At 41.4% G+C, this 144,179-nt stretch overlaps 4 protein-coding genes and 1 long non-coding RNA gene across 8 annotated transcripts in view; 2 read left to right on the top strand and 3 right to left on the bottom strand.

The window, feature by feature from the left end:
• LOC134538188 (prostaglandin reductase 1-like) overlaps positions 1 to 20,751 on the bottom strand; it is a 22,722-nt gene extending 1,971 nt beyond the window's left edge. The window contains exons 1-9 of one of the 4 annotated variants that reach the window (XM_063379252.1): positions 19,977 to 20,751; positions 12,594 to 12,718; positions 8,625 to 8,670; positions 7,659 to 7,715; positions 6,735 to 6,920; positions 5,826 to 5,944; positions 3,548 to 3,702; positions 2,776 to 2,887; positions 561 to 679 (exon numbers count right to left, since the gene is read on the bottom strand). In XM_063379252.1, coding sequence (XP_063235322.1) covers positions 561 to 679; positions 2,776 to 2,887; positions 3,548 to 3,702; positions 5,826 to 5,944; positions 6,735 to 6,920; positions 7,659 to 7,715; positions 8,625 to 8,670; positions 12,594 to 12,699 — 900 coding nt within the window. In that variant the 5' untranslated portion in view covers positions 12,700 to 12,718; positions 19,977 to 20,751. Of the gene's footprint in view, positions 1 to 560; positions 680 to 2,775; positions 2,888 to 3,547; positions 3,703 to 5,825; positions 5,945 to 6,734; positions 6,921 to 7,658; positions 7,716 to 8,624; positions 8,671 to 12,593; positions 12,719 to 15,990; positions 16,062 to 19,223; positions 19,593 to 19,976 lie in introns of those variants that run through there. The other 3 variants (XM_063379253.1, XM_063379256.1, XM_063379255.1) reach the window with 3 other exon arrangements.
• A 12,361-nt stretch (positions 20,752 to 33,112) lies between these two features.
• On the top strand, positions 33,113 to 38,747 carry LOC134538187 (uncharacterized). The gene is made up of 2 exons (XR_010076105.1): positions 33,113 to 33,214; positions 38,422 to 38,747. It is a non-coding gene; the product is annotated as an uncharacterized LOC134538187 (long non-coding RNA).
• Positions 38,748 to 40,493: 1,746 nt separating this feature from the next.
• Positions 40,494 to 92,758, bottom strand: LOC134538186 (cytoplasmic polyadenylation element-binding protein 1). The gene is made up of 12 exons (XM_063379251.1): positions 92,606 to 92,758; positions 70,483 to 70,594; positions 57,737 to 57,858; positions 56,470 to 56,709; positions 54,462 to 54,683; positions 51,852 to 52,023; positions 50,312 to 50,388; positions 48,933 to 49,088; positions 47,589 to 47,681; positions 44,696 to 44,861; positions 43,397 to 43,524; positions 40,494 to 42,391 (listed from the first exon to the last, which is right to left on the bottom strand). Exons 1-12 carry the CDS (start codon positions 92,621 to 92,623, stop codon positions 42,161 to 42,163), a joined length of 1,737 nt encoding a protein of 578 aa, XP_063235321.1. The 5' UTR covers positions 92,624 to 92,758; the 3' UTR covers positions 40,494 to 42,160.
• A 3,729-nt stretch (positions 92,759 to 96,487) lies between these two features.
• On the bottom strand, positions 96,488 to 113,594 carry LOC134538185 (cell division cycle protein 16 homolog). Its single transcript, XM_063379250.1, has 12 exons — positions 113,470 to 113,594; positions 113,129 to 113,281; positions 110,083 to 110,232; positions 109,277 to 109,442; positions 107,061 to 107,295; positions 105,829 to 105,908; positions 105,618 to 105,707; positions 104,329 to 104,485; positions 102,227 to 102,379; positions 101,162 to 101,321; positions 99,318 to 99,510; positions 96,488 to 97,594 (listed from the first exon to the last, which is right to left on the bottom strand). The coding sequence occupies exons 1-12, from the start codon at positions 113,563 to 113,565 to the stop codon at positions 97,410 to 97,412; spliced, it is 1,818 nt and encodes a 605-aa protein (XP_063235320.1). The 5' UTR covers positions 113,566 to 113,594; the 3' UTR covers positions 96,488 to 97,409.
• A 4,684-nt stretch (positions 113,595 to 118,278) lies between these two features.
• LOC134538590 (carbonic anhydrase 2-like) lies at positions 118,279 to 141,799 on the top strand. The gene is made up of 9 exons (XM_063380016.1): positions 118,279 to 118,322; positions 124,470 to 124,552; positions 128,106 to 128,192; positions 129,257 to 129,337; positions 131,023 to 131,187; positions 133,342 to 133,489; positions 136,910 to 137,015; positions 139,376 to 139,600; positions 141,695 to 141,799. The coding sequence occupies exons 2-9, from the start codon at positions 124,477 to 124,479 to the stop codon at positions 141,797 to 141,799; spliced, it is 993 nt and encodes a 330-aa protein (XP_063236086.1). The 5' UTR covers positions 118,279 to 118,322; positions 124,470 to 124,476.
• The last annotated feature ends 2,380 nt before the right edge of the window (positions 141,800 to 144,179 follow it).

The raw sequence follows: 144,179 nt of genomic DNA, 5'->3' as shown, positions 1-144,179 counted from the left end.
CGACGCTCGCCGGTGCTTCTAGCCCAGTATCGCCTCTGAGTGCAATGCTGTGAACTAGCAGAGTCTTCTTATTGAGCACAGGGCAACTGTGAGATCTGAGTGGTAACCATAACATTACATGGCGGAGAAATTAAGTTAAAGGTATAATCATAATGCGAATCACTCGAGTGCTTTCAAAAATCTATACCACATGTTACATGCCTAAATATTACCTATTCTGAAAACACGCGTTTCAACCATTTTTCACTTTTCTATAAATTACAGTTTAAAAACAAATTCCGAATTTATATCAAGGTACTATTTTCCTGTTAATTTCCGGGGCAATACTGCACAAGCAATGTTAACTGGGGATGCAAAAAACGTTTGGCCAGACAGCTGGTTCCAACATGACGGCTAGGTCATTGGAGAGGTGGTAAAAAAAATCAAGATTCATGAAATGATTTCGAACCCGAGCAGAACTACTCGTCTGCCCTCGGCGTATCCTTAAGTGGTTTTCGGAAATAGTCAGCAACTCTGATATGGAATGGCTCCGTGTCTCGTGAAGCTCTGCTCACGCCCACCTCTACGATCCACTTGAGCAGCTGGTTGATGCCTTCCATCCACCGATCCGACCAGCGCGTCACCAGGAACCCTTCCATCTTCAGCTGCTTGGAGGCGAAGGCTGGCTGCAGGATCGTGGCTGCAACCAAGCGCCAACCTGACACTGCTGCTGGCAGGCACGGCAACATCGCAAACTACACGCACCGTACAGGTGGCCCGGTTGTAATGATATTACAGAAGTGCAAAAGAAACTACGTACTTACTGACCAGAAAAAAAACGAGAAAATATGGTTACAAAAGGGCCTAGCTTGTTGGGTTCGATAGAATGGGCTTTACTGCTTAGGAGAAAAAGTGCTTCAATAAAATTGTACAATGAATAATTATTAAATCAAGTGTGTGACTAGGGCACCACAAGAGGAAGCGAAATACGCCCAACGTGGTTTCCGTAACTCTTGTTTCATAAGTCAGTGCATACCCATATATTAATTTACTCTACAAACCATAATAGTTAATGTACAGTTCCTAATATTTACAGAGACAAAAAATTATGCGTGAAGTATGCTCGTATTAACACCTCATCACTTAAGCTTAGCAAGATGGCAAGGATGGAAACTCTATGGGAGTGTCTGCCTCTTTTTAACATGATTACGTCTTATATATCATGATGACAGATGAAAAGTTAATCATCACAAAAAATAGGGAAGATTTTGAAATGTTATAATTATAAAATACAAACAGCACACACTATAGTTGAGTTGGGTGTACAGATGCACATGTGAGGCTGGCGTTTACGCATACACTAACTGTTGCGTTGAGTAACTGCTGCAACATTCGGGCTCTCAAGTCTTTTTAGAGAGTGTGTAGCAAACACAATATGCGATAAGCAATCATTATGTAATGAAAGTCATTTTGAACTACCGTGTTTTCTCGCTTAATCGTCGCAGATTTTATTCTGAAATCAAGTTTGAAAAGTAGGGGTGCGAACATTGTGCGGAAAAAAAAATTTTGTTAAGTAAAGTTATTCATAAAAAAAAATCCCGTTCATGGAAAGTACGTTTATTTAAAAAAAAGGCGGAGTATACAAGAGCACGCCAAACAATCTATATTAATAATTCCTTAAACAAAAACCTTTCTTCAACTTTAAATAGAAAAACCAAAACTCTAACGCGAACGCGTGAACTAACGTGTCGTAGTGTACACACTTGCCATGAAAGAATGCGGGCTATCAAATGTAGTTAACTCGGCACCTGACAGATAGCGCGCGAGTTGGATCCAATCGACGAGATATCGATATTCGACTACGTGCGCGCGCTCTATACGGGAAGCAACATAACCAAACATGAATGATGCGCTGGCTACATTTTTATAAGCGGTACGCCGCGGTAACGCAGACAATCAAATAAAGGAAATACCGTTTAAAAACGTCTTTAAAAGAACATTTACATGTTTCAGACAACTTTGTATTTCCGTTAATTAAATAAATAAGTGGTAATGACCGAAATTAAATTTTAGATTATACCTACAACGCGGCGCCGCAGACGATCAGATAAAGGAAATAACTTTTAAAAACGTCTTTGTAAGAAAATTTACACGCCAAACAAAGTCGTATTTTTCCGTTAATTTATTAAGTAAGTGGTAATGAACGAATAAATATTAGATTTATACTTTAAAATACATCGTTTTATATGGAAAAGATACCTACACAAAGCGTTCGGCATCTACTAGCGGGACCAAAAACATCATGCGACTTTTACGCGAGAAGTTTTTTTATCCCAATTTTGACAGCCAAAAATATGGTTGCGACGATTACGCGCATGCGACGATTCTGTGATAAAACACGGTATTTAATAACATATGTTTACATTGATAATTAAATATTCTGTAATAATTCTGTGATGGATTTGCAAAAAATTATTAGTGTTAAAATTTGTGATGGTGAGGCATATGATAAATTTACACAGGAAAATGATAAGAGGAAAGAGTAGCTCATAACGATTCCAAAAATACATTGCTCGACCTATGCTGAAAGGAAACACGGTGATATTGAAATCATGCAGTTGAGTGAAACTACTTTCTTTCTTATAAACCTCTCAATTCATAGACGTATTCCCGTTAAAAACAAACAGACAGGTCCTGACACAGCCCACCTAGATTTTTCCATTCATAACGAAAATAGCATGCACATCAACACCGAGCTACGAACACGCAGTCCTGTTAAATCTTGAGCCACGTTACCTTCAGGCATCTTCGAAACATCTGCATTGTACGAGGAAATGGAGCCGCAGACAGAAATCCTTCCAAACTCGTTCATGTGGTTGATTATGATGCTGCTGATTTTTCCTCCAACCTAAGGCAATTACAGAAGCAGAACTAACAAGTGATTTACAGCTCGGAGTGATACGATTTTCATCAAATTATTCAGTGTTGAATTTAATAATGTATCCTAGTTTTGAAATAAAAATTGTCTGGCGCACTGAAGTGTTATTAATTACGCATGGTAACTCTGAAATCGCGAAATAAATATAAGTGTGAAAAATTTTGATTTTAATAAGGTATAAGTGCATAACTTACATGATTGTCCAACTAATCTAATTATACAAAATACAAGATAAATTTTCTCCAAATATTAAGTTTTCTCAACAGATGGCAACATGTATAAGGGAATATATTATGATGGGCTCGGCGGCTGACGAACAAACGAATGACAGGCGGACGGCGACGGGCTATTGTAATTCCGAAGAGCGAGTTTCAAATTTGTGTGTCCCATTTCTTGTACAGCATAGAATCGTGTAAACGACTTGTAGTTTCGACACGAAAAGAATAAATTGCCCAAATTCATTTCAACTCTTATCTGAAATTTACCGGGAACAGTTTCAAGTAAACTAACGGACATTACAAACCTACTACCTGCAACATTCTATGGATAGATGTTTTACAAGTGTTTTCTTTATGTGCAAGAAACAGTCGTCGTCTTAGCCGGGCCGACTGTGACTCGTCGCACACTCACGTTGTCGAAGTAACAGTCAACGCCGTTCGGTGCAGCAGTCTTCAGGACGCCTGCGATGTCTTCAGTCTTGTAGTTGAACGCGTTATCAAAACCCAGTTCGGATGTCAGCCACTTCACCTTCTCGTCGCTTCCCGCGAAGCCTATCACTTTACAACCTGAAAAAAAAAAAAAAAACCCAGCTATAAAAATACATGGGATACGTTAAAAATGTGATAGTCCACACACACCAATCCCTCACTTAGCACAAATTAATTAGCGTGATGTCATATTTTATTTTCCAAGTCTTGAATAGCACATCTGTAAATTTCAGTTAGCACGAAATCACCACAAACAAAACAAACAGTAGGGCACGACGCCACAAAACCTGTTTCAACTCGGTAAACAACGGATGTACCGTGACATATGCAAACAATGCGGTCCGAGAATTTTTAAAAATTATATTTTAGTTTTATTTAGTGTCACAATGTTACTCGACATTTATTTAAATACACTTGAAATATATTTTGACATATATTAGTACTGTGAATTGATTTTAACATGCATAGAGTCGTGATTAAAACAACTGTCAGCAAGTACACTTACCTGATTGGAAAACTAAATATTCTGATTAACATACACTCTTGTGGAAAATACTTATTTGATTGGCATTCTGTGTTCGGGTGTTACTTGGAGGGGAGGGTGTATTTGATGTTTGTCAACAGTTCAGTTTCGACATAAAGTACCGAACTTAGGGGTCGTCCATTAATCACGTGATGTTTTTTTAGCAAATTATTAACCCCCACTCCCCCCTAGCGATTTGTGGTGAGGTTTTAGACTAAACCAGCCCCCCCCCCCCCCCCCCCCCCCCCCCAATAAATAACGTGTATTTATTTTGGTACAAAATATTTTTAAAAATTTCAGAATATTATCTTTAAATATACAGTAGAGTCTCGCTAATCCGGACTTGTCCGGACCGGACCCTGTCCGGATCACCGAAAGTCCGGATTAACCGTAATCAACTTTAAAATGTATCAAAAACAAGTGTTATAGGCTAAAGAAAAAATCTTTATGCTTAAAAATCAACTGTGTTTTATTATAAAGTACTTAAAAAACTAAGTACATATATGTAACTTATAAATAACACAATACATTAAATTTAAAATTAATTTGCATTTAATTTTTCGTTGAGTTTGAGCGCGAACGCTTGTAATGTTATGCCCGACAGCGGAACGCCTTGTTCACGTTGTTGGCAAAACCAAATGTACAAAGCCTCGTCTAAAGTTTCATTTTTTTTAACGTGCTTCTTTTACCCAGACTGTCCTTACTCACCATTTTGGCACAAAAATCTTTAATTTCTTTCCGATTTTTTTTCCCAATTAGAAACAGTTTGTTTTTCCGGTCCTAAATCTTGCGCGATTCTAGTTAATGATTCACCCGCATCAATACGAAATAAGACTTGGTGTTTTTGCTCCATTGTTACAGTCACTTTCTTACGTTTAGTAGCCATTACGTTGCTCTTAATAAGTGCACTCAATACACCACTCGCACTGAATAAAAATAACTGTCACGGGCACCTATCACCAGCACGAGTAACCATCGACTGAAGGGAACAAAATAAAACAACTCGCAGATATAGAGTGAGTCACTTCTTGGAAAACAGACGATGAGCAGAAAACTAGTGGTAAGACTCCAGGCAACTGAGGGCAAGAGGACTTTCTCTTAGAAATGTATTTTCTTATTTTCTTTTGTCACAACATTCTTTTTCATCATTTTTTTTTTTTTAGATTTGTCCGGATTAACCGGACGTCCGGACTAGCGGGGTCCGGATTAACGAGACTCTACTGTAGGTATAATCTAATTTAATTCTGCACAATTAAGCACAGTGATAAACATGTACAGACACACATTATGGTTGTAGGTTTATTCTCACTGGCATAAAAATAATAAAAGAAAGGCTTATATGTGATTTACGCATGTATTCGGCGCCAAAATCACAGTCTTACTGGCGACTGGCAAGCCGAGCCGGGTGGTTCGTGTTGCGGCGGGCGGGGATATTGTTGCCTGGCTACGGCGAGTCAAGGTCACGTGTCACATTTCGGTTTAGTAGAAAACGTGCGAAAAAATAAATACACGTGATATCTCTCTACACCCCCCTCCCCCCTTGTGATATTTCGTGATTTCCCCCCCCCCCCCCTTTCGAGCCTCACGTGATTAATGGACGATCCCTTACTGGCGGGCTGTAACAAGAGCAGTGTTGTGAGAGTACACAGCGTCACAGGCGCCAGCGGGCGACAGTTACCTTTGATCTTGGCGATCTGGCCGACCACGCTGCCCACAGCCCCCGCCGCGCCGGTCACCACCACCACCTCCCCCGCCCGCGGCCGGCAGATCTCCAGAAAGCCGAAGTACGCCGTGTTCCTGGGGGCAGACAGGGGTTGTGAGGGAACCCTCGCCTGCCACCACACACAGTCCAACCGATCAAACACTGGCCGAGCATGCTGTCATGAGTGATTCGCTCCACGTACTGAAAAAAACTCTTATAACTTTGTAAGTAGTGACAAGATTTCATGGTTTTATGTTCAGGCCAGGAATCGAATGTAGATTGCCTTGTTGGGAGGCGAGTGATCTCGCCACTCGAACTGCATGAGCCCCCAAAGCCGCACAAACGTAAGTGTATTTGAGTTACCTGATTTTTTTTCCGGTCTCCACCAAACCCCTGCAAGTTGCAGTCAGTGGGGACCAGGCCTGGAGACTGCAGCATGCCGATCACCCTGGCATGTTGCTGAACCCCGGTGTGCCGCTCACCCTGGCCCAGGTGTGACACTCACCCTGGCCCTAGTGTGACACTAACCCTGGCATGCCACTCACTCTGGCCCTGATGTGTCACTCACCATGGCATGCAACTCACCCTGGCCCTGGTGTCACTCACCCTGGCATGCTGCTCACCATGGCTCTGGTGTGACTCACACTGGTGTGCCGCTCACCCTTTGATCCGGGTGTGCCACTCATCCTGGCATGCCGCACACCCTGGCCCTGGCATGCAACTCACCCCGGTGTGCCGCTCACCCTGTCATGCCATTCACACTGGCGTGCCGCTCACCCTGTTGTATCACTCACACTGTCCCTGGCATGCCACTCACCCCAGTGTGCCACTCACCTTGGCATGCCACTCACACTGGCGTGCTGCTCACCCTGGTGTGCTGCTCACCCTGGCATGCCTAGGATCCCCAGCGCGAGGGACTCTGGGTGGCCTTGGAAGTCCGGAATGATGTACGGTTTGGGCAAGCCCGTAAAGTCCTGCTTCTCCACATCAACGATGGACTTATCCAGCCAGCCCCAGTGCCCCACCACCAGCTTCCCCACGGGGTAGGCCTTGCTCCGACTGTCCACGATTCTGAGGAAATACATAAAAACTGAGCCAACGACACTACCAGAGCTGGCATCACAGTAAGTGGAGCAATGACACCTGGTGTGATTACATACTTAAATATCAGTTAAATATATCTTGACTAGTCTATGCCTTTTTGGCACTGATATTACACTATCTCTGTTGGCATAACAACTATTTTCTTATCTGTACATGTCCGAAAACACCATGTGTAGTACAAACTGCTAAATTATGGAACATTGCTTGGCTGCTTGAAAAGTTCACTACTTTAAGTTGATTTAGAAATTTAAATCATGAACAACACATTTTAGGAACTTTAATACCAATAAATAGAGCATATTCATGACTTTCACTCCTTTTCTTCAGTTCGTGACTTTTACAAAACAACCAGCAGATACCCAAAACATAGCGAAACTGTGCATACAAGCCAGATGAACAACTAATAACTAATAATTAATGACTAAGAGAAGACTAGAACACACGGCACTATAAATAATTGCAGAAAGTTGTAATTAAATAATAGTGTTATAAGTGGCTTTGACTTACAGCTTGGTTTATTTATTTATCTCAATTTGTTTCATTAAACACCTCAGTTCAACATTTACATTTGCGTATAAAAATAATATTTTGACAGTGGCAAAAAAAATTGAAATTTGACTTGACAGCATAAAACCTAGCACCCATTATGACCATATTACAACAAAAACATTTTTTACGGTAAACAAATATTATCTGATGCCATACCTTGCAACCTGAGACCCGAACATAGTTGTTCCAACAGGACGTTTTACTGTATATGCCCTGGAAAAAAAAAGATGTTCATACTGTCAGTGAAGAATCACTGAAGAAACCACATACAAAAATAAATCACACAACTATTTGCATCTTGATGCTGACATGATGCATCACGGGGGGAAAATTAGTGCAGATAATGTTTAATGTTTTTAATAGGTGCTCATAAAAAATGGTGTACAAAACAAAACCAATGCAGTATCATTCAGCACCTCACCAGCTAATCATGTATCAATAATATATTCGTTAGTTCAATAAGAATATTTAGCTGCCAAAGTCTGTGTGTTCAAAAGGCTACATCTAAGCTTGAACAGTGTATGAATAAAATCTTTTCATTACAAGGGGTATGCAGCAGAAATCATCACAAATAATTAGTTGTCTGTAAAGTCGGTTTACGGACAATAGTTTAACATGACGTCATAACAAAACATTGATGAAATTATTGCATACTTTTATGAATAAAACTGAATCATTTTTATTGAATTATCACTATGTTGTATGGATACAAAGGAGTGAAATGAAATCTACAATTTAATTGATAAATTTACTTATTTGCACTCATTAATTCAAATATGTTTATTACTTTAACGAAGAGATTATTTTAACTATAACTTTTATACATGTTTGCTATTTAACTTCTTCCAATCTGTGTTATTCTGTTAAGGATAGGACGGTGATAGGAAAAGTAGGAAACGAATGGGAGAGTTAAAGTCAAATGTATGGTTGTTCCAATCGAGTGGAAGAGAGATAGATGCGGCGCAAGCGTACAATGAGCGTAATGGGACACAGCGTAACGGAAAAAAGAGGATAACGGAAAAAAGTGCGTAACGGGACACTTTTTCGTTCGTGCAGCCGGCGTTCATCTATTTATCTGACGTCACGTCAAAAACAAACAAAAGAAAAGCCTGTGTTGCTCACCTCATGTAGGGGTCGACGCTCAGCCAGACTGCTTCGACCAGTATCTCTGCAACCATTAACAACACAGGCTTGTAACAGACCCCACTGCTTAAATCAAACAGCAGACGTGCGCCCAGTACAACAGAGCGACATAGCGCAATGGTAATTATTTAAGTTACACGGCAGAGGCCCCGGCTATCCCGATCTCAGCGTTCCCTCGTTTCCCAAAACACTCGGCAGGAACTTCATTCTACACAACGGTTTTATTATTGATTATGTTAAAAGGTTGTTCAATGATTATAAGAATTCACTATCAAACACAATAATAGGGATGCTAGTATCTATAACCTTGTTAAACTTATATTTCAGTATGTAGAACAATATTTGTATAAAATGATGTCAGTTTAAAACATGAAAGTTCATTGTCACAACGGATAAGATTTTTGGTTTGGAAACATAGAAGCTTGGGAAAACTATACAAGTTCAGATAACCTCGATTCTACAATACTAGTTTTATTTGATAGTTGACCTCAATTTTCATGAATAGTTGGTGAAATATACTTCGACACTGTACTGGTGTCTTGGGATAACTCGTTTACAATTACATGTATACTGAGATGATAATCAGTAAAGGTAACCATTGCAGGAAACACGTACACTCGTACGCGGTGTAAATGAAAATGTGTGCGTGATGATAGTTCACTCGAGCATGCAGACTACAACGACATGGACCAGCATGGGGGTGTATCCCGGGGGCCAGCCACCCTCTGGGGTTACGAAGCCCCTCAGATTAGTTCTGCTTGCACTTGCAAGATCATAACTGTGACCCTGCAATAATAAACTTAATGCACAACCCCCCCCCCCCCCCCCCCAACCCCTTTTTCTCGCAAATGGGAATTCAACAGATTTTGGCCCCTACTGTACAGATAAACTCGCAACGCTGAGCTCTTCTGTTTGCATTTACTCCGTGCAACCAATAGAAGCAGAAATCAACACGTGGTGGTAGCCATTTTTGTTTAAGTTTTACAAATGTAAAATTTTGTTTCATAAACAAGAATTTTTTTTTGTCATTACTTTTTGGTTTATTTTTATTATAAGTGTAATTCCATCTTGGAGCTCACATTACATAATCAAACAATTTTTTTGTAATCATGAAATTCAATCTCATCGGCTGCCATTTGTTACGTTTCCGTGCACTGAGGAAGCAGATGTCATTGCTGTCCAAGGCAGTGCCAGGTGTGCTCCAAACACATCTAGCAATAAGTTCATCCCAGTTGGTTTGAAACTGGGGTATAGCTCCTACGTATATGATATCATTTAGTAGCTAAGAGAGACTCAAAAAAAAATACTTGAAAATATCTTAAACAATCCTCTGCTTGAGAAAGGAAAATTTCCTATACATAGAGAAATCAGGATGCCACAATTATTTATTGTTTCCAAATTCAACATGCTTCAAACACATCTGACAGTTGGAATAAGAGTACATAGTTGGAAAAATAAATTCCACCCTGAAAGAGATAGGTTAATTTTAGTTTAATAGTTAATAGCTAATATGGAAACCTTTTGCTTCGGAACAAATGTATTTTTTTAAGAGGTTTTACATTTTTTTTACTACTGTTAAGTGCCCACTTCATTAAGTTGTTGAACTAAATGAACAACTATTAAATGACAAGTTATAGGTACACCATTAGCTTTACTTCAGATGGCGTGGGTTATCCAAACTAATATATCAGTAAAACGCCTATCTAAAGATCTGATTAACTTCAGTGCTTATGTTTTTGTTGATCCTAATTGCAGATTGTTACACACAAAACAAATCATCTTCAATCCATCTCTACACTGAAGTAGTGATGCGACGAGTCGAGTAGACTCGGTGGAAGACTCGATTCTTTATAGTACTCGAGTGACTCGGATAGCGATGGCAGCGGACTCGATTCTGCAAGTACTCGATCCAAGAGTACACGCGGAGTAGTTGCCTAGCTACTGCGCACCCAGACTGGCGCATTATCTGGGACTGCAGGATACAGGTACTCGACGATCCGAGTACTTGATTATGAGTAACGACGAAGGTTTCACCCGGTCAGCAGCAACTGCGCACTCATCCTCATTGAGACACTATCTATAATTTCCAAACAAAGTGTATATATTATTAACATAATAAAAGCAGTATCACAGATAAATATATATACATATATAATTATATATGTTATATATAAATTATTATACTTAGAATACAACCAAGCAATTTTTGTGACAGTGTAAAACATGAAATTAGATTAATGGAAAAAAATATAATTATCCGATATTTTACTGTCGTGTAAAAAGGATTAGTGAACTGTCAAACGAATTTTCGCACATGCAATTGTTTCCGTTTTCCGTACTTTTCAGTACGTCTGCCAACAATAGTCCTAGTACAAAAATAACTATATTTGTATTTACGACAATCTAATTATGTAAGCCGGCTGTGATAAAATTTTAGTAACTGAATTAGTTGACAAAACTACAATACCATGTAGGCCCCTATATAAACTCATTGATGTAATTTTATGTTTAGAAAATTATTATTATTATTATTAACATTGGCTGGATTTTTAAATGTTTAATAATTATTTGGCACTAATGCAATTCGACGACTTTGTCGAACATTTGATTTTCCTAAAGTATTCTGCCTACAATTAAAATATTAAAAAATTGTAATTTCAAACCTCTTTCATCCCACGAATCTCGAAACGACTCGACTGAGAATGAAGCAATGAACAGAGTAAAAACAAAACAAACAAAAAAAAACAACAAAAAACAAGCTAATTCAGCAGACAGCTATCACTTAAAATTTTTTAATGAAATTAGTTTTTTGTGCTTTTTATAACATGTATATAACGATAACTGAAGTTTTGGTGTAATTTTATGAATTGAAGTATTATTATATTATTGTAATACAGGTAATACAATTTCGTACTTCCTAATTTCAAAATGTTGGCAGACATAATTTAAACTATCCGCACGCCTACAAACAACACATTTCCTTATTAACATGGACATTTATCTACGTTTGTCACGAGAAAGAATGAAAACAAAAACAAACTATGTAAGTGTGAACTGTTTCGCGCTGTATCCTGCGTGTAATACAGTTCATGGATTTCCTAAATAACTAGCGAGCGAACGAGATATGTCTGCTTGTTGTTCTGCACTGTGCAGTTAGTAAATGACACATCGAAGATCGAAATAAAAAAGAACTTTTAAATTACGCAGGTCTGGGTGTTCGTGACCGAGAGAGATAAAGAGAGATAGATAGCGAGACAAAGAAAATGATGGAGAGCAAGCACAGCCTGCAGGACGTACGTAACCGAACCGGCTGACAATGTTTCATCGGTGGTGGGGGTTGTGTGTTCGAGCCAGAAACATTTTACGTCCTCGAGGATAATTTTCTACGTTCCATCTCATTTACATTTCATATTCTAATTTTTATAATTTAAAATATTAGCCAAATGGAAAGTTTTCGGAACTGGAACGGTCTGGAACTATTCAAAAAAATCGGAACTCTCGCCATCGCTTCTTATTCTATAAAATTATCCCTATTTTGATGGTTTAGTACTCGAGTACATTGACTCGGCGTAATACTCGATTCTTTCATTGAAGTACTCGAGTGAACTCGATTCTTTAAAACATCGACTCGTCGCATCACTACACTGAAGGTCACTTTTTAGAAACACTAGGAAAGAAACAGAGTTAGAATGAGATAGCCACCGTTGACAGACAGTGATTTGGAATAGTGGGAACTCTGATGTTTTTATTTTGAATCAATGTTTTACTGACTATACTGCTACAGTCTTCAACTACTACTGACCTTACATATTGTAGGCAAATTTTTGTATGTATGTTTGTGAGCTTGGTAATAGTTCTTTGAACATGCATAAACTACATATGTATTCCAAACACCTACACTACCAGATTTTTGCAAGCTGTTGAAATTTTACGGGCAGTTTGACTCACCGCCATCTTTAAGAGGTCGTAATTCTTCTTCAGCCAACCTGAAATCATCCTCCTTCGGCTCACCGACAAAGTGTTTGGCGAAAATGAAACGTCTAGCTTTCACCATGGCTGATCATACACACTTACTGTGAAAAAAAAAAAAATTCCCTTGTATTAGTATTAAAAAAAAAAACAGATAAATATACAGAAGGAACAGAATGTAATACACAATTTTCTGAAACTCTGATAAGTTCTGCCATGCGACCCGCCTACAGTAGCAATGTCTTAAATTGTGTCTGACGAACACAGATCGCTGATTGGCCCACGTGGCCATCTGATGCCATGCGTGGTGTGGGCGATAGTCCGAATACATTGGTCAACTTGAATTTTATGTCCCAATCTGAATCCTTTCGTAGCACAGAAGAACACTTGTGATATTTGTTGTTCCGGTTCCTGTTCTAAAAGGTAAACTGAAAATAACGAACAATGTAATAGGAACAGGAAGCCAAGAAGACCAAGACGGAATATTGATTACTGCTGTCCGTTTGCGACTGGCACTTTTTAAAGGCTGAACACATCAATTTTTTTGGCACAGTAATTAAAATTATTTTATTAGCATTTACTTTGCCTTAATGAATAACTAAATATTACTGAACTTTACTACTACAAGTTATATTACTATTAAAATCTACGCAGCAAATTCATTTAAAATGCATGAAAATAATAAACAAAAACAATCTTAAAACATCTACTTCACCCCTTTATATTGTTACGAATGCAGACAGGACTACAATGTGTGCCAGGTTTGGGGCTGGCTGGCAGCCCTGCATGACCACTGGCATCATGTGTCCATCCACTGACCACGCGCGCCTGGCCGGATTACAAGGGTCGTCGCTCCCACCCTCTCCCCCTCCGCTCCCCATGCATCGTCCTTCCTCGGCTCTGTTATGTATCGCTGAGCGGCCTTGGGGAATTCCGCGGGCCGCCGCGCGGAGTGGCGCTAATGGGAGCTGCCTTTCTCGATGTTTCGGGCGTCGGGTCGGCCCGGGATGACGCGACCCGTCACAGCTGCTCTTGTCGGTTCGAGAAGGGCGCCGCAAGTATATAAGCAGCGACGCCAAGTTGCGCGACTAGTTCCAAGCGAGTTACGAGAGTTCGGAGAGATCCGCGAGTGAAGGGGAAGTGCGACATCGGCGAAGAGGGTGAGAGACCCCCTCGAGAGTGGCGCGACGCGGAGCGACGGGAGCGAGAGAGTGCGACTGAGTGGCGCGAGACTGTGTGTGTGGACAGGCGCGAGGTGAGGGGCGAACCACTGTTGAGCCCAGCTCCAGCGAGGGGTGCGAACTGCGGAACTTGACAGACATTGAGTGACTTGCGAATAAACCTTTTTTAAGTGCCAGTGATAGGTGATCGAACATTTTTAAGAACAATTATTTATTAGTAATGTAAATATTAGTAATTAATAAAACTGTAATAAAACGTAATTGGGTAATCCCCTTGCGAACCCAGTTCTCCCCGCATAGCTTGTAACAATATTTTACCGTGCTCCAGTGATTACTTTAGAATCAGCGGATTCGGACATCGGATATCGCAAATGTGGACAGGTCAGTTTTCCGTGCGCCAATGTGACATCATTCACATTCGGATAAGGACACAAAAACCGCCCACAGGTCCGGACTGTTTTAGGCGGGTCTTAAGGCTATTCCTGCTATGCATTGCTACACCACCTGAAAACACTGTCTTGAAACTTCCATGTAGCAACTGTCGAAATCGACATCCAAATCTTAGATAATAAGCTAAAACACGGCGTAGTTTAAGATAACACTTGCTGGGCCCGCCTAATCAGGGGTGTATTTGTGTTAGTGAGGTGATAAGCTGATAAGGCAATAAAGGGGTAAAGGGGCGTGGCTGTGTCATAGTCACGGCCGTGTGTTGTACGTGAATACGTGTCCGTAACATGTAATATTTTCTGTTCAAAATATAAAATACGCTATTTTGTGTAAGTTATAATCATGTTTGAACACTAATAAGTCGCGTATTGGACGACATATTTTTTTAATTTTTAATTTTAACACCATATATATTCACTGTAACTATTTTACACTAATGTTTTATATATGCAATCGATAGATTTTGACGAGAACTGACGAATGAAACTCAAACGAACTTCGCAGCTTCTCAGAGTCAAAAGTTACACTAAATAGAAATCTCGAAACACAGAAAAATGACCTCAAAATGGCGGCGCTTCCCCCCTCCACCGCGCGCGATGCGTCGCAGTCCTCACTTAGCGTAACGAATTCTTTAATCCTTTAGCTATCCAGTGGTGTAATTAAATTTTGGATGGAGATGATAGATATGTAGCTGCAACACCAAACTGTATCCCCCGTTTTTGTTATCATTCGTTTTTTGGATTGCCTCCCACTATGGAAGCAATTTTAAAGACGTATTCACGTAAAATTAAGGTTTAAAAAACTAAACATGGAAACAAATACTCATCCGCCCTCATTCGTTAACAGACACCACTCGGATATCTTCAGCAGTTTTCAAATTGCGTGGTTTTTTACTGAATCTCTGCACACCGTACGTGTGCCCAGGTGGTGTCTCAACGAGTTATACTGTGCACAAATATGATAAAGAACAATTGAAACCATTTAGTCTAGATTTAAAATTAAAAAAAAAAATCTATAAATATTTGAACTCAGTACGTGTTCACAAAAATCATACATTATTTTCTACATTTCTACTGCCACCAACAGTTTATGTTTGCAGAAGATGAAGGCGACTATTGCTGTTACTCCCTACCAAGAAAAAACATGTTTGTCCGTTATTATAAAAAAAACCATGCTGAAACAAAGCACTAATATTCTTCTGCTAAACTAAAAAAAAAAAAAAAAGTTTTACCAGTGCCGCAGTTAAAATCAGGTTTCTGCACAACAACCAGACCCAGTCCTCTAAAAGCTCCCAACACCGACTCAAGCTGAAATGTAGGTAACGTATACATGCGATCAGAACTGGGCAAAGAGAGGCTTCAACCATGGCCCCCCAAGGGTGGGGCTGTGTGGACCCCTGGGTCTAGGGCCCGGGACCAGTCCCGTTTATTTTTAAATGTTTAACTATTATAATTTTTTACAAACTAGAAAAAAAAACACATTGAATATTTTATAAATAAATCTTAGTTTGGACTTATAAAATAGCTACCATTATTATACACGGTATTTTCAGGTTAAATAACATTCTAAAAAGAGTGCAGGTAAGAAACAACCATGCAATTACAATGTAGCACGTGATTGTAAAATCTCTCTCCCCCCCCCCCCCCCCCCCACAAACGAGATCCAGTGTCCAGGGATCGTAATCGAATGTGGCGGCCATGGCTTCAACACATTCCCGACTGACAGTCTGAGCTGCAACAAGAACTCACACTCAGCAACGTCGACCAGGTCCGCAGGGAGAGCAGCAATAAACAGCCTGACACTCACGTCAAACCGACCGTATTTGAAGCTGCGCGGGGCAGCAGAGAGAGAGAGAGAGAGAGAGAGAGATGACACAGCAAGTATAGATGCTCCATGACACAGCAGTTTCTGCGGCCGGCCTCACACGGCCTCGTGACGCGTCCAAAGTCGCGGAGTGTCATTAGGAGACAATATCTTGATTACGGACAGCGCGCAAGATAGCTGAGTAGTCATGACAAGCACAAGCACAGATGACAAGCACAAATTTTTTTTTTTGATACAGAAGTGCCGCATCATTTTTGTCCACTCTATGGATGGAAATAAACTCATATCCCAAGCTTTAAAATTTGACGTCGGTGGTCGTCTCTCGGGGCGTGCGCATCTCTCTCGCGGGCTGTTGGCTGGGAGTTCCCTGCGCCCTATTGGGTAACCGAAGGCTGGCAGTTCGCGGGGGATTTGTGGCCGCGGCGGATACGGGAGCCCAGCTCGAGAGTTGCAATCTCGCTGGGGTGGCTGTGAATAACCAATAGCAGTCCGCGGACCACTGGCCGGCCTGTGGAGTCGTTATCACGGCTATCGGGGTGAAAGGTAGCCTGAATGCAGCTCGGCGCGTGGCAGGAAGCAGCTTCGTCGGCGAAGGCACCGCAGGGGAGCTCGATGTGCCCTGGATGCGAAGTGTAGACGAATTGCGGGCTGGAACTTGCGGAGCTGTGAACTGCTGCGCGCGCAACGGAATTGAAATGCATCGGAACTCTGAAGGAAGACATCATGAACCTTCAGCTGGGGCTGCTGTAGCTGTGGCAGCAGTAGCCTCGAGCGGCGCGACCTTCAACCGTCTCGGGGATTTTGGGTGGCGAGGTTGGTTCCCTCCCCCCACCCTGGCTTGAAAAGTACTGCTGTTGACCTGAAGAAGGAAGATGAATATGGCGCAACGTCAGGCTGCCTTTCGCTCCGTGCGCCCGCAGTTCGAGCCGGTTTACTGGCTCGTCTGCCCACTTCTGTTTTAACTGTGGCTGCCTGGGCAGCTGTGGCTGGGCTGACGAGTGAAGTCGCCCGCCCCTGGGGGCGCTTGCGCCCCTGGTTAATAACCCAGGAGTTCCCAAACTTTAAATGCGGGCCGCAAGGCCCAAGCACCCAACTCCAGCATGGTTGATTTTTCAGCCCTTCCAACTCTTCTTACCTGGACCCTTCTTCCCTCTTGTCCAGTAGTTACCTGCTTGCTTAATGCATGATAATTGATCCCCGCATGACCCGGCCCAGGGTTTTCCCTGTGTCTATGCAGGTTTTACCTGGGTCACACTTAGCTAGCTTTTAAGCTACGCGACCAATGGGGCGTCAGTCATGGCGCCAATTGCAGCCATGGCTGGCCAGTAAACCCCAACACGCACACAATTGCACGCGCCCTTGTCCTGCATGGTTCAAAACCCGCATGGTAGAGTGTATAGGCTTCGGCCTGAGACACACTTAGGTCCTCCCCTAACCTGGACCCTCCCCTACACACTTAGAATTAACTTATCCTAGGAAAAAAAACAAATTGCTTTAAAATTTATGACCTATATATATAAATATATATATATATATGATCAGAGTTATTTTAAGTTTCTGTAAAAATATGCAACATGAAAAATCTACATTAGTTACATGTAATTTTACAAAAAAAAAGTACACAATTACATCAACCAGGGTTGGCTGATTGAAACCACAATGGTTTAAACCATCACATTTTTATCATTTTTTTGATGTGAAAATGTATTATAAATTGATGAACGCCGGCTGCACGCACGAAAAATTGTCACGTTCCGCCTGAGCCGAGCGTGCAAGAACCGGCCAACTACTGTGCAAGAAAATCTTCTATAATATAACAGGTTAAGCCGGGCTTTTTAACTAATTGTTCGTGATTATATTTGAACAAATTATTTAAATTAAATTTGCAAAAACTGTAAATAATATTTGAAAATTAAAAAGTATGCAATTTTTCATCAATGTTTCCTTATGACGTTATCACGTAAAATTATCGTCTGTAAACCGACTTTACAGATAACCCCCCCCCCCCCCCCCTTTTTTTTTAAATAATGTATTTTTAAATAGAATATCTTAATAACAAAAAAAGTTTGCTCATTAATACTTCTTGTGATTTACAGGAACAAAAAATTATATTCTGCTCAAGATCTTATCATTTAAATTATCTGAATAAGTTGTAAATTATACCCAGCTAAATATTCCTCCTAAATTAAAAATATAAAATATTTTATTCCTATTATTTGGAAACCCCCGACTATATTGCTAATCTCCATTCTGTAAGAAACACCCATTCTATGGAGAATCCTCCTCATGTGGGGAAATACCCTTTCTGTGGTTAAGTCCCAGTCAGATGTGCAGATTTACTGGACTTCAGTTCTTCGATGTTACAACTGTTCTGGTTCAACACGAGTGGCAGAAAGCGGGATGTTGTATGGCTTTCATTGAACATGCTGAGAAACAAAATAACCAACATAATAAAAAAAACTGGTTTCAACCTAAAAAAAACCCTAGTTAAAAAAAACAGTTTAGTTTAAAGAAACCTGTTTTTTTTAACCCTGACATAAATGCAACAACTCACTAGACATATTTTAGAATCATTAGATAACTGTGTGGAGATATTTTACATCTTCTAGGATTTGTCAAAAGCTGTTAATTCTGTTAATCAAGAAAACCTATAAAAAAATTAGAAGTTTATTGCGTACATTACAAGGAATAGCATTTTGAGCCTACGTTTTTCATTCTTAGCAAAATAAGATTACAAAGAGTAAATTTATAGGAAAAAGGAAGGGAAACTACAACAATGAGTGTAGAGTGATTGAAACTTTTCTGCTCCAAAGAAGTATAATTAAACGACTGCTATTTTCATTGTAAATAGTTGAACTCTCTATCCAGAAAACAAATAGAAAGATGATATGCCCTTGGTAGATGACATTATCTCAACAGAAAACCTTAACCCCAAACGCCTTAAATTGCACGGGAAAAAATGTTTAAATACAACAAATGAAAACTGAATTCAAACAAAACAAACTTTATACACCTTAAAAGGAACATATTGTGCATAACTGTACTACCCTAACAGATACATGCAATTCTGAAAAAAATAGGCAAGTAAATTTTTAGATGTTTAAACCAGTACAAAAAACTAGAAACATTTCATTTGAATTACCGCTAATAAACTTACTAGTGCTTGCTTTGGATAATGTGAAATTTTGAAGTTTAGTGTCTGACTATTTGCATCATCTATAATGCAAACTTCTCTCTCTTGCATTATTACATAAAGCACTGGCAACATGCCCAGATCAAATAGAAATTTCAAGATTCAGAAAAGATACATTTATTTAATTTCATTTTTAAAGCATCAGATCTCTGGCAGAAACTTATGAAAAGTCCTTAAGATACTACCATTTTATTGTGAAAAATTTATTAACAACTAAAACTTAGTAAAAATAGACTTCAGCTTCATAAATTTTCTAACTGCAATTACTGCTATCTCTGTCCCTACAATAAAGTTTCACAGCACATTAAGTCTTGAATCACAAATACAATTTCAAAAAATAAATAGCAAAAATAGCCCAAAATAGCTTTTTTTTTAATCTCACAAAAAATAAAACAGTAGGTACATTAACAAATAGAAATAAGGATCTTAACACATAATTTGTTGCTTGTTTTGTATGTTATAATTACTTATATCCTGACTTAATCTTTTGGATGTAGTTAATTAAAATTTTATCATCTTTGATTTCAATATTAGGGGAGAGGGGGGCACATTTCAACAATTTTTATTGTATATTTTTTTTTAAATTAAACATTTTATTTTTTATCTTGATAATTAACATCATTAGTTTTAATAGTATGTTGAGCATCTTGTTAATTTTTAATAGCAGATTCTAATCTCAACTATGAGGTTATATTTTATATTTTATGAACCGCTTACCTTTGTTGAATTGTACCCCTACCATGGGGCACATTTCAACAGGTGGTGGGGTACCTTTCAACAAATAAATAATATTTGTTTTTACTTTCAAATCAATAAAACATTTATTGGAATAAGTCAAATAAGCTAATATATGTATAACAATATACAAATGCAACAAAAAAATATATAAATAAATAGATATGGTTAAATCATCTTATTCACTTAAAGAATAACATTTATGGTTTACATTATTTTCTTGTTAACTGAAGGTAAGTTTACAGCAAATGCCATAGAAGAAATGGCTCGAGATGTTCCTCCACACATGGTTGGCTGCGGGAGTTTCATCATAATGTCACTTCTGTCAACAATGTAATATCATCTTTTTCGGGGAAATAAAATTTCTACGAGTCTTCATTCCTTTGCACTTTGTAATTGTTTTCTTCTTGGTCTTCTACTTGCCCTACAAATAGGACTTTGTACTTCTTTCCTGCAAAAGAAACTAGCACAAAATCATTTATTTGAATTACTGTATCATTATTTTCCAAATATACATTTTCTTCAAACTCTGATGTGGAAATCAAAATTTGATCTATAGGTATATCTTTACAATCAGACTCGTCTTGCAAAAGAATTTCCCTACGTTCACTATCACAAGATTCGTCATTGAAACATTTTCTTGCAGGACTGTGTTTTCTAGTTTTGATTTTTTTTCTCTAATTACTTTTTCTTCATGCCTAATTTTGACTTCTTTTATAACCTTTTCATTGTTTCCTCTTCAACTCTGTTTTTTTTTTCCATTAAGTATTGATTACTTCTTTTTCTTTCTTCCTCCAATTTTTCTTCTTGGTTCTGCTTTTGGAAAAGGCCAAACATCTTCAGGTGTCAGGATTCCTTCAGGTCTACTTGTGTATCTTTCACAGTGTTTTGATTTTTCTGATGTGAAGTTTGAAACAGCAGAATCGTCTTAAGACGAGACACTTGCCAAATACATGTTGCTTTAAAAGCTGCTGTGATGTTTTAGGAGTAAATTAAGCAATATATGCTGTGTTCGTCAAAGCAGCTAGGTTATGAATGGTTACCGTTTTGCCAGGATTTGTTAACCGCCAATCATTTTCTGCAATTTTCAGTTTTGATTTAAATGGTCAATTTAGTTGAGGGCTGATCGCGCATTGCCGATGATTTCGAGATGTTAACTATGGGCGCCACCACGTGGAAGGGCACGTGGACCCGGCGGAGTCTCTCACTCAGGGCGTGACGTAGCCCAAGTGGGGACGAGTTACCAGCCCTTTCTATCCTAGCTACCCAGACCTGGCCCGCTCTAGGCGTCGGGCACGCCACACTCCTAGACTCACTCACCACGTGATTAAATAAGTACTCACTTTATATTTATTCTCCAGATTTAATTTCACTAACACGTCTCTCTACACGCCCGTTACACGTTACACATTACACGGTTAAAAAGCCTGAGGCACGAATCGGTTTAGGTGAGGGCATGGTCCACACACGTGGCCATACTGCAAAGTATACTTATTACACGGTGATGAAAAACTCGACTGAGACAATTAATTAATTAAACAGCCCGCTGACCGAGAGCTGCCCCGAGGATGACGAACGAAAGCGATTTAAAAAGAATTAACGATACAGAAATTACTTGGTCAGTGATGAACAAAGGTTGAGGTCCCCGGGGTGCTGGCGCGTCTGCTCTCGGTCAGTGATGAAGATGGACTGGGCTGAGCTCATCGCTCGCAGGTGGCAACATGGCGCCCTTCGCGCCAACACAATTACCGTTACTGTATTCTACGACTCCGTGCCCCGGCGAAAGTTGAGTAAATTACAGATAAACATTAAAAATATATAAAAATTACTGACAATGGAAAGTTTGTTACTATTTACTTATTTAATGATAATTCATATAAAAGCATTCCTATCCTCGTCCAAGTCCGTGCCTGTTCGGGTCCGCCCGGGCAACGTCTATAGTTATTTAAGGTAACTTATTTAAATTAAAGAAACACAAGTAAACTACACAGCACTGGGGCGAAGATGGATGAAAACAACAAAAAGGCTTACAATTAATATTAACATAGCAATTTTAGGGATCGCCGCACTGCTTCTAAGCGCCCTCTTGTGGTAGTTCGTGGCGCGCAATTCAAACACACGACTACGTACATGGCGGTACAAATGCCGGGGAAGGGGAGAGGAATGTTGAGGAAACGGAGACTGACTAGGCTCATGGGGCGTAGCCCCGGCTGACGTCAATTGCCCCCCCCCTCGAATAGCCGGTCATGTCGACGTTTCCGCTGGGTCGCCTGTGGGCGTGGTCGCCCCCTTATCAACAACAGCTGTGCTTCCTCGCGATCCCTCGGGGTCGTAGCGTGTATCGCGGAGCCGGAACTGGGTCTTGTGACGCCCGGTCTCCCCTCTCTTCCCGCGGTGTTTCGTCTTCCTGCGGTTCGGTTACTGTCACCCTGAACGTGGAGTCTGCCAACGAGTAATGCAGCGGCCATAATGGCTCGTCCGGCGAACCCGGCCTACTCTCTACTTCCTCCGGCCACCTTATCAGTGGTTGGGATGTCGACTGGCCCTCCGTTACTCCGGGCGTGTCCCTGAGAAATCCCCTGAAAGGCGAGACGTCACTCCCCGAGTCTTCGAACAGCCGCCTCGGCCGGACATCTGTGACTGCGAGGGGCGTCGCCTGTCCCGCCCCCAGGTCCGGGAAGCCTCTGAACCCGTCCCCGTCTGTTGGGGTGGACGTGACCAGCTGTGCGGCCGCCCTCCCGTCTGTCTCGTCCGCCGCCTCCGTCTCTCTCTGCCGCGTCCCTGCTCCGTCACGTCTCGTTCCCGTCTCTTCCGCCCCGCCCGCCGCCTCCGTCTCTTCCTGCCCCGTCTCCGCCTCGTCCGCCGCCTCCGTCTCTTCCTGCCGCGTCCCTGCTCCGTCACGTCTCGTTTCCGTCTCTTCCGCCCCGTCCGCCGCCTCCGTCTCTTCCTGCCCCGTCTCCGCCTCGTCCGCCGCCTCCGTCTCTTCCTGCCCCGTCTCCGCCTCGTCCGCCGCCTCCGTCTCTTCCTGTGCCAAGCGCACATCGTCCCGGTGATATTTCGCGGCCCGGCCTGAGGGTAACTTTATCACGACCGCCGTGGGCCCCGCCTTGACCACCGCCACCGGGCCAAACCACTTTGGCGCCAGGCCGGCGCAGAAGTTGCGTCGGCCGGAGGAGAGGGGGTGGAGCCTCGCGTAAACCAGCTGGCCTGGTTTCAGTTCAGGGGGCGGGCGGGTCGTCTCGGGTGTGCGTTGTGCTTGGTAAGCTGCCTGGTTACGTCGCGCCCTATCGTGCGTCTCGGCCAATCGCCTCAGGCGTCCTTCGGGGCTCTCTACGTCCGGGTCCGTTTGTTGTTGCCGCACGTGATATTCCCCGGGGAGGGTGAGGTTCCGCCCCTGGACCATGGTGGCTGGTGTTTCGCCGGTTGCCGCGTTCACCCGTCGCCGGATGCAGTACAGAACGTCCGGGATGTGCGTGTCCCATTGGGCGTGGTCATCCGCGAGCCTCAACCGCAGTTGAACCTTCACCTCTTGGTTGCGTCGTTCCGTGGGGTTCGCGCGGGGGTGGTACACGGGGGTGGTGTGTAGGATTACCCGCCATTTTCTCCCCAGCTGCGCCCACCGGCGCCCGACAAATTGGGTGGCATTGTCCGACAACAGGACCCGGGGGTACCCCCACCTAGGAAAAAACTCCGTTTCCAGGCTGCGTGCAATGGTGCCGGCGCGGATGTTCGCCAGGGGGTAGGCCTCCACCCAACGCGTGTAGCAGTCTGTCACCACCAACAAAAATCTTTTCCCTCGGGGCGTGCGGGGATATGGTCCCATTAGGTCTATGGCGACTGTATGGAATGGCTCGGTGGGCTGCCTGGGTACCTGCTGGGCTGTCCCGTCGGTGCGGCGCGCCTTGTGCCTCTGGCAATGTTTACATCTCCTCACGCAGTCCCGTACAAACTTGTTTACCCCTGGCCAGTAGAACTGTTCCCGCAGATCGCGTCGCGTCTGGTCTGCGCCGGGGTGTCCGGCTAGCCTGTTCACGTGATACATGTCAAACACCTCCCGGCGGGTGGCGGCTGGCGCGAACGTCCGCCATTGGCCAGCTGTCCCCTTAGGTCGCGCCTGCAGTGTCCCGTCCAATACACGGTAGCCTTCACATTCTCTGCTCCCGCAACGGCGCACGATCTCCTGTGTGTCTGTGTCCGTGAGTTGGGCCGCTCGCACGTAGGCGTCTAAGTCATCAAGCTCCGCGCCTGGCGGTAATGTCGGTGTGACGTTAAGGTTTAGGGCACACAATGCGGCTTGGGTTGTCGGGGTGCGCGGGGTCCTGGGTATGCGCCCGCTGGGTGGTGGCAAAAGCTCCTCCCACTCCGCATCGTCACAGGCTGTGACGGTGACGTCCGGATCTCGCGACAGCTCGTCCGCTAGTTCGTTCTGTTTTCCCGGTACATGCTCGACTTCGAAATCTAAGGCCTGTAGAAGCATGGCCCAACGCGTCAGCTTCGAACGTCGCCCCTGCATCGTGGCCAGCCATTTGAGACATTGGCTGTCAGTTCTCAGTACGAATTTCTGCCCCTCCAGGTGTGGGCGGTAGCGTCTGAGGGCCCAAACTACGCCTAGACACTCACGCTCGTTCACGCTATACCGCTGCTCGACGTCGCCGAACTTGGCGCTTGCATATTCAATCACCCGAGGCTCGCCGTCGTCGCCGAGTTGTAACAGGATGGCCCCGATGCCCTTCTCGCTCGCGTCTGTTTGTACGATCAGGGGTCTGCCTGGGTCCAGCCGCGCGAGTAAGTGGCACTGTTGAAATCTGCGTTTTAGCTCGTCAAAAGCGTTCTGGGCTTCCACGGTCCACCTGAACGGACGTTTGGGTGACAGCTGTTCGGTCATCGGCGCCGCTACTACCGAGAACTCTGGGACGAAGGCTCGCAGCCAGTTAGCTAGCCCCAAGAACTTTTGCAGTTGCTTGCGCGTGCGTGGGGGCTCCTTGTTGATAATTACACTCAGCTGTTTTTCCGTGGGTCGGTTTCCGTCCGCGTTAACCACTAAGCCCAGGAAATCTAGTTCTGTGGTCCCCAGGTGGCATTTTTCGCGATTGCATGTCAGACCATGGCTCGCCAGGCGTTCCAAGACTAATGCTAAATGATGCGCATGTTCTTCCCACGTCTGAGACCAAACAATTATGTCGTCCAGATACGCGGCCGCAAACTTGCCCGAGTAGTTGTCTAAGACCCGTGTCATCATCCCTTGGAAGGTAGCGGGGGCGTCCTGTAGGCCGAATGGCATCGCGCAAAACTGAAATCTCCGCCCGTCTGGGGCTGTGAACGCCGTCTTGGGTCGGTCCGCCGGACGTATCGGCACCTGCCAATACCCAGATTTTAGGTCGAGGGAAGAAAATATCTTGGCGTTACCCAGGCCTGAAAGTGTGTCGGCCATGTTCAGCAGGGGGGGTGGGGCATTAATTGTCACTCTATTGATAGGTTTGAAATTGACACAGAAGCGTAGTTTCCCGTCTTTTTTTTCTGCCAACACGACCTGGAAATTATACGGACTTTCGCTAGGCTCAATTATTCCGTCATGCAACATGTCCTGAACCTGGTCTAGGATGGTCTGTTTACCAACGTGGCCGTAGCTACCGGGTGGGATAAACATTGGCTCGTGAGGATGGGTCGGGATGGCATGCTCAGCTATGGTGGTACGTTTCAGCGGGTCCGCGGACGCAAACACATTACACTGATGATCGAGGACCTGCTGGATGGTAGCACGAAACTCGGGGGGAACTCCGTGCTGGAACTCGTCGAGACTGACCTGGTTTACTGCTGGTGGAGTAGGCTTACCCAGCCCGTGGATGGTCCGCCGCCCCTGGGTGCCGACGTGGACGCAGCCGGCCCGGATGTCGATGGCTGCGTGCTGCTCGTAGAGCCAGGGTAGCCCCAGAATGACGTCATCACGTAACTGCTCCACCACCAGCGCCGTCGTGACGGACCGTTGGTCCCGCACGTCCACCTCCAGCGTCGCGACGCCCTGGGTGTAGCAGGCGTCCCCCGTGGTAGCCAGCTGGAGTTGGCCCGGGTGGTACTCGAAGTTGTCACGGCCAATCACGCGTGCCGCCACACAGTTGTGGCTGGCGGCGGTGTCAACAAGCGCGTGGACTGCGCGCCCGTTGACAACCACCGGAATGCGCAACAGGTCGGCCTCCGCCGCTCCCACGTGACCCAGGAGAGGCCCCGCCGCCGTAGGTCTGTTGTTGTTAGGTGAGGCGGGGGAGGTGGGCTGTCTTAGCGCGCCGCCCCCTGCCGTCCGTTTCCCGACGGCTGCTGCGCCGCGAAGTCAGGCCGGAACTTGTTCCTCACCGGGCAGTTCTCGTGCCAATGGAACGTGCCTGGTGGACACGTGTGGCACTGAGGTGGTGGGCTGCCGCCGGTAGTCCGTCTCCGCCATGTCAGCTGCGCGTGGCCGCTCGGTCCGGGTTCGTCGCGCCTAGCTTGGTCTCGGGTGGGCGCCGTGTAGGGCACCAGCGCCTTGGTGTCGGCGGGCGTCGTGTCTTCCTGCTTGGTGCTCAGGGTGGCGTGGATCCTGGTCGGTCTGACAGCTCGTAGGTCCTGGTCTAAGACGCGCGCCTGTTGGACGAACTCCTCTGCCGGACGCCGCGTCATCGGGCGTAAATACGGGCGAAATTCCGGGCGCATCAGCTCAACTACCCGCTCCAGCACTCCGGTAGGTTCTTCTCCGGGAAACAGCCGCTTGTACAGACGTATTTTTTTCATGATAAACGCCTCCGCCGCCTCCGTCGCGCCTTGCTCGAGACAATACAGCTCCGTCCGCACTCTCATCTCTGTCTTCACGTCCGCGAATCTGGCCTCGAACAATCTCGCGAACTCGGTCCACGGCATGTCATACTCCTGGACGATCTGCCACCACGTCTTGGCGTCGCCTTTGAGCGCGGTGCTCACCCTGTTCGCCCACTCACACTCCGGCACTCCGTAGCGATTCAGGCGTTCCCGACACGCGTGTACAAATCTCCGCGGATCGTCGCTGGTTCTGCCCGCAAATTCCGGTAGCTCCACGTGTCCTATGAGAGGTACCCTGCTCCGTGGTGTGTCGGCGGCGTCTCTCACCGGGCTGCGGCCTGACGGGCCCGCTATTCTCACGTGGTGGCACCACTGGCACGTGTACCACCCGTCTTGAAAGGAGATTATTTCGGACTTCGCGAGACACGCCGTGTGCTTGAACGCGCGACAGTTCCGGCACCAGCCTCCCTCCCGCGTCTTGCCCTCACACTCCGCATCCGTGCACTTCCCGTGTCCCGCCTCAAACTGATCCGCCCGTTCTGCCTGCTCGTGGTTCGGCTGCGCTTCATACTGTCCTACGCACACGCACGTGTCCGTCCACGAAGAAATCGCCGTCCCGCTCACCTGGCGCGGTCGCGCGCACATAACACAATATAAGCTATTCTTTTGAAACAACTCACTTGCCTTAATCGCGCCCGGATTTTTGTCAAGTCCGTGGTTGTCCGACATGGTCGTGTGGTGGTGAGGCCGGTCGATTGCCCCTCTTCCCTTCGCTACGCGACGCGACGCGGATGGCGGTACACACACACACTGACCTGGCCCGGCTGCTGTTGTCGCGAGGAATGCGGCCACCTGGCTGCTCGCAGCGAATTCCTGGAAGCGCGCGCCCGGCTGGTCACGTGGCCGGCGCGCCAGAGTCCCGCTGTGCGCTCCGCGCGAACAATAGTTCCAGCGCGAACTTTAGTTCCGCGCGCTCCGCGTAACAACCGCCTATCTCACACGCTCGTACAGGTCTGGTTTTCGCGGAAGATGTAACTCGCCCCACGCTCTTGGGCGCCATTTGAGGGCTGATCGCGCATTGCCGATGATTTCGAGATGTTAACTATGGGCGCCACCACGTGGAAGGGCACGTGGACCCGGCGGAGTCTCTCACTCAGGGCGTGACGTAGCCCAAGTGGGGACGAGTTACCAGCCCTTTCTATCCTAGCTACCCAGACCTGGCCCGCTCTAGGCGTCGGGCACGCCACACTCCTAGACTCACTCACCACGTGATTAAATAAGTACTCACTTTATATTTATTCTCCAGATTTAATTTCACTAACACGTCTCTCTACACGCCCGTTACACGTTACACATTACACGGTTAAAAAGCCTGAGGCACGAATCGGTTTAGGTGAGGGCATGGTCCACACACGTGGCCATACTGCAAAGTATACTTATTACACGGTGATGAAAAACTCGACTGAGACAATTAATTAATTAAACAGCCCGCTGACCGAGAGCTGCCCCGAGGATGACGAACGAAAGCGATTTAAAAAGAATTAACGATACAGAAATTACTTGGTCAGTGATGAACAAAGGTTGAGGTCCCCGGGGTGCTGGCGCGTCTGCTCTCGGTCAGTGATGAAGATGGACTGGGCTGAGCTCATCGCTCGCAGGTGGCAACATGGCGCCCTTCGCGCCAACACAATTACCGTTACTGTATTCTACGACTCCGTGCCCCGGCGAAAGTTGAGTAAATTACAGATAAACATTAAAAATATATAAAAATTACTGACAATGGAAAGTTTGTTACTATTTACTTATTTAATGATAATTCATATAAAAGCATTCCTATCCTCGTCCAAGTCCGTGCCTGTTCGGGTCCGCCCGGGCAACGTCTATAGTTATTTAAGGTAACTTATTTAAATTAAAGAAACACAAGTAAACTACACAGCACTGGGGCGAAGATGGATGAAAACAACAAAAAGGCTTACAATTAATATTAACATAGCAATTTTAGGGATCGCCGCACTGCTTCTAAGCGCCCTCTTGTGGTAGTTCGTGGCGCGCAATTCAAACACACGACTACGTACATGGCGGTACAAATGCCGGGGAAGGGGAGAGGAATGTTGAGGAAACGGAGACTGACTAGGCTCATGGGGCGTAGCCCCGGCTGACGTCATAGTTATACCTAATGTAAATACACAGTTAATCCATTATTGTTTAACCCTAATTTTGATATTTTATTATAATTTTGAGTTGGAATACTGAGAAAACAAAGGTATACACATGCTTAATATTGTAATGATAGTTAACTTATTTTAGGCATAGTATTTGACTCAGCCATTTTATTATGGGCCTAGGCATATTGAACTCTACAAAAAGGCTGTAATAATCCTATGTTATTGCTTAAATGAACCATATACATGTAAAGGGGAACATTTCAACAATGTTGAAATCTACCCCCAGCAGTTTGTTGATATCTGCCCCATGAGCAATCATTGAAGTTATAGTAATGTTACTACTTTTAGAAACTGTTTTTAAAGATGTTCGTATTATTTTTAGATGCAGAATTTCTGATTTAATTGGGTAAATAAATCCTACTTACATCCATCAAAGTAGAGACTGTAAAATGCAGTGCTGAAAACAATAAGCACTTTTTACTTTGCAACACATAAAACAGTGTTTACTGAATCACAAAGCATTTATAAAAAGAAATGGAGGGAAATCCATTGCTAGCTCTTGTTCTGTTGTGGAACTTGATTAGTTTCCCATTAACCAATCAAAACAAGGCTCCATTGGTATAAAATTCAAGCTGTTGAAATGTTCCCCCTCTCCCCTATGTGTAAACACATTTGGTAACCACACGTGAGAAATAAATTTTTTTTGGTGCATACATAAAATTACACATATGTCTGTAAAATGTAATCAACAACATTAATTAATTAAATAAATAAACAAACACAAAAACCACAGGGGAAATAGGTTCCTGTGCACTAGACATTCTGCAGGCATAAAGTATAACACAAAAATATTGCCCTCGCATAATCCATCTTGCATTGCGAGTGCTACCCTTCACAAACACTACGTACTACATTAATTTTTGTGTGGAAATGAACACACTACTGCTGTAATTATTTATCATCCTGCCTCTACAAAAAAAAGGTGAATTTATCAACAATTTCATTTTTTTCCTCATCTACTATAATATTTTATCCTCCTAGAATTTTTTATTTTATTTAAATTTGTAACATACCCACCAACAGTTTGGGAAATTTTTAAGAAGATTTTTATAAATTATTTTTGTTGTTTTGATATTACAAGCAGGATTTTAACCTGTGGATGTAAACATTTTGGACACGTTCCCTGTCCGTGGAGACGATGAGTGGAGCGGAGCAGGTGTGCCGTCGCGATGCCTCCACGCCCAATGGCAAAAACATGGTAGTCGAACACCGATGTGTATTGGCGTTTCACCTGCAGCTGGGAAACTGTACATTTCCGAACCATGGTTTTCATGCCAAATGGGTGGTGAATGTTGAAAGTTGTCACTTCTACATGGGCTTAGATCCCCCCCCCCCCCCCCGAATTTAAGAAACCGTTCACCGAAGGGGGGCCGCTTACGCGTACAAAATCGTGGCTGTAAAACGAGGTTGATAAACGTAAACTTCAAAATTATGATTCATTGAAAATATTAAGTATATTTAATAGTTTTCTGCTTATTGCATGCATATAGGCCAAAATATGCACAATATAATACCAGCACCCTGTCCATAATTCTCGGACTATGCCCCCCCCCCCCCCCCCCCTTTCCCTCGAGATGAATTTCTGTCAATCCCTCTTGCGAGCCCTACAGAGTTGTGGCCCACTCAAAAGTTTATCATTTCTGTCAGTTATTCATTTCAGCACAGTTTAGTTCGCTCAGAGTTTATCGTTACGGTCGGTTTTCATTTCAGTACAATGATTCCTGTTTACTAGCAGGTTTCATTTCACATTTCACAGGTGCATATCTGTAACGATTTTTCGAAGATGACCAATGCAAATCTCTTTACCTACAGAGCTAAAGGGAGGTAGGAATAAGGCAAACCCGGCTGATTACAGGCCGGTCTGCCACCGTCTAGTATAGGGAATATAATGGGGTGGCTGGTTGGGGAATTGGGCGACTTGGGGTGGGTAGACGATAGACAGCATGACTTCAGAGAGGGTTCGCGTGTGAAATGCAGATGGCGAGGTTGCTGGAAGATTCGGAGGAAGCGGTGGACAGGGGGAAGCAGATAGGACGCAATATTCGTCGAATTTGAAAAGGTGTTCGATTAAGTGCCACACAAGAGGCTAATGGAGAAGATGAAGTTGTTGGTACCAAGCGCGGCTCCAGCCCCTCCCGAGACCAATTTTATTGATTAGTGTATATTTATGTTAACTTAAATATTTAATGTCATATGTTAAACTTTTATCTCATCAAAAGTTGCATGGAGCTACTAAGGTTCTGTATTTGAAACCTGTAATTTGTAAATAATATTCCAAGGCCAATATCTGATCACTTTCATTTTTTGCAACTACGACCTTTCTTTGTGCGATAGCCCCTCCCGAAAAGTCATCCTGAAGCCGCCATTGGTTGGTACGGAATGGCAGGGTGGTAAGTTGGGTGGGAGACTTCCTGAGGGATACAAGACAGAGTGAGGGTGGGAGAGGAAAGGTCTGAAGTGCCCCAGGGGAGTGTTTGGGGCCCCTGTTGTTCACAGTACTGATGAACGATTTGGGGGTGGGAAGGGAGGCCAGGATGAGTGTGCGGGGGAAGGCGACATGAGCAGACTGGAATAATGGACAGAGGAGAATGGGATGTCACTGAATTTTGGTTAGGTTCGTGAGGAAGAGGTAGGTAACGAGGTGGAAGGGGCAGAAGATAAAGGTTGCCGAAGATTATAAGAACCTAGAGGTGACCCTAGAAAATAACCCGGGATAAGCAAAACAGGTTCAGCGGGTGGTGAGTAAGGGTAGGAGGGTACTGGGGCTGTTTGGCAGGACCCTGCAGGGGGAAGGGAGGAGGTTAAGGGAGAAGGCAGACTCCACATTGGTCAGGCCAAAGATGCAAACGATCTGAGGAGAATGTAAAGGAGGGGGGGGGGGGGGAAGAAATGAGTGAAACGGGAGGACTCCTTGCCACCTGGTGAAAGCTCAATTGCGAGCCTAACAGTACTTGAAGTACTTTTTCAGAATAATTTATAAATACATGATACCTAAAAGATTCACAGTAAACTTTTCTATTTACCTACGAAAATAGTTTCCCTTCAAGCACCACACACCTAACCTTAGCACAATAGTGTTTGCCTAAGCACTATGGGCGACTCTAAGGAGGAAGTTAACATGTTTACGTTAATTTATGAACTACATAAACGCATTAAGATTTAAGTTAGGAGCTTTCAGCTATACCCAGAAGCTATGTTCTACTTTTCTAGGGGTCAACATATTTATTGTCTGAACTCACGTGACATTACTTTCGAACCATTGGAAATCTTAGAACAATTTACAATTTATTTATTTATTTATCTTATTCAATTTATTTCGGTCCGTAGGAAATACGTCACGTATCAAATTAATATATTAAACTTATCAAATTAAGATATTAAACTATCAAATATTTTAAATAAAATTTACAAAATGCATAATTTGTAAAATTAAAACGATACTGCAGATAATAATTGGCATTATATTTAGGATATTTTTTCAACCATATTTTCAACACTTGTGCAATCATAAGATATAGCATGAGGTTGTAAACTTTTGTCAATTTCTAAGACTTGGGTCGCCCTTAGTATTATTAGTTCCAACATCGCATGTTTGGCACAATTGCATATAAATATTTATACTAGCCACCAAAAATCTATCTTATGAATATTTTTTTTTGTTAAATCTTTATTGGCTTCCGCCTACAACCAGCACTAGAAACCTTTTCTTAGTCGAAGCCTTTTTTCTTTATTATCATCATATCAATCAAATATCCGTATGTAGATGAATACCCATGCCTTACACAGGACTTGAACCCAGAACCCCTCGTACCGTAAGCCGGTGTGAACCACCAAATATAAAACACTGTGGAACTTGAATAGATCACGATTCCATAACCATAATGCCAAACGACGTTGCTCACTTTAGTCGTAGATGTACCTACTGTCACCACCTTAAACCTGGTATTTGCAGTCGGAGTAGGGCCAGACGACTCACCGAACACTGCCTGGAGTAGGATAGTGCAATGGGTGAATGCACCGGTTGACAGCCAGAGTGTGGCAGCTTTGGGCAGACTAGTGCTATGACAACGCAGTGCAGCGTAAAGAACGACCCCGTGTCAATAGCCGTTCGCGTTACTTCTGTGGTTCGTGCCGCTCTTCGGTGTTCATGTGTTCCACCGCCCGGTTTGAGGTGGTGCCAGTTGGAAGTTGGATATCAATCAGCTAAATGTATTTCCAAAACATGTCTTTAATGGTTGATTATTGATTAAAATCTCATCATCACATGTCTTTCTTAATTAAGTTTATTCACTGTGCGATCAGGCCACAAAACTCAGCCATAAAAAATTTAATTTCCTATAGATTATTTTTAAATAAGGTATATTTTGGCAAAATGTGCATTTAGCGGTTAAATATGACGAAAAAATAATCAATGCGACTTATTGACACGAAACAAAGTACTGTATATTAGAGGTGTAAAAGTAACGAAAAAATGTGTACCCGTATGTATTCGTTACTATAAAAATTAGTACTCGTTACTTTCGTATCGTTACTCGTTACTTCTGATACCGCATGACATGGCACATGCTATGTAACAGCATCGAATCGAGTCGTATTTCGTACGCGTACAGTATGACGTCGCGTAAATAAAAATAAATCGAATATAAACAATTAAAAATATCTGATAATTAACAGCTTTTGTTAACCAAGAAACAATTAACTCTCATTAGAGTGGCTTTATTATAATATATCTTTTAAGATAAGAACATAAAACGTGAAAATACGCGATTATAAAAAACAAAAACATACATATTTATAATTTGTAAAAAAATACTTTCTTACGTTGTTTCTGTTCGAATCTAAAACTTTGTCTACACACACAATACCTTTAATAAACAGTAAAAAACTTGGACGACGAATTTCCAAATTATACTTTTATTAATAAACAAACATAGTTCTTTGTAACGAATACGCGCGCGCATGCGTGAAACATACGAAAGATGCGAGTAACGAAATGCATTCGTGTGTAACGTTTCGTTACTCGTTACTAGATGCCGCACCCGTTACTCAGTAACGAATACATACGGTTTGCTACAGCTCTCAATTTCAGCAAGCCCCGGCGGCCCGCCAATACTTTCCCCGCCCTCCCCTTCTTAAACTTGCCCGCCCCACCCCTAGTCCAGCTATGCCGCCCCTCCTTCCCCTCTTTTCTCCTCCTTTCCCCTGTGTACCGCGATTTTAGCGCCTCTATCGGATTAGTTTTTGCTGGTATATAAGCCCCTGGCCTGAGGCATCGCTCCCTCTGAGCAAGGCTGTCCACCGACATGTGCACTACGAGCTCGTTCTGACACCGTTACTATGCCCGTCGGCTCCTTGATCGCCCTTATGGCAGTGGTTGTAAGCCGTTACTATGTTTGAACATAGAGCCGCGTCTTTATTAGCTGCGCTTATTTAGCTGCGCCTTTTTCCTTTTGCAAACACAGCAAGTGGTCTGTGTTCGGGAGTTGCGGATTTCTATTGTTATTTCGGGTGTAGTACCTCCTTACGTTCTTAAATTTGCTAGGGGCTGTTAGGCTCATCTAAATTTAGTAGGAGATGCATTCTGTTTTATTCGTGTTGTGTATGAAGAGTTCTTAATTACAGATATTTATACGGGTATATTTATATTTGTTCGTGATAATTTACTTAGCTACCAAACACTTGAATGGCGTACATAAGTATGCGTTTAAGGCATGTACTGTTTGTACAAGTGCGTTGATTTGTATATGCGCTCTAACTTATCGTGTTACTAACGTTATTAAGGGTAAGGTCTAGAGGAAGTAAGTCAGATTTTGCAGACATGTATGTGTGTTGCATTTGTAATTCGTATGTGACTGTGTGCCCGTAATTATAGCGCAATTCATTTAGACGTGGGCGTTTAACATAAATTTGCTTTATATGAATGTATCTATTTCCACTATATAAATATCTTATACATTTGTTATTTGTGATGATATTGTTTTGAATTGTTATAAAATAAAATATATATTTTGGTACCTCTTGTATTAAGTCTGTTCGTTAGGGTCAGCCCCATTACGTCTTTAACTCACACTTACAGTGCTTGCAGAACTTGTGTTTCACTAGTGAAGTGTATAAGGGTGATATGTCCGCTTAGTGGTTGTGGCCGACCTGGTGTGTCCGGATCGGTTACAATGTAACTATTACTGGAGATGAGTTGTTTCAAAGTTTGTAGTGACCAATATCACTTTTTTTTTTCCCATCATATTTTGCTTCTACATCAATTCTGATTATATGGATTGTGTCAAAACATTATATTGGATGAGAATATATTACTGAGCATGTTTGAAAAAATTATTTCTAGTATTAAACAGAAGTAGGCTGTTGATGGGTTTAAATGAATGTCATACATATAAATGCTGTGTCATACAGACACAACAAAGACGACTTTCAATCCATGCTCGCTTTGTGGTGAAGCGTCATCCTTGTGATGGGCAAAAAGAGAACCATGCTTGCCCTGCGGATTGGTAGGCTGTGTGAGCGAGAATGTAGGGGAAATAAGAGCCTAGCACCCACCGGACCTTGTCACGGCCCTAGGGTAGAGTCACAAACCAGATCCAAGTGTCCATCCACGTGGTGGCACGTAAGTTCACGATGGAAAATCAATTTAAATATTTCCCCAGACACAAAGTTGGAACGTGCTGTTAGATGTACTGTGGCAGTTAACCACTAATGTTAAAAAAATTTACAAAACTCTTTGCACTTTATACAGCAAAAGTAAAGAATATCACCTTTCAATAAAAACCTTTTCTTGCACACGAATGACAGGATAAGAGGACTGGGATGGTTAGGCTGATGGGTGTAAGTAATCTCAACATTTAGAGTCAATAAATTTTAATGTACAGCACATTATGCATATTACACTGTGCTTACAGAACATTTCCATTATTGTACATTATGGTATAAGTGTCTGTAATCACCGATATCACTAAAACTCAATCTCAGTAAAAAGCTATTAAAATTCAACTTCAAATATTTATTTAAATATTTTTACACTTAAAAAACATTTTGAACAAATTAAAATGTTTTGCCTTCAGTTAAAATTTTGCAATAAAATTAAAGGTTATTACTAAACCTTTTACCTACCACTCGACTAGCATGCTTCTCTTAGCATCCAGTGGTTTGAAACACTTCTAAAGTTGTAACCTTGTTGACAAATTGAATAAATATTGTGTTACAAGAAAGGCACAGTACCAGATGTATGAAAACAAAGTTGTCAATACAAAACCTTTAGAAACTTACATTTCACTCTGAGCGCTACGTCCTAAGCATCAAAGAAATTCACGACTTATAAAAAAAAAAGTTTGTTCTAACAATTACTGTTCTTGAAACTTTAGCTATCAATTTTTTGAGCAAACTATATAAATAAATAATTTGTATATAATTTTTTTCACACTGCTGCAAATGGTTTAAAAGTCTGCACATGCACATAAACTACAAGGAAGTTCTGATCAAAGTCCTTGTTGGCCTGCTTGAATTGAACGCAGCGTCAGCGAAACTGCTCGAATCAGTGTTTTCTGTGAAGACAATAGCATCAACAGCCCCGTTTGTTCTTGAATCGAGGCTCTAACACCACATTGCCGACCCAACAAGCGTCGTCATATTAGACATTGTCCCCGGGCTGCGCCCCTCACGTGGCCCAATGAGAATCGCCTTTTCTCCCCCCCCCCCCTTTTCCTTCCATTGCTCCGGGTTTTATTTTCGCAGAACGCCCGTGCGACATGCACGTGAGGCAACTTTGAACAGTCACGATCTACCCTCGAGAGAGGGAGCTTTAGGTGGGGGAGGGGGGAGGGGGGGAGGGGAGGAAGCAAGATCCCCGTGGTTGGGGAACCAGGAAGGTCAAGCTTCGAGATATATTTTTAAAATTTTTATGGTTTACTCTGATGGTAAGAAAATCGAACGTCTAATTTAAAATAGTTTATAGAAAACCTTACAATTTATGCAGTATTTTTGTATCACATTTAATCTTTAGATTTTTTTTATTCTAGGGGTTTTAGAAGTTGTATATTAAATAATATGGAGGTGACCCGACTAAATTATTTGACTTTTCACAATGGTCCACAACTTTACAAGAAATCCGGAAATTGTGATTTTACTTCTCTCACCAAGTGTTATGTTCTTTCCAGTGGACTAACCACATGCCCAAACGTCCTCTCTGCACATGGGGAGTGGCGAAAACAAGACCCAAACTAACAGGATGAAACCTGATGCTCAAAACTAAGTTATGTAATACTGTTGCACACGCGAGAGACAAGACTGTGATGCATGCCACTGTGCGTTAGCGGCGCTTGCCTCGCTCACTCGGGAGCGATGGGCCTCCGAGAGCGTCGTTGCAGGTGGAAGTGTTGACGAGTGGTGACAAATTGCACTTCACGTTGGAATTAGTTTAACAATACAGAGCAGAAACAGCTGGCGTAGTTTACGTAGGTTCTTATGTTAAAAAAAACTACCTTGCCTTATTTCGATAGGTCACTGCAAAAAGGTGTAACAAGTAAAGATCTCTCAACTACATTGACACTGTATAAACTTGCTGTAATCACCATTTTTCATATAACTAATTGGGCTAAAGAGCTTTGGAAAGAATTCCCAACTAATAAATAAACCTTATTTCCGGGTTTGAATTAAAACTTTCCGTACATTTAGGACTGCCTTAATTTGCAGTCTATTGGCCCTCCTAGACAATCATCTCATAATAGTAATCACAAGATTCCTTCACTTCATTCTTTAACATATTTGAAAGACAAAAGTGCTCTCTTGATTCTAGGATAAAACTGCTTTCTGGAAACTTGTTCTGCTTGCTCATGTATCCAGATACGTAGTTGAAAGGTGCTGGGACTCAAACAAATGGTTACACTTCCCAAATGAGTGGAATACGGACATCCTACACGAGATTCAGTAAAAGTCTTAACATCTCTTCTGATGAGTAGAACACAAACCATGCTCAATATACCCTCATCAGCCATAGGTTTTCAATTTCTGTTTACTCAACACAATGGTAGACAGAGCTCAAAATTTTCTTCCTAATTTTTACGTAACTAAAATTTTAATTTGATTGGATGCCCAACAAAGTTCTTCGGCCCCAGCGATTTCGGCACCTGGCACCTGCCCCCTCCCAACACCCATCGGCTGCATCTGGCCCCATATACCATATACCAATTTCAATCTATTATTTCATTCCAGAAAAACTTTCAAATATTTTATCACTACTTATTTCACAATTCCACCAGAATTTGATAGTAAACATTAAAAAAATTGACATAATTTATTAGGAAGGAATATTAATTTTTTTGAGATGAATTAGCAAAACCATCATTGAAACTTAAGTTCCAAGTTGGCTTAATATTTTGTTTGAAAAATTTATTTTGCGATTTTTCCAGGGAATGGTCTCCATGGATGCAATCGGCCCAGGACGGCCGCCACTGTAGAAAAACAAAATGCAGATCTGGAACACACAAGCAGGAAATGGCCTTGGCTTACAGCATGGTACCGCCTACGGTCCTATCGTTTTCCACAATTGATTTTGGGAAACTACGGAATCCACAAAGTTAGTCCTGCGAGAACCACGATTCGAACAGCTGTCGTCTGGAATGTGACAAGTGTCAGATCTCTCAGATGTTAAGCTTTCTATAGTCATCTGCCTAAAGATTGAAACAGGGTAAAGCAATTTTATGACAAATAAAAGTTTCAAATGCATGAAGTGAAATTTTTGTTTTGATACCTGAATTAATAAAACCTGGCAGATGGCCCGAGATTATGATTCAAACATTTCAAGTGTTTAATCTCAAAAAAATTCTCTTATCTCAGCACAGCAAGAAATTATTTCAGAGGGGAACTACAGTAAAACCCTCAAGTTCCTAGGTAAGAAGTTATGCTGTATTAGTAGCTATAATAAGTCTACCCTTGACGTGTAAAAACAGAACTTTACACTAAGTTTTCCATGTTAGTAAACATTTAATATTTAATCGCTTCAAAAACCTTACTAGTTTTAAAGCTCAACACTCCATCCCAGATTCATACCACACTAGCGGGTGTGGTGACGAGCAGAACGGAATCCCTTCTCATACCGTATTGCGTGTTCCGTGGCAATGAGAAGGGCAACATTTTAAATGTGCCGACAGATTTCACTGCAATCCTCTTCGAATGGTCTCGTTGCTTACACGAGCATATATGTGAAGGACCGCCACATTAACAAAAATAATGCACCAAGATTAACTTGAGACCGTCTCTGTACCCCAATTATTAATGAAGCCTTGCACAACAGCACTTCCAGACTTATCACCATGGGAAAAAAAATCCTCAGTACATTTTGAAGTGAAACTTCCTTGCCGAGGGGGAGGGGGAGGGGGGGGCTACAATTTTAAAGTTAAAAAAATTATAATCGCAAGAGCGGAATAGTTAGGTAAGGGTGGGGGTACTGGTAGATTGTGACAGCGGAGACGCCACTCCAACGAATGCACTAGCGGTCGAATGGGAAGACTGCTAAGGAAAAAGGGTGGAGGGGGATAGGTATGTAGCGGAGCATGCTACATGCTAGTTGTAACTGCCAGAAGGGGAGACTGCAGGGGAGAGGTAGCAACGACGCAGCAGTGACGCTATAGAATTCTCTTAACGCTGCTTCTGTTTTGTCTACTCCCTCAGTTTTCGTAATGGTCAACAATTGATACTACCATATTTATTCTGTTTTACTTAAAGTATGTACAATTTGTTTGTTCATGCGGAATTTGTACAACTAACTTCATAAGCATCACTCATTCTTATGTGAATATTGTGATTGGAAACATCGAAAGAACTTGCAGACTTCTGACATCTATGTTCGATTCAGGTTTGGTTTCATTTAATTCCCTGGATATCATTTAATATCACCCCTAAAAATAATTAAAAGGTCAGAATCAGATAAAAGGTATTAACAAAGGCAGCTTGGGAAAAAAGCCAAAAAGTGTCAGTTAACACAGAAGTACAGAGGGAATTTTTTTTTAAATTTGATATCATACCCGTATTCTTAATATTCAATTATTATCTCCTGTTCAGTTAAAAAATAGTAATTTATCTCAATACCTTTTAAGGAATAAGTTTCACTTCTGTTGCAGATGGACTCACCACACAAATTTTTTGTGTGTGTCAAAAATTGGGAGTTATGGAACAGTTTAAGGAATTAATAATCTAAAATGTTAATTTCTTTTAAGTAGTTCATTGTAATGACATTTCACTGTACCTAAAGCAATTGCCATCCGTGTGTATTTAAAGGCTTCTTCGCGGCAGATACTTCGAACTTACAACCCGCCCCGTTTCCCAGCATCACACATGCCGTTTAGCTGCCTGCAATATTTGAAACATACCGAAGACTGACAATTTGAGGCATGCCAAAGAGAAGCAAAAGACAGGAAATGCATACAGGTATGGGACAATCACAAAAAACAACACACAAACAAACAAACAAAACCGCAAAATATTTGAAAAAAAATTTAATATATATTTTAACTTTAAAAATCTCTTTAAGCATCAACAGAAGTTAAACGTAAACAAAAAAAAAAATAAATTGTACTATGTTTCCTTTTAGCTTGTAAAAAAAAACAAAAACAGTTTTAACTTTTTACTTCCTTCAGAGTAGTCCATGTTCCAGTCCATTTTCGTCAATGTTGGACAGTCCAGAACACCAGGTCACCACCCCTACCACCCTCCCCAGAATACACACACGCAGAAGCCCTTCCGAGCAGGCTACGTCACACGATGCTTCCGCACTGCACGCAGCAATGGAATGTAAAAAAAAAACAATAGGAACACAATCATTTCAGTCTTTCTGGTCGTAACTAAACGTAACACTTGGTCTCCGCGAGCTAAATTTAAAAACTCAACTACTCTACTGATGTCGACAAAAAAAATGGTTTGTGTACATTTGTAGCATCTACGTAATCAACAATTACATACTTCAAGGCACAGTACCAGCACTAGAGTACCACAGCTCGGAATATACAAACAGCCAGCGACAAACATATTAAAGCTAAGGTCGGCCTTGCCTTCGGTTTAAAATAGGTATTACTATAGCTATTATAAAAGGTTTCTTTACTATGGACCATGTTCGGTGGCATTTTCTTTTATTGACAACTGAGTAATCTTTTCAGTTTGCTACACATAAGAAAACCCGCTTGAACCTGTTATTTACAATTTACATCATCATAAGAATAACTTAAAACTGAACTTAAAAATGTATGTAACATAATAAAAATAAAAACAAGTGTAATTTAAATTTTACCAAACCACTGTTCATAGAGATCAATAATCCATCAGTGCAATACAATGTGTAACCAATATGGAACAGGAAAAATTTAAAATGTATTCTAAAATAAGATAAGACAATGCACTCAAAGAAAAATGTGACAGTGTAGCAATTTCATCACATTTTATAAATAAGCGACTGTGTGTTTGGAGATTTTACACAGGCTACACAAATGAATCTGGAATCCAGCACGTATTCAGGATTATATCTTTAAAATCATAAAATTATTCAAAAAAAAAGAAGTGTCTAGAAACTTTAATCAAATTTAAAGTACACAAATTTAATGTTTTAAGACCTATAACACCAAAACCAGCTCTTGAACTTACCTCTCCTCAGTCAGTCATCACATATTAATAACTGGATCCCATTTCTTTAGAGCTTGCAGGTTATAAAATATATAAAATTTAATAGCTGTGATAAAGTTGAATGCATTGCGTAAAAAGGAACAATTTTCTAGACACTTCCTTAAAGCTATCTTGGAAATAACGCTGGATATATTACCCGTAAAAATACAAACAGTATGATTATATTTTTTTTTTCAATTGATAGAGCTAAGTCGTGAGATATTTTTTTTTGAAAATAAATGCTGCATAATTTATACTCAATTAATATTTCATCAACAGTATCATCAATTTCAACCAGCTATACAAGTCACCGCTCTTCGACACGCCAGCAAAATGTCCAGCATTTCTACAAGTATCGCCACACCGGAATGCCAGATTCCGTGCCCCCGGGGGAACAAACGCGACGCCAGGGTCGAAAAGAGAGAGAGAGAGGATGGAACGGCAAAGCAATCGCGGGAGCGAACAGAAGGGACACCGAGGGGGGACGACGGGCCCCCCCTAGTTCGGAGAGCCGCCCCCGTTGCCGCCGCCCCCGAAGCCGATGAGGCTCGAGGACTTGGAGTTGCGCATGAGCGGCTTGTGGCCGCGCATCGCCTCCACCGCGTGCTGCCACTGCCAGCAGCCGCGGCAGAAGTAGCGGAAGCAGAACAGCTCGCGGCAGAAGTAGGGCCCCTGGTGCAGGTTGCAGGCGGAGCAGAGCGAGTCCTCCAGGTAGGGGTCCACCTGCACCTGGACCGACCAATCAACAGCCTTCCTTCACACGCCGTGCCCGCCCCCCCCCGATACTGGCTTCGCCCGCGAAACAACACTGGAAATCAGCGGTGGCGGATCCAGGATTTTGGTTTGGGAGGGGCTTGACCCAGCTGAGGCTAGGCTTTATCAAGGCAAACACTAAAACAATAGTGGACCCAGATGCTTTTGGAGGGGGCTTGAGCCCCTTAGCCCCACCTCTGGATCCGCTACTGCTGGAAATATGTCAATTATTAACTTCCCAACTGAATTTGAGGTAACTCTTCAAGTTTCTTTAAGTGCATTAAAACTTGGTGTGATAGTCCTCATAGCTAATTGTGGAAATTTATTTTATAATTTTCTTAAGAACACACACACCTTAGTTTGGTAAATTATTATGTTTGAAATACATAAATAAAATCATAGTTAATAACAATATAGATTTATCAAATAAAGTGTAGGAATATAGTGTTGTCTCTATAATAGTAAAAACTGGCTACACTGCTGTTTAAAAAACACGTTCAACTGTATTTTTAATTTTCATATTTCTTTCTCTCTCATTAACTAAGGAACTTTTTAGTTGGTTTTTTTTTGTTGAACCTTCATCAATATTTGTTCAATTGTTTTAAGTACACATTTTAAGTATCTCACCATGAAATGTTGAAGCAAATGATGAACGTAATAAAGTTTATGTACTTATTAGCCTACACAGGTTTTATACTTTTAATGATAAAAGACAAAAATCCACTATTTTTGTAATAAATTTGTTTTTTTTTATAACACCATAAAATCTTGGCTGTGGTAATTGCTTCTGATTGTCATTTGCCGTCAGACACCTTTCAGATATCTCGAGTGGTTTGTAAATGATGCGGATAACACCCAGGGCTTTGCAACCAGTTTCATGCCCACGCCAGACTGTCACCTTAATGCTCGACCTAGACTAAAAATTTGATTAAAATAACATAAACAGGAAGCCTTAAAAAAAAAGTAGCATAGTCAAGTTACCTTTTTAGTGAATTTAGTAGTTTTTATCTCTATGAAAGCTGCGGCGACAGCCCTCATGTAGGACCGGGGGTTGTTGAAAGTCACTCTGCCAGACCCTATGGGGTATTTGTACTTGTCAGTGTCAATACCTGAACAGCAAAAGCAGAGAAGTGTCAAATACAAACAATCAAGATGGTACACACACACACACACACACTGAACAACACAAACTAGCAGTCGGATGAGGGCACAAAAACCAAATACATATGTATATTAGTATATGTTAAGTGAAAAGTACACCATCTTGGGGAATGGTAACAGGACAGGTATGGAGAAAAAAGTTGACCTAATAAACTTCAGAGGTTATCAGTGATGAGATTTTGATTTACTTTATTTCCTGTAATATTATTCTTTTTATCTTTTTACTCAAATACTGATTCCTACGAGTACTAAGGATTTGATGATATTTGAGGATTTGATATTTGAGGATTTGATTGGCCCGTCCCTACTTTAAAGTGAGGTAGTGAGGTACTACTGTATATTAAGCAAGCATACAAACTTACTGTTCATATTGGTATCTAATATTCACTAATACTAAAAAAAATTGCTTGTCATTAAACACATTTAATTTGCCTCCGACTTAAAATGTTTGCACTTATTTAAAAATTAACAGAATAAGATGCCAGCACAGACAAGTGTTTACAGACCAATGAAACGTGCACAGAGCAATTCGGTGCAGTGTTAGACACCGGCCGTTCGTTCGTTCCATAGGCCCCAGTACCAAATCCCGGCCCTGCCATCTTAATGTTTTTACCGTAGTGTCCGGAAATCATGCCCGGAAAATGCTGGAATGGTTCCCTAGAGAATAGCAACAGACCACGAATCCCATATCCATGTTGAAAACAAAAATATACAAAAAATAGCGTAAAACGTAACTTATGAATACTGTGCCCACCCAATACAAGCTACACCGTCTCAAACTCCCTTGAACTGCATAAGCAAGTTACCGACATACATAAGGAAAATATAAGACATTTTCTGCAAGTTATAGCATCGTTTATTTCAAAAAAATTTCTTATAATAATATATCTTAATTTATATCCTATAGCTAGAAATATGGTTTTTTGAGTGGGAAAATTTTCCCATTATAAAAAAAATTATTTCACCTACACTATTTCAGACTAAAGAGTAAAACTTCAAGAATACAGTTTCCCAAAATTCCTAGAGTTTCCATAGTTTCCCAAAGATGCTAAGATTTGCCTTAATCTCTAGTGTTTCCAGAGTTCGAGTGTTCTCCGGAAGCAGTTACAAAGCACTGACCGGCGTAGACGACTCCGTCGAAGAGGTCGTTCATGATCTTGGCGAGGCCCTCGGCATTCAGCATGCCGTGCAGGGCGCCCACGAACACAGTCTTCTGGGGGTCCAGCTTCTGGGACGTGGACTTGACGTAGTTGCTGTCGCTCAGCAGCCACGGGATCACCTGCACCTGTGCCCGACCACCCAGCCACTCACACATACGCGGTTCAGCGGCGACGCCACCGGGACGAGCGGGTTGAGGGGGGGGGGGGGGTAGGGTGGTGATGGGGGCTAAGGGGGGTGGGAGAGTGGTGATGGGGGCTAAGGGGGGTGGGAGAGTGGTGATGGGGGCTAAGGGGGGTGGGAGAGTGGTGATGGGGGCTAAGGGGGGTGGGAGAGTGGTGATGGGGGCTAAGGGGGGTGGGAGAGTGGTGATGGGGGCTAAGGGGGGTGGGAGAGTGGTGATGGGGGCTAAGGGGGGTGGGAGAGTGGTGATGGGGGCTAAGGGGGGTGGGAGAGTGGTGATGGGGGCTAAGGGGGGTGGGAGAGTGGTGATGGGGGCTAAGGGGGGTGGGAGAGTGGTGATGGGGGCTAAGGGGGGTGGGAGAGTGGTGATGGGGGCTAAGGGGGGTGGGAGAGTGGTGTGAGGTAGGGGGGGTGGGAGAGTGGTGTGAGGTAGGGGGGGTGGGAGAGTGGTGTGAGGTAGGGGGGGTGGGAGAGTGGTGTGAGGTAGGGGGGGTGGGAGAGTGGTGTGAGGTAGGGGGGGTGGGAGAGTGGTGTGAGGTAGGGGGGGTGGGAGAGTGGTGTGAGGTAGGGGGGGTGGGAGAGTGGTGTGAGGTAGGGGGGGTGGGAGAGTGGTGTGAGGTAGGGGGGGTGGGAGAGTGGTGTGAGGTAGGGGGGGTGGGAGAGTGGTGTGAGGTAGGGGGGGGTGGGAGAGTGGTGTGAGGTAGGGGGGGGTGGGAGAGTGGTGTGAGGTAGGGGGGGTGGGAGAGTGGTGTGAGGTAGGGGGGGTGGGAGAGTGGTGTGAGGTAGGGGGGGTGGGAGAGTGGTGTGAGGTAGGGGGGGTGGGAGAGTGGTGTGAGGTAGGGGGGGTGGGAGAGTGGTGTGAGGTAGGGGGGGTGGGAGAGTGGTGTGAGGTAGGGGGGGTGGGAGAGTGGTGTGAGGTAGGGGGGGTGGGAGAGTGGTGTGAGGTAGGGGGGTGGGAGAGTGGTGTGAGGTAGGGGGGGTGGGAGAGTGGTGAGAGGTAGGGGGGGTGGGAGAGTGGTGAGAGGTAGGGGGGGTGGGAGAGTGGTGAGAGGTAGGGGGGGTGGGAGAGTGGTGAGAGGTAGGGGGGTGGGAGAGTGGTGTGAGGTAGGGGGGGGTGGGAGAGTGGTGAGAGGTAGGGGGGGTGGGAGAGTGGTGGGAGGTAGGGGGGTGGGAGAGTGGTGGGAGGTAGGGGGGTGGGAGAGTGGTGGGAGGTAGGGGGGTGGGAGAGTGGTGGGAGGTAGGGGGGTGGGAGAGTGGTGGGAGGTAGGGGGGTGGGAGAGTGGTGGGAGGTAGGGGGGTGGGAGAGTGGTGGGAGGTAGGGGGGTGGGAGAGTGGTGGGAGGTAGGGGGGTGGGAGAGTGGTGGGAGGTAGGGGGGTGTAAGAGTGGTGGGAGGTAGGGGGGTGTAAGAGTGGTGGGAGGTAGGGGGGTGGGAGAGTGGTGGGAGGTAGGGGGGTGGGAGAGTGGTGGGAGGTAGGGGGGTGGGAGAGTGGTGGGAGGTAGGGGGGTGGGAGAGTGGTGGGAGGTAGGGGGGTGGGAGAGTGGTGGGAGGTAGGGGGGTGGGAGAGTGGTGGGAGGTAGGGGGGTGGGAGAGTGGTGGGAGGTAGGGGGGTGGAAGAGTGGTGGGAGGTAGGGGGGTGGGAGAGTGGTGGGAGGTAGAGGGGTGGGAGAGTGGTGGGAGGTAGGGGGGTGGGAGAGTGGTGGGAGGTTGGTGGTAGGGGGGTGGGAGAGTGGTAGGGGGTTTGGAGTGGTAGGGGGTTTGGAGTGGTAGGGGGTTTGGGGTGGTAGGGGGTTTGGGGGGGTAGGGGGGTGGGAGGGTGGTGGTGGTGAAATGGAAAAGCCCCAAGAAAACTAATCACCTCACACTGAACCCAGATCACCTTGGGAGGTCAGCGATTTAACCATTAAATTGTCCTCCTACCCGGGCGAACACTGTGCAGAGCTTCAGGAAAAAAAACACATGATTTGATAACCTCTAGACATCCGAGAAGGGTCTGTTTACGAAAAAGGATTAAGAATGCTCTAAGGGTGGAAGAGTTGTTCGGTTTCTGTATTTTATTTCAAAATTTGGCATGAAATATCCAACACATATCTATGAGAACACTCAAGGAATTTGCGTTACACATTTATCTTCGTTTCTTCGCCATCTAGTGTTATGGTCACCGCTCACGTCTTGTAGTTGCCCTATGCACCGAGAAGACTGTGCACCAGTCCACAGGTTTGTTTTTCAAGAGGCGATACTGTGCTATAAGCATCGAAGATCGTTGACATCCCGCCTGACCAACACAGATACACGCAACTAGACAAGTCCTTTAACCATCATGGCCTTTTTCCGGTCACACATCAAACGGTTCTAGAATCATCAATCTTAGAAATGACTGGTGAGTATGTACACATTGCTCATATGGTGAATATATTTTTTTTTAGCAGTTAGAGCACAATAGCACCAATAAAAATGCCACGCAAAAGGATATTTTCCAACCTCCTTGCCCGCTCCCCACCGATTCCGTGTTCCCTTTCTCTCCCGTCCTGCAAACCCTTGATGCTTAACACTTGCCAGATTTGGCTTGCACTGAACGATCACTCCCACTAACATAATCATCAACTGAACGTCAACAAACATCTATTGGGTTCGAGCATCTGCGACCTTGAGTAAAAGTTCTAGACACTCACTTCTTTAGACTTCATCTTGCGTGAGGAGATCTTGTAGTACCAGTTCCCACCGTTGGAAAAGTCGTGCGTGCAGCACTGAAGAAGGGCTTTAACCTGCAAAGCACAAGGCAACTTGGATAAATTTAAATAAATATAATTATTAGTTAAAAATTATTTTTATAAGTGCCATTTCACACAATATTGTCGGTGTATAAACACCAAGAAGCACCCTTCACTATCACATACCGAGGCTGCGTCACACAGTAATGACTTGAGGCGAATGAAAGTATCTGTTTGATTAATATGCAAGGTTTATGCTCGGATTTGACTTGGGCCAGAATCACAATAGCCCAGTGCCTCGTCTGCCAGTCATCCACCTATCACATGACCTGCAGCCAATCAGAGGGCCCAAAAAATTTTTTTAGCATCCATCTGTCAGAAGTTTGGCAAACTCAAAATATGACGGGCAGAGGGATGATTACATCAATGGTTTGGTTGCACCAGTCAATTGTCACAAAAACGCAGGTGTTTTGCAGATTAACATTACGGTTTCCCAACAATTCAACGATGACTCAGAATTTTTATGATGATTTTTATAATACAATATGTACAGGAATATGACAGAGAAAAAAAAAAATTTGATTATTGGGAGCACTGATTTGGCAAAATATTTTGACGAATGGATGAAACAGCATGGCGTTGACATTAAGTGATGGACAGCTTCACCTACACTGCAACCAGAAGACTACAGCGCCATATTGAACTTTATAATCACTTTTCGAACAAAACCTGTTCAAACAACACACAATTAGAGACCGGAAAAATTCGCAGATTCATTTCACGACAGCCTAAAATTCACGTAGTTATACCTCGGTGCTGCCTCTGCTATCGGCTCACAACTCACCCGGACGACTCTGGGCCAACGAGAAACACTCAACCGAAGCTGTGTCGAATCACAGGCCGCTACATTGGGACACCTTCACAAGACGGCAGCCAATGAGAGGGCGACATTTGACCGAGTGTACATGAGAACTGTGAAGTTCATCCTAGAGGTTATTGAACCCGCGAATTTTTCCTGTCCCTACACATAATGTGTTAACAAAATCAGTAGTGAAATGCAGTGGCGTAGCAAGAGGGTTGCAGGGATGACCCCCGCCAGGGGCGCCGGATCAGGGGTGGGGGGGGGGAGGGCTGCCGTGACGGTTTCGCGGTTACTGAACATTCCCCCCCCCCCCCTGTTTTAATCCAAGAGGGGGCGCCATTTTCAAGTCTGGCCAGGGGCGCCAGTCACCTTAGCTACGCCACTGGTGAAATGGTGCAGGAGTAACAATATTTTTTCTACCTGGGCACACAAGCCGAACGCACCTGCTTCTCCGACTCGAAGATGATGTAGACGTAGCCCTTGGGCTGTGTCGCCGCCTGCTCCTTGCCCGGCCACTCGACCCGCACCGTCCCAAACTGCTTGAAGGCCGCCGAGAGGGACGCCTCGTTGATGTCCCACGGCACGCCTCCCAGGAACACCTGCGGGGCGCAACCACCCGGGTGACGGCACGGCACGGCCCGGCGCGGAAACACTTTGTCAACAGCCGGTTGAACACAGTCCACCCTTTTTGCGACAATTGTTTTATATATAAAAAAAATTTAAAAAAAAATTACTTTATTTAGAAGCTAACGTGAAATTCGGCAAATCAAAATTTTTTTATTTTTCAATTTTGCCGATACATAAATTCTTGCTATCACCCCAATTTGCTACCACCTTTTTAAAACTATCTTCGGATGTATGAACTTTTTTTTTTACTTTTAAGAAGTTGTGTTCCATCACATCCGAGACCACAAATGTTGAAGGAAGGGGGAGATGGGTTTTGAGGGAGGGGGGGGGGTTATGTCTGGGAGTGGTCAGAACTGTAGTGGGTGAATTTCATCTCTGTATCTTCGCAAATATCAGTTCAGGATTTGCCTTCCTCTGTGGAGTCATGAGCTACACTTAAAAGACAAGATTTTATGGTTTTATTTTCTGGCCAATTTCACAGGAGATTTCAAGTGTTATTGATTTTATTTACTATTATGATATCTGTTTATTAAAAAAGACGGCATATTACCGAACAAATATTACAATTAAATATGCTATGACACTAATTTCTCAAAAAAACACTGTCATTTTGACCGATACGTAACTAACTTTTACAATATAATGATTTGTAATAAGCATGTCTAACTAAACAGAACAAATAAAATAAATCAGTTGGGTATTTTTGTGTTTGAAAAATGTCCTAATGTTGTAATGTAAAAATGAGTATTTAATACCAGTTGCAAAATCAAAAAGGTAACTTTCAAAAAACTTCATGCTTACATTAAATTAATTTAATATTTAAAAGATTTTGTTTTGTCATAAGAGCAAGTTTTGATTGAACATTCTAATTATTTTCATAATTTTAATTGAATTCAGGAGCTTTGTGATGTACCAACATGCTTTTCGGTGTTATTTTGGTTTTATCGCAATTTACCATACAATCTTGTCCCTGGGTACAGCATTAAGGTTATGTTAGGTTCCATGAAATGTTGGAGTATGTCCTGACCACCTATCCGCCCATACCTAATCGCTAAGCTTCGTGCTCAGGGGAGAACATTTAAATACCAGTTTTATTTGTCTCGCGAAATATGAATAGCGCGTCCCCAAACTTCAGGCATTGCGGAGAGTAAACACAGTCGAGAGCAGTGTGCCGGTGGCAGCACGAACTACCTACCTTACAAGAGTAAGTGGAATTCTTCGGGGTTCTCGGCGGCAGGTTCCCGCTCCACGTACACGTGGCATCGTGCAATGCTGCAAAACAGACAAACCAAAATTACTTGGGGGCATCAGTCGCACTATTTAACAAGTGACATTCTAATCTCCATTCTCACAGTTTTATTTTGGCCCAAATACTTGGCAATCAGCAGGAATGTTCATGAACTCTCTTAATACTACTCTCCAATCTTAAACCACCCAACATTCTGCATTTTAAACATGAAAGGATACAAGATAAAATTCGGCTCAAGTCAATTTCGTCCAAGAGTGCAAAAAAATGGACGTGGAGTTGAAAGAATCACAGGTACTCGATCACATTACGAGCTCCAATTTACCCCACATACATGCCAACATGTGAAAGGAACAAGGCAAGTTGGATGAGCCACACAGTGTTTCACATTAATTTTTTAAACAACCATATTTTAATACTGTAGTAGAATCAATACCTTTGGTGTTTACAATTGTTATAAGAATTTAGCAAACAAAAACACCTAATATAAAACTGAAACAAAATTTAATGTACAATAAATAAAAATCAAGTGAAAATATATATAGATATATACACGCCAATCAAGTGATAAATATACATAGATAAGATATATACACGCCAATTGTGTTTTAGCTACATTTTTTTTTATGCGAGTCACTCAGTTTCCACACCACCCCTAGAAGCTGGAGCAGCTATGTCTACTATTGAATCATTTGAATTGCAGACCAAAATTTTAAATCGTATAATGAAACAGCTCTGATAAAAGCGTAAAAAAAAAAAAAAAAAATTGGAAAAAATACTAACCTAGGCTTTGAATTTAATTTTACTAAAGCACCGCCCATCTTGTTAAAATTCATTAAACAGTCAGTACTATAAAGTTGCTTTGCGAACTTTGGTTCACGGAATCAGCAACAGATGGCAGCACCGCGGTTACACGTTTCCGTTCCATGCGACTTCCGTTCCGATCACGAAATTACTCCTGCCGAATGCCACACACACGAGAGCCAAGACGTGAAACATCAAAAAACGAAAACTCATGCCGATATAGTGACTTTAATATATAATGAATGTGATGCAATTAACACTCGAACGAGTAAATGAATTAACACTACATATCTACAGTTTGATGGAAGTGTGTTAATTTTATTTTCAGGGTGACTCGGGTGGGGGACCATGTTGCTGTGGTGCGCGGAGAGGCGCGGAGAGGCGCGGAGGGGCGCGGAGAGGCGCGGAGGGGCGCGGAGGGGCGCGGAGGGGCGCGGAGGGGCGCGGAGGGGCGCGGAGGGGCGCGGAGGGGCGCGGAGGGGCGCGGAGGGGCGCGGAGGGGCGCGGAGGGGCGCGGAGGGGCGCGGAGGGGCGCGGAGGGGCGCGGAGGGGCGCGGAGGGGCGCGGATGGGCGCGGAGGGGCGCGGAGGGGCGCGGAGGGGCGCGGAGGGGCGCGGAGGGGCGCGGAGGGGCGCGGAGAGGCGCGGGAGGTGCGAGGTGTCCGGACACGCGCGGGCATACTCACACGCGGCGCTGCGGTGGAACCTGGCGGCGCGCTCCAGGGAGCTGGAGTCCGGCTTGAGGGGCGGGGAGGCCATGAGGGGCAGCGCCGGGGGCGTGGAGGGGCTGCGCGGCTTCGTCTCCCCGGGCACGCCCATCGGCTGCTGGTACTGCAGCAGCGACGACAGCAGGCTCACCTGCGCACCACAGCCGCCGCGACTCCCCAACACGAACAAGCACGGAGCACGGTCCTTCCCTAACGCACTTCCGATAAGCGGCGAGTTATAGCTGCCACACAGTTCTGGAGTTCTGTGTCTCTTACGGTAGGGACACGGTATCGTGGTGAATCCCGATAAAACAGAAACACCACAACGCATGTTAATACAGCATGCAACACCAAAATGCAAGGGAAACTTAATTTAGCATGATATCAATCAGCAATCTCACAAAACAATATAAGTCAAATTAAATAAAAAAAAATATATTTTTTATTACAAATTCAATGAATGCAGGGCCGGATTTAGGGGAGGGCAACCGGGGCGAAAGCCCCAGGGCCTCCACAAACGGAGGGCCCCCCACAATAATTTTATATAATTCTTGTCTCCGATTATATTTATGTATGTTTTTTTAATACTAAGAGAATCTACTTGATTTCACAATAAATTATTTATTGGAAAACTCGACTGAAAAAAATTGTTCATTTTATTTGGATAATAATTTTGGGCCAGGGGGCCTCCGCTCTTCTGTTGCCCCGAGGCCTCCAGACCTCTAAATCCGGCCGATATAATGTAATAAACATCGCAGGCCTTTCACGGCCATTGTCTGCATTTTCTTGGCTTCTGGGTGTAGGCAAGACAATTACCTGACACAGCCTACACCCAGAAGCCAAGAAAAAAAAACCCATTGAATGTAATTTATTTATCTTAATGTATGACCTAAATGGATAGAAAAAATTTAATTAACATTATGTTATTTAATCTTGCCATCTCTTACATTAGTAAATGGTTTTGACATTAATAATGGCACATGTTTGTAACACACAAAAATGTGCAAAATCATTTTTATTTTTCAAAGTAGTTCTGTTCTAGACATGCTTATTACTAATGATTTTACTGTACAAGTGCATCAGGTGTCAACTGAAATTAGAATTTTTGTGAAATAAGTGTTGGGAAATATTTTGGTTTCACATTTGTCGAATTATAAACCTTTTAGAGCATTTTTACACCCATTGTTACCCAACTCATATTCAATACATGAAGGTCTTATTTCAATAGTGGTACAACTCAACTTTGAAAAAAATAAAAAATTGGAGCTATCTATACTCTATGATAAAACAAGTAATTTGTCAACAGAAAAAAAAAACCTTAAAGCACCCATGAACTGCAATATTTCAAGTATTCCAAACACACAATATTTATATTACACATACTACTGTATTTCCCAAAAAACTAAATTGGTGATGCAAAACTTTAAATAAGGTCTTCATGTGACCCTTTAGATGGATCTTATTTTGTTGCATCTCTTAAAATTTTGTTTTCACATCATACATATTTTTCAACGGTACAGATGCAACTAGAGATCTATAAATCACAAGTCGCATACAACAAATTATTCTGTGTCTGAATTTTATGGTGTTGCATGTGGTGAAGTTGGTGACAATGCCAAGTAAGCTGATTGTGCACTTAATGTGCGAGTTATACGTTGGGATTAAGATTGTTAAATGAAGGATGTGTGTACTGCGAGTACTTTTTCATTAACGTGCCTAAAGTATAACTTCAAAAATCTTAACGTTACAGTGGCCGTTAACTGTAACATTATCCGAGAGTATTGCTTAACTTGTTAGGTTTCCAATGAATTCTCGGAGACTTGTAAATTTTGACTTACTGTAGGTACACACATGCAATAAAAAAAAAATGGTTGTAAAGTCGGTTTAAGGACGATAGTTTAACGTGACGTCATAACAAAACATTGATGAAATTATTGCATACTTTTATGAATAAAATCGAATCAATTTTAATAATAAAAGAATAAATACTTGAAATTATACTAGTACTAATCAGATTTTTAAAATGCAAGAATAATTAACCTTTATTGCCGAAATTATTGTTGTAATAAGCAACGAAAACCACGTTAACTTTTCACTTCACTTTATAAACAGTCGACGAAACAGTTCACGTGTAGATGACTTGTAATTAATTTTAAAAACTGGCATTTAGCTATAAAGTCTAAATATAATTATGAACAAGTTTTCATATAAATAAACTGTAATCAAATATCTATCATCAATTATATTAATCACCATAATTTATTAGTCAATTGTAACATAACCTATTATTACTGCACTCGCTGACAGCGCAACGGGACACAGCGTAATGGGAACAATGAGCGCAACGGGACACAGTGTAAAGGGAACAATGAGCGTAATGGGACACTTTTTCGTGCGTGCGGCCGGCGTTCGATTTATTAGACGTTGTCACGTCAAAAAAAAAAAATCTGAGTCAACCAGAGTCTTCTGGTGCCAGGGCACTGTTTTCCCATTCTCGATGGCCCTGCTGGTCACACTAACTTAACGCTGTCGTCTTACAAACACACCGCGCTGCTCGGCAGCCGATTTTGGAAAGCGTTGCGTCTCCACCTGTTGTTGCTGCTGCAACTGCTGCTGTTGTTGCAGCTGTTGTTGCTGTTGCTGCTGCTGCAGGTATCGCAGGGTGGCGGGGTGCACGGGGGTCGACATCGCCTGCAGCGCCTGCAGGTTCGCCAGCTCCTGGTCCACCGCCGACAGGGGTGATGCCCCCAGGAAGGCAGCGTAGTCCAGGAGGCCATGCTGCGTGGGAGACTGCCCCAGGCTCAGGCAGCTCTGCAACCCACAGCGCCGGTCCGGACCACCCGCACAGCACAGTGTTGTTTCATCAGTAGACCGGGAAAATTCGCGGATTAAGTTACCTCCAGGATAGACTCCGATATCCTCTGCACACTCGGGCAAATGCCAACTGTTCATCGGCTGCTGATCATCTCGACTGGGTGGCCTGTGATTCGACACTTCTGCGAGCGAGGGGTCTCTAGTTGGCCCCTCAGTCCTCCAGATTAACAGCGGACCAATGACGGAAGCGGCACCAAGGCATAATTATTTGAATTTTAGAACACTAAACGAACCCGCGAATTTTTCAGGTCTCTATTCATCAGTCGATTGCCTATTACTCGTACTTTTTCCTGTAGACTGCACTGGTGATTACATTAGGGAAAATGTAAGCTGAACAAAATTCATAGATTGTGATAGGAAAACAAAATTAAAATTAAGTTAATAAAGCTAAAAAGCACATTATTTAACAGGCGATTTTTTTTAAAAATTACTTTTACGCAACATTTCTAATATATATTTCAACAGATGCGGCCACATGCGGACGACAGGTTGCCGGTTTCACACACGCCTGGAACACATCTAATATAAGCATTCTCCAATTTGCACTAAAGCACGCTCCAGAATTAGCAACCCAAAATGCCTACATCATCCGGCAACTGCAGCTGAATATAGGAATCTGCCTGTTCGACAAGATTGCGATGGAGGAAAAAGGAATCAATTGTTAGCAAACTTAGTTTTCCAAAAAAAAAAATTATATTTATAATTTAGCAAAGATGTTCTAAGGGGTATGGGGGAGGGAAAGAGAGAGATAGCAGATCTTAGCACTACCACAGTGGCTGCAGGTTAACACTGTGTGTTCTGACTGCCAGTTGTGTTGGTGAATAGTAAAAGCCATTGTTTTACACCTGTATTTGAGAAAACGATCAACCTATGTCAACAGTAGTTCCTAGGACCTAGGCTTAATATCTTGTAAACAACTATACCTCTCAAACTAGCAGCTGTTAAAAATTGGCTTGTTTCCATTAATATCATAAAATTACTTCACACATTTACAATAATCTGAAAGTTTCGCCCCTGCTCGAACGAAGCCCTACAGGTGAGAATGGCTAGTGTCGCACTTTCTGCCGCTAAGCTAACAGATGCGGTTTGAGCTGACGAGTTGCCGATGCCATACAGTTTCCCTTGAACAGGTCAAGAACAAAATGAGGCTCTACCATTTGCGGTGCCCTGGTACATTTACTTTTCCAGGGTCCTAATATTATGGAGAAGGACCTTAACCCCCCCGGGGGGGGGGGGGGGGGGGAGGACCTGGGGCTTTAAAATAGCTCACAAACGAGATGGCTGGGGCATTTTTAAAAATAAAATTAAAAAAAAAAAGGCTTTTAAGATAACCTAGAACTTATCTTACGAAATTCTGATGTTCTGTCTACAAAAATTTATTACTCAGACTGGTGTTACAAATGCTAATGAAAAAAAAAATTCAGGTGAAATTGTGTCATGGAGTCTTTGAAGGTTTTTATTATATGAAATTATGCAGACTCAATTGAAAACAAAGTATTGGTCAGAACTTTAAAACAGTTACTGATATTATTTTAAAATGTTACGTGTTACTTTTACCGTCCTTGTTGCTAGCAGAACAACTCGAGTAGGAAAGGAAACGGGCGTCCCAGGGCAAGATGTAGCCGCTAGAGGCGGAAGAAGGTGAGAGTGTGAAGGGGGGACAGAGCGGGGGGACAGAGCGGGGGGACAGAGCGGGAGGACAGAGCGGGGACAGAGCGCCCACCATGAGGTCGTTGATGCTGCCGTCGAAGGAGCTGACGCCGCTGGTGCTGGTGTCGGAGTCGGCGGGCGAGTTGGTGCGCGAGCTGTAGGCCTGCAGCAGGGTGGGGCTGCCGCAGTCGCTGTAGGGCGGCGAGCCGCGGAACACGGGCTGCTGCTGCTGCTGCAGCAGCTGGAAGCCGTGGTCCGGGCCGGGCCCCGCGCGGTGCAGCGCGCGCAGCGGCGTGCCTGCCGCGGCCTCCTCCTGCAAGTCCCCGTCACACACACACTGCATACTGCCCGCGTTTTTTTTTTAAAAAAAAGTTTTACTTGCGCAATTCTCAAGTGGTGTAATTTTATGATAAATAAAAAAAGTTGTTGGACGTCTTTTCTCAAACTTGGGCTATTAGTTATGTTCGCAGGCTTTCACGGCCAATGTCGCAAGTAGCTTGGCTTCTGGGTTGCAGCCATGTCCTTGGCGAACAATTCAACCAACGTTTCGGTCGACATTGCAGTCGCCATCATCAGGGAGCAGTTTACCTACTGAGTATGAGTTTGTAACTGCTCCCTGATGATGGCGACGACTGCAATGTCGACCGAAACGTCTGTGAATTATTCGCCCAAGGACACTGCTACAACCCAGAAGCCAAGCTACTTATTGGCTATAAGTTTGCCCTTAAAACATTTTGGGGGATCCACCCCACAATTAGTGTTCGGTAAAATAATACACGTGTTGTGCTTATCATGGGATTCGGCGGATTGATACTACTCCTGCAAGTAGTCATCTGGCAACACTGTCCGTTGGTAGAGCAGTGGACTTCAAGATGGCGCCGCGGTAAGCCGCTTGGTAACTTTGTCGGTGATCTGGCAGTTTTTTTTTAAGTATATACACAACAATGAGAACTTTAACAGAATTCGGAACAAAGCAAAGTAGCCGTAGCCAGTGGCGTAGCCAGGATTCATGTATGGGGGGGTGTTAAGAAGCATGACCCCCCCCCCCCTTACCCGTATTAGAGCGGAGGTTGTCCGGGGGTCCTCCCCCGGGAAAATTTGGATTTTAAGTTGTAAAATAGTGCTATTTTAACTGTTTTCGGTTCTTAAATTGATATATTGTAATGGTAATTTTTTTATTAATTTTAATATGAAATTTGTTTGAGTGATGAATAAGAAATTAATTAAATATTTGGTGCAAAAGGAAGGGGGGGGGGGGGGGTTGAACCACTAAAACCCCACCCCTGGCTACGCCCCTGGGCGCAGCTGCACAGGGATCGTGGTACAGGCAGTTGGCAGACCTGGCAGGGGGTGTGGTGGCCCTGGTGAGAGTACTGCCCCACGCCGTGTGAGGGCGTCCCCAGCGGCAGGGTGCCCCGGGGCAGGTGTAGCCCCAGCAGCTCCGAGATGGACACCGAGTCGCCTGCAACACACACACACACTCCACGTCACCCAACAACCACGCCGCAGCTGCGGAGGTATCGGGACAAGAGCCAAGACCCGTCCACAAGTCGGAACCTGTCCTCATCCTCAAAGGAATGAACGTCACATTGTCGCGGGGCGACTGAAATGCTGCCCCTTGGAAGGGCAGCCCTTCGGGATTTTTCTGGCAATGGTTTGCTTGTACAGCGACTGGAAGGGCAGCCCTTAAAATGTGTATTTTCTTAATTTTATAAACCTGAAATGTTGCCCCTTGGAAGAGCAGCCCATCAGGATTTTTCTGACAGTGGTGTTTTTGAAAGGTCTGAATTGTTGCCCCTTGAAAGAGCAGCCACTTGAAAGAGCAGCCACTTGAAAGAGCAGCCCATCAGGATTTTTCTAACAGTGGTGTTTTTTAAAGGTTGTCTGAATTTTTCCCCTTGGAAGGGCAGCCCATCAGGATTTTTCTGACAGTGGTGTTTTTGAAAGGTAGTCTGAATTGTTGCCCCTAGGATGGGCAGCCCTTCAGGATTTTTCTGACAGTGATTAGGTTAGGTCACTTTACAAACTAACCACTGTCAGAAAAATCCCGAAGGGCTGCCCTTCCAAGGAGCAACAATTCAGCTCCCCCATTGTAGCGAGGCAAACTGCCCCGTCTACAATCGGCGATGTCCAACGTCAGAATGTACTAATTTCTAAAGTGGACATCAGAGCGCAGTTAAATACAGCGCTCCAAAACAATTGTTCTCAGGAATTGTCAATGAGCACGTAGCCAAGTTTTTAATATTTAACTAGTGAAAGGTGTGGGAGTCGAATAATATTCATTTATTCTATCAGGCAAAAAAAAAAAAAATGTTAACACACGGATCAATATTTTGTCTCGGTCTTCTGATTTTCTTTACAATAAGGTCCATTATTTTCTGTTAAAATTTTTTTTAAACGTGTACAGGAAACAGCAACTATCACGAGTGTTCTTCGTCTCTGATGCTACCAAAGGACACAGATTAGGACAAAAGGTTCAAGTTGACCGATGTATTTTTCACCATCGCCCACACCACGCATGACGTCAGAAAATCACGCGGACCAATCGGCAATCAAGTGTCCGTCGGACACATTTTGGAACACTGAAAATGTGGACGGACCTTTCAAACAAGAGTCTAGCGACAGCAATGCTACCTTCCTGCAACTGGCCGCAAATGCCGATCCTTTCCGAAGTTAGCCGATCGGGAGCTCCTACCCCCTGGATGTTTTTTTATTTTTAAGCGCGCGTTTTTTCTCTCCAGTATAAAAATGCCACATAGACTGTTTAGTGGATGGTTGGTTATATTAGGTAAGTATAGCTACATTAAAATTACTGTAAAATCATTTTATGGTTGCTTAGCAAATAACTTTTTAATATGTAGCTATCCAGCGCTAGGAAACAGTTTACATGATTTCACAGTATCTTTAATGTAGCTATCCTAACCAAATCAACCGTCCACAAAGTTTTAGAGTATTTATAATGTAGCTAACCTAACCTAATTGACCATTAGTTATCATGTCCTTACCTGAAAATTACAATTTAATTAATAAACATACTTTTATTTGCATTCATTAATCAAATATATTTATTACTTTTGAAATGTTACGTGATCGTATTTATTTTTACAAGTACAAAAAAAACATTCGTCCTTGTCGGGATTCGAACCTTCAACCTTACGTTTAGATGATAGCGCCGCTGAGCGCTCAGCCACGAGGCCATATTTGTTAATTGGAAGTTTCAGATGACATATATGATCGTGCCGCCGGCCCCGGAACGAGCCTGAGCGGTGCGGCAGCCGGCCCCAGAACGAGCGTAAGCGGTGCGGCAGTTGCAGGAAGGTAGCATTGCTGTCGCTAGACTCTTCTACCTTTCAAGGGTCTGCCACACTCGTGACGTCGCGTCCACCTGATCTGCCGGGGCTGACGGCATTTCATTGGTCCACGTGGCCCATGACGTCATCAGCCGCGCGGAGTGGGGTGTATGTGTGTAAGTGAGGCGGGATGATAAGCGCGACGCTCGCTGGTGCGTCCAGCGCGGTATAGCCTCTAAGCGCAAGTCTCCGAACTGGCGCGCATTCGTCTCGTCGTCACAGGATAACTGTGAAATTTGAGCGGTGACTTTAACATTATATGGCGGAGAAATGAAGATAAAGGTGTTATGCAAGCCCCTTAAGTGCTTTCAAGAATCTGTACTGATTGTTTTATGCCTAAAAATTACTCTGAAAACACGCGTTTTAGGCGTTTTAACGCTTCTAAAAATACAGTTTAAAAACTTAATCCGAAATTAAAAGTACTTTTCGGGCCTCAGCGAACTCTTAAATGCTATTCGTAAATAGGTCCCACTCGGATATCTTGAGTAGTTTTGAAATCGCGATGTTTTTCCTGAAGCTCTGCACACCGTATGTGTGCCCAGGTAGGCGGGCCCCTTAAGGCCCTGACACACTGTCAAACTCTCGCTTCAAACACCTTCCAAAATGCTGTGTCCAAGTTGGAGGGTAAAGACGTCACCGAAAATGTCACTAGTGCAGCCATGTCCTTTTTTTGGACAAGTTGGATTACTTGAATTTCCATCAAATATTTTGCATGTAGTAAGAGTTGTGCCTGGCGAAAACTGAAATGACATCAGTTTCTTTCGCAGCGAATCTTTAAAATGGCGAAGAACAAACGGGTTATTAAGGAGGTTATAAAAGTGAAATAACTGAAATGTTTATACGAATGTCGTATGCGAAATAATTAACTGTATGCGTTAAAAGGAAATCATGTTTTCATAACATTAAAAACACCACTGCAAAATTATTCATTATGTAACGAATATTATTGTAAGTTAAATGATATACGGGCCATCAGTGTACGCGAGCGTAGCAGCCGTGGAAATATAGAGTTCAGTGGACGCGTGTAAGGACGCATCAGCAACCCTCGTGAGGATTCAGAAGCAAAGCAAATATGGCCGCGTTCTCTACGATGCACTTCCTGTGGATCCCTTCCATTGTGCTGGTATTCGGACACAGCATCCGCTTTCGAAGAATAAGCCAAATGGCCCGTCTACAATAGCAATGTCCTAAACTGTGTCCGAAGGACACTCGTCGCTGATTGGTCCACGTGACCCTCTGACGTCGTGCGTCAAGTGGGCGAAGGTCCGAACCTACCTGGTCCTAAGACATTCGTCAATTTGAACTTTTTGTCCCAACCTGTGTACTTCGGACACAGAAAAGGAACAGAACACTCACGATATTTGAATTTCCGGTTCCCGTTTGAAAACGCGGTGTTTTATTTTGTTATTGAAGGAAATGGAAGGTGTTGTTAGTCACTTATAACTTACATAACTTTCATAAGTTCAATCTCAAACTACAAAGCATCAAAACAAACAAAAACATTTGGTTTGGCACATTTAAGGCGCTCTGGTGACAACTTTAGAAATCAATACATTCGGACATCGGACATCGGACATCGGACATCGCAAATGTGGACAGGGCAGTTTTCCGTGCGCCAATGTGACGTCACTCACATTCGGATGACACGGACCACGCACAGGTTCGGATTATTGTAGACGGGCTCTAAGATTAACATCAAGTTCTGTCCCTGCCCGAACACGCCCGAATATTCACCTTCGGCCAACCTCGGGTTTATTTATACATAATTATATTTCTCTGTTTATTTTAATGTAGTTATACTAACCATAACTAACCCGTCCATAGTGCTTTAAAGTGTTTTAATGTAGCTAACCTAACATACCGGGCAGGGACAGAACTTGATGTACATCTTAAGCTTCCCGGTTTCGAAGTGCTTCAGAGTGGTGAACGACAAACTTGGCAACGGCGCCGCCGCAGACAACCAGTGGTTGTGTTCCAACACCCGACAGGCGCGGAGCTGGCCGATAATGAGAGCCACGTGCGCACGCCCTCCACCAGCAACAAGATAAGACAACGCCACTGAGGGACCTCAGCAGCAGCGCACCTCTACACAGTCGTGAATTTCTACTTAATCCTGGCCCAAAAAGTAAAGTCTGTTTACGGACGATAATTTTACGTGATCCCTACTAATATTATAAATGTGAATGTAAGTTTGTTACGCTTTCACGCGAAAACTACTTAACCGATCACCATGAAACTTTTTACACATTTTCTTGGAGGTATTAGAAGTAACATAGGATAATTTTTATTGAAAAAAAAAAATTGGTTATCTGTACACAGTCGGTTTACAGACGATAGTTTAACGCGACAACGTCATAACAAAACATTGATGAAATGATTGATACAGAAGAAAAGGGAATATCATATTCGGCCTGAGACTGAGCCGTTATAGGTTTTTGCAACAAAACCATTTAGGCATTAAAAATGTTATATTGTTTGAGGAAGAATTTTTTTTTAATTTTTCTATCTTTTGTACGATAAAATCTACTTCTGCATATATTTATGAATAAAATCAAATCATTTTTATTGAATTATCACTATTTTGTATGGATACAAAGAAGGAGTGAAATGAAATGTAAAATTTAATTAATCAATTTACTCATATTTGCATTCATTAATTAAAATATATTTATTACTTTTGAAATGTTGCGTACGTCGTACTTATTTTTACATGAACAAAAAAAAATTTCGCAGATGCCGGAATTCGAATCGAAAACCTTTGGATTAGAAACTAGCCACGCTAACCGCAAGACCACGAGGCCAATCATGAAAATTAATAGTTGCAGATGGTATATAATAATAATAATAATAAAAAATTTGTTCACGGTAGGGGAATAATATTATTTCGTTTTTATAACACGATTTCATAACAAATACGCATCCCAAATACACCAAACTTATTTATAATGTGTTACAATATTATTTAAAACATTGTGCAAAAGATCCCGGGTGCAATTTGAATTATTATGTGTAACTGTAAAACACCATTGTTGGTTCAAAACGAATTTGAATATTCAACATTACTTTTAAATAACCGTACCGATTGTGCTGAAAATCGGTGGACGATCGTTAAATTACGTAATATTAATAATTCAAACGACGTAAATATGATTGAAAAGTCAAATCGATGGTTGTTCCAATCGAGTGGAAGAGAGATGCCACGCATGCGTACAATGAGCAAACAGGACACATCCGTAGTGGGACACTTTTTCGTGCGTGCAGCCGGCGTTCATCGATTTATTAGACGTTGTCACGTCAATTTTTTTTTTAACTAAAGATAAAAAAAGGTTTGTCAAAAAATCTCAAAATCTAGCTACTTTAACGCCATATAGCTTTCCAGTTAAGAAGTTCCAACCCTGAGTAGGTACTGTAATACTGTTGCACTGTATTATCGACGGTCAAAATTCAAAATTATTTATTTTTGTTAGAGAAATATATTTTATTGATTCATTTCTATTGTAATGATCTCTGATACTTATTTAATGGCTTCAATGCGAGCGAAGCCGCGGGTAAAAGCTAGTAACGTCATAAAACATTGATGAAAAATTGCATATAACTTAACCTGCTTGATATTATAGAAGATTTTTCTCGCACGGTGGTTGGCCGGTTCTCGCACGCTCGGCTCAGGCGGAACGTGACAATGAGTCATGCTTTTTCGTGTGCGTACAGCCGGCGTTCATCGATTTATAAGACGTTATCACGTCAAAAATTTATTAAAAACATTTGAGCGAGTCTTGCAGTACTCGACAGAGATGTGTAACATCTAACCCCGGTAACGAGCTAATTCACGTGTCCTCGTGTTGCAAATACACTCAATATACGAAAATCTGTCACGAAATTCAATGTAAAAATTCTTTAAAATAACGCCGAGCGTGATAAATAAACGCAAATTGTGTTTTTGAACTACATTTCTTCACGCAAATCACGCGTAGCCGCCAGAATTCGTTGCCGGAACAGCTACGAAAAGGATGCTGGTTTCAAATTATCCGCTGATCTTCGTCAATTTACGGTTATATGTTCGTCAGTGAACCGGTTATGATTTCACTCGCACCGAGCACGAATCCTCAAGAATTATCTCGGTATACCAGAAAAAAACGTTAAAAAACTGGTCAAGTCAACAAGATCATTTTTTTGTTGCCTCACACATGCCTGAAGAAGTTAATAGCAAACATTTATGAAAGTTATAGTTAAAATAATCTGTTCGTTAAAGTAATAAACATATTTGAATTAATAAGTGCAAATAAAAGTAAATTTATCAATTAAATTCATTTCACTCCTTTGTATCCATACAGAATAGTGATATTTCAATAAAAATGATTCAATTTTATTCATAAAAGTATGCAATCATTTCATCAATGTTTTGTTATGACGTTGTCAAGTTAAACTATCGTCCGTAAACCGACTTTACAGAAAACCAATTTTTTTTAATGTCTCCTGTTTACAAGTCAGTTGTATCAGGGTTTCTGGTAATTCACCGGGGGCAGGGATAGAACACTATAATTTTCAAGTGTAATGGCGTCCACCATCAGGGCCGTATCCAGGATTTCGAGCTGGAGGGGGTCCAATTGAACCATTATATTATTTTGGTGAGTAGATTATTTTTTTGTAATTGAAATTTAAAATAAAAATTTATTGCCAGGGAATCTCACGGAATATCCATTATACGTTTAGAACTCCAACGTTTACACAGAGAAATTTAAGTAATGATTTTATTTCAGGAAAGAAAACTTAACTTTTATATATTGTTTTTTTATTATTTTTGTTTTTACTTTGTACTGAACATCAATCGTTTAATTTCGTTCAAAAAAGAGTCATAAATACATGTATAAATATGATGAAATACATTAAACACACATGTAGAAATTGTACGGAAGATATGCTTACATGGGATTAAACACTGACTACATGTAAACACAATTCCTGCAGCTTCTGTGTACGAGGCATGTCTGGCTGTAGCGTGGGAGGAAATACATTATTGTATCGCATACATTATTGTAGCGCACTAAGGATTACAATAATCCTTCTCTGCTAACTCGTGAAGCTCAATTGCTATAATGCTGTCTTCGCTTGGGATTTTTTTTGACGTGATAAACGTCTTATAAATCGACGAACGCCGGCTGCACGCACGAAAAATGGTGTCACGTTCCACCCGAGCCGAGCGTGCAAGAACCGCCCAACCACCGCGCGAGAAAATCTTCTACAATATCAAACAGGTTAAGGCGGGCTTTTTTAAAACTAATTCTTGATTATATTTAAACAAATTATTTAAATCAAATTTTGTAAAAAAAAACTATTAATAATATTATTAAATTAAAAAAAGTATGCAATTTTTCATCAATGTTTTCTTATGACGATTATCACGTAAAATTATCGTCCGTAAACCGACTTTACAGACAACCTCCTTTTATTTTTTTTAATCGTGGAAGCAGGGGCGGACCTGGGGTTGACTCCCGGGTGAGGCACCGGTGGTCCGGATCTAGTACTTATAACGACCTGTTCATTAAGTTTAAATTTTAAATTTTTTCCTAACCTAAGTTCTTAAGTGTGTAAGGCAGGGGTCTAGGTAGGGCGTCTCAGGGCAAGCCCTCCTATACGCTCTAAACATGCGGGTTTTTAACCATGCAGAAAAGGTCACGTGCATCATGTGCTAGGAGGGGGATTGGCCAGCCATGACTAACTCCCCTCACTCTTAATTCTAGACTAAAACTAGATAAGTTGGGCCCAGGTAAAACCTCCATAGACAGAGGGGAAACCCTGGGCACACACATGCGGGATGCAAAGGTCGTGCATCATTACAAGCAGGTGGATTACAGGAATAGAAGAAGGATGATCCTGGAAGAAGAGTGGGGCGTGGTAGAAGTTCTACTACGCAAAGGGGTGGGGGCACTTGGAATTTTTAGTCCGCATTGGTTTGGTCAGGTCTGGTCTTTTTTTGGGGGCGGCTTAATGCCGTTTCCCGTCGTGCTGCCAGTTAGCACTCATTGTGGCTGTGTAATATCTGTTCATTACTTCAGGAGTCGTATTGTCCGAGGGATATGTCTACCCTTCTGGGGGGTAGTGGCAGGGGTCAAGACGGGTCCAGGGTGCAGGGTGAAGGGAGGACTGCGTATGACGTGCAGACGCAATGCGGCGACGGGACCGTGGTGTGCGCTTGGCACGCGCCTCGCTCGTGTATCGCGAGCAGAGAGAGCCGCAGATACGCCCCTGCCGCGCGCCAGACCCCCAGACCCCCGGGGGGGCAGCTATCGCGAGAGGGGGCGTCGTCGCTACACCCCCCCCCCCAACCCCCCTGGGAGGAGCACCCAGGCGCGCCGTGTCCAGAGGATATTATTCCCGTGCCAAACGTCGCCGGTCAAATATCGCAAGGGGGAGAGGAAGAAAGGGGAAAGTTATGGCCGCTGGAAACAAAATGTCTGCACCCTTTCGTGTGCCAGCCAAGACGCTAAATACGGAGACGGCAATCTGGTGCATGCCCGCACAGAACAAGAGACCTCCAACACGGGTCGTTACCACAACGCCGAAATACCATAACGCCGAATGTCAAAATTGACCACAACGCCGACAGCTAGAAAACTGCTGTTTCTTAAATGTACCTTAACGCCGAAATACCACAATCAAACCTAACCTAACTTAACCTAGCCTATCCTAACATAACCTAACCTAGAATAAACTAACCTAGCATAACCTAACCAAGCCTGACCTAGTCGAACCTAACCTAACCTTTGTGGCAGTCCTGCAATTACATTTTTCGGCGTTGTGGTATTTCGGCGTTGTGGTGCGTTCCCCTCCGACACTACCGCAACGTCGAAACATTACGGCTCCACACGGGGCCGTCGAGAGAAATAAAGGGTCCGGGGGGTCAAATTAATTTTTGTCTGTCCACCCTCCCTCCCTGTCACTTAGTAAACAGCTCTTCAAAACCCCTCACTGCAAACATTTTGAGAGGTTTGAACGCTGCGTAAATCTGACAAAACTAAGTGATTTTTTTAACAGCATTTTACGAAAAGGTTTTTTAAATGTTTCAATGAAACACAACTGGCATACATTTACATCTAAAGTCGGTTTACGGACGATAATTTTACACGATAACGTCATAAGAAAACATTGATAAATGCATACTTTTTAATTTTCAAATATTATTTACAGTTTTTGCAAATTTAATTTAAATAAATTGTTTAAATATAATCACGAAAAATTAAGTTCAAAAGCCCGTCTTAACCTGTTTGATAGTATAGAGTATTTTCTCGCACGGTGTTTGGTAGGTTCTTGCACACTCGGCTCAGGCGGAACGTGACAATATTTCGTGCGTGCAGCCGGCGTTCATCGATTTATAAGACGTTATCACGTCAAAATGACAAAATTTCCTTTTTTTTTTTTTTTTAAAGTATGTATAGTTTTCTTTGTGGCTATTGCTGTTCTGGTGTTCACGGATTTTATCGTACAACCTTTTCCATTTCAAATCTAGGGAATAGCCTGATACAGATGCAAATCGAGACCGAATCGATTCTGGTTGGTTTGAAAATCTGCAAGGAAAACGCAACTTCAGCTATCACGCCAAGCCACACAGTATGGCAGTTTGCGCTCAAGCTTCGACAAAAGGAAATGCACGTGTAGTAGAGACGGGGGTAATGAGGTTTGATGCAAATGAGATCCACTTAAAATAGCTTGCTCCATTTCTTTATCAGTCAGTGTCACGGATGTTAATAAAACCAACGTGAAATAGCCAAGTTCCTACCCCTACAACCTGATTACAGAGTTTCAACATGAGTACACAATGATGAGTTCAATCAACTATTTGCCTCCTTTGTTTTTAATTTACGACGGATGACACAAACCCGATATTAAATAAATTTGTCTGACCTTTGTTAGCCTATTCTTCTTTCTGATGTTTTTCTTTCCTCTTTTGAGCACTTGATTTATGTCTGTATTCCATAAATGGCAAAGTGAATTTTACGTGACTTGAAATTTTTTTAATAAATACACAAAAATACGGCGTGTATCTATGAGCTTAGCAAATCTGCTATCATATTTCTAACTCCGAACAAAAATAGACTATGTACATTTAATATCACCTAACAAAGCTAAGAAGTTACCCATAAAAAATTCAACTAAATAAAAATTTAATTCCTAAATAATAATGTATATTAAATAGCTTATTTAAGAGATTATTTAATATCAAAAAGAAACCACTTATAAAATAAATAAGAAGCTAATCCCTCTTAATTTCATCTTGAAGACATCACCACATAAGTGTTCCTGCCAACCGTAATGATATGCTGAACAAATTTCCCCTGCCGGGAATACAACCTCGGGTCCCCATGTGGGAGAAAAGTGGTCCGACCACTCAACCACAGAGACCCTTAGACACAAGCTGGAAATTGTTTTGCTGGCTATGTAAGGAGAGGGGAAAAAAATATCGTGATTTATCATCCGGTTATGACCTACATAAGCTGAATCCAAGTTGGCGTCTCGTTTCGTCTCTCTCTCTCTACCCCCTCTTCCAAACAACCATCCGCCAGCACCGTAGCTTGCGGTACTAACACCACTGTTGCCAACTTTTCGACGTTAACTACACGCAGCCACTCCAATGCGCCCGGCAACCAAATTTATTTTGTCCAGCGACTAGATTCTTAGCGCCCTGAATAGTAAGAATGTAATTTTGAATGCATTTTTTTCTCAAATGACACTTCAGCAAGTGGAAATATTTCCATGCTAGTCATAAAATATACACGCAGTGGGGTTGTATTCAACAAAATTGCACATTCAAAACTAACATGTTTATGGAAAAATTAAAGACATTTAAATTAATAACCCTTCACGTAACTAATATAACCGGTAACCTGCCTTCAAGGGTATATAAAGTAACAAGTATATATAATAGGAAATGCATACTTTATATATTATAGGAAATGCATACTTTTCATTCCTTATAAAAGCACAGTTATTTTGGGTGTGTGTGTGTGTGTATATGTATATATATATATATATATATATATATATATATATATATATATATATTGATTACATTAATAAACGTAACGTACGGAGAATCGGGGTACAATAGTCAGGGATTGAAAAACAGAAATACCGCCCGGATTTTTAAGTTTCAATATACATATATTTCGCATTACTGCACATTTAAATTTTATGATCGCCTCATATTTGGAACGTTCTACTAAGAGTAAGCTCGCAGAAAGCAGTCATCGAAGTCGTTTTCCTCCGATTTTAGTTGAAAATATTGACAGACATCAGGAAACAGCAATTTCAGTCAATTAAATGAAAAACATGTGTACATCTGCAATAATGTTCATTTTAGGGGAACAATTTTCGAAGTAGGTTCAGTGGTGTTAAAAGAGTAATTCTTTGAAACAAACTATCATCCTTATTTTATATAAGTAGAGATGACCAAGTGTGAGGTGACACTTTAGCGACTTTATAGCGACTTTTAGGGGTACTGTTGGCGAAGTCTTAATGCCGCTGTTGGCAACCCTGCCAGGCAGAAGGACGCGGGTCGCTTAAGGCCCTGTCACACTATCCAATACATAATGGCCATAAAACAATGTCCCAGTTTCCACGGTATAACATAACACTTTAAATTAAACTATTTACAACAAACCAAACATCAAATTGAATGTCAACTAAACTAGTTTTTCTCACAAATGTTCAATACATGCACCTTTAGTTATACGGCAAACATCCAATTCTTCCCACACTCTGGTTAACACATCCTGAGTAATGGCAGCAATGGCCTCTTCTATTCTGTGTCTCAGCACTAGCAAATCCATTTGGTAGCGGCGGAAAGTAGACATGATCTTTTATAAAGCCCTAAGCGTTGTGTCAGGTGAACGTGGAGACCAGCGAAAAAGAGATCTGTCGTCTCGACCATTACGACCAATCCAACGGTCAAGGCACTTCGACGTTCAACCACTCTCGTACAAAGAGATACCAATGGGGAAGGAGCTCATCCTGTTGCCAAATGAAGCCTACAGGTACTAATTGGTAAAATAGCCATTCTTAAACGCATGCAAGCGCATGAGCTTAGCTGGAACTTGAGTCGCTGTTATGTGACCTTGAAACCAACAATACAACTCTTACAGTTGACACTTATGGCCCGTCTACAATAGCAATGTACTAAACTGTGTCCGAAGGACACTCGTCGCTGATTGGTCCACGTGACCCTCTGACGTCATGCGTCAAGTGGGGCGAAGGTCCGAACCTACCTGGTCCGAAGACAGTTCGTCAATTTGAACTTTTTGTCCCAACCTGTGTACTTCGGACACAGAAAAAGAACAGAACACTCACGATATTTGAATTTCCGGTTCCCGTTTGAAAACGGTGTTTGTTTTTGTTATTATTGAAGGAAATGGAAGGTGTTGTAAGTCACTTATAACTTACATAACTTTCATAAGTTCAATCTCAAACTACGAAGCATCAAAACAATAAACAAAAACATCTGGTTTGGCACATTTACTGTGCTCTGGTGACAACTTTAGAAATCAACACATTCGGACATCGGACATCGCAATTGTGGACAGGGCAGTTTTCGGTGAGTCAATGTGACTGTCACTCACATTCGGATAAGGACACGGACCACGCACAGGTTCGGACTATTGCAGACGGGCTCTTACTGGGACATTCTTTCAGGGACGCAGTGCAGATGCTAGCAGCAGCACTGGAGGAATGCGCGGAAGGCCTACCTTCCCGCGGCGGGGATCCGACCGGCATGTCCAGAGGGTCTGCAGAGGAGCCCGTGTCCAGCATGGCGTTGATCCTCTGCAGTATGTCGGCGCTGGGGTCGCTGTCCGCCATCTGCAACAGCAACCACCGCGCTGCCCAGCTCCCGGGAACACACACACTCCTGCCTTCTCCCTGGACACCGCGTCAGTAGCACAACACCTCGCCTGCTCAGCCTCCAGAGTGGTTCAGGGAATCCTCTCTCTCTCTCTCTCCTAACTCTCTCTCTCTCTCCTAACTCTCTCTCTCTCTCTTTCCTAACTCTCTCTCTCTCTCTTTCCTAACTCTCTCTCTCTCTCTCCCCTAACTCTCTCTCCCCCCTAACTCTCTCTCTCCCCCCTAACTCTCTCTCTCCCCCCTAACTCTCTCTCTCTCCCCTAACTCTCTCTCTCTCCCCTAACTCTCTCTCTCTCCCCTAACTCTCTCTCTCTCCCCTAACTCTCTCTCTCTCCCCTAACTCTCTCTCTCTCCCCTAACTCTCTCTCTCTCCCCTAACTCTCTCTCTCTCCCCTAACTCTCTCTCTCCTAACTCTCTCTCTCCTAACTCTCTCCCCTAACTCTCTCCCCTCTCTATCTATGTCTTTGCAGTTACACCTACGTTGCTACACGTGTTTGCCAATCACCTCTTTAAAACTCGGAAACTGCAGGGTTACGAAAACTACTGGATTACGGGAAAGTACTATTTTTATGGAAGGAATAAAGTAAATCCAGCGTCAAAAAAATCCCATAGCTGACAGTCCTCTCTAAATCTTCATTTCAAAAATAATTTGCAAATACTATTTATATATTGTTCATGACTACATATACACTAAAATACCATCCGAACGAAGCATGCTATCTGCTATGACAGTATTGTGAAGGACTGAAGCATGTAATTTTACTTTCATTTTACTATCACTGGGGATTTTCCAGGATTTCAAGTGAATTCCCTGACGAGATCCCAGTATGCCTGACTTATCCCAGACTTTCCAGAATAAGGACACCCGGAGAGTTTGAAGAATTGGTAAACGCGTGCAACTGCGAAGGCAGAGAGTCGAGAGACGATGAAAGGGCCGTGTGTCTCCCCTTCTGTTAGGGGAAGCCTAAGATGTCAAAGTTCTTTCCCTGCCCGATCACACCCGAACAATTCACCTTAGGCCAACCTCGGGTTTATTTATATATATTTATATTTCTCTGTTTATTTTAATGTAGCTATACTAACATAACTAACCGTCCATTGTGTTTTAAACTGTTTTAATGTAGCTAGCCTAACCGACCACTTTTAATATTTGAATTCATTTTTTCCTGCGAAAAAATAAAACGAATCCCGAAGTTGGCCGAAAGTGAATTGTTCGGGTGTGATCGGGAATGGCAGAACTTGATGTGCCATCTTAAGGTGGGTTTACGATTGAAAATTAAAAATTAAGACTTAAGACTTAGTCGTGTACTTACCATATGACTATGTAAACTAGTGGAATGGTTTATGATTGTCGTGTGTGAATTTTGACGGGTCGTGTGCGAACCATATGATGACTTAAGACTTATATTTTTCGTTAAGACTTAAGGGAAGCTACCAATCACAACAAACCATAACCTTTCAACCGGAAGTTTATGTCTTATTATTGGACCGAGCGAGGCAGTATTTTGGGCTAGAATTCGTCTATTTGTCATTTGTAATCATCATCCATTTCGAAAAATAGACATCCCATTGGTCAATAACCTATTTCAAACCTGCTTCTCCGTTTCGAACAATGGCCGACCACGTGTTTTGTGCTGTGATTGGTTGGAATTAATGACTTCCATGTCAATCACAAACTGGAAAATGTAGCTTTGACTTGATCGTGTGCTCGATGTCAAGTTACAATTCTTAAGGAAATCAATCGTAAACCCAGCTTTAGGTCTCCCCTTCCGTCGGCGAGTGAAACGTAAAACAAGACCGCGTGATCATCGATTGCGCGCGGCGGGCTAGCGGTCTCTGCGGGCGCCAGGCGCTCCGCCGGCGAGTGACGACACGGTACTTCCCACGCCGCTGCGAACACTGGGGGGAAGAGCAGGGTCTCCACAAGGAAAAAAATATTTCGTACCAACTTAGGCGAGAAAAAAGTACTAGATTAGAAAAGAAAGTACTAAATTATAATTTGTTATGGTTTTTAACAATTTAGGAAGTTATTATGACATTGCAATGCTCAAACTTGAATTTCACACCACACATACATACATTCCATAGTTCTTAAAAATAATTACGCTTAATAATAAAACATATTGGAGTTACAATAATATTATTATATTATAGAAAAATGTACTCGATCTGTACTAAACCACTAATAAAGTTATAAAAGTACTAGATCTAGTACGAAAGTACTAACTGTGGAGACCCTGGGGAAGCGGCCCGCCTTGTCAGGGGTGTATGTGTGATAGTGAGGCGGGATGATAAGCGCGACGCTCGCTGGTGCTTCTAGCGCGGTGTCTCCTCTGGACTGGCGCGCAGTCTTCTCGTCACAGGATAGCTGTGAAATTTGAGCGGTGACCGTTAACATTATATGGCGGAGAAATGAAGATAAAGGTGTTATGCAAGCCCCTTCAAGTGCTTTCAAGAATCTGTACTGATTGTTTTATGCCTAAAAATTACTCTGGAAACACGCGTTTTAGGCATTTTAACGCTTCTAAAAATACAGTTTAAAAACTTAATCCGAAATTAAAAGTACTTTTCGGCCCTCAGCGAACTCTTAAATGCTATTCGTAAATAGGCCCCACTCGGATATCTTGAGTAGTTTTGAAATCGCGTTGTTTTTCCTGAAGCTCTGCACACCGTATGTGTGCCCAGGTATGTGTGCCCAGGTAGGCGGGCCCCTTAAGAGGCCACTCCAGTGTTTCAGGGGCACTACGCAACACGCGTTAACCTCATAACATTCAATGCTATTTTCATTTTGCTTATAACTTATTAACTAATATAGATTTCGAAATGATGCTTGCTTGGTATGTAAGACAACGATGCTCTTATCAAAGCCCCTTTCTTCAAAAACGTGCATAAATTATGGTTTTATACTAATCTTTACTAATATGCGTAAGTGTATTGTCTAGGTTTCAACCATAATTTATGCACGTTTTTGAAGAAAGGGGCTTTGATAGGAGCATCGTTGTCTTACATATCAAGCAAGCATCATTTCGAAATCTATATTAGTTAATTAGTTATAAGCAAAATGAAAATAGCATTGAATCTTATGATGTTAACGCGGGTTGCGTAGTGCCCCTGAAACACTGGAGTGGCCTCTTAAGGCCCCCGCCTACCCGGGCACACACACGGTGCCGCAGAGCTTCAAGGGAAACAACGCGGTTTCAAAACTACTCCAGATATCCGAGTGGGAGTCTGCTTACGGAAAGCATTTCAAGAGTTCGTTGAGGGTCGAAAAAATTTTGATTTCGGATTTAAGTTTTTAAACTGTGTTTTTTTTAGAAGAGTTAAAACGGCTAAAACGCATGTTTTCAGAGTAATTTTTAGGCGTAAAACAACCGGTACAGATTCTTGAAAGCACTCAAGGGACTTGCATTAATTCTTTATATTCATTTCTCGGCCATGTAATGTTACGGTCACCGCTCATATGCACGACGAGAAGACTGCGCGCCAGTCCAGAGGAGACACCGCGCTAGAAGCAACAGCGAGCGTCGCGCTTATCATCCCGCCTCACCGACACAGATACACCCCTGACGAGGCGGGCACAAACACCCGTCTGTTTTGGTCACGCTAGTCATTCCCTGTCACTGCGAGTGTGTGTCGTGCATTTGACACGGGAAATTTCATGACACTGTTCACTGCAACAAACACACTTAACACCTGAATATTCATACTGAATAAACAAAATTATTCATACGTGATTAGCTTGGTCTGGTGAAAACACAGTTTTGTTTAAAGGAAGTCTAGAGGTACCTAGGCAACTTTCAGGAACTTTAAATAATTATTTTTGCCATTTTATATCACACGATCATTTTAATTTGTAATAAGCAAAATTACACAACGAAATATTCTTACCGTACGCATGAACGTGCCGATTTTTACGTCTGAAAGCTGAAACTTATTCACATAATATTTCCAGATCAGTCTCCAATTTTTTGATGTGCGGCATCTTAGGTCTCGGTATTCGGCGTTGTGTGGGAGCAATCTTGTGAATGCGACGGAAGTCTAGGAACGGAAATGTGTAACAACCACGGTGCTGCCCTCTGTGGCGGGTAGCGCGAACCACACATTCAAAGGGAAACTTTATAATGTTAACGGTTTAATGAATTTTAACAAGGTGAGCAGTATTTTAATAAATTTCCTTATCAAAAATCAGGTTAAAGTCTTTTCCGTTTTCATCGGAGCAGTCTCATTATATAGTTTACATTTCGGTCAGCAAATCGAATGATTCAATAGTCGGAGCTGCTGCGGCAGCATTATCTAGCGGCGGGTGCGGAATCTTCATGAGATTCGCGTCCAGAAATTAATCTGAAAAAAAAAATAATTGCGATAGGCATTATTTTAAAGTTGAAGTTATTTCATGCACGGATTTCGTATTATAAGTTAATTTTCAACACGAGAATACACGAATTCGCTAATTACCGAGGTTTGTTTCATCTTTGGCGAGTACTTGAGAAGTCGCTCACAATTTTCTTTTTACGATAATAGTTTTCATTAAAAATTGTTTCAGCCAAAGATTTAAATAATGTTTTAAAATAAGTTTATGAAAAAAAATTCTTAACGTTGCTGCTTAAGCAAATTGTGAGCACGCAGAGTTGGTGCAGGAGAAGTGCATAAGTGCAGGAGAAGTGCATAAGTGCAGGGGGATAAGTGCAGGGGGATAAGTGCAGGGGGATAAGTGCAGGGGGATAAGTGCAGGGGGATAAGTGCAGGGGGATAAGTGCAGGGGGATAAGTGCAGGGGGATAAGTGCAGGGGGATAAGTGCAAGTGGTGCAAGTGGTGCAAGGAGTGCAAGGAGTGCAAGTGGTGCAAGGAGTGCAAGGAGTGCAAGGAGTGCAAGAAGTGCAGAGAAGTGCAGAGAAGTGCAGGAAAGTGCAGAGAAGTGCAGAGAAGTGCAGAGAAGTGCAGGGAAGAAGTGCAGCAAAGTGCAGTAAAGTGCAGCAAAGTGCAGCAAAGTGCAGGAAAGTGCAGGGTGACGACTCCTGCCGGCGAGAGCCTCGAGGAGCGCGGCGCGCCGCCCCGACGACGCCCCCGGGGGCGCAGACGGCGGGCTGAGCCGCCCCCACGAGTGTGTGCCGGCGGCGGATCGATGGCCGCGACCTGTTGCGTCACCCGCGCCGTCAGGGATACCCCCCCCCCCTGCCCCCTCGCTTCACGCCCCGAGGCCTGGGTCCTCCTCGGCGTGCCAGGGACAGTTCCGTCAAGTGCTTCCGACAATCTCTACCCGATGTTACAAGCGTTAAGACTACTCTGAAAACACGCCTTTTAGGAATTTTCACACGTCTGGAAAGAGCTTAGAAAGTAAACACGGAAACAGAACACGATTCACATTCAGCATCATCTTAAATGCTTTTCGTAAACAGGCCCCACTCGGATACCTTGAGTAGTTTCGAAATCACGTTGTTTTTTTTCCTGAAGCTCTCCACATCGTAAGTGTGCCCGGGTGGGCCGGGAGGGGGGGGGGGGCATTATAAGTACCTACTTAATAATGTTAATTAATTCAGTTGATTACCATGGTCGAGGAAGGAGCAAAAAATATTGTTCTCGATTGATACGCTCCTTCTAAAATGTAGGGTAATTAACATATTAAGTATTACTGTGACATGTGCGAGTGATAAAATAAATAATAAGTATTGTAATTTCTACACGGATACCAGAAATTGGGTGAGACTGATACCAAATAATTGGAGTCTCCATCTCAGTGCTGTAGTCCTTGCTGGGGGAACGCTACCCGGGCACGCATGCAGTGTGCACAGCTTCAAGGGCAACAAAACAAATCACGCCATTCTAAAACTGCAAGATATCAGAGTGGTGTCAGTGCGAAAACCATTCGCGAAAAAAACCCATTAAAAACATCCGAGAAAAAAACCACCAGAGAAAAAAACCACCAGAGAAAAAAACCACCAGAGAAAAAAACCACCAGAGAAAAAAACCACCAGAGAAAAAAACCACCAGAGAAAAAAACCACCAGAGAAAAAAACACCCAAGAAAAAACACCCAAGAAAAAAACATCCAAGAAAATGAAAGGGGGAAAAAATGCTCAGGACGGATGGGTTATTTCGATTCCGTATTCCGTTTTTAAACTACACATTTTCAGAAGCGTGAAAATGGATGAAACGCGTTTAAGGCATGAAATATCAGGTATAGATTCTTTAGAGCAATCATATTACAATTTTCATCTTCATTTCTCCGCCACTTATAATGTTAAGGTCCACCGCTCACATATCATGGCTGTCCTACGGGCGAAGGGAAGATTGCTCCTAGAGGCTACATCATGCTACGAGCACCAAAGCCTCACCAACACAACACAACACACACACACAAACACTTGAGCAGGCGCAGACACAGGCGGAAGCCTCAAATTTAGTCAACCAAGCCCCTCCCCCCCCCCCCATATTCCCCCTCACTTCTCTGAACTCCAGCAATTACCCAAACGTTCGAGGTCGTAATGGGAAATCCATACCACTCGCGAAATGCCGGTGGAGTTCGTTAGCGAGCAGAGTTCTGACGCCGGCGTTCCGCAGTTCCCAAGTCGGGTCGCGGTAATTCAATGGCCGGCGCAATCCAATAACTGACCGTCACTCGCAGCTGTGCAGATCGGTTTAGGTGTTATTCGATTACCGATACACCGCGAGATCATGCGGGATAATGGAATTATATTGATATTTACCTTTTAAATTTCAGTTTTTTTTGACGTGACAAAGTCTAATAAATCTATGAACGCCGGCTGCACGCACGAAAAAGTGTCCCGTTACGCACATTGACCCGTTACGCTCATTGTACGCTTGCGCCGCATCTATCTCTCTTCCACTCGATTGGAACAACCATCGATTTGACTTTTTCGAGGCACATTAACAACTTGAAACACTCCCATTCGTTTCCTACTTTTCCTATCATCGTCCTATCCTTAACAGAATAACACAGATTGGAAGAAGTTAAATAGTAAACATGTATAAAAGTTATAGTTAAACTAATCTCTTCGTTAAAGTAATAAACATATTTGAATTAATGAATTCAAATAAAAGTAAATTTATCAATTAAATTGTAGATTTCATTTCACTCCTTCTTTGTATCCATACAAAATAGTGATAATTCAATAAAAATGATTCAATTTTAATCATAAAAGTACGCAATCATTTCATCAATGTTTTGTTATGACGTTGTCACGTTAAAATATCGTCCGTAAACCGACTTTACAGACAACCAATAATTTTTTTTTTTAAATTCAGAACAGTGAGTAATTAGCCGATCAACTGTTCTCGGCTCGGCATTTGAGTTTTGGGACATCCTGTACATACAATCTCCGAGTCCATAGCCCCGACTTGAGCTGGTTAAGGTTTGAAGTCTCGTCGAAATCGACGTCACCAGCGTCGGAATGCAGTCGCGACAGAAACGGGAGTACACCCACTAAACGGGTTAATACTATAAAGTTTCCCTTTAGTCTTTGTGAACACAAGTACGCGCCATCCAACCCCATATGTTATTGTAATTCATTAAAGCCCATTGAATGAGACAATTCACACGCAATGTAGTTTATAAGTTCTTCATTAAAAACAATATTTTTGTCTAGTAATTTTTATAATGTCTTATAGATCGATGAACGCCGGCTGCACGCACGAAAAAGCACGACTCATTGTCACGTTCCGCCTGAGCCGAGCGTGCAAGAACCTTGCGAGAAAATCTATAATATCAAACAGGTTAAGGCGGGATTTTTAAAAGCAGCAATTTAAAAAATTTGATTTATTTGTCCAATTTCGTCATTTCAAATTAACAATTTATTGACATTGATTTGATTTCAGTTTATTTCTAAAACTAATTGCTCGTGATTATATCAAAATATTTATATTAAATTTTCAAACACTGTAAATAATATTTGAAAATTAAAAAAAGTATGCAATTTTTCATCAATGTTTTCTTATGACGTTATCACGTAAAATTACCGTCCGTAAACCGACTTTACATACAACCCCCTTTTTATCATTTCATATATATATAATTTATTAATAAGAAATAATTTTCTGGCAGCACCGTTGTTACACATTTCCGTTCCTAGACTTCCGTCGCGTTCACGAAATTACTCCCACCGAATGACATATGCCGAGAGCCAAGATGGTACAGCACACAAAAATAAAATATTGCAGTACCAAGTAGTGTATAAAACACTTTCGAGCTCTATGGAGTACATCTGGCAACAGAGCACGCAGATGACGGGAAGAGGGGAAGCCTACAACTAACGTAGTTTCGGTTCCCTACCACGTTCGTGCAACTTCTGATTTCTCTCAAAAATTGAAATTAAAAAATCGAAGGGTTAGGTTAGGTTAGGTTAGGTTAGGTCAGTCACAACAGGCTTGTTTTCATTGGAAACTTCTGATTTAGCGGCTGAAGTGGCGTTAATACCAAAACGGAAATCTTCGGAAATCTTCGGAAATCTTCGGAAATCTTCGGAAATCTTCGGAAATCTTCGGAAATCTTCGGAAATCTTCGGAAATCTTCGGAAATCTTCGGAAATCTTCGGAAATCTTCGGAAATCTTCGGAAATCTTCGGAAATCTTCGGAAATCTTCGGAAATCTTCGGAAATTCTTGCAGGGAACCGTAACTACGTGAGTTGTAGGCTTCCCCGGGAAGAGAGCAGAAGCCCATAAGGACGAGCCGCGGCACGGCTCCGAGGCAACAATGGCCTCTACGCTCGTGTGACCTCCCAGCGGGAAGAATGCGCCGTGAAGGACGTGCGCCAAGTACGAGATCCGACCGCGTCGTCATCAATCTCGCGCCTGTCTGTCGTCGGAGGGCCCCATTTCTTTCCCTCTTAACCCCCCCCCCCCCAACAACCATTTTGATTTATCGACTGCGGGCGCCGTGCGCGTGCGTGCGTGACGGCCGGCGCCCAGACGGCGTCTGCGTCCGGTCCGGCGCAGAGACGCCGAGACGCCGTGATCCTCCACTCGCGCCGCGGCGAGCCTGCGATGCACAGATGCTGGCTGGCCTTCCTGTGACTTCGGCACATTGTGTTCAACTGCACACGAGCCAGTGTCGAGATGAGATGACTGTGCAGGTTCACACTGCAAGTCGTAGGGCCTATAGAGGTTAACTTATTTTGTCTTCATGAACCTGCAGCCGAAGTTTTGTCAAACGAATTCAGAAACACCCAGAGAGCGAATCTGAGAGCGAATGTGAGAGAGCGAATGTGAGAGAGTGAGAAAGAGTGTGAGTGAGAAAGAGTGTGAGTGAGAGTGAGAAAGAGTGTGAGTGAGAGTGAGAAAGAGTGTGAGAGAGTGAGAGAGAGAAAGAAAGTGAGAGAGAGAGAAAGTGTGAGAGAGAGAAAGTGTGAGAGAGAGAAAGTGTGAGAGAGAGAAAGTGAGAGAGAGAGAGAAAGTGAGAGAGAGAGAAAGTGAGAGAGAGAGAAAGTGAGAGAGAGAGAGAAAGTGAGAGAGAGAGAAAGTGAGAGAGAGAGAAAGTGAGAGAGAGAGAAAGTGAGAGAGAGAGAGAAAGTGAGAGAGAGAGAAAGTGAGAGAGAAAGTGAGAGAGAGAAAGTGAGAGAGAGAGAAAGTGAGAGAGAGAGAAAGTGAGAGAGAGAGAAAGTGAGAGAGAGAGAAAGTGAGAGAGAGAGAAAGTGAGAGAGAGAGAAAGTGAGAGAGAGAGAAAGAGAGAGAGAGAGAAAGTGAGAGAGAGAGAGAAAGTGAGAGAGAGAGAGAAAGTGAGAGAGAGAGAGAAAGTGAGAGAGAGAGAGAAAGTGAGAGAGAGAGAAAGTGAGAGAGAGAGAAAGTGAGAGAGAGAGAAAGTGAGAGAGAGAAAGTGAGAGAGAGAAAGTGAGAGAGAGAAAGTGAGAGAGAGAAAGTGAGAGAGAGAAAGAAAGTGAGAGAGAGAGAAAGTAAGAGAGAGAGAAAGTGAGAGAGAGAGAGTGAGAGAGGGAAAGTGAGAGAGAGAAAGTGAGAGAGAGAGAAAGTAAGAGAGAGAAAGTGAGAGAGAGAGAGAAAGTGAGAGAGAGAAAGTGAGAGAGAGAAATTGAAATAAAGAGAAATGGAGTGAAATGAAGTGATAGTGAGAGTGAAAGTGAGATAAAGTGAAATGGAGTGAAAGTGATATAAATATAGATTGAGTGATAGTGAGGGTGAGACAGAGTGAAAGTGAGGGTGAGACAGAGTGATGAGTGAGAATGTGAGGGTGAGAAAGAGTGATGAGTGAGAAAGTGAGGATGAGAAAGAGTGATGAGTGAGAAAGTGAGTATGAGAAAGTGTTAGAACGAGAGTGAGAAAGAGTGAGAAGAGAGTATATATAATGTGCATTTGATATCAGCGAAAAAATCCGAATCGGTACACAGAAATTCATTTCGGTCCGGGAGGTGAGGAAATAGAACCTTTTTCATTTTTTTCATTTAAAATTCTTTCCGTTTGTTGACGATTTCTTAAGTTTATGATGGTGGGGGATTTATCCTCCCCCCCCCCTCTAGCATATGACCATGATCCAAATCACCTAAAAGTCAGGGTAAACCAGAAATAAAATTGAGCTCTTGGGAAAATAATGAAGGGGTGCATGACCAGCATCCAGCGAACATTTCATACAAACAACTCACATTAATTATAATTACACAATTAAAATGTTACGTGATTTTTTTTTTAATTTATAGAAACAATTTAATTTTCATACACAAAATATTTACGCATACGACATTCATATTACTTTAGTTATTCAACTTTTGTAACCTCTTTAATCACCCATGTGTTCGCCATTTTAAAGAATCGTCAACACTGAAACGGATGTCATTTCAGTTTTCTCGATTCTGACTGCCTGAATGCATCTGATATTCATGGAGTTGGAATGGTGTTAAGTAGCTGAAGTCACTGTCTAACCTCAATTTCGCCATAGTGTTCCGCCCAAAACATTCCGGAAATGGTGCTAGACCGTCTAATGATAGTAAGTATGAACTAGAATCTCCGTCGTTAAAAAAGACACTTTCCTTTAAAAAACATATAATTTAAAGCAGCTTCTACAGTGCATCCAATATAGCGCAACAATTACTGAACGAAAAAAAAAGCTTCAAACACTAAAAATTCTATCATCCAGACATGGCCACTCCCTGCCAATATCCAACATATTTTAGAACCAGTCCTACGTGCAAAATATTTTATGGAAACTCAGATCTCCCAACTTTTAAAAACAAAACATGGCTGCGCCAGTGAAGTTTTTGGTGGCTTCATCGCATGGCCTCCACATTCTATTACGAGCCCTGGACCCCCCCCCCCCCCCCCCCACAATTTTACATTCACGTGCTACATTATAATCGCATGGTTATTTCTTACATACACTATTTTTAGAATGTCATTTAACCTGAAAATACAGGGTAAAAATTATGGTTAAAATTTTGTAAGTCCAAACTAAGCTTTATTTATAAAATTATTTTACTTTTAAATTACCACAGCGAGTATGTAGGCTACATTTATTTCACACACAGAGATAAAAATGAAAAACAGTTACAGAAAAATAAAATTAGGATCTATGTAAATCATGAGACACTGGCTACAATATAAGACTACGTAACTTAATAACAGTTTTTCGAGCTCTCTTCGGCCTAAATTCTTCAATTACATCGGAAAAGTCGAGACTCGTGACCAATTCATTCTCAATTGCTAAATTATAATAGTTAAAACATTTTAAAATAAAATCCACTCAAAGACCGGGGCCTGTACCCGGGGGTATACAAACACCACACCCTTGTGGGGGCCCACGATTCACAGCCCTCCAGCTTGGACAGCATGCTGGAAGGTGTTGTAAGTGAAAACGGCGGAGGTCCACGCGGCGCAGCAGCGACTGTACCAGGGGCTAGCGACGCCACAGTCACAGTCACAGGGAAAACACGCGCGCGCCTGTGCGACTTGCCTGACTCACCGTTGCCTCATCGACGCCCGCAAGTGGCGGCGGGGCAGATCGAGCGAAGCGGGAAAGGAATGAAAGTCTGCACCGCGGCACAGTCCATTACCTAAGGCCGGCTGCCCGATCGAAAGAAAAAAAAAATGGGCGTGTGGCTGTCTCATAGGACGCGGCCGTTTGTTTTACGTGAATACGCTTTTTTTTTGATCGCGTACAGGCCGACATATATATATATATATTTTATTTTAACACGATATATATCCACTGTAACTATGTTCCACTAATGTTTCATACATGCAACCAATAGATTTTGAAGAGAGCTGACGATTGAAACTTTTAAAACGAACGTCGTAGCTTCTCCGAGTCTAAAGTTACACTAAATGGAGATCTCGAAACGCAGCAAAATGACCTCAACATGTCGGCGCTTCCCCCTCCACCGCGCGCGATGTGTCACAGTCCTCAGCGTAACGAATTTTCATAACTTGATGTAAGCTTTTGGACATACGCCATTGCTAAGCACATGTATGTCTGTAGAAGAAAACTACAAAAAACCCAAAAGACAAAAACACAAATTAAGCAAAAAATTGCTGTTGTCAACAGGATATAAATACCACATAATATTCCATAACAGGAATATGGTCACCAAACAAAGAAAAACAAAGAAAAATGGACTAAGATAACGAAAAAAAAAACCCACAAATGACGACAGCACAATAATATTGAACCCAAAAAAATTCAGCACAACAGCTGAAACGAGACAAAAACACGACAAAACGAAAAAGACGAAACAAACACAACAGTTTTCCAAAACAGAAACAAGCGACGTTTCGGGAACTGCTATTTGCTCCCGTATTTGCACATGGTACGAAAACACAGGTGCGACTCAAGACATACATGAGCATAGCAATGGCGTATTTCCAAAAGCTTACACCAAGTCAGTTAATGCTATAAAGTTACCCTTTGTATTTGTGAACTTTGGTTTGCGCAATTCGTCACAGATTGCAGCACCGTGATTGTTACATATTTCCGTTCCTTGAGTACCGTCTAATTCACGAAATTGCTCCCACCAAACGCCGAGAGCTAAGATGCCGCCTACCAGTTGATGGGGGTTAAGGGAAGGTCATAGGCCCGCCCTTGCAATCTTAGAAATTAAACATGAATTACGGATCTCAACGAATAATTGACCTTAAATAAATAAAGATAGCTGGATCTTCGTAAAAACTACTACGTATCCAGACTTCAGTTCTATTGGGTTTTTGAATTGTTTGCTACTATACCCAGATTATTCTTGTGGATTCACGTTTCAAAGCAAGTAAATTTTGCGCCCGCAAATGTGACGAAGATACCAGGACAATTACGACGATCCCTAGATAAATTTCGTACCAGCGTTCTCCTTTACTTTGAGGAAATATTTCCAACAGTGTGGGATGGCCAGTGTCTCCGGCATGACCTTGGGGTGGCGCCATCTGACTGCTTACGTTTATCACTAACCCTTGCCTCCTGTCCGCCACACCTGCGTCTGTAGAAGATTCTACGAATGCCTCGCTACTTGCCACGCACGGAAGGGACTTGTGTCACGGCTGTGATGCTTATAAACAGACCCGGATAAAAATTCGCGAATTCATTTCGCGATACGCTAAAATACAAATCGTTATACCTCATTGCTGCCTCTGCTATTGGTTCACAAATCACCTGGATGACTGAGCCAATGAGAAACACCCACATCTTTTGCAACCGTGAGTAGCAGGCTCTGGAATAAATTAGACCAAGCGACAAGGCAAACAAAAAATCTAGCTTCCTTTAAGTACAGGCTGAAAAAACATCTTTGTAACAGCTGCTTACCATGAACATTTCGCCGCTACCCTACTGCTTGATTCTGTGTGTGAATGCGCGAGTGACTGGTTTTAATGTAGTAGCACCTATTTGTTTGTCTTTCCGGTTTTGATACTATTTGCTGTATGTTTAATTACTTTCCTTTTTATGTATGTCTATTCTTAGTCTTTAATTACTTAAAATTAGTTATGGTTGAATCTTTTGTAATAACTAATATTTGAACATTAAGTCAACATTTTTATTTGTTCATTTAATATTTAGTGAACATCTGCTTATATCATGCTTAATTTTTAATATTCAACTCTTTGATGTAATTGCAGAAACGTGGTTAAGTGTAAGAAAAGGCGTACCGCCTTAACTTCGCCACCAATAAAGACGATAAATAAATAAATAAATAAACACCAAAGCTTTACCGAATCACAGGCTGCTACGTTGGGACGCCTCACAAGACAGCAGCCAATGAGTGTGAGTGGATAACATTTGACCGAGTGTACGTAGAACTATGGAGTTCATCCTGCAGGTCATTGAACCCGCGAATTTTTCCTGTCCCTACTTATAAAACCACCGAACAATTTGAATTAACTTGCTTGTGTAAAGGGGTTGGTGTCGTCAGCAGAGACTGTAGTTATTTCGCGCCAGTAGATAACCTGCGAACAAACAGTTATGACGAAGAGTTTGTCGGTCCCTTCGGCTACATCTTTTAACGGTAGTGGTACATGATAGTTCATTCTAGAAAACAGGAGAGGACAAAAGTGCATACTTGAACTTTACCTGAAAGAATCCCTATACGAAGCAAAGATCTGGAACTTAAATGGCAATCTTATAGGTATGCTAACAATAAAACCTTTTCCCTCTAGATCACACGCGGAGTTGAGTGCTTCGGGGTATAGATCAAGTCAATTTGTACATGTACAAATACTATACAACACATTTAGTCAAAACAGTGGTTACTTAAAAAAAACTAACTTTAAGTTTATTCACTTTAAGTTTAAATTAAGTATTTAAACCATCGTTGCGCTTCCTTGTATTCTATCAGATAAAGGAATTATTTCAGAGAGTATGAAGGATGAGTAGTGTAGAAAAGTAACTCCGGGCACAGGCGCTCGCAGGAGGAGCCAGAGGATCCGACCGCCATCTTGGATTTGTGACGTCACGGCAGCCATCTAGGATGAGCGTGACCTTGACCCCGGCGGCCATATTGGATCCGCCATCTTGGATCCACATCTTGGATCCGCCATATTGGATCCACCATATTTAAATCGAGTGCCCCACTCAATCATGATGAAATTTTAGTCACGGCCGCCATAGCAATTTTTTTCTGTTCCGTTGGAGGCCACCATCTTGGATACAGTCGGCTTTGTTTCTGGTGTTTGTTCCTAGAGAGCGCCAGCGTCATACGGTCTCATCACATAATGTCGATGTTCCATTACCTACCAGAGCTATTATAGTCCTTATCGACATATTAAATTTAATTTTTATACAAAATACATTGGAAGCGCTGTGATTCGAACCATCGCCACTCTGACATCTAGATTGGAAAACATACGCCTTTAACCGCACGGCCATCGAGACATTTACCAGACTGAGAATTAAATAAGGTATCTATAAAAATAACATGCATATTCAGACTTGTAATTTTTTTTTAATTTTAAGTAATACGTAATAGCATAACTTGTTCGAGACAGAACCACCATCTTGTATTAAGTCACAACTGTTGCAATTCACGTTACGGCCGCCATCTTGAAAATCCGTAATTTCAATGCTATAAATTTAAAAAAAATTCCAAAAAAATATTTTAAAAATTGCGTACTTAAAATTTTCTAGTTATTTAAACAATTTCGGTCCTCGGTTCGATTTCCGGCGAGAGTAAACCAGTAATTTATTAATATATTTTAAAAATTCTCAATAAAAAGTATTAAAAACCACATCCGACATTTTGAATTATGTCACCACTATCAATCATCGTTACGGACGCCATATGGAAAATCTTTATCAGATTTTAATGAAAAATAGTTCAAAATTCGTCAAAAAATTAACTTATTAGAATAATGATTGATTAGATCGATTCCCGTCCTTGGTTCGAAACCAGTAAGAGCAAAAAAAATAAAAAAACGACAGATCCTTCCTCCACGGAAGCCACCTACAGACTGACCTACCACCACCAATAACAAGGTATATATAGTCAACTGGTATGACGTCATGTCCGACACCTTGTCTTCGTCCACTGGAGGCCGCCATCTTGTTTTTGTCTGCTAGTGTGTGCTGGCGCCATGTTAGTATAATTTTCTGTTCACCATACCTTTGACCTCGACTGTTGGCATTGAACTTTGACCTTGACCTTGAACCTTATAGCGACTCCCCACCCCTTCTCTTCTGCCTCCCCTCCCGGGCGTTCCAGACAAACATGGCGACACTAAACCGCCGTTACATCTTCGTAACTTATCACTGAATCGTGGCTATTTATTTAAACTCTGCGTTTGCAAAAAACGGTACGATACTGTATAATCGTGGAACAACATATGAACAATACAGTGTCGCAAATGGAAGAAACATCTTGTCTTTGTTTAGCACTATAAACGAGGGATATTTAGAGTGAAGTTTCCCGCTGCATGCCGATAAATTATTCTATGAATCCACACGTGTGCATTTGGGTTAGAGGAAAATGGTATTCGTCGTACCAAAATCTTGTGCTGTTCACAAAATGAACATCTTACGAAATTAAATGTTACACAATCACTATTATAATTTTTTGTCTGAATGTTATTAAAGTATAACAGTGTGTACGGCTCTAGGCGAATTCATGCATAAAACATTGAAACACTCAAGGAATTAGCTTTTTTTAAGTTAAAAAAATACCTATTAACCAAAAATATATAAACAGATTCTCAAATCATGACGTTTCATATAATTGTATGTTATAGTAGTGAAAAGTATATCAACATATTTAGCTCAGTTGACTATCGCATACTGTAATTGCTGCGCGAGTGATTTGTGCGCGAGATTAATTTGGGTTCGATTCTCCAACAGTTTTTTTTTAAATTCTATAAAATCATATAGTTTTCATTTTAATTCACAAAAATAAGAAAAAAAAAATAGGTGGCTTTTTATTACAGTCGACTATAACCTTATTTTATCAATGAAATCACAGGTAATCTCCCCTAACAAAATAAACTTTTAACTTAATTGTTTTAATAAGTAGGTATGAAATCTTTAAGAGCGCAGTTTAAAACAAGAAATAATATTTTCAAATGTAAGTCTTGAAAATATTAAATACGAAAATAATAACATTGTAAAGATATGAAAGATATGGTTTAAACTTAAAATTCTAGGTATCTTAAAACAATTTTAAGTATTTGTTTGAACAGAAATGAAACTTAATTCACGTGAAATATCCCGATAATAGGCATTTTACGATCGGAAACTCCTCTCCGAGTAACTTAGGATAAACCCCCAGCATTGTGTATTTACCGACACTAACATCTACTCAACTCGCTTCTTGCAGTTTTCTCTTTTACTCTCCACACGACTAATCAACTGGGCTAGTGTAAACCAGCCTTTACGTAGGCCAGTCGAATCGTCTGGATCGAGTTTGGTTTGTGAAGGGGGTGGAGGGGAGGCCTTACATCACATAGCGACTCCGAATCTGTAGTCAGTCCCCGTGCTATTACCAACCTTGCAATGATGCACCTATCTGTTTTAAAAGCATGATTTGTATTCGAGTGAAAATATAATTATTTTCCGGTAACCTAAAATGCTGTTCTTTCGCATCTTTAAATAGTTAATGGTTATAAAACTACTTAAAGTGTATCGAAATTACCTTTATTGTAGGCATGCATACTATAGTCTAGGCACGTCTATACTTAAGTGGTTTTTAATGATAGATCAAATTGAAAAGTCAAATGGAGTTCGTTTTGAAAAACAAAAATGGGCTTTAAGAGTTGGGTGCGAATTATAAGCAAATACCTTCTCAAAACATAAGACTAAAAAGAAAAGAAAAATATCCGACGAAAATGCCGCTATGAATAGATGCAAAAATATTTCTAACACGTAAATATAAAATGTATACTGAAAAAAAACCCACTAAACATGTAACACGAATATATTAGTCATTGGCATTAGTATGCAAGATATAGGCACTTCTACGTTTAAAAGTTTTTTTTTTCCTAACGTTTAATGGTTTTGTTTATGTTCAGGTTGTTACGTATACAGAGACTAAAGAGACTAACCAATAATGAAGTTTCTCCAACATGGGAGTGACGTATCTCTGTTTACTATGTAGTCTAGACAACTAGACACCATGTTTGAACAGGCTCGTTTATATTATCGCATGGTGATTCATTGTTTCCGCTCGGGCGATGCTTCGCTAGATCTGAGCCACAACAGGCAGGAATTTGCCAGCACTAACTTACACTCGCCGTCAGCTACTCTTACAGCATCTCTTAACACTTCATTTAATACTAAACAAAATTTTCACATGCGTTGTGTTTATAAATAACATACTCTTTTTTTGCAATTATTACTCAGTGACTTTAAGAGCAGACCGTAAACTATTTCCATATGCAATATATTTCCTGCAAATTGAATTTAAAATATTTGTAAACATAGATACATAAAACTAAAATTTTATGGACATGGGCCTACATCCGCAATGGCGCATGTCCTTCAAGTTATTTTAAATCAATATTTTACCTTTGCAAGAATCTTTCGAAAATAGTAACAATTTTCACTTAGGGGAAAAAAAAAAATATTTACAATAAAAATACAGGAAACAAATTGATAACACTCCACCCAGTGAGGGGCTTTTTTAATTTCAGCCTCTACCCCTCCCCCCCCCCCCCCCAAGATAGTTATACAACCATGCTGTCTGTTACATTTCCCCCCATGTACGTATTTCAAGATAACTTACGTCGATTTCTTACGCAGTCTTGACAGACGACCCGTGATTATTTCATTTCTACGGTCGTTACTATTAATTCGAGGGCTTTCCTTGTAAATCTACTGCGAAACCCTACTTGCATTTTGTGTAACTTCTCCTAATTTTCTTAACGGGAGTATTATCTAATAGTTGTAAAACGTCAAACTTCAGCTGCCCGGCTAGTCAGAGGCGTGTGCGCGTGTGTGCTCGAGGTGCGGTTAAGTGCGACGCCACATGATTCTTCTAGGGCGGTGTCGCCTCTAAGCGCAAGGCTGTGGACTGGGGGAAGCCGCCTTTTCACAGACGAGAGAGCCAACACCCGAAATTCATGCTCGCTTTTTTTTTTTCCCCGTATCTTTAATGCAGCTATCCTAACCAAATCAACCGTCCACAATGTTTTAAAGTATTTATAATGTAGCTAACCTAATTGACCATTAATATCCTTTTATCAACACATTTACAATGAACAAAAAAAAAAAAACAACCGAAGATGCACGATCGAGCGTTTGGCTCTCTCGTCTGTGAAAAGAAGGTTTCCCGTGGATTGGCAAGCGGTCTTCTCGTCGTGCATTTGGCTACTATGAGATATGAGCGGCAACCATTACATTATGTGGCGGAACATTCCATTTCCTGCCTCATAACTATAGTTTTTTTTGTTGTTTTTTCCAGCGAAGGTGGGTGAGTTGCAGGTATTTACAGTTTATATACGTTCGAAATTCCACGTGATTAATAAAAAAAAGATACGGTCATCTGACGAAATTTCCCCATCCTCCTTGTTTTTAACAATGGTGTCTACAAATACCCTTATCGGGTCGGGGGAGAAAAAATACTCGTCACTGTTTGTGTATGCACGCGCGTGTGTGTGAGTAAGAAGTAAATCTACTATTCACAGGATGGCGCATATTTGTGCGTTTGAAAGCTAAAACCTATTGAGGTACAATTTCCACATGATCTAAGAGACCGTCTATCTGATGTGGGGAATCATTACGAAGTTAGTAAAAAGGCTGCTGTAATTAAAATTTTCTTGGCTTCCAGCACCCTGACTGACCTGTATGCAGGAGGTGTGATGAGATGGAGGGGAGGGGATATCACCCCAACCCCAGAAATCCTAAAAAAAAATCTCATTCCACCTGCACAAGGAATTAATTTGAAAGTAAACAGCACGCAAAGTGGTTCTAACCCCCATCCCCCTTACCTACCAACAGTGACATTCTGCGCACATCACGAATCTTTATTTTAAGGCGAAATCTGTTCGAATTCCAATAACGCATATGGCGGCACACGATGTCCGAACTCCAAATAACCTACCAATTGCCACAAAATGTCACAAGTATAACCGATTTACCTATATTCAAAAGAACAATCAAACAAGTTCTGTTAGAACATCCTGCCTACTCTCTGATAGAATTCTTTGACATAATAACAGATAAGAAAACTATATTCTGGTAAATTTTTTTTAAATACATCACAAAACGAGGAGAAAAATATTGAGTTTTGTAAACTAACTCTTCACTCTTGAGCTTTAGACTTTAGTTTATACAATTTCTTATGTACCCATTTTTTTTTAAATCTCTGTTACTTTTGAAATGTAAAAGTACTCTGTAATATTTAGTTTTTGTGGTTGTACAGTTTGTTTGTATGTGTGTATATATTTGTAATTATTGACTTGTTCTAAATCCCGGAGTCCTTACCTCCATATGGGATCTACAGAACAATAATTGAATAAATAAATAAAAATACTAGTTCTAGACTCTCTAGCCTGAGCCTGCGTGTCTTACCCCCACGCAACCCCCGTCCAAACTTACTCAGTACGCCGCTCAAGCTAGCTAGGAACTCAGTTGTAAAAATCTCCAATGAAAAAACCACTGATGAGCACACAAAAAAAAAAAATATTAGTAGCTATTGTAATTTCTTTCGCCTTTCATTTTCCCACTTCTGTTAGTCAACAAATATTTGACAGTAAATTCTGCCCCCCCCCCCCCTTGCCTTTTACCACCAAATAAAAGTGTCTATACACGGTGTATATAAAGTTTCTAAGGTGTAAAAATATATACTAATCCAATATGTCAGATACTTTAATGATCTCTAAAGCCGAATATAAAATACATAAATAAAAAACGCCCTGCTTCAGAGGGTTGCTTTCATGACATGTGAAAAATTCTTATCCAAATTTAAGTGACCTAACGATTTTCACTAATATAAAGAGAAACACATACAAAGAATCAATAAGTTCACAAAAAAAAATATCTGCCAAAATGCGCAATGCTTTGTCAGCTCACCGAGCTAGAAATTTAATAATCAAGACACCATTTCACTAACATCAACTTTAATGCAATATTATGCAGACATTACAGCGCCAAATAAATTACTGCGGTTAACCTAGGCCCCGAAACGATGGAATAAGTGTATTTTAGCTGGGCCAAATGTACACCGACATGCAGTCGAACGGGGCACTTTCAAGAATTACGAAGCAATGTCACGCGCGCCAACGGCTTGTATTATTTGCATATGAAGTTATACAATTGATTAATAACACACGCGTCAAAACGAGCAATTGTCTCACTAAAAAAAAAAAAAAAAAACCACGCGTAAGTTGGTATGACTGACACGGTCGAATTTGAAACGCACAATAAGAGTGGAACAGTTTCCAGAATAAAATGACGATTAAAAACTGAAATACGTCATTGCACGTGAATTACAAAAAATTAAAGAAAAAGCCCTCACAAAAAAAAATCATGCCTTTTTCAAGATAATGTAGAGGATACATCGCGGATATCACGTACGATTCCGTACGATTCTAGCACGTGTTGACACATGAAATCGTTTTTAAAAGGGATACAAGCCGATAAACCTTACTTGGAAAATATTTACAAATATAGAATATCGCATGTCACAATCACTTCAAAACTTAAACGGTCAAAAATAGGTTTTTTTTTGACAACCTTAAACTGCAAAGAGAATATTTTTTTTGTTTGTGTTTAAAGCCAAATGTGGGCTCGGTTCTGTAATTTTACTGCCCTCGGATTAGCCTTACTAAGCTAATACGAACAATTATCCGTTAGTTCTGTAAGGTTAGGTTTTAGTATGAAATGCGAGTCAAATGGAGCACGTAGTGATTCGCTCCGCTCCAATTGACATTCATATCGTAATATGCAACACACTTGCCTGCTACACAGAAAAGTAAACAATTCATGAGGCACCGAATAATTTTTAATTTTTTTTAGAGCATAATATGTGATAACACTAAAAGAGAAAAACAGTCACGTCATGTGACGCTGAGTATCGCAATCAGAAGTTAATGAAAATAATACCACACCTACCTGCTGAAGACCCGGCATGATGAAAAGGGAAGCTCTTCTATCGTCCTACAGTATTCAGCAGTCGTCGCATCACACCCAAATCTATACCACCAACGCCAACAACAAACTGTGCCTGATTTTGCCACACTGAGCGGTATGCACACCGTCGGACGTACACTCAGCGTGACGTCATGACAGAGTAATACCCTGCACCGACATCTACCAAGTGTTGTGAGAACTACTAGAAACACTCGTACGAAGGTCGATTTGGCTGGAATGTGTTCGACTCGCTGAGATATCGTAAACAGCTTGCGTTAAATTATAACAAAAATCGCATACAAACCAAATATACATAAAACATTCTTCCAGAATAAAATAAAAGAAGTATTTCATACTTTACTAGATTCAAATGGCACCGTCAACATATTGCACGGAGTTGTAAACTCGCATACATTACAAACGTATTTAGCGTAAGTTATAACACGAAATCGTTCGGGACTACTATAAAACAAGTGATAAAATTCTCTCAAAATTAGAATATTTTTTATCTCAAAAGCAATTTTTAATATTTCATAGTAATCTTTAATTAAACTTAAAATCAACCGAAGGTATTAAATATAACTGACAGTACCGTGCATTATTTTGAAGATACTCGTATAATATGAGATATAACTCAACATGGCCATATTTAGACACCCAGAAAATTGCGGGAATTTAGCTTGACTATGTACGTATAAGGTTTACAAAATAACGAATTAAAATGTCCATATTTCACAGTCACTTCCACGAAATATAATCCTTAAAAACAAGTTTCCGCAATTCATCAGCTATACAAACAAAACTCCACTCAGATCTATGCAGTAAAACAAAAATTTCCAATTATTCCTAGTTAAAGAGCTCAATATTTTAATAATATTAATAGTTGAAACAAACACAGTTAGCACCAGAATCGCTAATAGTGTTTTTTTGTTTTTAATTTATAAGAATATTCAGATGGCAAAGTCTATATGCATAATCAAGGTAAAAACAGCCTTACCTTTCTAAAACAATGTGTAATTTGACTAAAACAATAATAAAAAAGAGAATACACCTTCTTAAACACAACACAAATTTTATAGTTCCAAGTAAAATGTATGCCTCCCTATTATAGTTTAAAAGCAAATAGAAGGAATCAATCAGGTAGCTGTATTAGAACATTAAGTTCCGGTAATATCTTGAAATCTTAGCTCCTATGATAATAAAGCTCGGTCTCCACCCTGCCAGCACCAGTCCCCGCTGGTGGAACAAACCCTTGCATTACATCCATACGAGTCAAGTTAGTGATTGTGTCCACAACTAAGTACATGCTCCATGCTGTCTGTTAGGCACCTGTATGAGTTCCAGTGTATTTAATTCCCGTCAGAATTTATGTGTCATAATATTCACAAAAGGAAGAGCATAGTTAAGAATGCGCGTGACCACTTAAGTCTCTGGTTTGACTTCTGTTTTTCAGTTAAAAAATTTACCATATAAATAATACGCACATATTTAGACTTTCTGTCAGTTGTTTCCCAAGTGGGGAATTTAACTAAGTAAATTGTAAGATGTTTCAATGTTAAATTTTATGTCAAACATTTATTAATGCTTTATGGATGTGGCACGCAAGGGCGCTGTACTTCCCCTCTCCTGATGCTCACCTCTTTAGGAAGTCTTCAGGAGTTCGTGGTACAAGGTGGACGTGACCATCATGTGTGGAAGCTGTAACACACACATCACTGAGTAATGCAAGCCGATAAATCTTATTAATCAACCAAAAATCTTTGGTATTTAACGGACCACACAGTGCATGACTCTCCCGCCATAACTTCTTCTTCACCACGTGACTGCCTCGTGAAGTTTAAAAATAGTACAGGGTCGACTGATTCGGATTGCAATAATCTTTCTATAGCAGGACGGCTGCCAGAGGGCGTAGACAAGTAACATGAATTGCAATGTGTGTTACCAGTGTAATTTGTAGCCTACCAATGCAGGTTTAGTACCTGTCCATCGGCTCGATTGAATAATAACCACTTCTGCCGAAATGTTTGTTTTATTCAGTAGTTATCTACCCAACCTACTTAGGAATCGACTAACTGTGCATAGAAGAGTCAGCTCAAGAATGTTGTTATTAGGGTCTTCACCAACAGGTGCAGCCACCGAGCCTGGGGCTGGCGACACACACCAACCCGTAAGTTAGACGTACGGCCTAACCTGGCACCCTCCTGCTGGACCAATTTCATATTTAAATTATTGTAAATTACTTCAGCATCATGGGACCACCAGGTGGTGGCAATCTATAGCACTGGCATTATTAGCCTTCAGTATCAGTAACCCGTTAAAGTAGAACTAGTAGTAGTTGCATAATAGCAACATTTTCATTTTGTTACAAAAACTTTGCACATTTATTACACTTATTATCCTTTTCATTCCTCCGTTTCTTATCAATACATATGCCTATAGCAAGCCCTTACTTAACACTGAAAATTTACTAACTGAAATTCATTTACAGATATTCAATGATTCAAGAAAATACAAAATTACAAATGTATTTTTTAACTCTGCTGACAAACAAAGTAATGTAATTTAGGGATTGATATTGAATACAAGATGCTAATTATCGACACCCCCCTTAGTATAGCACACCGGCCAAAAGTTAATGTGATGGTACCATTATTTTATTGATCCATAGTCTGCAGCAAGGTTCAGCAATCTTTCTTCTACGAAGTTCACGTGCATTCTTGCACTCAGTGAGCACTTGTTTAGGGCCCCTGCCTGCCCACACGCACACACAGTGTGCACCACTGCAGAAGAAAACGAGCCATTTGTAAATTGCTCACGATATCAGTGTGGCGTCTGTTTGCAAAAAAATGCATTTAAGATTACGCTGAGGACGGATGAGTAGTTCTGTTTCCATATTTTAATTTTAAACTGTATTTTACCTGAATGAAAATGGCTAAAACGTGCATTTTCAGTGACATGTTTGGACGTGAAAAGAGCCAGAACAGATTCTTGAAAGCACTCAAGGGACTTTTATTTAACCTTTACCTTCATTTCTCCACCATCTATAGCATGGGTTAGCAGACTTTTGAGTAAGATGAGTCAAATACTGAGTAAACAGATTCTCAAATTCCACCCCCCTCCCCCTGCAAATTAAATTCTGCAATGTTCCTGAAAACAAGCAAAAAAAAAAAGTCATAACCTTTACGCTCCACAAAAAATTACCACTCACTCCTATACAATGACAAGCTAACACCTCCGACAAATAATTTAAAAATTACACAGGTTTGCCAGGTACTTGTTATTTTAAAAAGCTAAAATATTCTTTCAAAGATTTAATTATGTAAATTACTTCACGAAAAGTTTTACTTTCTTAAGAAAATACCGAAATTTATTTAACAGAACGCTGATACATACATCATTTCAAAAATATCATCAAGTAACTCTGTTTCTGTAATAAATTAATTCACTACATTATTTTGTAACGGGATGTTTTAATCGGTAATAATAAAGTGAAATCAGTAATAGCTGGAAGCGCTGCTACATGTACACTTAAATGACACCACTGATAATTAATGTGTGTCTATTGTCATAGTGAAATTAATTATGCAAAAAAATTATAAATGTCATAAAATTAACTAATAAACTAATTTAACATAAATTACCTCTCCATCCAAGCTTGAAGTAAAAGGAAGGGGAAAAGCAGAGGGGTCAAGTAGGCACTCTCCCCCCCCCCCCCCCCCCCCCCCCGATCTACCGTTGGTGACATGCAGTGCACAACACTGTCAAAAAAACACCTGCAATGGCAGTAAAGCCCAAAGTAACAGTGTAGCTATATAAATGCTCCTTATAAACACAGCAATGCTTCATGAGCTCTACAGACACATCTTTTTTTTTCCTTAAAAATTTTTTTATTTATACATTTCTACAGAACAATTATTTTATTTCAAAGGCGAATTACTCGCACGATGGAAATGTACATCACCGAACATAAACATAAGCATCTTAAATATTTTCATAAACACAATCTTGGAATCTTGGAGACATTTACCGTATTTACCCGAAAATAATGTGACTCTGGATATAATGCAACCCCAAAATTTTATTGTGACTTATTGAAAAAATACCATGGATTGGAAATGGCAATTCAAGTAAATAGCACTTGAAAATTATTTGAACTATTAAATTTTTTCCATATTTACTAGACCCTTTCTGAGTGCCACTTCTGTCAGTAGAGGATGTACATGGTCTCTTTTGAAACACCCAGCTGCAGTTAGAAAAACAATTTTTTTTTTATGATTGTAGTTCAAAGGCAGTGGCTGTTCTGAAAGAAAAGAATGTAGTGTGATATACGGTTGTTGTCTGGGAGGTCGCCAGTAGCCGCAGTGAAGAGAAACAGAAGGAACCCAGTGGCTAACTCCCATTTGCTCTCTCCTTCACCCTGCATCACTCATCTGTCTCACTCATGCTGAGGTCCAGCAAGCCCCGGACTAAAGTGGCGTAAGTGATGCAGTTTACAGGCAGAGCGTGTAGCTCTTAAACTAAGCTGTTCCCGGTGGCAAAAAGCAAGTTTGCAATTATAACGAGACCCCCCCCCCCCCCCCACTTCTAGTTTCCGCAGTTTCGGTAAAAAAAAACCCTTGCATTATGTTCAGGTAAATACAGTAATTTATAAATTACGAGGAGAAACAAAAGACCTTATAAATTATTTTTTTTGCCTGTTCGATCTGGAGAACTGTCCCGTCTCACAGCGTGCACTCGCTAGCTCCCCCCCCCCCCCCCCCCCCCCCGGTCACGGAGGGGAAGGGCGCTAAGATACGGCGGAGTCCGACGGATCCGCATCGAGGCTCATCAGCACGGACTGCGAGGAAGAGTCCGTGTCGGCGGACGCGGTGGACACCGTGGCGGGGACTGGCTGGACGTCCGGGGTCACCGCGCGGGGCTGATCCGAGGACAGGTCCAGCTCCACGATCATGGGCAACTTCTCCGGGGCCCCTGCCGACACCCCAACCCCCAGGATGATGAGCTACGATGACAAACTGCACAATACAAAAAAACTAACAAATTTACTCAAATTTTTAGACGGACTTTCAGTACTGGGAACGGGGTGCAGCCTAACTGATGACATCCTGCATCTACAGGCAATTTCACCAAAATTGCCGAGTTCCATCGTACAAAGAATTTCATTTGGATGGGGGACAGTGGCGTAGCCAGGATTTGTGTATGGGGGGTGTTAAGCAGCATGCCCCCTCCCGTATTAAAACGGGGGGCGGGGGGTCCGGGAAAATTTGGATTTTAAGGTGTAAAATAGTGCTATTTAAGCAGTTTTCAGTACTTAAATTTAAATATTGTAATGGTAAAAATTTTATTAATTTTAATATGAAATTTGTTTGAGTGATGAATAAGAAATTAATTAAAGATTTTGGTGCTAAGGGAAGGGGGGGGTTTGAACCCCTACCCCCCCCCCCCACCTTGGTTACGCCCCTGATGGGGGGGGGGGGGGGGGGGGCAGAACCTCTTTGCCTGCTGTTCACTTTCAATTTCTTCCCATTTGTTGGTAGGAATAATAGATTTGTTTAGGATTTCGGGGTTGGGGCGGATATATCCTCACATATCCCTCTTTCCCCCTAGCGTATCGCTTTGTCACTGGGGGGGGAATGGGGAATGTAAAGCATGATGCAGTATTCAGTGAGGTAGGTAGTGGTTCCAGATGTTACACAATTTTTTTTTATATTAAGAACTGATTTGCATTTTAACTCGAATATTAAATTAAATTATAATTTTTTTTTCATTTTTCAGAAACGAAAGGACTAAAAGAAGTGTTTCTCACAATCAATGGCATCTTAGATTGGAGTAAATATGAAATGAGAATAATAGGCATGATGTTCAAATAGACGCGGAGCATTCCCGATAGGCAAGGGGCTGATAGGCATGGAACCCTGATAGGTGCAGGGCCCCAATAGACGCAGGACTCAGATAGGCGCGGGGTCCCAATGATTGTATAAACATGCTTGTTATATTGAAATTTACTGTATCCATACAATTTTTTTTTAAATTTTACTTTTATTATTTCACTTAAAAACAACTGTCTGGGAGTGAGAGCAACCAAAGAGGTACATTCTATTTGGAATATTTCAGTTGAATTCTAACTTCTGGCGAACAAGAAGTTTTTTCTCATTTGACAGAGACTACAAATACTTCTACACATGGTTTGTGCAAGAATTATAAAGAAAGAGCACTACTATTATTAATTTCGTGAAGGACCGTTAACTCTGGATAGCATATGCTGATATCTAGTTGTCATTGGTTTGTAGAATATACAGTCAAACTATACTTTTATACATCATTTCTTTGAGTTTAAGGTCCAACAGTAGTTTTGATCTGCGCTTAGTGTTTACTTATCAAGTTTTTCCTTGGCGCCCAGGCTTAACCAGCATTAAAGTTTCTTTTCGAGTGATGAAAGTAAACCTGATCTTTTGAAAGATCGATGGAACTATTTCTTGAGACTTTGAATTAAAACAGATTAAAGATAGTGGAATACGTGCGAAACAGAAGTATGTATTTTAATCACACAGAAAGTGACAATTGTCAACTTGAGTGGCTAGAAAATTAAGGTTTAGTTTTAAAGAAAGTCAAGTTACACAACGAGCGGCACAAGCAACCAAGGGGCCGCGAGCGACTGCCCTGGGGCCGCCCCCCAACCGGTCGGCCGGCGTACCTGGGAAGGCCGGGGAAGAGTCGACCAGCTGCTCCACCACGTAGCCCAGCATGGTGGTGCTGAAGGTGTCGTCCCGACGGATGCCCAGGGCCTTGTGGAACAGGTCCACGGCCTGCGAGGTGTCCCCCTGCAGCGAGTGCACGTAGCCCATGGCGGAGTACGTGGAGGGGTTGAGCGGCGACAGCACCAGGGCCTGGCGGGACACGTTACAGCATCAGTAGAGGTGTATGAGAAGAGCATTTAAAAATTTAAATTATAGCATCTACTATGTGATTTTTAGCATTTTCCATTTTGTGATTTTGAGCACTTCGTAGCATTTACAAAAAATCTGTTTAACTCGCATTTATTTTTTGTTGATTTTGTTGTTGTAAATAATTGAAGCATATGTACAACGCACATAGGTACGTATTAAGTAATGACAGAGTGAATTTTAAAATGGAGTTCGCAGTTTTTTGGGGATTTCAGTTGCATGTTTTGAAATTATGTATTATTTTATAAATGTTGAAGTATCGCAAATAATCGCGGTAATTGAAAAATTTCGTATCTATTTAGCATTTATCGCAATTGCGAATTTCATACACCTCTAAGTATCAGGCATGCACCGTATTTGCCCAACCAATTCCACGGCTTTTTGAGAACCTTATAACAAAATATTTTTTAAAACTTAAATGTCCATACATTACCAAAATTAAACGTGGGAAAATGCAATACAAAATATTTTACGATTCACGGAGTTATTATCCACTTGCAACTGTAAATCAAAGCAAGGCCTCTAAAAAAATAAAATAATAATAAATTTACGGACCCCTCTACTTTGTTGCATTCGCCACTATCAAGGGGTAGGAAACTATTTGTAATATTTCGAAAATAACAGTTAAATCGTTAATGAACAAAAAATAACTTTTTTTGTAGTTCAATTCTTACAGATAAGCCCCAACAGTCAATAATTATCTCTGGAACACATATCTAATTCAAGAATAGCTTCTATCTGAAATTTATAGCCCTAAAATTTAATTTGATTTCAAACTACATAATTTTAAAACAATTTTTGTATACAAAATCTAATCACATGGCCCAAAACTTGTCAATTTTTAGGTACTGCACAAAGCATTTTGTTTGTTGCCAAGTCGGAAACAACAGAAAATTATATTACCAGCGTTTATCCATCACTTGCACACTATCAATCTTTACTGAGGTTTTTAAAGATTCTTAGTGAAAATTTGAGTATTTCTAAAGCCCCTTACTCGTTTAAAAAACAAATAAAGGTTTTTTTTTTTTTAAAGGATATTAAGGAGGCACAAGAACCCTGTTAAATGTTTCTTGGTTTCCGGCATCATTGCTGTTTGTCGCGTGACTTTCCTGAACCTGTCGTTCAGTTTCATTACTTTTCGTGACCTGTAGACATACGCAGGGACGCAACAACTAAATTTCCAAAGGGGAGGCAATGTACCTTTTTTTTATAAAGAATCACGTGTCCCCCTTATAGAAGCGGGGGGTGGGGGGGGGGGGGGATCCGGGGGTCCTCCCCCGGGAAAATTTGTATTTCAAGGTGGAAAATGGTGCTATTGAAGCAGTTTTATTATCTAAAAATTGATTACACAGCACTTTTTTTGCCCCCGTTTCCCCCCACTTCAAGGTTTCAGAAGGAGGGGGGGGGGGGGGGGGGGGCAAAATACCCTTGCCCCCCCCCCCCTCCTTGTTGTTGCGCCCCTGGACATACGGCGAATGCTGTGCCCATGTCCACAACGAAACGGCGTTTACGAAAACCGAGCCGTGACCAGGGAAATGTCAGGTAAACCACGCAGAGCTGAAGTCGAGGCGGGCGGGGCGGAGCGAACGGGTACCTGGCGGTGGTACTCCAGGGCCTGCGGGTACTTGCGCAGCTTGCGGCAGGCGTGGCCCAGGTTGTTGAGCAGCGCCTCCCACTTCTCGGCCAGCACCGGCTCCTTCACGCCCTCCACGACGCCCAGCGCCGCCAGGAAGTGCTTCTCCGCCAGCTCGTAGCTGCACGCACCACGCACGACGTTTAACCCCCTCCGGTCCACGATCACACAGAGCGCACGGCACCGTCACTACGAGGCATCAGGGCTCCTTCCCGTGACTAGCGCGCGCCTCCGGATTTTTTTTTTTTTTGTTTTCGAGCGCGACTGACTTTACAAACAATAAGAAAAATTGATGAAGTTGATAACAGGGTTGGCTGATTTAAACCACGGTTTTTATAAAAAAAAAACTCGATAGAGTTTACACCAAACACTAGACCCTAGAAAATAATAAACACACAATACAGTGGTCTAAAAACAACTAAATAAGTAACAATATTGACTTTCATATTAAGTATTTTGCGTCTAAATTGCGTCTTACCCTATTAATTACTTATCTTTGATGTGCAATCATTCAATGCTTGGATTTTTGAATCTCTTTAAGGATAAATTTATTTTTATAGCACTCATAATAAAATTAACTGTATCCAACAAAACTGGATTATAATGAAATTATTGTGTCGGATATGCAGTCAACAGCCAACCAAAAATCACGAGATTTATCATGTACGTAAAAAGCTGAAGGACAATATTTCTGACATAATAAATACACAAAGATCTGTAACTCCTCGTCTGGACGCCTAAATCCGTAAACGACTGTGGGGAAATCTGTAATACTTGACAGTGAAGTCTGATAAATGATAATCCAGTTTTGTTGAGTTCTGTTAATTTTATTGTGTGTGCTATAAAAATTAATTTATCCTTAAAGCAATTAGACACCAAAAAATACTTAATATGAAAGTCAATATTGAATCTGTTACTCCTTGGCCGGACGTCTAAGTCAGTAAATGACCACGCGGAGAGAAGAGTCCGCGGGCGGCAGGCCAGCGATCGGACCGAGGCGTGCTCTCGCTGCGTGCGCCCACGTACTTTTGGTTCTGGAAGGCGATGACACCCATCTCGTGGATGACGAAGGGGTCGTGCGGCGCGATGCTGAGGGCCTGCTGGAAGAACTTGTCCGCCAGCTTGACGTTGTTGGTGAGGCCGTACTCCAGCCCGATGTAAAGCAGAGGCAGGTGGCACCTGCGACAACCACCCCCCACCCTGCCTGGGCGACGCTCCACAAGACCCACTTCCGCTTTCCCTAACCGATCCACGCAAAGAAGAACGTTTTCATTCAACACAATTGTTTGGAACACACACACCATTGCATTTTGACGTGACGACGTCTAATAAATCGATGAACACCGGCTGCACGTACGAAAAAGTGTCCCGTTACGCTCGCGCCGCATCTATCTCTCTTCCACTCGATTGGCCTGTGCGTCCGAAAGACAGAAGAAAGACGGCGGCAGCACACAACTTACATCTACATGTGAACTGTTTCGTTGACTGTTTATAAAGTGAAGTGAAAAGTTAACGTGGTTTTCATTGCTTATTACAAGAACGATTTCGGAAATTATTCTTGCATTTTAAAAATCTGATTACTTGTATAATTTCAAGTATTTATTATTTTATTATTAAAATAAAAATGATTCAATTTTATTCATAAAAGTAGTTAATCATTTCATCAATGTTTTGTTATGACGTTGTCACGTTAAACTATCGTCCGAAAACCGACTTTACAGACAACCAATTTTTTTTAACTGTTTATCACAGAAAAAAACTCAAGGATGCAAAATAATAAATAAAAATTAAAACATAAACCAAAAGAGAAAACGCTAAAATGAGCTGATATCAAACAGATGTTAACCAAAAAATGAAACTAATACAGGTACTATGTATGTATGCCCAACACAACAGCATCGATGAACACAGTGAAACCTAGTAGCGTTGTCCATAATACGTAACTGTTTATTTTCATCATGTTCGTATGTGTGCTACGTTTTCCAGGTTTGTTGTCTATATGAATTTAAATGTTCTTATTAAGACTGTCTCATCACTGTTAGCCCACAGTGTTCGTCTGTAGCTTTTTAATTTTTCATGAATAAATTCCTTCCACAGAATTCTTGTGCTGCCTGATATTTTACGTTTGAATGTGTTTGCCTGTGCTGTCGCTTGTCCATAACACCTGTTTTAGTTTCACCATTGGGTTCATCTGTTCGACATCAGCAAATTTAGTCTCCCTCTCTGTGGGTTTATATTTCATTTTTAGTTCTTATTTTGCATTCATGAATTTTCTTTTCTTGACAAGCAGTCCAAAACTGCAATGGCATATGTCCAGAAAATTGTATTAAATTATTGATGCTATCTGTAGGTAGAGTCCTTTTATATTAATTTTTTGTTTGTAATTGCTATAATTATAAATTGTACTGTAAATATTTATTTGATAATACTGGAATCAGAGTTCCCTAGTTCAATAGTCGTCTGCAATTCATATTAGGTACATTTGTACTATTCATAATAAAAATGACAAAATTTTTAAAAATTACGTATTTCCAGTTTTAACAAACAAGATAAATGTATGCAATTTCTTGACACTCAACTTGATACACATAAATTAATAAGTTAAAAAATTTTTAATTTTTCTTGTGCTGTCCGAAAATTAAGTTTGAATGTGTTCGTTTGAGCTGTTTTCGTTGCGTTTACATAATACCCGTTTAAGTACATTATTCTGTTTATCTGTTTGACAAAGGTGTTCAAGATTAGTTCTCTGCGGGTTTATATTTTCATTTTTATTACAAATTTGCTTTCTTGAATTATTTTTTATGACAAAATTTGCAAATCTGCTATGGTTTATGCCCACGAAATATTATTAAAACAAAATTCACCATTGCGTGAATCATTTAGAGATTGTACATATGTAATGACACTGTCTCTAACACTAATTATAAAGTTATAAAAAAGAATGAAAGATAAAAAAAAATAACATTTATTTAATTTACGATGACATATAAAATTTTTTCTTTTAGTATAAGTAAGCAATGTGATTAATAAGCGAGATGCAAATGTATAATGTCGCCGAGCAGTACTAAGGGTGAGACGCCTCGTAGACGGGCGGGATGGACGCTGGAGACGCCCGTGGAGGAACTGACCCCTTCATGAGCTGGGAGGCCTTGAAGTAGGCGGCCATGGCCTGGTCGTGCTCGTTCTCTGCGGCGAAGGAGTGTCCGTAGGCGAGCCACGCCGGCCCGAACAGCTTGTCCACGGCCGTGGCCTTGGCGAGGTACCGGCGGGCGGGGTCGCTCTTGCCTGCAACACCACACTCCCTCGCGCTCACGGACTCCCGGTACACACAGGCTCTACTCCCGCTCATAGGCTCCCGGTACAAACAAGCTATCCTCGCGCTCACAGGCTCTCGGTACTCACAAGCTCTACTCGCGCTCACAGGCTCCCAGTACACACTAGCTCTCCTCGCGCTCACAGGCTTCCGGTACACACAAGCTCTCCTTGCGCTCACAGGCTTCCGGTACACACAAGCTCTCCTCGCGCTCACAGACACCTGGTACACAATAGCTCTGCTCACTCTCACAGGCTCCTGGTACACACAAGCTCTTCTCGCGCTCACAGGCTCCCGGTACACACTAGCTCTCCTCGCGCTCACAGGCTTCCGGTACACACAAGCTCTCCTTGCGCTCACAGGCTTCCGGTACACAAAAGCTCTCCTCGCGCTCAGACACCTGGTACACAATAGCTCTGCTCACTCTCACAGGCTCCTGGTACACACAAGCTCTTCTCGCGCTCACAGGCTCCCGGTACACACAAGCTCTCCTCGCTCTTACAGGCTCCCAGTATACACAAGCTCTATTCGCGCTCACATGCTGCCGGTACACACAAGATCTCCTTGTGATCATATACTCCCGGTTCACACAAGCACTACTCACACTCTCAGGCTCCCGGTACAATCAAGCTCTCCTCCAGTTCACAGGCTCTCGGTACACACAAGCTCTCCTTGTGCTCATAGGCCGGTGCACACAATTCATCCACCCCTCAAAGTAATGCTCTAATTTGTTCCAGGAAAACAGAGCACTAACCAAATACTTTTTTTCTTCTTCCCATGAGAGCACATTTTAATACAAAAAATTGGTTTACCAACCTATGGAAGTGTATTTGTGCACAATCATTTCAATCAAGACAACACTCCCATTAAAATGAGTTCATAGTATTAATGATATGTCCAAATAGTATATTTAAAATACATCTATATGAATATCATATTTGAGTTTTAGAATTAAACATTGTAATAAAATTCACGTACAGTAATTTCTGAGTCACAAAATAGTAATGTTATGTATCAATATGGAAGTTCTGTTTGAATATCTGAAAAGATTATACAGGTATAATGAAGAAGGATGGTTTAAGGGGACATGGCGCGCCCACCGACCTATGACGTAGTAGTAGCAGCCGACGGCGAACCACGAGACCGCCATCTCCGGGTAGTGGTCCACCAGCTTGTGCGCGAGGTAGAACAGCTCTGCAACACCACGAGCCACGGTTTCCCGCAACTTGACGACCCACGGGAGGTACAAACAACACCTGAGGCACCGCCCCGCAGGACGACGGGGGAGAGGGGGGAAACTCGCGGCTGCACTCACTTATCGACTTCTTGAGCTCCACGAGGCAGCCGATGTGCACGGGCAGGCACTCGCTGTGGTACGGGTCCTTCTTCAGCACCCTGCAACCGCGCGGACACAAACAAGTCACACCTGAAACTTTCATTAAAATTTATATTTCAATTCTGCTAATTTTAACGGTCAGGTTAATTTTTTTTTTTTTGCAGTTTTATATAATATCCCTTTATTTTATTTTTTTGTTGTTTTCACATGCGGTTGCCAATCTATTTTTTGGTTGTTTTCAGAACGAACCCGAACTTCTCAGAAGACCGAGCATGAAACAAAACGAGCGGCGATCAACTGCGGTGCCGCGGGAACGACAGACGGCGGCGGAATTGCGATTTCGCCCGACAACGATAGCGGTGGGCCGAGTTGCTTGCACCCGGCGAACACGGCGTGAAGCCCCAGCCACTGGACTTCAGAGTCGCTGAATAAAGCAAGGTTGTCGACACACGTTAACTGTAAGCTGCCAAGAGCGAAAACTTGCAAATTCGGAAGACGAATTATAGTGCCTTGGATATTGCTGTGCTTTGGAATCGGGCAGCGACGTACTTTAGCCCTGAACAGACTGGTACCAAATTCTTGCAACAAACTGATAAAAGTTAAAATGGTAATTTAATGTGATATTGCAACGGATGTACATTAAATTCATTCTGTTGGCTGCTGACGGATTTTGTACAATATTGTGGAGAAAGAGAAACTTTTAAGGCTCAGCGAGTTCTGCCTTTCTTCTAAGAATATGCCTGTGAAATTGCTGTGTTCACGGACAGAACAATCAAGTTGAAGAATATATGTAACTTTACAGAACTACCCGCGGTTCAATTATTTGAATGTGCGCGGAAAACAATGTTATTTGGGCAAGTGCTGTAAAGTGAAGGGCCATGAACAACGTTAGCGACGATCATCAACGGCCCAAGCGAACATTTTTTAGGAGCGCTGCAATAAGTGACAGTTTTTTTCAAATAGATGTTTTTAGTAATTTTTTTTTTTTTAAAATACTGTTAAACATTTTAAGTTTGTCATTTTCTGGGATGATAATAAGTAGTGAAGTTTTACGCCCGTGTAATTCAGACCATTCTCAAAATGCCAGGTGCCACGTTCTGCCGTCCTCAATTTCCGAGCGTTCCCGCCAGATGAGCGGGAGACCGCGAGACACTTGGAGAGACGTCGATGATGCTCTGAGGGGTGGGGGGGGGGAAGGGGGCGGGACTCACTCCTCCGTGATCTGCAGGCAGCGCTGGTAGTTGCAGTTGTAGTAGTGCCGCTCGGCGCGGCACACCTGCACGTCCAGGTTGTCTCGCAGCGGGGCGAGCGGGCTCTGGGGCAGGCAGGGCAGCTCCCCCGGGGCGTGGTACTTCTTCAGCTTGCTCTGGTACAGGAAGCGGAGCAGCTGCCCCCCCATCGCGGAGCACTGCTCGCCCACGGGCAGCGAGTCGAGCAGCTCCGTCTCTGGAGGGCAACCGACGAACAAACTCACCTTCCATCAACTCACAGGCACAACATACATCACGAGCCCAGACCCAGAAGTGAATCTCGAGGCTAGCAAGTCGACAATATCAGATTCGCCGCCATTTCTGGGCACGACACAAAAAAAAATTTTTTTGAAGTTATTTTCACGTGAAGAGCAGTACTTTTTTTTTTTACACAGCAACTGGCGTCTGAAACATTATAATGTTCACATCCACAATTTAAATTCATTTATAGAGATGTAAAGACTACTAAAATGTCTGGAGTTTAGAATTATTCGGTGACAAGAGACAAAAATTCTTGAATAATATTGGAATAACTCATGAGGTAAATAATTTAAAAATTTATTTAGTGCTGAACAAAGGGCCGAGTGGAATTATATAATATAACCTATGAAAATAATTAAAACTAGATTTTTTCTACTTACAACCAAATACTTTCATGATATCTAATTTTAATACTTATTTAATAAAAACAAATGTATAGGTATCACGAGGTTTGTTTGACTCGAGGTCTCTTTTTGACCTGTCAACTCTCGGAAGCAGTATGGCGGATGGTGGTTTCACTCGCGGGGGCAAGTTGCTCTCAGGTCACTCAGGTCATGCTCTCGATGCTCCTCCTCTCGAGGAAGAGTTGCGAGGGCAAGTCGTCTGCTGGTTGCTTTGGCGCGACTTTGACGATGGAGTCAATATGTTATCATGCTACATTTGGTGATGACGGTAATATTATAATAGATCACGACATTGAAGCGGAAAAACATTACAATATAACTTATTCAGCGTCCTTTATTTAACAATCAAAAGATTTGCAATAGTTTCCTAGTACAGGTTAGCTTATGCATACCACAGGCGGTTTAAAGTCAAAAAGCAATATTTATATATTTTTTTACCTTCATCAAGCTCTCTCATAATTTGTAGTCTAATATATGGTAAATCAATAGCTACTTCATCTTCAGATGAATCTTCCATTTCCAAACAAATTTCCCACGATGTCTGCTATATTTTCCGCCATCATTGTTTTACAACAAATCGCGTTTTCTTCGTGTATTAAAAGTTACCGACTCTTTTTGCCCTCAGGTCAACTTGCTCCCAACTCTTTCAACTCCCGAGGAGCACGAGAGACCTCCAGTCAAACAAACCTTATATCTACGAGATGATGGAGAGGTCACCGGTCTTGCAAAGGAGGTATGGAGTTTAAATTTCATAAATGTTCCTTACATAAAAGTAATGACGAGAAAAAAAAAGGTTTGAGAGACAGAACCTGAATTCTACAAGGAGAAAGTCGACTACAATGATACCTTGTTAAAAGTACCCAATTTATGGGTTTTCTCACTATTACGTACACATTTTCAAATCCCTTGAAGTATTTTACATTTAGTTATAGTTTAGCATAAAGTATTTTCTTTACTAAGTACCACACAGTTTTTTTCTTCCAGATACCTTATAATGAAGTCTCACTTGAAATGTCTTGACCATCATCTGCCTATTACTTTATCAGCAATATTCAATATTAAATGCAAAAGTTTACCTGCGACTAAAACTGTGAATATTCAAACTAGAGATGGGACAACCAAATCCTCAAATACCATCAATTCCTTGGTAATCAAAGGATTCAACATTAAGAACAAGATTCAAAGAAAAATATTAGTGTTTATTGGTTTTTCTCTACATATCTATCCTCATAATATTGGAACTTTTAACATGTAATCATACAAAAATATCTACTAAGATAAGTATTAATTCTGGAAACTTAGTTTGTGAAACACTGATTTAAAAGGTTAAATGTTTTGATGGAATAGTTGATATTTTTAATTATTTGTAACTTATATTATTCTGGACTCTTGAGACCTAGATTCAGATTCGAGGGGTACATTCAAAGAACTCTCTTTGGAATTGGGATTTGTGAGGATAGGGAATTGGACCCATCGCTGATGGGAGCTCTTGGGAGCCGCGCAGAGTCCTACCTTCCTGCGCGGACAGCATCTGGTGCTGCACGAGCGCCTCGAAGGCCTCGTAGCAGTGCACATCGGCGCGCAGGGCCTGGCGGTAGTAGTCCACGGCGATCCCCCGGTTCTCCAGGCCTTCCAGCACCCGGCCCTTGAGGAGCAGCAGGGCCCCGCGCAGCTGCACCTGCCGGCCGCGCAACCAACCGCGCGTCAGGGCCGCGCAACCACCCGCACGTCAGGGCCTTGCAACCACCCGTGTTTCAGGGCCACGCAACCACCCGCACGTCAGGGCCTCACAACCACCTGCGCGTCAGGGACCATGCAACCACCCGTGTGTCAGGGACCACGCAACCACCCACGTGTAAGGGAAACACTGCCACCCGCGCGTCAGGGAAACACTACCACCCGCGGGTCAGGAAAACACTACCACCTGCGAGTCAGGGCCTCGCAACCACGTCTCGCCAACACTCAAACAATCTGGGGATATCTTTTTAATGAAGGGATAGGAGATCTTTCTCACTAATGGTCTTTCCAACAAGGCAATTTCTGATTTTACACTTGCGTGTTCTTTTTAATTTTTTTTCCCCCACAGATTGATCAGGGTGATGAGAAAATTTACCAGAAGTATTTTGCTTAAATACGAGTATGGTTCAGTTAACAGTTTACCACTTATGTTGTCATAATTAGGGCCAAATTTTCTAGTAACAAAGTATTATTAAATTTTTTTATTATGTCACTACAACCCAATGTTTTAACAAGTTGGACAGTGTCACTGACAAGCAGATGCGACGGGCCGGCTCGGCACGAACGGGGCGGTCGGTTACCGTGCTGGCGCCGGCGCCTGGCGGGACGCCCCCGGAGGCCGAGGCGTCGCGGGATCCCAGCTCATTCTCGCCGAGTATCTGCAGGGCCGTGCCGAGCTCGCGTGCCTCCAGCAAGCTGCGCACCGCGATGTACTGGCAGTCCATGTGCGTCTGGGGGCAAACACACCCGCCGCTCGCCCGGGCACTGCTCCAACACCACCGGCGTCAAACTGGAGGGGTACTGTCACAACTTAGAAACACACAAGATAGAATCTTCTAAGTTATGCTTGTTCTAAGTTATGATGATTCTAAGTTGTGTGGTTTTGCATTGCGTGTTTCTAAGTTGCGTGTTTCTAAGTTGTGTGGTTCTGCGTTGCGTGTTTCTAAGTTGGGTGGTTCTGCATTGTGTGTATCTAAGTTGTGTGGTTCTGCATTGCATGTTTCTAAGTTACATGTTTCTAAGTTATGCCAGTTCTAAGTTGTAATAGTTATAAGTTATGACTTTCTAAGTTATAACATTTCTAAGTTGTGTGGTTCTGCATTGTGTGTTTCTAAGTTATGACAGTTCTAAGTCATGTGTTTCTAAGTTGTGATGGTTTTAAGTTATGACTTTCTAAGTTGTGATGGTTTTAAGTTATGACTTTCTAAGTTGTGTGTTTCTAAATATTATGATCATTCAAACTTATGACATTTCTAAGTTACGTGGATTTTTTTGAGGGATCTAAGTTATGACTGTTCTAAGTTGTGTGTTTCTAAGTTATGTGTAGTTCCCCAAACTGGACCGCAGGGGGCAGGTGGGATAAGGGAGCTTGGGTAAGGTAACTTGTGAAGAATATAATCGTTTGAGTGTTTATTTTTTGTCTCTCTTCTTTTATTTTTTTTTTACGTGAGCGGCTCATTAACAAAGCAAGAGCGGAGAAGAATGTTTTACTCACGGCATAATAGTATAACGTATATCATATGCTAATAATAGATTCATGTGACTTGTCTAAGCTTTGAACAACAGTAACAAGAAAACGCAGAAACAAGGGCAGGAAAAGGGGTGATAGAATTTCCGCTCTTGCCGCCTGCCTGGCGTGTTTCTCGAGAGTTGATCGTGCTGTCTTTCAACGAATACGACAGGTATTGCCCGGGAGCTTCCGATTTACTTTGCTGATCTTCTGCATAATCAGCCCTGTACAAGTCTACTCGCTGGAGGCTCTATTCTACCAGAGGGTCAAACCTAGGACCTTGCTCACAAGTGCCAGTAGGGCTGTTTGAATAACGCATTTCATATATACATACTTGGAAACGACTACGAAAGTTATCGCAGGCCTAATCTCGGCCCGGTGTGACCATCTCACTTCTTGAACCCTAGCTAACCCTGCAGCGCTAAAAAGCGACGTGTCAGTGTTCTAAAAAACAACGCACAATAGGTGAGGAGCAAAGCTCTCGTGTGCCGGCAAGGACATAAGTTGCTGACGTGACAACCACACAATGCTGGCCACTTCCACAAGGTCTTAAACTACATAAATCCCCCAAACTTATACTCATTTACATATAACTCTAAACTTTTGAAAAGCAGGCATTACTTAAAAGATTTTTGTATTACACAAGGTTTTTATAGGCGAGGACAAGATTTTATGGTGAACTGCGATAAAACATAAAAGCATGGACGTGCTCCACATAACACCTAAGTGCAAGCAAATTTACTGGATAGCAATGAATTGTAGTTAATTGACGAAACTAAACAGCATTTAAGCAAAACTTACTTTAATTTTGTAATTAAAAAAATTAAATGACTACTGCTATTTTGTAACAAACCATTCAAATGGATTGAAAAGTTGTAGCCTATTCTGCTTTGATTTTTCACTTCTTATTAGATTGAATTCAGAACACACAGTGCTGTTTTTTTGTGAAATAATAATAAATTGCAGAAAATACTTTTTGTGGACACTAGAAACGTTCCTATGTTTACCTTGACAACAGTGTTTCTATATTCCTATTGGTTTCTCAGAAATCACTGTTAATAGATTATAATAATACACTGATGGTGCCACAGTCATTTTTTCCTTTCCCATGAGGGTCTGTGTGTGTATATTATATGGAAAATTTTAGTTAAATTGAGAAAATGGTTGCTTATGTTAGGTTAGCTACATTAAAAATACTTTGAAACAATGTGTATGGTTGGGTGGGTTATTGAAGATACATAAAAAATATTGTGAAATCATGTAAACAGTTGGTTTGGTCAGTATATGTACATCTTAAATTGGTATGTAATTCCTAAGCAACTGTAAAAATTTTTTTTACAGTATTTTTAATGTAGCTATACTAACCCAACCAACCATCCAAATTGTTTTGAAGTATTTTCAATGGGTAATTGTTCTACATTATGTATCTAAGTTAATCCCTTAATCCTAATGGCATGATGCTGTATAATTGATCTTGTGGTACATGATGCTTGCTCATTAATTAAGTACACTTCAACAGATCCTGAACATAACAAATTTATCACAATGCTAACATGTTAATGTCAGGTCTTGTGGAATTTTGTTTTTTTATTCAACTTGTGATCATAATTAATTTTTATATCACAAGTTTTTCTTAAGTCCAGAATCTGTTGACGTACCTAATTAAAACAGGATAAAAGTGTACTGGATCATGCCATCAGGATCAAGGGATTAATCTGGATATGTGATACGGAACTTTTACCTCTTAATGTAGCTAACCTAACGTAATCAACAATTCTCGCGATTTATCATATACCTACACACACAGACCCACACAGAAAAGCGAAAAATGCCAGCTGCAGCATCAATACACACACATTGTGCTGTGAGTTATTTACAGTGATTTCTCAGAAACCTGTAGGAATTCAGAAACGCTGTTTTCAGTGTTTGAAAAAAAAAAAAGTATTTTCAGTATTTTATTACTACTTCACGGAAACTCCACGCTGTAAGAATATTACAGTGTATATTATTTCAATATCCTCAAAAATTTTAAGTTAAAACCCATTACCCTATAGAATTATTCGTACATAAGCAGGGGTTAAAAAAAAAAAACTGTTGAAATCATAAATTACACTGACTTTTTCGAGACCTCTGCTGCATATTACGTGGGCAGCGCGGTGGTACTGCTTCGTGTGAAACATGCACTGAGCCATCCAAAACACATCCTTCGGGTCTCCATTGCTCAGTGATACCACTTTGTCGGACCAGAAGAGGGCAGCACTGTATAAATGCTAAAAAATAAAAACATAGCCACAACTATTTTTACCGTAAGAAATTAATGATTCCTTAACTGTTTTACTGACGAGTAAAGCATGTAAATAATGCACAGTAAGTACACAAAAAAACAGTTAAATGCACTCAAATAAATTACATAATAAACTTTAAAAAAATGTTAACTAAGAAACAGTAAGGAACTAACAAGATCAATGTACGTTTTCACAAGTTCTCGGTACACATCAATATTTACAGACGGTTCTCCTACAACTTTCATCTCGCTGTCAACCTCTCCCGCCATAACGTGATCATAATATCATAGATGACAATAGTATAAACAATTAAGAAGACTCTAAAACGTATGGAAATGTTAGTTTATCTCCATGGAGGTATTTGTCTATGGAGTGGGTTACTATTCTGAAGTTGAAGTCAACTGGTTAGCAATTGTATAGCAAAACAAATCACAACTGTATAAAGACTTAAATACTATTGATTTGGTTAATAACTTGAAAATAACTCGTTAAGAAGAATCGTAAAGAAGCTATCTGTAGTGAATATTACTAAATAAATACAATACCAAAATATTTGCATTAAATTAGCATTAAAATTTATTTTAATCAAAACTTTTTTGCTGTGATAATAGGAAAGAGAAGTGGAGTGATGCTCTCATTTTGACTTCAAGTATTTACATGGCAAAGATTGTACACACCAACTCCCTTAATTCTTACCTCAACATTTACCTAATGGTTTTAGGCATGGAGGTATTAGTCTAAGGAGTGGGTGTAGGTACTGAAGTTGAAGCCAACTAGCTAACAATTTATTAAAAGTCAAATCAATTTAACCTTCGTTGATCCTGGCATTCCAGTACCTTACACCTCTACTTTCTATACAATATTGGGATGTCAATTTGTGTATATTGTCGCAGTGGCGTAGCCAGGATTTGTGTATTGGGGGTGTTAAGAAGCATGGCCCCCGCCGTATTAAAGCGGGGGGTCCCGGAAAATTTGGTTTTTAAGGTGTAAAATAGTGCTATTTTAGCAGTTTCCGGTACTTATATTTAAATATTGTAATGGTAAAATTTTTATTAATTTTAATATGAAATTTGTTTGAGTGATGAATAAGAAATTAATTAAAGATTTGGTGCTAAGGGGAGGTTTGAACCCCTAAAACCCCCCCTGGCTACACCCCTGTATTGTCGCGTACCCGTCTCCATAGGATGCTTTGAGACATGGCGGACGTCTCTCAGCCGTTTTCTTGTTTTTCCCGGCGCCAGCTCTCTCAAGTAGAGCAGCTTCCTGCAGGAAGGCAGGGGTGGACCGTCCGGCCCGTGTAGCTGCCGAGGGACGTCTCCCGCGCTGGAGAGAAGTGCGGTGCAGGCTAGTTGTGTTAGTCCACGTGTTTTGGCCTGTGCACACGTCAGATACAAAACAACACTCATTCACGCGATAAAAAAAAAATCGACAAAAGAGATTATAACACACCATAGAACAGAACCATAAGCGATAATAGCGGCGCGTTTATGGAGTGTCTCGCCGGGGCACTGCTCTCGCACGCACAGAGTGGAAGTGACGTCATTCCCAAAGCCGCGGCGCTCTGAGGACAGGGCTGTGATCCGATCTTTAACCCAGAGGCACGGAGGTGTTATGGATAATTAATATTTTAATCTTGGATGCCTGGTATGGTCACTGTTTTTCACACCATGGTATGAGATGTATTGATACACAGAAAGAAAAAAAATATATATTCTTTTAAAGTCATTAAAATATAAGTTGAAAGCATTCACTATTTGTGTAATAAGTGGCACAGAAAATATTATTTCAATACGATTATGGACAAGGTTCTTATGTAAATCACAAAGCAAATATCAATTTTATTAATAGGAAATTTTATATGTGTGTCTTAAATAATGAACAGAACACTCGAATGGGTGTAATTTATTCAGATTACACTTTGACACATAAACACTCATGAGATTAACAATGAATTATAAATTAAATAAATAATTGATTTGATTTAACAAAACACAGCTATACCAGCAGTTATTACACTTTACTACCCCGACATTCGCTAGATTTCATAAACGCACGTGTTTCTGATCTGATATCAATGTTTTTCAGATTATTATTTTCAGTTAAAAGTATAGGTAGGTTTTTTTCTCTCGTAAATGTCATTATCCCTGGACGTCTGGACAGGAAAGTATAATTAACCTGATATTTATGCCCTTTTAGGCATGAACAATTCTAAATCGGTGTTAATCAACAGTCTGTTCTTAGTCAATACGTAAATATATGTTTCAGTAGGTACTCAGAATACACTTGAATCACAACACTTACTGTGTATCAGTATAGGTTATACACTCCTAGCTCACAACTCTTTGTAAAATTTGGCCTAGCTTAAAACACTGCACTAAGCTTAGAAATAATTAAATGCAGTACGGTAATTTTAAGTTCTGATTTCTAAAGAGATCTAGACTTCATATGGTATTTTGTGTTAACACACTATTTAAGACTCGTGGGTGACGGCATTTAGTCCCAGAAGAAAGTTACTTTCAGAACATTTTAAAATTCTGCAAATAATTTAAATAAATAATCTGATTGGCCGGCTGTGGCCCAAGCCAACAGACGCCAATTACAGCAGTTTATGAAAACAGACTTAAATTGATGCAAACATAAATTAGATAAACATCAAATTTGTAATCAAAATATCTGAAACCAACAAAACATTAAAATAAATGTTCCTGTTAAAAGATAATATGATTTAAACACTGCCTATAAAATGCAGACTATTGTTGTGGCCACAGTAATATAGAGGCCTTGAAAATTATCTTAATTATGCGTTGGTTTAGTGAAACTCGTGGCAGCCTGCGCTAACAGTAGTTGAACACATAATTAACATTGTATTAAATGAGAGTATCGTATAAAATGTGATATTAATCCTGATTCCGTTTAAATTTTTTTTTAAATTTTTTTTCCAGATACTATTTTTTCATTCGTTTGGATGCTTGAAAAATGCTAATCTGTACAATGCCTCTATTTTTTTCTACCCCGAATTTGTTACTTAAGTTGAAGTGATATTTCAAGAGTATTTATTTAAAAGTCGAGTCCAGTCAGGGGCATGTGGAGTGTTCAAGTGCATGGCCTAGCGATCTACCGGCTCGGGTTCGATACCAATTGGTACTGTTTTTCATTTTAAATTCTTTATTTCTCACAATATTAGAACTATTAATCACAGAAATATGAATATGTTTAAAAAAAGTTAAAGCACATAATTGTGTGAGGTTTGAACCCCCCTTTTATTTATGTGCTTGTTGGATATTTCGTTATTGCACGTGACCCAGTTTTTAAGCACTAGAGCCCCGGGTGGAGTTTCTTGAAAGCGCCCAAGGGCCTCGCAGTGATGCATGTAATGTCACGGTTGCCGCTCGGACGACAGCTGTCCCGCGCGCGACCAGAGATTAGAGAAAGTTACAGATGGAGCATAAGCTCTGAGCACTGTGGCCTGTTTGTTCACGTAAGAAGATGGCGGCCATTTGTTTATATATCATATATAGAAATGTAGTTTACTACATACTGTTGTACACATCATTTTTCTTGAGTCAACAGTCTTTATTTGTTTAATATTCATGTACTTTTCCACCACCATACATAGTACATCACTTATAAGAAAATGCGATTTTCTTCATGTCACAATATGGCGGCGACCTGTTTCTCCCTTACGTCCCCTGGCTTCAGCAGAGATACCAACAAACTGTGTTTATGCTCCATCTGTAACTTTGTCTAGTCTCTGTGCGCGACTGGGAGGGGATAAGCCTTCTTCTCACAGACGAGAGAGCCAAAACCCGAAGTTCCCCGAAGTTCATTCTCGCTTTTCTTTTTCCGTATTTTTAATGCAGCTATCCTAACCAAATCAACCGTCCACAATGTTTTAAAGTATTTACAATGTAGTTAGCCTCACCTAATTGACCATTAGTAGGTATTCTTTTATCAACACATTTACAATGAACAAAAAAAAAAAAAAACCCCGAAGATGCACGATCGGCAAGGGCAAGCATTTTTCGCGAAAAGAAAATACCTATTAGACTGCAACATTGTATATCCACATCAGGTGTTTCTTCCTTGTGATTGGCGGTCGTCTGCGAGAGAAGTCGGTGCCTTATTTTACCGAGCCACTTAGGACGCGTTTACTTCCGAACTGAATTACTGTGATTGGTGTTCTAACAGCAGACATGCACCTGAAAGAAACTCACCCAATCACGAAACGCAGACGATGCTACAATGTTTTAACTTTTCAGCTAGTCTCGGAATCTTTTCGCGAAATATGCACGCCCCTAACCAGGGTCGGATTTAAGGGAGGGCAACCGGGGCGAAATCCACGGGGCCCCCACAAACGGAGGGCCACACCTGGGTTGTATTCACCAGGAGCGCATGCACCTTTGTTGTATGTGTGGAAGGAAGGTGGCCCCCACAATAGAGACTTCGGAAAAAAATATCTTTCAAATTCCGACACGTAAACACTAGTAAACATCTTTTCCTTTGATATTCTTTTTTCGCCGTTTTACCTTTACCTACAGTACTTTGTACATAAATGATTAGGTATATTTTTGTTAAATATTAACAGAAATATTCATTAACACTAAAATTAAATTTGATATATTTCTTGTCTCCAATTATATTTATGTATGTTTTTTTTAAATACTAAGAGAATCTACTTGATTTCACAATAAATAATTTATTGGAAAACTCGACTGAAAGAAAATTGTTCATTTTATTTGTAAAATAATTTGGGGCCAGGGGGCCTCCGCTCCTCTGTTGCCCCGAGGCCTCCAGACCTCTAAATCCGGCCCTGCCCCTAACGAACGGGCGTTTGGCTCTCTCGTCTGTGAGAAGAAGGTTTTCCCGACCGGGAGGGGCGAGGCACCGCGCCGGAAGCTACTCGCCGGACCAGGGGAGGGTCCGAGGACGAGGCCGCGGTGGGGCGAACCCCCGGGGGGACCCCGCCAGTCCGCGCGCAGCCGCCGAGCCAGCCCCGGGTGTCGCTCCGGCGGCGGTCACGTGACAGGTCAGTGGCTAACCACCGCGGGACTTCGGTAAGCCTTCATTTCACACACGAGAGAGCCAAACACCCTATCGTTTAGAGACCTGTTAAAATTTCGCGGATTCATTTCGCGATAGGATAAGAGTCCAAATACTTTTGACATTATTTTTTGCTTCAGTGCTTGGGCCACAGTTCATCTGAAGGACTCTGGACCAATGAAAAAAATCTCTAACAGAAGGATTAGCGAATCACGATCATTCCAGTCAACAGGACGTGTTTGCACGAGTGCATGGAGGATCTCGTGGAGTCTATCCTTTAGGGATTTAAAATCGCGAATTTTACAGGTCTCTACCGATCGTGCATCTTCGGGGCTTTTTTTTTTTTGTTCATCGTAAATGTGTTGATAAAAGGATACTAATGGTCAATTAGGTTAGGTTAGCTACATTGTAAATACTTTGAAACATCGTGGACGGTTGATTTGGTTAGGATAGCTACATTAAAGGTACGGAAAAAGAAAAGCGAGCATGAACTTCGGGGAACTTCGGGTTTTGGCTTTGGGTGGAAAGAAGGCTTCCCCAGACACGGACACGGGTACCTACGCTGCTCTCCGCACCCTCGGCGGCGAAAGACAATTATTAGGGAGAAGCGAACGCAAATGCGAACTTTCAATTATTGTTGAAGTTAAAACTTCTTTAACCCCTGTTGAGCGATTTTTAGGTAGGGGCAAAAACTTATGGGTTCGCTTCACTGACATGCCAGTGACGTGTTGCGCCAGAACTGGCGAATCGCAGCGGCCTGCGTACATGTACACGCATATGCACACTAATATATTGTATAACTCGACTGTGTCATGTGCGTGTTGGACCTTTTTTTTTGGATGGGTAAAATCCTGTGAGTTCTCATCACCGACATGCTGTAGTAGCAGTTAAGTGAAGTTAATTTGACCACGTGAATACATGACCTAGGTCTGACATCACTGGTAAGTCATAGCTAGGTAATGAATTTTTACGTAATTTTGACATACCAGTGACATCTGTTGTGACTATAAAAATGATGTAAGGATAAATGACGTCATGCTGACATCGTACTGATTTAATACCAAAATCATTTTCTTACGTGCATTTGACGTAGAAATGATGTCATATTACACATTAAAAACGAAGTTTTAAGTTTTCACTTCTATTGAAAGTCCCTATGACTGGCTATTTTTGACGTGAAAACTTCTAATAAATCGATGAACGCCGGTTTCACCCACGAAAAAGTGTCCCGTTATGCACATTGTCCCGTTACGCTCATTGTACGCTTGCGCCGCATCTATCTCTCTTCCACTCGATTGGAACAACCATCGATTTGACTTTTTCGAGGCACATTAAACTTGAAACACTCCCATTCGTTTCCTACTTTTCCTATCATCGTCCTATCCTTAACAGAATAACACAGATTGGAAGAAGTTAAATAGCAAACATGTATGTTATAGTTAAAATAATCTCTTCGTTAAAGTAACAAACATATTTGAATTAATGAGTGCAAATAAAAGTAAATTTATCAATTTAATTGTAGATTTAATTTCACTCCTTCTTTGTATCCATACAAAATAGTGATAATTCAATTAAAATGATTCAATTTTATTCATAAAATTATGCAATCATTTCATCAATGTTTCGTTATGACGTCACGTTAAACTATCGTCCGTAAACAGACTTTACAGACAACCAATTTTTTTTTATTGATTTAACGACATATTATTACCTATTACACAATGTTAAGGTAAAGGCTGATAAAATATGTAATTTTCAGGTTACGCTGGTGGGAAAAAAAGTTTTTTTTTTAAGTAAGAAATTTTTTTTTAACAAAAATGTTAACGAAGTGATATTTTTGTCTTACTTAATAACATCTTCACATTGAAAATGATTATTTTTCTGATATTCACATTCGCGAAATATTCGCACGAAATTTGCAAATGCGGTTGTCAAGAAATATGCAGTTTCAGTTACAGTTGTTGCCGTATCTTACGGAAGAAATAAATTATTTTCTAAACTAAACTGTCATTAGTTCGCTAGCAGTCGCGAGTTTCAGCGAATGGGTTTCACCAGGGAGAAGGTTAGGAAATAGACAGTTTTTACTATATGACCGTGTGGCGGACATAGAGAAATTACACAAACTCACTGTTTGTTTGTCTATGGCCTACCTCCTACGATTTTCTACTATAAAACTAAATTTATTCTTTTTGCTCTCTTCCTTAGGGATGAAATTTCATAATTATATTCAGTCTATGTCGCTCTCCTGCCCTTAAACTATATACATGCAAAAAATCATGTCGCTTTGTTGCTCCGTGAAAGAAGGACGAACAGACATACACACTTTCGCATTTCTAATATTAAGTATGGATTACAACTAGTTGAGGCCATGCCACATTATTTAAGCTTATTATTTGACAAAGCTAACTTTAACTTTCTATTTAAATCTCATTTTACAATTTGAATTATGCACCACAGTAATGGATGAAAAATATTGGAGTTTTTATGATTTTTGTGCAATTATTAATTTAAATCATATTCGATCTAGTTGCATAGTAAAATTAATGTTCTGCTACCATTAATTAATAATTTCTTACAGAAAAAATTGCTTTACACGTAACATATATGCAAAATATTTATTTATTTATTTTTAACTCTTTGACTCGTTTAATCTCTTTATACGTTCATCGCAAATTTTTAAAATTCGTTCATACGGAAACGAATTTCGTTTTCGCTGGGCACGATTCTGATTGGCTGATTTCAACAACCAGTCCAATAATGATGGAAACGCTAGTCATTCTACTTGTCAAACAAAAACCTGACGGAGGTAGTTGGAGTTTCCGGTGTCGTCGGGGCAACTAAGTTTTTGGGGCACCCGCCCCATTACTGAATTTACCATTTTTAAAACCCCACAATTAAGAAAAAAGAAATACCAAAAGACTAAATAAAATTAACGTGGCAATTGTAAAAATGATCTGGAAGAAATTCGCATAACATGTAAGGTTTCAATTTTTTTTATTAGCAATAAAATTGTAATTTTTCTTCTACTTTCCTGGGTAAATACTAGCATAAAAAAAGGGGGGTTTTCTGTAAAGTCGGTTTACGAACGATAATTTTACGTGATAACGTCATAAGAAAACATTGATGAAAAATTGCATACTTTTTAATTTTCAAATATTATTTACAGTTTTTGCAAATTTAATTTAAATGATTTTTTTAATATAATCACGAACAATTAGTTAAAAAGCCCGCCTTAACCTGTTTGATATTATATATGATTTTCTCGCACGGTGGTTGGCCGGTTCTCGCACGCTCGGCTCAGGCGGAACGTGACAATTTTTTTCGTGCGTGCAGCCGGCGTTCATCGATTTATAAGACGTTATCACGTCAAAAAATTTTTCGGAACTCAACTTGGCCTCCCTTTGGTGCTCGGGTCTGATTGGAAAGTGTTGGAAGCGAAATTTAGATGTCGTGACTGGGAGACTTCGGTTATTGAAATTTACGCGGCGTTGCGAATACACACTGCGGCGAGTGTGGATGAACGTTCATTCACGACAGGCGATGTCCTTACGGATAGCTAGGAAAAAAAAAAAAAAATTAATTCAGCCAACCTGTGGAAGCTATCCTCTAATTTCGAAAAATAGTCGAGTGCTTGTAAACAAAAACCAAACGTGAAAGGCTTGTTTCGACCTCGTGTCAACGGCTGATTGTCTACACGCGACCACATCCGCTGTCACGTGACGCGCGAACAGCGAAGGACAGCAGCCACTGAACGCTGCGGTCTGTATGTACGCTATGCGTTTCAAAAACTGGTTGAAGACACGGAGCAAGAGGCAGAAATTACCCCCCCTCCCCTCCCTCCTTCTCAACCGGCTTACCATAAAATGTAAAATGTGTCCGGTGGATGAAAAGAAAAACCTTTGCTTCTCACCCCCTTCCCCAAAATTAGAAAGAAAGAATAGGCGTAACGGTTATCAGTGACACGTAAAACGTGTTTCAAAGGTTTCATAATTTAAGGCTCACCAAATATCAGTAGTATAAAATAGGGACTCCGGCGCCATGGTCCAGGGCCGCGGTGCCAAGCGCCATCTTTGACTGTGACGTCATGGCGGCCATCTTGGGTAATCTTGACCCCGGCCGCCATTTTTAATGACCTTGTACCTGGTCGCCATCTTAGAATTTCGCCATATTGTTTTCGTCTGCTTGAAGTCGCCATTTTGGTGATGTAATGTCCGCCATCTTGTTTTCGTCTACTGGAATCCACCACATTGGATGACATAATGTTCTCATCTTTGTTTCCGCTTTTTGTTCCTGGAGTACACCAGTGTAGATCTGGCTCATGCACGTAAGGTCGATGTTCTATTACCTACCAGTGTTTTTATGACTCGTATGCACATATATATATATATATATATATATTAAAAAATACATTGGAAGTGAGGTGATTCGAACCATGAAGGTTGGACATCTGGTATGAAAAATGTACGCCTTTGAACACACGGCCATCGAGACATATGGCCTACACGATAAATAATTAAATAAGGTATTTATAAAAATAATGCATATTCGAATTGTAATATTATTTAATATGAAGAAATAATAACAGCATCTGTTGGAGGCCAAGATGCCATCTTTGCTTTAAATACAGTACTCGCTTTTATAAGCGCTATTTTCGTGTGTTATAACTGTCGTCTGCTAGAGTGCGCTGCCACAATCTTGTTTTCAATGCTTACAACTAGGAGTGCTAGTGTCGTGTATTACACATATGCTTGTATTTGGAAGTTTAGTACGTGTATTAGAGTTTAATAGTCATAGGAGGACCGAAGACCTAATTCTTTGGTACAAGAAAATTCCGATTGTGGTAAACTCGAAAATAGTGTTTAAAATTCAATATGCCGTTTCTCGTTTATTTTTTGGGTTTAAACTAAGAATACTGATTTCTAATCCATCATAAAAGGCAAACCATAGGTATTCTACAGTCAGTCAAAGTTACATATCAGAAACGAACAAAAGCTCAACCAATCAATAGTGGATTCAGCTCCGAATTGGTAGTTGGAGTAACGGTGGTGGGGGAAGAGATTTTGATGAGTTTTTGGAGTATGTTTAAAAGTGAGTCCGAAAATTTTTTAAAAAATAATTTTCCCCTAAAAGGCAATTTTAACGCATTTCTGACTTCATGTCATCGAAAGTCAAACCAACCGGTAGTTTATTTTAAATGTCACTCCAGCGTTTGTTTAATTCTGTAGGATTAAAAAAAATATTTTTTTTTGGGGGGGGGGGGGGGGGGGGTAGGGTGGGGGGTTTTATGCCCTCATCGCAACTTTCATAAGACCGGACAGCTGAACTTTTCTCTCATCTTTGCGTCATAAGGTTTAAGAGTTTTTTTTTTGTATTCTTTGAATACAGTCGTTGGACGTTAAAGGTTCCACATCTTCTTTGTTGAAGCGCGGGAACCAAAGGACAATGTCGGAAATATGGTAGAATTCACTAGGAAGGGGGGGGGGGGAGGGGGGCAACGGAAATTTTCCCGGGTTCGGGGGAGGGGGGAAAGAGACCAGCGTGGTCCAAGAGTTTTGTGCGTGGGGTTAACCAACTCAAAGTCATCTCTGGATTGTATGCTGCCCACATTTTGACCTATATGCACGCAATAAGCACGAAAAAAAAGTGTTTTTTTTTTAAACATACAGAAAGTATTCCATAGTATGTAGTTTCGACATTAATATGTTTATCAAAACCTTTTCATAGTCACAATGAGCAGTGCGCCAGCCAAGCGCGGCTCCAGAAGGGGGGCGGTGGGGGCGATATCCACTCCCGAGACCAATTTTATTGATTAGTGTATATTTATGTTTGCTTAAATATTTAATTTCATATGTTAAACTTTTATCACATCAAAAGTTGCATGGAGCTACTAAGGTTCTGTATTTGAAACCTGTAGTTTGTAAATACTGTTCCAAGGCCAATATCTGATCACTTTCATATTTTTGCAACTACGACCTTTCTTTGCGCGATAGCCCCCTCCCGAAAAGTCATCCTGAAGCCGCCATTGGCGCCAGCAGTGTCACCGGAAGAAGGAGGAGGGGGAGGGACAACAATGCCGAAGGAAGAAGCATCAACGAAGTGTGAGTGCTGCAGTGCTGGTTACGTCCGTGCGCAGGGCGGTGATGCGACGGCTGTCTCCTTCCTCGTGCTGGCTCCTGCTGCAGACGGCATCGCACCTGCTGCGCAACAGCCAGGCCGGTGAGTGCTGCCGACCATGGGCCGGAGTCCGGGTAGACGTCGCACGCGCGAGCTGCGCATTTGAACCGCGAGCGAGTCCACTCAGCAGTCGCCGGCGATGTGCGACATCTGACTTCGGCGACCAGCAAGTTCAAGCGTTCTCATGTTGCAAAAAAAAAAAAAAAAAATTGGTTGTCTGTAAAGTCGGTTTACGGACGATAGTTTAACGTGACAACGTCATAACAAAACATTGATGAAATGATTGCATACTTTATGAATAAAATTGAATCATTTTTATTTTACTAATAAAAGAATAAATACTTGAAATCATACTAGTAATCAGATTTTTAAAATGCAATAATAATTAACCTTTATTGCCGAAATTGTTGTTGTAATAAGCAATGAAAACCACATTAACTTTTAACTTCACTTTATAAACAGTCGAGTTGAAGAGAGATAGATGCGGCGCAAGCGTACAATGAGCGTAACGGGACACAGCGTAACGGAACAATGTGCGTAACGGAACAATTAGTCATCCTTTTTCGTTCGTGCAGCCGGCGTTCATCGATTTATTAGACGTTGACACGTCAAAAAAAAATCAACCCCGGCTTTGAACTTTATTTTAGACAAGAAAATTTCATTAAAATACTGCCCATCTCGGTTGAAATTCGTGAACTTTAGTTCGCGCCATCCGCCATAGATGGCAGCATCCGTTCCACGCATGCCGTGCATCGAGAGCTAAGATGTTACGCATGTAGAAGTGGTAGGACTGGTGGCCGTCGAATGTTTGGTTCGTTGGCAACGGAAATGAACATTTTATTTGAAAAAACCTTGAAAAAAAAACAGTTTTTTTTGACGTGATAACGTGTTATAAATCGATGAACAGCCGGCTGCACGCACGAAAAAATTGAAACGTTCCGCCTGAGCCGAGCGTGCAAGAACCGGCCAACCACCGTGCGAGGAAAATCTTCTATATCTAATATCAAACAAGGTTAAGGCGGGCTTTTTTAAACTAATTGTTCGTGATTATATTTAAAACAAATTATTTATATTAAAATTTGCAAAAAACTGTAAATATAATATTTGAAAAAATTAAAAAAAAGGTATGCAATTTTTCATCAATGTTTTGTTATGACATTGTCACGTAAAATTATCGTCCGTAAACCGACCCAATTTTTTTCTTCTTTTTCTTTTGGGCGGGTGAGAACCACGTGTTCGCAATGGCGTGATGAATATGTTCCTGTCTCATCGCATCCGTCGCGCAACTGTGATCGCGGTGGGGACAGACCTCCTCCGAGGACAGAGGGCGTGTGTGTGCCGTCATGCGCGGTTCCCCGGCTTCAGGGACGAGAGAATCGCACTGCGGCGTCTCCCCGCCTGCGTGGCAGCGCACAGCGGGAAGGCTACGATTCACTCGTCCTTCTGGACATACCCGAATACTCACGTTGGCAAGCCTTCTTTCAACAGACGAGAGAGCGCAACCCGAAGTTCCCCGAAGTTCATGCTCGCTTTTTTTTTTTGTTCCGTACCACAGCAGGTGTATATATTTAGAGGGGGAAAAAAAAATTCGCGGGCATTTATTCTCCAAATGCGCGGGTTTAACTTAAAAGATGTCATTCTTAAAATTAGCAAGGAGTAATTTTATAAACACTTTAAAACATTGTAGATGGTTGGTTATATTAGGTAAGTATAGCTACATTAAAAATACTGTAAAATCATTTTATGGTTGCTTAGCAAATAACCTTTTAATATGTAGCTATCCAGCGTTAGGAAACCGTTTACATGATTTCACAGTATCTTTAATGTAGCTATCCTAACCAAATCAACCGTCCACAATGTTTTAAAGTACCTATATAATGGAGCTAACCTAACCTAATTGACCATTAGTTATCATGTGTTGTATATTTATTTACAATGAACAAAAAAACAAAAAAAAAAAAAACCGAAGATGCACGATCGGAAGTTTGGCTCTCTCGTCTGTTGAAAGAAGGCTTGCCAACGTGAGTATTCGGGTATGTCCAGAAGGACGAGTGAATCTAGGCTTACCCGCAGGGCACAGCAAGTGGCACGCACTGTTGCCAGATTGATACCAACCGGGTTGCCAACATCGGAAGAAAAAAAATGGGGTGTTGTCTGTAAAGTCGGTTTACGGACGATAATTTTACGTGATAACGTCATAAGAAAACATTAATGAAAAATTGCATACTTTTTAATTTTCAAATATTATTAACAGTTTTTTTGAAAATTTAATTTAAATAATTAGTTTAAATATAATCACGAAGAACTACTAGTTTAAAAGCCCGTCTTAACCTTATTTGATATTATAGAAGATTTTCTCGTACGGTGGTTGGCTGGTTCTTTACCACGCTCGGCTCAGGCGGAACATGACAATTTTTCGTGCTTGCAGCCGGCGTTCAACGATTTATAAGACGTTACCACGTCAAAAAAAAAAGAAGATGTCTTTTAGTACTGGCCAGTGACGTGTAAACTAACTAACCACACGTGTATACTCGCGTTGTTCACGTTGCAAACGAACTTGCAACACGGAACTCGTACACGAAATTTTAACGTGGAATACTTTTAAAAATAACGTCGAGCGTGATATATAAACTTTTGCATAAAATAGCCGCTTAACAAATTCCAAAATTTCTGGATGGAATCACATACACGATTTCTGGGCCCGCCGCTATAATTCGCTGCCTGAATCTTAAACTTTACTTGCAACACGATACAACAGGAGATTTTGAACTATATGAAACGGCTCTGATATAACCCCGGCTTTGGACTTGATTTTCGACAATTAATTTTATTAAAATACGGCTTATATTTTAAAATTCACATGTTAGAAGTTATACTTCTATGGAATTACTAAAATATGAACCCAAATCTATTTATAACACATATTATAACACAAAGTTTATGTTTGCATAATTGGTTTTTGTTGAAACGCTGAAATCAGTCTGTAAATATTTCCAACAAACCTTAAAATAATTGAACTGATTTAATAATGTTATTATTATATTATAATGTTTTTAGAAGTAAAAAAAAAATAGTGACGGGATTTGAACCACGTCCTTTGAGGTTACCAAAAGAACGCTTTATCGCTGTATTACTGAATCTCTGGAGATGTTAAAAGGAGAAAATCCATTATAGCCATTGCAATGCCAGTTTTCTTAGGTGTTTTAAAACTTGTAATTACTTTTTACAATTAATATTTTATTTTACCAAATATATTACAGAGTATCATTACTATCATAAAGTTTAATTTGGCACGTCAATACTTTTTGGTAATCCCCCTGATGTTTACGATAGTGACTATATACGGGTTTATTTTGCTGCACGTGGGTCCGTCATATTTGTGTCACGTTTCTGTTCTCAGAACTACGTTCACGGACATGAGAACGTGTGGTTGGTTTGAAAAGAAGAAAAAATATTCGCTCCCATCGCGTCGCGTTGTTGTGATTTCAGCGTTATGCAAGTTCACCAACGACATCTTGAATCATGGGAGACGACCTTGTACTAATTTTAAGTGGTTTTGTTTTGTGTAATGAATAATTACTGCTCATGTTTTCAGAAATAAGCAGCTACACGGCCAAGGAAGATGCATTTAAAGGTTCAGAACAAGACTTTGATTCGGTGAAGAAACTTGAATTTAGTTCACGTAAGTTTAAACGTTAGTTACTATTGGTGGTACCTATGATATGGTAAATGAACTGGCAATCCTAAGCAAAGTTCTTGGTAGGTATATCTGAAAACGCAATTGAAAATAAAATATTTTTTATGTCTTGATAAATATAATTTGGTTTTTGCTTGGTACAATAAATAATTAATATGACATTAATTCTTTGGAAGTGACTACAAGCATGTTATACAGTTAATAAAAGCTTGAATTTAATCTTGAATATAACACCCATTGAAATAACCAAAATTGTATTGCACTCAGTAATTGGTTTTTTTTTTGGTGTCACGCAAAAGAGCTGAACATTACTTTACCTAAACGTTCACTCTACACTTTTACCACAGCATTATTCTGTAGGCAGTTATAAAATGTATGTTCGGATTTGTATTAAATATTATTATTCTTTTTTTTACAGGGTTACATTATATACAGCACAAATACCGTTTCACTTTACATCCTGAATCAACAGAAAATCAAGTGTTTTAGGCCTATTCTTGCAAATATGTTGGTTTATACCATACATTAATCATAGGCCATGAGGCTTTAGATATTTTAAGACTATTTTACATTATTTGCAGTTCGAATTTAAATTATGATGGGCTGTCAGTACGACCTATACATGAGAAATACCTCTCTGAAAATGATCAGAATTAAAAAAATCTTTTGATTAACGTTTAAGATATTATATTATGCTTTGATTAGCTTTTAAGAGATTATAATTATTTATATTATATTGTGATTATAATATCGCATATTCAAAACAATGATATAGGTATATATATATATATATATATATATATATATATATATATACACACACACACACATACACACACACGTATACACACATCTGTAACTTGAAAAATATCTAATAACGAGTACTTTGGTTGGCATTTCATATAGTTACAGCAGGAATAAACACAATAGTGAATTTTTTGGCATAAGTAAAAAAATAAATCTGACTAGAGCTTGAACTTGAATGATTGTACAGAACTTAAATGTTGGTGAGATGACAAGAGCTAATGTCGTTTGCCTTGTTGTCGCAGCGAACAGAACAGTGCACGCACGAAAATACAGCGACCTGTCGCACTGGGCGCATCCACACTTCGACTACGGCGCTAAGCATGGTGAGCATATAGGCATGTGTGGTGAGCATAAAGGCATGTGTGGTGAGCATACAGGCATGTGCGATGAGCATATAGGCATGTGTGGTGAGCATATAGACATGTATGATGGTCATACAGACATGTGTGATGAGTATATAGGTATGTGTGGTGAGCATATAGGCATGTTTGATGAGCATTCAGGCATGCACCGCACGATTGAGGGGAAAACTTTAAAATCCAGCGCAAGAAAACACACTAATAGTACAGTTTTGTATCGCCACTTTGAATATCAGCAACTAACTTGCATTGGGTTAAAGTTGAATATAGTTGAAATTAAGTCTTCAGGTTTTAAGGTTACTATTAGATGTTGGAATTTAGTTTAGAAACGGGAGATGTTCTATGAACACAAAGAAGAAAAAAGTTAATAAGACGAACAAGATGATAAATATGGGTGGTAGACGGGTATGGGGACTGCCAGATGTTTCCTGTTTAAGAACAGAAAGATTGTGTTCTTATTTAATCCATAGAAAACTGCAATTAAGATGGCCGTATCGGTATTCGAACCGGTACTCTTGCCTTATCCTTGCGCCATCTATTTTTTTAAAATTAAGGTTGGATTTTCCATCACCGAAGAGTCAACCACGCCCCTCTCTCAATACCATTATTTACTTCTAGTTGACAGTTTCAATGATTTGGACCAATTTTGTGACGATTTCAGACGAGCCAAAAGGCTCGCAGGCTTTGGCGGTCTCACTCCCTGGTTTTTTTGGATCGTGGGTTACAGCAGAGTCCAAACTGATGAGTTCTCCAACGTTTCTGGCCGACATTGCAGTTGACAACATAAGGGTAGCAATCTACTACAGTAAGGGACTGTTACATTGATAATTGAGACTGGAGACTGGAGACTTTTACTCAGATATGTGAGACGGTTACCCTGATATGAAAGATTGTTACCCTGATATGAGAGATGGTCACCATGATAATAGAGACTGTCACCCTGATAATGGAGACTTTTACTCAGATATGTGAGACGGTTACCCTGATATGAGAGACTGTTACCCTGATATGAAGGATGGTCACCATGATGATGGAGACTGTTACCCTGATAATGGAGACTGTTACAATGATGATGGAGACTGTTACAATGATGATGGAGACTGTTACAATTATGATGGAGACTGTTACCATGATGATGGAGACTTACCCTGATAATGGAGACCGTTACCCTGATGATGGAGACTTTTACCCTAACATGAGTGACTGTTACCAGATAATGGAGACTTACCCTGATAATGGAGACTGTTACCATGATGATGGAGACTGTTACCATGATGATGGAGACTGTTACCATGATGATGGAGACTGTTACCATGATGATGGAGACTGTTACCATGATGATGGAGACTTTGACCCTAATATGAGAGATGGTAACTATGATAATAGAGACTGTTACCCTAACATGAGAGACTGTTACCAGATAACGGAGACTTACCCTGATAATGGAGACTTCTATCCTGATATGAGAGACTGTTACCCTGATATGCGAGACTGTCACCCTGATATGAGAGATGGTAACTATGATATGTGAGACTGTTACCTGATATGAGAGACTGTCACCCTGATATGAGAGACTGGTACCATGGTAACGGAGACAGTGATGACCACAATGACGGCGACTGCCAGGCGCCGGGGGGCCGTGGTTGCAGGTCCCAGGGTGTGGTACCGCATGTACCCGCCGTGCCGCGGCGCCGCGCAGAGCCCCGTGGACCTGGACACCAGCACCGCCCAATCAGCGCACTCGCCGCGCATGCTGTGGTGGGGGTACGCGCTGCGGCCCGCCGCCATGACGCTGGCCAACAACGGGCACACGGGTGCGCTCTGTACTGCCTGGTCCCATCAGCTAGCACTGTAGCGTCCCGGGCGCGACGGGAGTGACACTTCTATTGCAACTTCAAGGCTGAATTCTAGTGCCATTCTCGTGCAACATCGTATTGAAATGTTCTCACTCCAAATATAAATAAAGAGAGCACTTACGATCTGCCACAGAAGTTTCACTTCTATCGCGTGTACTGAGTTAAACACACACTTTTTTTTTTAAATTTTATTATTTGTTGATTTTGATAACACTCTAATTTAGTACCTACTGTCAGTATTTTTACAGTTGTAGTCATAGTCACAAAAAATAATTCAATACTAAACACTTATTATTATCTCACAGAGACTGCTACAGATATAATATTATTATTATTTTTTGTTACAAATCTAGTTGAAACTAATATGACGTTTTTCAATAAAGGTTTTTTTAGAAATAAAAGAAAATTAACGTTATCAGATGATGCTAGTGATGAAATACAACATGAACTGTATTTCCAAAATTCTAATTCCAATTTTTATTTTAAAAAAAATACAGTGTTTCAGATACATAAAAATTAATCGCATTAAAACCTTTGCGCTCCCTGGCGTACATCTGGCAACAGAGCACACAGAAACAAGAGGACAGCGGTAGTGGCAGGAATCGTGCGTTGGAAATAGAGAGTGAACGAACTCCGCCGTTTAAGGACGAGACACGCTGTAAAAAGCTTGGACACAAGCCATTAGCCGACCTCCGTAGCGTAGTCGGATGCACACCGGCTTGCGGTGCGAGGGGTTCTGGGTTAGAGTCCCGGGTAAGGCATGGGTGTTGATCTACGTACGGTAATTTCATCGATGATATGATAATAAAAGGCATAGAATAAGAGAGGATTTACCGTTGGCGCACAGCTGTAGGCCACACAGCATATAAAGAAAATTATATATATATAAAAAAAAACACATCATTGATGGCTCACGCCGGTTGCCTCAGGAATGAACGACAAGGACGAACACGTAAACACACGGAGTACAGGCCGACGTCGGCTGATGTCAAATCCCACACGCTTGCGCAACGGAAGTAAGTAGACGGAATCTGGTCAGAGAAAAAAAAATGGGTGCGTGTACTTAGGTACGCGCGTGAGAAGTTATACTTCTTTGTCATCATTAAAAAGTAGTTTTTAATTGCATGCAAAAATAGTGCGTGGAGTCCCTCCGCGCGGAAGAAGTGAAACTTCGTAATGTGGAAATGAAAATAGGAAGGGGTAGAAATTGATTTTTAGTGAAATCATATTGCATCAAATCAAACCAAAAAAATAAATCATGAAATCATTCAACGATAAAAGCTGTTTATATAATTAAGCGGACGGGTTCGCCCCAAGGAGAAAATTGACGCGGCGAGACCTCGTGGACATAGAGAAATGACACACACTCACTATTTATGTGTCTATGAAACATGATTTTTTTCTGCAATTTAAATTGTAATATACAAAAAGGGTATTGAAAATTGAAACAAATATGGCGACACTACAAACTGTCAGGATATTAATTTTTTTCTTACTCTCTACTTAGTTCCTTACTCTTGCTCTGTCTCTTTCTATTCCCCCTCCCCAGGAGCGTTAAATGTTTAACGCAACCTTGTTGGAAGTCGCATTAGAAGTATAACTTAAAAAAAAAAAAACTGACAGCACAGGCGATCGCATTAGGTTGGCTCCCTGAGTTTGGTTTTCTTTCGACAAACCAGCGTGAACTAGCAATGGTGCATGTCCGAGACATCATCCATATCAAATAAAAATTGAAAAAGTTCGTTCGTTCAGAATCTTAAATCACCAAAAGTTCTTCACCGATCGCTTTGCAATTTTTTTTACACAACGTTGCATTGGAATACAGATAGATAAAATGTAGATAGTTAAAAAATACATACAAATGAATGTGCGTTCGTCTTCTGTTTTATATATACATAGGAAGATATAGACTCAGAGAGATAGAAGTATAGGGAGGGAGATATAGAGAGAAAGTGATCCTTTTAAAGTTTCTCTTTGGCTCTGCGAACTTTGGTTCGTGCCGTCCGCCACAGCTGTGTTCCACTCACGAAGTGACCTCCTAAAGGGTTGCCGTTACACCTGGAGCTGATACGATGTCCTGTGTGTGTGTGTGTGCGCGGTGGGGGGGAGCAGTGGTGCTGACGGCGAGATGGAACTCCTCGGAGGACGTGCCCTACGTGTGGGAGTCCCCCGGCGACGAGCAGTACTCCTTCGCGCAGCTGCACTTCCACTGGGGCGCCGACGACGACTCCGGCTCCGAGCACACCGTCAACAAGGAGAGGCGAGTCCCATACACCTCCACCTCCACCCTCTGGCACCACGAGCACCTGTCCAGCCCCCAGCCCAGCACTGTTCTGTTCAACAAGGAGAGGCGAGTCCCATACACCTTCACCTCCACCTCCACCCTCTAGCACCACGAGCACCTGTCCAGCCCCCAACCACCACTGTCGGAAACCACGGTCTATTCACTTACTCTTGCAACGAAGCACTGTTAGAAACTACGGTCTATTCACTGACTCTTGCAACGAAGCACTGTCAGAAACCACGGTCTATTCACTGACTCTTGCAACGAAGCACTGTTAGAAACTACGGTCTATTCACTGACTCTTGCAAACGAAGCACTGTTAGAAACTACGGTCTATTCACTGACTCTTGCAACGAAGCACTGTTAGAAACTACGGTCGATTCACTGACTCTTGCAACGAAGCACTGTCAGAAACTACTGTCTGTTCACTGACTCTTGCAACGAAGCACTGTTAGAAACTACGGTCTATTCACTGACTCTTGCAACGAAGCACTGTCAGAAACTACTGTCTGTTCACTGACTCTTGCAACGAAGCACTGTTAGAAACTACGGTCTATTCACTGACTCTTGCAACGAAGCACTCTTAGGAACTACGGTCAATTCTCTTGCAACGAAGTACTGTTAAAAACTACAGTCTATTTAAAGGCGTTGCAACGAAGAGTTACGAAGATTTCTTCGTAAGGTGGACAAAAGAAGACAGTTATTACTGTATACTTTACCAGTTTTTGAATGTTTTGTTAACACACCAAAACCCCCAAGCTTCAAATGGTGCACTGTTAGAAATTACGGTCAATTCATGGACATTTGCAACGAAGAATTACGAATATTTCTTCGTAATTTCATGTGACTGAATCTTCTAAGAGCGTTCTTACTGTAGATTTTACCATTAATTTTTTTAATGTTTTGTTAATGCACCAAAACCCTCCAAACACGTGTCCAGCCCCAAAATGGTTCACTGTTATAAATTACGGTCAATTCACGGACTTTAGCAACGAAGATTTCTTCGTAATTTAAAGTATCTGAATCTTCGTAAGATGGACGAAAGTAGAGCGTTATTACTGGAGACTTTACCAGTTTTTGTATGTTTTGTCAATACACCAAAAATATGTAGATTATTTTGTATTCATGTTCAAAAGTAATATAACTCAGTGTCCGTATATATTCACGAAGTGTAGGAGGAGCAGTTTCCGGAATTAAAACTCTTTCACGAGGGATGAAGGTAATAAAATCATAAAAAATTTCAAAATAAAGAACATCATTTATTAAAAAAAATCACTACGGTCACTAGATGGTGAGGATAACTTACTAATTGTCTTATCACTTTGTTTCAGATAACCTGGTGTCATTAATTCGTAATTAGTTTTTTTCAAAGTTTTTTTTAGTACTAATATCCAATCTCTTAATAAATAACGAAAACTTTCCTTTGGTTCATTTTTTTCCCCCTCGCATCGGATTTTGCGCGTATGTGTGCACTGTTGGAAATTACAGTAAAATTACGGATTTTTTTTTTTAAAAAAGAATTCACCTCAAATAAACTAAAAGTTCTTCGTAATTTCAGATACTTGGAATTTCGTATAAACCACGCCGTTTTTAAACTTCAAAGTTTTTTTTTTTCATTATAAACGGGGCTAACTCATACGGCGTAGATTCTACGAAGTTCCAGCTATCTAAAATTACGAACAACTCTTAGTTTATTTGAAGTGAATTATTCGTTGAAATAACAGTAAATTTACTTTATTTTTTTTAACAGTGTGGTTGGCAAACTGCGATGAAGAAAAAAAGGGAAAGTTTTTTTTTAATGAGCTCGAGCACAGAAACAAATTTTCTTTACTTTAACAAAAGATTCCTTCGGTAAACAGTTGCCTAGTAATAGTTTGTGAATACTACAAGAAAGATATTGCAACTTTGTATGACACACGACAACGGATATTTTTGCATACCTACACGAAATACGTTTTTCGAAATGACCATGAGTATTTCTTGCGAAAATGGTAGCACAATTTTATTTTTTTATTGATGTTTCATTCAAGCATAATTTTTTTTTTTAGTTATTGAGGAAACGGTTTACAAATAACTTTTAACTATTGGCAGCACTGGGACAACACAAAACATAAATGGCCGGGTAAGAAACGAACCCTGTATTAAGGGGCCCGCCTCGTCAGGGGTGTATCTGTGTCGGTGAGGCGGGATGATAAGCGCGACGCTCGCTGGTGCTTCTAGCGCGGTGTCTCCTCTGGACTGGCGCGCAGTCTTCTCGTCGTGCACAGGTGACCGTAACATTATATTGCAGTGGAATGAAGATAAAGTTGTCATGCAAGTCCCTTAAGTGCTTTCAAGAACCTTTACCGGTTGTTTTACGCCTAAAAATCACCCGGATAACATGCGTTTTAGCCATTTTAACTCTTCTAAAAATACAGTTTAAAAACTTAATCCGAAATCAAAAGTACTTTTCGGCCCTCAGCGAACTCTTAAATGATTTTCGTAAGCAGATCCACTCGGATATCTTGAGTAGTTTTGAAATTGCGTTGTTTTTCCTGAAGCTCTGCGCACCGAGTGTGTGTGCCCGGGTAGGCGGGGGCCCTTAAAGCACACTATTTTGTTGTGATAGAGTCAGGGACGTCGGAACAGGGGGGGGGGCAGCAGGGGTGAGTAGCCCCCGTGCTGTTATGTATGGGGGGGGGGGGAGGGGGCGAGAGTAGCATTTCGCCCCCCTCCTTTTCCCAGAATATATGTTTGGTCCTAGTAGTATTTTTTCTCAACCGGTAGTTACAAACGTCGCATTGGTGATCACACTGATTAAAAAATCAAATTTATGATCGTCAATATACTGTAAAATGATTGCAAAATTCCTAAATGGTATATTTTATTTAAATTGTACTACACATACTGTCAGAGTAGTATTATTTAATACACACTACGTCATCAAATTCTTGGAATGGTATATTTAATATTTTTGGTCCGGTGACTCGTTAAAATAGCACAATTTTGCATCTAAAATTCCAAAAAATTTCCGGGGTTAGGGGATCCGTGGACCCCCCCGCTCTAGGACTGAGGTAAGTGTAATAGGTACATGTTATCTTTGAAAGATTTGTGCAATGGGAGTGTATGACTTGATGTAAGTTTTTGGACACACGCCAGTGCTAAGAACTTTTTCTGTTGAGGAAAAATTAAAAAAAATAAAAAATAAATTAAAATACCCCCCCCCCCCAAAAAAAGAAGACAAAAAACACAAAATTAAGCAAAAAAATTTGCTGTTGTCAACAAGGATATAAACACCACAAAATATTCCGTAATAGGTACATCACTTTCAACCCCCCCTCCTAATGAAAAGGTTCCGACGTCCCTGGATAGAGTTGTCTCGCACGGACACTGAGCCACGTGACCGGGTGCCGGCAGGTTCCCCCTGGAGGCGCACCTGGTCCACTACCTACACTCCCTGGGCAGCCTGGAGAACGCCCTTCACTACGAGGCCGGAGTCCGGGTGGTGGGGATGCTGTACCGGGTGAGCGACCTCCAAGTGTTTACGAAACTGACTGTACACGCCGCCGCCTTCGTGACGCATTTCCCTTCACCGACTCCCGTTCCGTTCACGAGATTACTCCTACCAAATATACCGCACATCGAGAGGTAAGATGTTTACACTTAAAAAAAATGGTCGTTTGTAAAGTCGGTTTACGGACGATAGTTTAACGTGACAACGTCATGACAAAACATTGATGAAATGATTGCATACTTTTATGAACAAAATTGAATAATTTTTATTGAATTATTACTATATTGTTTAGATACAAAGAAGGAGTGAAATGAAATCTACAATTTAATTGGAAAATTTACTTTTATTTGTACTCATTAATTCAAATATGTTTATTACTTTAACGAACAGATTATTTTAACGATAACTTTTTTACATGTTTGCTATTTAACTTCTTCCAATCTGTGTTATCCTGTTAAGGATAGGACGATGATAGGAAAAGTAGGAAACGAATGGGAGTGTTTCAAGGTTAATGTGCCTCGGAAAAGTCAAATCGATGGTTGTTCCAATCGAGTGGAAGAGAGATAGATGCGGCGTAAGCGTACAATGAGTTTAACGGGACACAGCGTAACGGGACACTTTGCGTTACGGGACACTTTTTCGTGCGTGCAGCTGGCGTTCATCGATTTATTAGACGTTGTCACGTCAAAAAAAAAATAGCCATTCATGGGGACTGTCAACAGAAGTGAAAACTTAAAACTTTGTTTGTAAATGTGTAATATGAATCATTTCTACGTCAAATGTACGTAAGAAAATGATTTTTGGTTATATATCAGTACGATGTCACCATGATATCATTTATCCTTACATCATTTTTTTAGTCACTACAGATGTCAGTGGTATGTCAAAATTACGCAAAAATTCATTACCTAGCTATGACTTACCAGTGATGTCAGACCTAGGTCATGTATTCACGTGGTCAAATTAACTTCACTTACTGCTAATACAGCATGTCGGTGATGCGAACTCACAAGATTTTACCCATCCAAAAAAAGAGTCCAACACACACATGATAAAGTGAAGTATATAAATTGTATTAGTGTATATATGCGCATACATGTACACAGGCCGCTGCGCGTCGCCAGTCTGGCGCAACACGTCACTAGCATGTCGGTGACGTGAACCCGTAAGTTTTGCCCCTACCAAAAATCGCCCAACGCGGCTAAAGAAGTTTTCACTTCAAAAATTTTTTAACGAAAGTACGGTTGTGACGGGGCCTAAGAGACGAGGAGTTCAAATGCACTGTTGCGCCGCCTGGAACTTCCAGGGTATGCAACGCGGCGAGCAGTCCGGTTGTGCGGGCAGTCTGCATTCCCTGCTGGCCGGGCGCTTTATGTCACCTGTGGGCTGAAGCAGTCGAATGACGTCGTTGGATCCGTACCCTGTTTTTCGAGATAGTACTGAGTATATTTTACGAAAATTGGCGAATGATTTAATATTTTTATTGAATTAAATATCAAGCATATATAATAATATATTTTTTTTTTTACCACGGAAAAGACATTCTAATATTTAACAATTTGACAATTTTTTTGTTTGTGAAGTAGCTTCGCTTCTGGGTTGTAGCCGCTACCTTGGCGAATAATTCACCGACGTTTCGGTAAACATTGCAGTCACCATCATAGAGGGAGCAGTTACCTACAGTAGGTACGCGGCTATAACCCAGAAAACAAAGCTTCTTCAGACAATGGCCTTAAAAGCTTGCGAACAATTTTTTTTGTTCTGTTTTACAGTGCTTGTTAATATGCTCAGTTAATATTTATAAAGCTGTTTTCTGAAGCGGGGGGAGTGGGTGGGGGGTTGGCTATATCGGGTCGTCCTTATCCCCAAAGGTGTGTACGCGTGACGTCAGTGGCCACTTTGCCTCCCACACTCGTAACAACGTGTTGAAAGAAAGAGGGAACCGAGCGCTGTCACTGTAAAGTGTGAAGTGTGACTGTGGAGTGTGAAGTGTGACTGTGGAGTGTGGAGTGTGACTGTGGAGTGTGGAGTGTGAATGTGGAGTGTGAAGTGTGACTGTGGAGTGTGGAGTGTGACTGTGGAGTGTGAAGTGTGACTGTGGAGTGTGGAGTGTGACTGTGGAGTGTGGAGTGTGACTGTCGAGTGTGAAGTGTGACTGTGGAGTGTGGAGTGTGACTGTGGAGTGTGGAGTGTGACTGTGGAGTGTGAAGTATGGAGTGTGACTGCGGAGTGTGGAGTGTGACCGTGGAGTGTGGAGTGTGACCGTGGAGTGTGGAGTGTGACTGTGGAGTGTGGAGTATGTGGAGTGTGACTGCGGAGTGAGGAGTGTGGAGTGTGGAGTGTGGAGTGAGGAGCGCGCCCGCGGACAGCTGTCGGAGCAGAGCAACCCGGCGCTGGAGCCGCTGGTGTCGGCGCTGGGCGCAGTGGCGCGCGCCGGCAGCTCGGCGGCGCTGCAGCCCTTCCCGCTGGGCGGCGTGCTGCGCAGCTTCTCGCGCCACTACCTGGCCTACAGCGGCTCGCTGACCACCCCGCCGTGCCTCGAGGTGGTCCGCTGGGCGCTCAGCACGGAGCCGCAGGGCGTGTCCCGCCGCCAGGTGCGCCCTACCCCCCTCTCTCTACACACACGCGCGACTGCGAACCATCGTGACTTGGGAGCACGCGGCTTAGGAACACACGACTTGGAAACACACGACTTGGAAACACACGACTTGGAAACACATGACTTGGAAACACATGACTTGGAAACATTGACTTGGAAACATTGACTTAGAAACACATGATTTAGAAACACACGACTTAGAAACACACGACTTAGAAACACGTGACTTAGAAACACATGACTTAGAAACACACGACTTAGAAACACACGACTTAGAAACACGTGACTTAGAAACACATGACTTAGAAACACGCGACTTAGTAACACGCGACTTAGAAACACACAATGATGAACCACATAACTTAAAAAAAACATCATAACGTATCAACACACAACATAGAAACATATAGCCTAGAAACACGCATGATATAATTTTCTAAGTTACACCTGGACCTAGTTGCGTGTTTCTAAGTTATGATCTTTTAAAGTTATGTCGTTGGCGTTGTGTTTTTTTAAGTTATGCTAGTTTTAAGTGATGATAGTTCCAAGTTATAATTGTCTAATTTACGACGTTTCTAAGTCGTGTGTTTTGGCGTTATGTGTTTCTAAGTTATGTGTTTTTCATGTTGTGATATTTCTAACTTATGACAGTTCTAAGATATGAGGAATTTTCTTCGAAAGTGATAAGTTATGACTGTTGTTAATTTGTGTGTTTCTGAGTTATGTAAAGCTCGCCCCGTCCCCTATTTTCAAGTTTGCCAGCTCACATAGTGAAAAATGCGGTACCGTTGTTAAAAAAAACTATTTTATAGTTATCGAGCACTTCCCCTACCCCTGAAAACGTGCATTCATTGACCAGCTAAGAAAATAGTTTTCTTCCAAAAACACAACAACGTCAACACGAGAACTATGTTTTAAGTAACAGTTATTAAAAAAGAAAGATCTTACAAATTTGAATTAAATATACACAGCTAAAATAAACTAATGCTACATTATATAAAGTTGCATTTAACTTGAACTTATAGTAAGTGATAATATATGATTCAGATACATTTTGAAGTTACCTCTTCTTTCAAGAGGATATAGGGTATGTTACAATTAAATATGCATAATAGTTTTTGGAAATTAAATAAGAAGAACATCGGAAGAAATGTTTTAAATCGCAATACAAATGATATGTCTGCATATAAGAAAGAAATTAAAGCTCTAATGATTTATTTAGTATTTTTTACCAACTCAAAATAATGATTATAATTATTCTTCTTGCCCATCACCAGCCTGGGAAATTACATAATCTCTGCAACGGTACACAGCCTCTTAAGAGTAAGAAGACTCTATATTTTAGAACAGTTGCGAATACAACTTTAGTTTTAACTTATAAAATTTTGAAAAAGACGAAATTAGAAATATTGCGTGGTATGCGAAGCAATGTATAGCCTTGGATAAGTAAGGGGGGGGGGGGGTAGCACCTAGACAGGACTACATTATGGAACAGACCGATACGAGGCACCACAATAACACAAATTACATGACAATCGAATACAAAGAACAACATTTTTTCCCCCCGAAATATTATTATAATGTTTGAAGGATTTTTACTTAGCGCCTACTAACGCAGTGATGTTTTTTTTTTTTTTTTTTAAATCATTCATCCCATATTCTTTCCCATCCCTTGTAGTAATGGTTGGACGTTATCAAAACATATGTAGCAGTCAAAGGTTTTTAAGTATTATAACTCAGTTTTTTTAAACCTTCTCGGTACGATTTTGACTATTAACGGAATTGGCCTTGATTTTCCATCTATAAATATTATGTATCTGTTTGGAAGTAATTTGTGCAAAATAACGGCGGTTATCATGTTTGTAAAACGTAATAAATACAAAAAAAAATGTTTATAGTTTATTTAATGATTATTTACATTGTTTCTCATGTGAAAATTTTAAACCTTTACTTGCATAAAATTGTTGTAATATAGTATTTGTATGCGTTAGTAATATATGGAATCAATTTAAATCTCTGATTATATTTAGGAAGAGGAGCCGCCCCCTTAAAGGCGCCCTTGAACGTTGAACGTGAACTCTTCCCCCAGATGTCAGCATTCCGCTCTCTGCTGGACCACAAAGGCCTGCCGATCCGAGAGAACTTCAGGCCACTGCAGCCCCTGAACAACCGACAGACGCTGCACATCCGCTGACATCCGCCGGCATCCGCCGACATCCGCCGAAATCCGCCGACATCCGCCGACATCCGCCGATAACCGCCGACATCCGCTGACATCCACTGACATCCGCCGACATCCGCTGACATCCGCCGACATCCGCCGACAAACGCCAACATCCGCCGACATCCGCCGACAAACGCTAACATCCGTCGACATCCGCTGACATCCGCCGACATCCGCCGGCATCCGCCGACATCCACTGACATCCACTGACATCCGCCGACATCCGCTGACATCCACTGACATCCGCCGACATCCGCCGACATCCACGGAAATCCGCCGACATCCGTCAACATCCGCCGACATCCGTGACTCGAGGCGCTGGCATCTTCTTTGATTCCGTGTTTTGCTGGCGACTTTAAACGAATCCGTAACATTACTATCGCTGGTTGTTAACATACTATGTCTTAACGATTCAATAAGTGTTTCTTATTGTGTGTATTAGATAAACCATAAAGGCTAATAATATTTAGGATGTCCATAAAAAAATGCCCCAGTGTCAATGATATATTATAACAGTTTAATTTAGACTATTTACAACAAATTATACATCAAATTGAAGGTAAACTAACACAGCTTTTCTCTCAAATGTTAAATATGTACTCTTTTAGTTATACGGAACACATCCAAAGTTGAGTCCAATTCTCCCCACACTTTGGTTAACACATCCGGAGTAATGGAAGCTATAGACTTTACAATTCTGTGTCTCAACTCTGGCAACTCATTAGTAGAGACCGGAAAAATTCGCGGGTTCAATGACTTCCAGGATAGACTCCAATATCCTCTACACACTCGGGCAAACGCCAACTGTTCATTGGCTGCTGACTTGTGAGTCGTCTCGACTGGGTGGCCTGTGATTCGACACTTCAATGAGTGAGGGTCTCTAATTGGCCCTCATTACACCAGATTAACAGTGTACCAATGGCAGAAGCAGCACTAAGGTATAATTATTTGAATTTTAGCATAACACGAAATGAACCCGCGAATTTTTCAGGTCTCTACCTACTCATTAGTTAGCGGCAGAACGTAAAATAGATCCTTTGTGAAGCCCCAAGAGAAAAAGAAATCGCTCGGCGTTATGTCAGGTGAAAGTGGAGGCCAGCGAATAAGAGCTCTGTCGTCTCGACCATTACTAACAATCCAACGGCCAGTGACTTCGACGTTCAACCACTCTCGTACAAAGAGATTCCAATGGGGAGGGGCTCCATCCTGTTGCCAAATAAATTTCACAGATTCACTCTTAGAAAATTGCAGAACACAAAACGCTTTTCGCCCAGGAGTCACCATCTTGCGCAGGTGGCGCTGCAAGCGAGAAAACAGCGAAGCAGTTCTCGCGCATGCGTTTGTCTAAAAATGTATAGTTACTCTTAAATTGTGACCTTGAACCAAAACTCTTCAACTCTTAAAGTTTATACCATTAAAATTTATAACTGGGACATTATTTTTTTTGGACGTTCTTTATATTTCAATCCTAAAATCAATTCAGAGCAGAAAATTTAAAGTTGTTAAATATCTGTTGGTATGTAGCCTTTGTAGCAAAAAAAAACAACTAAATTTTTAGGATGTCATTCATTCACCAATAAAATTTTTGTTTATTTAAAAGCACTAAAAAAACTGGTATTTTGAGAATTTTTCTATTGAGTTATGATTTATATCACAAAAATGAAGAGTTTTACCATGAAGGCTACATACGAACAGCCAATTCACAATTTCATACCACACAATTACTTATTTATAAATAATGCTAGGATACTTAATAGTTTTTTATAAACTTTAGTGCCTATTGATAACACTTATTACATTCATAAAACCTTTCAAAAAATTAGAAATATTTACAGTATCAATTAAAAAATTTGAAGCAAAAAAGGCACAAAATATATAGGATACCAGTAAAATTCTATATTACAACATTAAGTGACAAAACCACTCTGTTATTTTTTCATTTTGTTATCCTTTGAAACTTTTTTTTTTAGATTTGTGACTAAATTCTGTTTTTCACGCGTAAAATACTAGTGGTATCATAACTATGATTTAATTTTTTGCAACATTGTTAAATATAATTTTTTTTTTCAAATGACGAAAACAATCAATGATATCCATGATATACAGTTAGCTGGAAAACCAGACAGTACTTAAAAATAGAACATTCCAGTTTGGACCGTGGTTTTGTTAACCAATCAATGTCGAAAATAGGTATGTCACAGCATTTAACTTTGTCCAGTTAACAGAAAAACCATTGGTTTGTCTCACGTGATACTCCATCCACGTTTAGTGCTCAAATCACATTGACCTTGACCTTGAACTCCTCAGAACACCCTTAACAGCATCGGTTTCTGTGATACCAGTTGCGCAA

The sequence above is a fragment of the Bacillus rossius genome, chromosome 13 (genome assembly GCF_032445375.1).
Source record: "Bacillus rossius redtenbacheri isolate Brsri chromosome 13, Brsri_v3, whole genome shotgun sequence".
Lineage (NCBI taxonomy): Eukaryota > Metazoa > Arthropoda > Insecta > Phasmatodea > Bacillidae > Bacillus > Bacillus rossius.
This window is presented reverse-complemented; position numbering and strand designations above follow the sequence as displayed.

Bases quoted from the DNA above. Each gene is read 5' to 3' on its own strand.
- LOC134538186 (XM_063379251.1), bottom strand. The intron at 56,710-57,736 runs GTCTGCCAACTG...GGGGACTTGCAG, and splicing joins GCCACCACACCCCCTGCCAG to GAGGAGGCCGCGGCAGGCAC. The intron at 44,862-47,588 runs GTGAGTGTCTAG...GGTCGGGCACAG, and splicing joins GCAAGATGAAGTCTAAAGAA to GTGCAGGTGATCCCGTGGCT.
- LOC134538185 (XM_063379250.1), bottom strand. From the start codon at position 113,565: ATGGCGGGAGAGGTTGACAGCGAGATGAAAGTTGTAGGAGAACCGTCT. The intron at 109,443-110,082 runs GTAACCGACCGC...CGCGGCCGGCAG, and splicing joins CAGGCGCCGGCGCCAGCACG to GTGCAGCTGCGCGGGGCCCT. The intron at 107,296-109,276 runs GTAGGACTCTGC...GTTGCCCTCCAG, and splicing joins GATGCTGTCCGCGCAGGAAG to AGACGGAGCTGCTCGACTCG.
- LOC134538590 (XM_063380016.1), top strand. From the start codon at position 124,477: ATGCGACGGCTGTCTCCTTCCTCGTGCTGGCTCCTGCTGCAGACGGCA. The intron at 128,193-129,256 runs GTAAGTTTAAAC...TTGTTGTCGCAG, and splicing joins GAAACTTGAATTTAGTTCAC to CGAACAGAACAGTGCACGCA. The intron at 139,601-141,694 runs GTGCGCCCTACC...CTCTTCCCCCAG, and splicing joins AGGGCGTGTCCCGCCGCCAG to ATGTCAGCATTCCGCTCTCT.